Source organism: Diabrotica virgifera, chromosome 4, assembly GCF_917563875.1.
Source record: "Diabrotica virgifera virgifera chromosome 4, PGI_DIABVI_V3a".
Lineage (NCBI taxonomy): Eukaryota > Metazoa > Arthropoda > Insecta > Coleoptera > Chrysomelidae > Diabrotica > Diabrotica virgifera.
In genome coordinates this window covers 228876825-229021003 of record NC_065446.1, presented here as the reverse complement: position 1 = coordinate 229021003, position 144179 = coordinate 228876825, and the positions used below count along the sequence as shown (strand labels likewise).

At 32.6% G+C, this 144179-nt stretch overlaps 1 protein-coding gene and 1 non-coding gene across 8 annotated transcripts; both read left to right on the top strand.

Annotated features, from left to right (window-relative positions):
- Positions 1-24291: 24291 nt before the first annotated feature.
- Positions 24292-141017, top strand: LOC114327393 (protein lingerer). Of its 7 annotated transcripts, none has more exons than XM_028275997.2 (15): positions 24292-24358; positions 25229-25355; positions 42559-42746; positions 54680-55396; positions 56232-56639; positions 62662-62958; positions 76182-76421; positions 85307-85541; positions 89284-89499; positions 91906-92054; positions 108704-108988; positions 115084-115326; positions 123309-123479; positions 131576-131605; positions 136810-141017. In XM_028275997.2, the coding sequence occupies exons 2-15, from the start codon at positions 25271-25273 to the stop codon at positions 136906-136908; spliced, it is 3363 nt and encodes a 1120-aa protein (XP_028131798.2). In that variant the 5' UTR covers positions 24292-24358; positions 25229-25270; the 3' UTR covers positions 136909-141017. The 7 variants fall into 7 exon arrangements, with proteins under 7 accessions (XP_028131798.2, XP_028131793.2, XP_028131797.2 ...); XM_028275992.2 differs by having other exon boundaries at positions 108641-108988; XM_028275995.2 differs by lacking the exon at positions 24292-24358 and adding an exon at positions 24375-24420 and having other exon boundaries at positions 108641-108988.
- Trnas-gga (transfer RNA serine (anticodon GGA)) lies at positions 69174-69245 on the top strand. Its single transcript has one exon. It is a non-coding gene; the product is annotated as a tRNA-Ser (tRNA).
- Positions 141018-144179: the final 3162 nt, after the last annotated feature.

Genomic DNA, 144179 nt, shown 5'->3' with positions numbered 1-144179 from the left:
GAATTGTAATGCATCGAGTGGCACAATATCCCCCACTCAGATATCAAGGATATCATGAATGGATTGCTGAACCAGAAGTCGGAAGGGCCAGAGGCGGCAACATCCATTATTCTCTCATATTTTTATAGACTATGATTTTCTTCCAAATTGTGTTTGCTTGAATTGAAGCATTCCTTGATAAACGACTGTTTTCAATAATTTTATTAATTTCTATTCGTCAAAGGCAGTTTTCACCGTATGTTTTATAAAATGTGGTACAAGATTGGCAATTTCTGCAAATTGAAAGAAATACAAGGTAGATGATTAATTGTGGCGGTGAGTGTACTTGGAATGGGGCTTTTATTGAAGTTTTACTTCTTTTCATTATCAATTAGTAATTTCAGGAAATTATTTTCTGTTCTTTTACTCTGATTCTTTATAACTTATCTGTAAAAATGTAAATTCTTTACAAATTTACACTTTTTTTACATCATAATAATTCTTTTTACTCTAAACGATTTATTTTTTTAATGGGACACGACAGATGTGTTATTGTTCTATAAAATGCTCTAAACTTTTTTTATTGGGACAAATGTATTATACTAACTTTTATGTATTTTTATTTTATACTTTTGTGGCATGCTCTATAAAAATCCTATATTAACTTCTACGAAAGTTTATTAGGTCGAGATAAAAACTGTACTGACATTGAGACTTAAACACAGTACGTACAATAAACCTGGAATGGGTACAATAAACCTGAGGGATAAGGTGAATGCAGAATCCTAGATGTTAAAGGAAGCGTGGAAAAATGCGGCTGCATCTGCGCTTTTTCGTACTATTTATAACTGTTCTGGTAAAAATGTCAATTATTTACACATTTACACTTTTTACATCAGAATTAATTTTACACTTTACGAATTCTTTTTTTTTAATTGTGACAGAAATCCTATTGCTCTAGAAAAACCCTATATGTACTAACTTTTACAAAAGTTGCCTGAGAACTAAGGAAAACTGAGGATCCAAGATCTTAAAGGATGCGTTGAATAAATGTATAGAAAATATGTAACAAATAGTAACCTTTTTCTAAATTAAAATATAGAGAAAGAAAAAGAAACAATCAAGCGTACCTTATGGAATTTTTTAGTACACTTATTAGAATTATTTATTGTCCGAGGAAAAGGAAGATTGTTAGAGAAATAAAAAATACAAAGTGGTTACCTACTGGACTGGCTGTTTATTACTGGTTATAGTCGAAAGTGAAATCGGTCAGAATGCGCAACAAGTGGCGGTATCAATGTTTGGTATAAATGTTTAATCCGGCTCGAAGGACCACTTATATAGATAAAATTGTATCTATACGATAAGACAAACACGAAGAATGTCCTAAATGAACGAGTGTGCATAACCATACGGTGCTGGATACAAATATGAAAGATCTTAACTATAATTTAGAAATCTCTCCAAACACTAACGATTCAAAAAGTTATCCTTTCGACTCTTCGAACTCCAAGAGATATCGTTGCCACCTTTGAGTAGAAAAGATACGATCTTAGAGGTGTTCAGGCATAAATCCACAGATGGTAGCTTCCATAAGTGCGTGAACCTGCATATAAAATATATGAGTGGCTTCTAGATAAATATGTAGTAGGTCGCCCTATTATAAACCACATAAACAGAAATTTGGTTCTAGAAAATTATAGGTATTTCATAAAATATTTTTATTAATTTAAGGAAAATAATTTTTATTATTTTAATGATTTATCTAATAATTTTGGAAAATTAGGGCTATTTCATAAAATTATTTATTTATTTAAATAAAATAAATATTAGGTCTCAATCATTTATTTAATAATTTTGGAAAAATAGAGATATTTCATAAAATATTTTTATTAATTCAAATAAAATAAATATTTATTATTTTAATAATTTATTTAATAATTTTGTAAGATTGGAGGTACATATTGCATAAAATATTTTTATTAATTTAAGTAAATCAAATTTTTATTTTAATAATTTATTTATTTATTTAGTAAATTTTTTATTATTATAATTTGTAATATTATTATACCCCTTGTATAAAATATTACTACAAATGTCATCATAAAATATAACTATTAGTGTCTTTGAGATGCCATTTCAATGAATCAGGTTATAACGTTTAGTACATACTGATAATTGTAATTTTAGGTATTTATATCTAAAGATTTGGAATTTAATTATATATAAGAAATTGTAGCATGTAAGATTTTTAGCTAATATAAGTATCTAATTTAATCTCTCTTAAATTTTTGAGCTTTCTGTGATATATTTTCATCTTTTATTACATCTCGTATCTAATTTTCATATTGTATTATATTGTCTCGATTTTTATTTGTATAGTCGGTTCGCTAATTTCAGACCGAGTAAATACTGTCTAGTAAATATAGGACATTCCAACACGCTGTCAAAATTAAATCAATATGGCGACTGGGAGGCAAACAAAAATGTTAATCTATCAGTTATTAATGTGTTTTAGATCATTTTAGTTGAGTTTCTTTGTAATTTTGTTTTGTACAAGGATTAATTTAACATTTTCACTGGAAGAATTAATTTAAATAGATAATATGCCTCGCTTCTGTTGTGTTTTGAAGTGTGGAATGCTAAGTAATCATGATAAAGTTTAGTGTCGTATCGTATCCTTTTAGTTTAGTATCGGTTACCATCAGTGCTACATTTTAAGCATAAAACAACTAAATAACTTATCATCTGAGAGACAAAACAATGGATAAATGCTATTAAACGTCCTATAAAAATGCTAAATATTTATGTCCATGTTACTGTCCCTTGGAAAACTGTCTCGACCGTAGGTTAACCCAGGCCCCATTAGGGAAAGTGGACCTACATATATTATTTATTTTGCTTGTATCTACTAGCAACATCTGTATTGCCTACCAACAACTTTCGAAAATATTCACTCATGTTTATTTATTCATTGTTTACAACTAAATAAAGTCGTTCAAGTACGTCTACAATTAAAAACTACTCAAACTCTACAACAAAATATTCGGAAAATACACTAAAAAACTATTAAAACTAAAGTAAAAAACTTAAGAAACACAATGTGGTACAAATATAAATAAATAGAATGCCTCACAGCAGTATCATAAACGTCAAAGTCTTGGAATGTCCTATATAACCATCAGAAGTTTAACCATCATTATCTTTTAAACAAAATAAATACATAGAACTTTGTATTTTGGTTTATAAGATACTGATTCCCTATCGAAAGAGGATTTAGCGAAACAAATAGTAGTCATTTTGACAACTGACGCCGTTATGCCCAATAGGGGACTCATTAAAATTCGACAATATTAAAGTACAAACAACGTTTATACATGTTAATATAAACAAGTTTAAAGTTAATTTAAATTATTTATATTTTAATAGAACTATATTAATATACACTCCCACTATTGATAATAATTCTTCTTTTTTCAATGAAATAATTATGCAATGGCAAGCAAGTTTATTTGAGCTGTTAATAGTGTGAGGTAGGAATTTTTGTGTTAGTTTCCTACTGTGAATCTGTCAAAATTGGTCTGAAATGAGCGAATTTACTTTATTATATCACACCGGTTCATTACAAAAGTGGCACTAAAAAAACATAAAATATTTTTTATCATGATCATGATTAAAATTAGTGACGGACACAATCGAATTCTTTCAAGAATCGAGAATTTGGTGCTCGAGAACTTTTTAGAATCCAGAACTTTCTCGAGAACCGATATTCACTTTAACGCTATAATATACATTGTTTTAAAATCTTAAAGTCTTGACTGCATAAGTACCTATATTGTTAATTAATGTTTATATTCGTTAATAACTAAATAATAAATTTATTCATAATTTCACAGCGTATTATGTTTTCCGGCTTGTCCGTTATTTTGCCGAGCGCACTCATCACTGTATATTAACCACGTCCATGCGAGCTAATGACAAGATGTCTTTCGCTTCTTCGTTCTGTCTCTTTTTAGCACATAGTATCGAGGAGTTAAGTGGATGTATACGCACGTAAGTACAGAACGAACAACGAAAAAAAGATGATGTTTTCACTTAGCTCTACAGATAATATACATGTCTATGAAACTTCGTCAGCTAGTATGAGAATACTTCGTTGTAAGTTCTCAAGAACTATCAGGAATCGAATAGTAGTCGATTCTTAATATTAGAGAACTCCATCACTAATTAAAATGATAAAAATTATTTTTAAATTATCAAGTAGTGCCATTCTTGTAATATTACTTAGATAACTACTTAAACCATTTTAAAGTAATAAAAATGTAACCAGTTATGTAATGAGCATGTGCATTTATATAAGGGTACAAGCAGATACAAGGGTTATAGCAAAGTACAGTCCGTCTAATTTACTTAACGCTGCACGTCGTTATTTACGTTACAGATCTAAGTTGACATTGTTGCCCAATTACAAAAAATTCTTGAATTCATTTTAAATCAAATACATCACATAATTTTTGCGGAAGTGGATTATACAGCAAAACAAATTAATATGCAAAGTAAATAAATAAAAACTTTAGAAATAGAAAACAAGAATTAAGTTATAATCTTACGTTAAGGTACATAATAAAAACAGTAAATATAAAGAAACAAATACTTATAGTAAATAATAAAAACAAATATGAAGTGTCATCATCACAACTGTCAAATGAATGTTACCAATTTATGCCAAAATATCACCTTCGTTCGATTACAGTTACAGTGTGTTCCGAACAAATGTGCTTCATAAAAACGCTTTATAATCCATTTATACAAATTAGATGAAACATATTATTGTGTATTTCTTTACAGTTAACATTAATAGAAATCTTTAGTGGCTGTAATGCCAGTGTACTCGGCAAAATGATTCTAAAAAAGAACACACCTACCGCCTAAATATTTCGTGTTGGTATCATGTGACGTCACGGAAATTGTTGGTATTATGTCACGTGTTGGTATCATGTTCAATTCAGTATGAAATTAAAATAGTTACTGATTTTAGGATTCATTTTTTTTATAAGGTTCATGAAGTTTTGAAACATATCTACTAATAGTCTAAAGGCATGTATCCACTACTCTTGCACTCTGCGCTCTCTGCAACTGCTCCAATGGATACGGCATGCGCTCCTCTACATATAAACCGCCACCGATTGGAGCACTGAGGCGAAGCGCGTACCGTTACATGGTCCGGGAGCGTCAACGTATCCACTATGTGGAGCTCAACAGGTTCGCGAACATAGTGGATACGTGCCTTAAAACTCTAAAAGGTTAATTTATTTTATAGTAATATGTACTTATATTTAATGAAAAACACAACCACCCCTTGTATCGTTGCGTTTGATCTGCTCAAAACATAATAGACGGAGAGCTAGAGCCTAAAAATCATCGTCATAAGTAATATGGAGTTTTTCCTGTGAAATGTGTCCATTGTATATTGACAATTATGACCCCTTTCAGGCTGACACCTCAGTGGATACAGGAAGTAGCAATAGGGGATAAAGGGGAACGTTAGTGCAGTCATTAAAGGTTTTCACCTCCTATTTTGTTAAACCTCCATCGATTTGCATAAAAATTGGTGACTAGTTAGAGCATACCTCAAGAAATAAAACTGATTTGATGCCAACTCGCACTTTTACCCTGGTGGTAAATACCACCCCTTCCCGCGGGTGGAAACAATTTTATTAAAAATAACCCCACAAATCGATAGTGGGACAAATTTTAAGTAAAATTTGTTATATCATGTTATTAAAATAAATCAATACTTTTTGAGTTATTAAAGTTCAAGTTACGGATGATAAAAAGAACATATTAATTAATTGTATGTTAGTAAAATATTATTTTTATATTATTTCGATGTGGTATTGAATTTTTTCTATCAATATAAACTGAATATTTCCAGAAACTGGGGGTCTCCAATAATGGGTACATTTGGCATATTCGAATACACTTTTGCTAAATTTATAATATCGAAATAATATAAAAATAATATTTTAGTAACATACAATTAATTAATACAGTCGGAAAAATGAAAGAATACCCATGAACGATCAAATCAATCGCTTATTTTGAATTTGCTGTCTTTTTCTATAACAAACGTTCATGGGTATTCTTTCATTTTTCCGACTGTACACACAATATCATCCGTAACTTCACGCATCTGCTCTTAAACAGACAAATTTTTGATCTTTAATAACTCAAAAAATATTGATTTGTTTTAATAACATAATATAACAAATTTTACTTATAATTTGTCCCTCTATCGATTTGTGGGGATATTTTTAATAAAATAGTTTTCATCGCCGAGAAGGGTGGTGTCCACCCCCAGGGTAAAAGTGTAAGTTGGCACCAAATCATTTTTATTTCTTGGGGTATGCTCTAACTAGTCACCAATTTTCATGCAAATCGATGGAGGTTTCAACAAAATAGGAGGTGAAAACCTTTGAAGACTACACTAACTTTCCCCTTTCATCCCTTATTGCTACTTCCTGTATCCACTGCGGTGCCAGCCTGAAAGGGGTCATAATTATCAATATACAATAGACACATTTCATATGCCAAACTCCATGAACTTACTTATGACGATGATTTTTCGGCTCTAGCTCTTAGACTATAATATAGTACCTACCTAACTATAAAACGAAATTTAAAACAGATCTTATTCTTAAGTTTAAATACTCCTATAAATCAGTTTTCCTGTCGAAGTAACCATTCAGTTACTATTACTTTTAAGTTTTATTACAGTAGTTCCAACTTTTTTGACCTGCTTTTTAAAGTAAAGTGTTTGTATAATTAATTTTAAATCCATAGTGTAATTTTATACAATATTCATCAAAATAAAAAGAAACGAAAAATTATTCGTGTTTATTTACCATACTACATACGAGGTCTGGCTATTAAATAACGAGACTGCGCGCGCAGAAGGCGTCATAGAGGGGAAGAGTGGGAAACGAATGCAGCATTGGATAGCTGAAAGTGTTTACTTAGGGCCAATTTCTCATATCGAGTTCAACTCCAGTTTAACCTGAACTTTAAGTAAACGTCAGTTTAGGGCCAATTTCTCATATCGAGTTCAACTCCAGTTTAACCTGAACTTCTAGTAAACGTCAGTTTAAAGTCAAAATCGTCTTCTCAATTCCCGTTCAACCGATGGCAGTTTAAACTTGAACGGTGGAATTCGGCCGTTCAAAGATTTCAGAACTCAGTTCAGATGGTTTCATGGACTACGCATGCGTTGTATTAACACGAAACGCTGTCATAATATAAATATATCCTATTTTATTATATTAAGCCTAACGATAAACGATAACATTATTTGTGTTTTTATAATATTTATTTATAATTATTAAAATGACTATTTGACTATAAATACTTAAATTTAACTTTATTCAAAAACAGCATAAAAAAGGTAGTTCAAAATGGCGACAGTTTTTACCTTTTGCCATCTATTGGCATTTCTCGAAAGCTGTAGAACGAGCACTGACATGAACGCGCAATGAGAAATGCATTCCAAACAGAACCGGAGATCACCCGTGAACCCGGTTCAACTGAACCATAGATTAACGCAGGTATGAGAAATCGACCCAGTTTTTAAAGTCAAAATCGTCTTTCTCAATTCCCGTTCAACCGATGGCAGTTTAAACTTGAACGGTGGAATTCGGCCGTTCAAAGATTTCAGAACTCAGTTCAGATGATTTCATGGACTACGCATGCGTTGTATTAACACGAAACGCTGTCATAATATAAATATATCCTATTTTATTATATTAAGCCTAACAATAAACGATAACATTATTTGTGTTTTTATAATATTTAGTTATAATTATTAAAATGACTATTTGACTATAAATACTTAAATTTAACTTTATTCAAAAACAGCATAAAAAAGGTAGTTCAAAATGGCGACAGTTTTTTGCCTTTTGCCATCTATTGGCATTTCTCGAAAGCTGTAGAACGAGCACTGACATGAACGCGCAATGAGAAATGCATTCCAAACAGAACCGGAGATCACCCGTGAACCCGGTTCAACTGAACCATAGATTAACGCAGGTATGAGAAATCGACCCTTTAGTCTACTCTTCCAGTACGAAAACACGTTTTTGTCGCTGTAGTAGTATTTTTTCTGTAGAGGTTAGAAAAGAACGTGTTTTTTTCTCGTGCCGATAACAATGTGTGACGAAAAACATGAGCAACGGATTAATGTGAAATTTCTCGTTAAATTAAAAAAACTCTGACTGAGTGCTATAATTTGTTGAAAGAGGGCTATGGTGAGAATTCTCTATCTCGTGCGCGTGTTTATGAATGGTATAAACGGTTTTCTGAAGGCCGAGAGAGCGCCGAAGATGACCAACCTCCAGGTTGACCTGCCTCAGTTTCAACTCCACAAACAGTGACCAAAATAAATGAAATTGTGCGCGGAGATCGTTGTATGAGAAAATTTCGTCAGAAAAATTTTACATGACGAATTGAACATGAAGAAAGTCTGCGCGAAGTTGGTCCTAAAAAATTTGAGCCCTGACCAAAAGCTCGTCCGTCAACAGAGCTGCTCAGATTTTCTTGAGAGGTTACATGAAGAGCCTGAATTAATGGAAAACATCATCACTTGCGATGAAACCTGGATATTCAAATACGATGTTGAAACTAAGCGACAATCCATGCACTGGAAAACTCTTGCATCCCCAAGAATGAAAAAAGCAAGGATGTCGAAATCAAAATTTAAAGCCATGCTAATCGTTTTTTTTTTGACATTAACGGCATCATGATGACTGAATGGGTTCCAGAGGGTCAAATTGTAAACCAAACTGAAATGCTGCGAGAGCGAGTTCGTAAGAAACGGCCGGAGTTGTGGAAAAACAAGTCATGGATCTTGCACCAGGACAACGCACCTGCCCATAACGCGCTGTCTGTGAAGCGTTATTTAGCCGCTAGAGGCATTCCAGTGCTCGAACACCCTCTGTACTCGCCTGATGTAGCACCCTGTGACTTTTTCCTGTTTCCGAAGATCAAGTCTGCCTTAAAAGGAATCCGGTTCGAGTCGATGGAAGAGGTGAAGCGAAAAACGGCGGAGCTCCTAAAAGCTCTAACAAAAGAAGACTTCCAGCATTGCTTTGACCAATGGAAAAAACGAATGTAACGGTGTGTGGCGAGGGAAGGGGAATATATTGAAGGAGAGCATTCGATTGTAGAATAATTTTTAAAATAAAACTCTTTTTCATAAGCAGTCTCGTTATTTAATAGCCAGACCTCGTACATACTAAGAGTAACAAGAATAGTCTACCTTGGAAGTAATCTTGATGAAACTTGGGACCACTCACTAGAGATCAGAACACGTCTGGAAATGGCATGTTCAGTGTTTTACAAAATGCGAAAAGTTCTAATGACACAGAAGAAAACGAACACGGAAGTATTGCGAGAAATGGGTAAAGAATGCGAAATAATAAACACAATAAAAATAAGAAAGTTACAATATCTGGGACACGTAATGAGGGGACAGCGATATGAAATGCTAATAGCCACTTTACACGATGCAACTAATTGCACAATTTCTTGCAGCAATAGAAATTGCATCGTGTCATACGCGAATTGCACAGAAAAGCTGCAATAAGTGACAGCTAAATAGAACATGTCCTATTTTTCATGCAATTTTTTCTGCAATTTGGTTATATTTTAGTAACTTTTAAGGCTACACTGTTTGTTTTGACATTCTGTCATCCTAAATTTCAAACTAAACAATTTTTGACAAAACTAGAGGAACTTTTTACCAATTTCACGCTTCACAGATAACATTATTCTGGTGGATAACTTTAATTATGCAACATAGGGATTAAAGAAACTATATTCTATTTTTATTTCTTTTGTATTTAACAACTTGTTTCCTTTTGTAAATGAATAATGTATTATAGGTATACTTGCATTAGGTATTAATTGATTTTATTATACATAATACATATTATAATTTTCTCAAATTATAATCTAACATTTTTAATCTAATATATCTGATAACTCTACTCAAAAAATTACATTTTTAATTTATAAAAACAACATAACCTAAAATTTATGGTATGTCAAAAGTTGTGTCGCATTTCATGTCAGTTTATGCAATTACTTGCACCGTGTAATCACTTTATTGCAGAAAGCTAGTTGCAACTTATTACAGAAGTTCTTGCTGCAATAACTTGTGCAATAAATTTCGCAATTACTTGCATCGTGTAAAGTGGCTATAAGACATAATATAAAGGGAAAGATAAGAGGAGGAAGGAGTATAGGATGAAGGAGAGTGCCATGGTTGAAGAATTTAAGGGACTGGTTTAAATGCAGTTCTATAGAACTCTTCAGAGCAGTGGTAGATAGAGTAAAGATAGTGATGATGATATCCAATCTCCGATTAGGAGATGGCACTTAAAGAAGAACACAATCCGCTTATCGCCAAAACGAAAATTAATTAACTAACGCGACGGAAGATTACAGCAAAATGGTAAAAGATTTGAAAAAAATTTAAATTGAATAGTTTGTAAGTTGATAAAATCTACATTTTAAAATTATTTTGAAATATACAGGGTGTCCCAATAAATGGCGGCGTATCAAAGTTATATTTTTTCTTATGTAACACCCTGTATTTTATTGAATTTTTTAATTATCCGCAAAAAATAAGGTATAGTTTCATAAGGCTTCCCTATACCTGTGTACAGAGTGTCCTGAGTTATGTTGACTTTTCTTAAAATGTAAAGTTTTAAAAGAAGGCTTATTCTCAAGTTATTTACGAAATTATAAAAACATTACTTTTACATCTAAATAGTTGGATATTGGTTGAATGTATTCCATGATTAATTATTACACATTTGTCTACAGAGTGTTCAAATTTTACAGTTTAATTAGTGATAGATAGATAGATAGATAGATAGATATGTTTATTGTTTCTAATGAAAAATCATATAACAAGAGGTTGAGTACAAATTATTACACATAAATAGTCGACGCTTAATGGAGATTTAGTTACAATTATTCATTTAATATAAATAAACGCAATCTGAGTGCATTAATAAAAAATGTACACAGTTCCTTAATCTCAGTGGGAGAATGGGTTGTATTTAAAAACAGAAAAAAGCTCTCGGTATTCTCTACAAATGATCGAATAAGGGGTGATCTAAAACACGAGTATAATGGACATTCCAACAAAATGTGGGAAAGAGTCTCTAATTTGTGTAAATTACATATTGAACAATTTTCAGTTTGGTCGATGTGATACGAAATCCCTTTATAATAAAATTTTATGTAAAGTTTAGAGCAAAGTCTGATTTGTGAATAAAGTCTTGTAATATATATGGGAGTTTTTATTTGTAAATAGCTTTGCGGTTGCCTATTGTGTGAGAAATGTTTATAGTACAAAGAATAGCGAGAACTTGTTAATGCTGATAAGTCATCTTGGAAGAGTTTTTCTTTCATTTTTAATAACAAACCGTTTCTTTGATGCCTCAGTAACCCCCATGATAAATTTTCCCAAGTTTCTATTGCATCAATTTCAGAAAAATAGTTTTTTAGCTGAACTACCCAGTTATAATTCTCATTATTGTCATTATTGTTACATAGCTGACGAAGACGGTTATAACAAATTCTTGGATACCTAGAGGAGTCCATAAGTAAAATTCTCTCAAGCCAATTAAGTGATATTTTAAAAATTAAGTATTTTAAGTGAACTTGGCCAACTTCTAGCCTAACATAAGTATTGGGGTTATTTTTTGGTAGATGCAGCAGTCTCTTAAAGAAATTAGTTTGAATTTGTTCTAGAGTATTTGAGTAGCGCAGACCCCAGACAGATATACACTGAGAAAGACAGTTTAAAATAATGGAATTATATAATGTAATTCTCGTCTCCCATGAATTTACTATTGCATTAGACAAGAGGTTCATTACTGCTCCTATAGACTGCTTGGCTCTAGCAATCGTAGTAACGGCCATCTCTCGAAATAACGAGGAACCACTAAACGTTACACCCAGATAATTAAATTTATTAACGCTTTCAAGTTTTTGACCATTTAGTAGGAATCCTCGCTCCTTGGAGAAATGGCCACCCCTCGAGAAGACTAAGATTTTGCTTTTGGAAGTGTTTATAGTCAGTTTATTCTGTGAGGTGTAGGTTTCCAATATTCGTAATTTGCGGGTCATGTCAACTTCTGATTCTCCTAATATTATCAAATCGTCGGCATAGAGTAATAGAAGAATATCAGTATTACCATCAATATTAATTCCCTTTGCCCCTGCCTCCCTAAAATCTCCAGTTTAATTAGTGGAGTATTCAATGTGTCATATGATGCTTATTTTAAATGGAACATCATGTATTTTAATAAATAATTATACTAAACAAATTTACCTATTTCGAATGGTATATGGATGTCCTATACCTAGGTGTCATAGTTTTTGCGTAATTTACAATTATTTAAATTCTTAATCTGTAAATCGATTTTAAAACAAAAGAAGAAGTTAATTAGTGTCATTGTATAACATTGTCATTTTATGACAATACGGTCTGGTAACTATCTTATAATTAATGCATTCCATGCTTGATTACTACACATTTATTTACAGGGTGTTCAAAATTTACAGTTTCATTATTGGATTATTCAATGTAGCATAATATGATGGTTATTTTATTAGAACAACATGTATACTAATCAAGGATTATACTAAACACAGGTTGTTCCTCTTTCGAATGGTATATGGTATATGTTCTATAACTAGGAGTCAAAGTTTTTGCGTAATTTACAATTTTCTTAAACGGTACATCGATATTAATAGTATATTACTTTATGAGGCGGAGAAGCATGACTTTTCTTGACGCGCCCGATATTACGCGCCGAACGAAGTGAGGCGCGTAATAGAGGGCAAGTCAAGAAAAGTCGCTTCTTTGCCGAATAAAGTATACTATTTTTTCTTCAAACGTAGCAATTTTCAACCATAAATAGTACAATTCATACGCTATTTTTACTCGAAATTAACTGTGACAACTATCAAAGTCGTCTAGAGTCTAGATGTTAGAAATTAAAATAATTAAGTCGTCGGAATGATTGCTGAAAGTTGTGCTCGACCATCAGTATCATCAACAATTACCAATGCGTATCAAGAGTCGGGAACATTTTTGCACGGTTTCAATTTTGAAAATGCCTCATTAACTAATTGTACTTTTAATATTACTATAAATAAAAATGATGTTTAATTGTTGTTAATGACATTTGTATTGTTGCTTTGTGACATGTTTCATATTGTTGCCATGACAACATTTTTCCCTCCGCCGTAAAGAAATGGGAAAAAAAACTGCTGCCGGCGGAGACATCAAACTTTGACAGGATCAAGTTAGATAAGTAATGTCATCATTATTTGACGTTTGAAGAAACAAATATTTATAGTCACTCTCGATTTTTAAACCCATCATCTTGGCATAGTTGTTATAGAGTGTAGTTGTAAATAAATATGTAGATATACACTGCCCGTCATAGAAAACGGGCACCCTAAAAAATGGGTCATTTTTTATGTCGCGTATCTCCTTAACCTGTTGTCCGATTTAAGTGATTTTTTGAATATGTTATAGCCTTATTCTTTGTTAATATCCCAGTAATAATATTTTTGCTAAACAGGTAAATTTTCATTGTATACCGGGTGTAAGAATCAAACTGTGTTTTTTTCTCAAAGTTCGCAACACTCTGTGGAATATTTTAGCTTTTATAAAATACTGAAATTAAATCCCGACGATAGCCTCTGGTTTTCTGAACATTCTGTTTTTTGATTCATTCTCTTATGTTGGATAATATAAAAGTTATGTACTTTAACAACTAGTCATGTTCTTCATCAGTATAGGTTGTTTGTAAATAAGTGCGACAAACTTTAAGGGGCAATTCTGCATGGAAAAATAATAACCGTTTGCTTTATAAACTTATGTTCGCAAATGCTTCGTTTACGAGATACGGGATGGTGAATTTTTTTACAAACTGATGATTTATTTTATTGCGCTAAAACCGGTTGAGATATGCAATTGAAATTTGGTAGGTTCTAAGAGATAGTTGTTGCGAATTTTTTGACTTGCAATCAAGAATTTTATATTCACTATTGGCGTGCATACGGGGAATATGACCGATCATATTACCGGTATGCACGCCAATGGTGAATATAAAATTCTTAATTGTATGTCAAAAAATGTGCAATAACTACGTCTTAAAACCCACCAAATTTCATTTGCATATCTCAACCGGTTTTAAAGCAATAAATAAATCGTCAGTTTGTAAGAAAAAATTCAACATACCGTATCTTGCAAACGAAGCATTTGCGGACATACGATTATAAAGCAAACTGTCATTATTTTTAATGCAGAGTTACCCCTTAAAGTTTGTCGCACTTGTTTAGAAACACCCTGTACTGAAAAAGAACATGGCTAATTGTTAAAGTACCTAACTTTTGTATTATCCAACATAAGCGAATGAATAAAAAAACAGAATGTTGAGAAAACCTAAGGCTATAGTTGGGTTTTAATTTCAGTATTTTATAAATGCTAGGATATTCCACAGGGTGTTGCGTACTTTGAGAAAAAACACAGTTTGATTCGTACACCCGGTATACAATTAAAATTTACCTGTTTAGCAAAAATATTATTACAGATATATTGACAAAGAATAAGGCTATAGGATATTCAAAAAATCACTTAAATCGGACAACAGGTTTAGGAGATACGCAACCTCAATAATTAACCATTTTTTAGGGTGCCCGTTTCCTATGACGCGCAGTTTATTTTTATTTGCTGATTTGTAAAATAAATTTTTTCGTTATTAAGTAATAACATTAAGAAAATAACTAAATACAAAATGAACCACAACTTACTATAAGTAAAAAATTATAAGTTATGTAATACATGTTCAAAATGTTTATACAACAAGCGATTTTAAATGATTTGTTTACATTATTTAACATAGCTGGTGTTATAGACGCAAAAGCGTTCGAAATTCTTAATTTCATTAACATATCATCTGGAGTAGTAGGGTAGGAAGTGTATCATTTAGAATATTGTTAATATAACCCCATTTAAAAAAATTCATCTTGGTCAATCCTGGTGACCTAGGTGGCCAAATATATGGACCGAATCTATCTATCCATTTATTTCTAAATTTTATGTTGAGGTTCTTAACATCACGTCAAAAATAAGCAGGAGCTCCGTCCAATTGGAGCCACTTGTTTGTTCGCACGCTAAGTGGAAGGTTTTAAGAAGGATCCAAAAAACTTGTTTTAAGAAATTTAAAAAAGCTGCTCTATTCAGATTTTCGTCAAAAAAAATTGGATCGATAACGTACTCGCTCAGAATACTGCCCCAAACATTAACACTTCATCGGTGTTAGTGATCAACAGTAAAATGTTTGTTTACTTATCATAATAAAATGAAAGCTATGTCTATTAACTAGACGATTATTATGAAAAGTAGGTAGATTCGTCTGTACACAATACATTCTTAAAAAAAATCAGGATTTTCTCCAAATTCTTAAGTCTATAAAAGAAAAGTTAAACGTTCCTCTTCTGTCTAATGCTGGTGTAGTTGAGTTTTATACGGATAATAGTGGTTTTTTTATGTATTCTACATACACTCGTTTGACTGATTTCCAATTGACTCGAAATTTTTCACGTACTAGTATTTGGGTTTTCCGTAACAGAAAGCAGGACATCAAGTTCGTTGACGTCATTAAAAATAAATTGTTTATTTTTATTTAACTTTTCGTACCTATGCAACATTACCAGTAGCACGGAATCTATCGAGAAATCTCTCAAAAACGTCTTTTTTGGGTGTCTTCATCAGGATACCTTTAACGACGTTCTACACCTTCGTTGCGGGGTATGCCTCTCAGAAGAAAGGGGGGAAACTTATATGCAAGCGAAAGTCGGTAACAATGCAGTATTTTCACTTTTATTTAATAATGGTACGGTAAAATCCTCATTTTTTAATATGTCATTCCTTACAAAAAAACCTTTAATTTAAGCACAAATAATTAAAAGTCGTAAATTTGGATCAAAAGTTATTAACTTTTTAAGAATTACCATAAGAGCCCATGTTAAAACTTAACTTTGACCCTTAATAGTAATTAAACGGCACGGTAAAACAATTTTAAAAAAATCAAGTCTTAGTTTTTTGAAGTAAACTATAACATACTAAAATGTCATGCAAATCCTTAATTCTTTGCCGAAGGTGTAGAACGTCGTTAAGCGTAAACTTTAAAAGCTAAGAGACATAAACTGACATAAACATAAATTGTCATAAACTGACAATGTCATACAATGACATTAATTAACTATATCTTTTGTTTTAAAATCGATTTACAGATTAAGAATTTAAATAATTGTAAAGTACGCAAAAACTATGACACCTAGGTATAGGACATCAATATACCATTCGAAAGAGGTAAATTTGATTAGTATAATTATTTATTAATATACATGGTGTTTTATTTAAAATAATCATAATATGACACATTGAATACTCCACTAATGAAACTGTAAATTTTGAACACCCTGTAGACAAATGTGTAATAATTAATCATGGAATACATTCAACCAATATCCAAATATTTAGATGTAAAAGTAATGTTTTTATAATTTTGTAAATTACTTGAGAATAAGCCTTCTTTTAAAACGTTACATTTTAAGAAAAGTCAACATAACTCAGAACACTCTGTACATAAGTTTAGGGAAGCCTTATGAAACTATACCTTATTTTTGCGGACAATTAAAAAAATCAATAAAATACAGAGTGTTCCATAAGAAAAAATATAAGTTTGATACGCCGCCATTTATTGGGAGACCCTGTATATTTCAGAATAATTTTAAAATGTAGCTTTTATCAACTTACAAACTATTCAATTTAAATTTTTTTCAAATCTTTTACCATTTCGCTGTAATCTTCCGTCGCGTTAGTGGTGACTCACCCTGTATAAGAAAAGATACAGATACCTAGGTCTAAAAGAAGACAAGATCCATACAAAAATATAACTAGAAAATGCACCAAGACATCTTTTAGTGCCTATCCGTCTCGGATGTTGACGACCATCATGGCGATCTGTACTTTGCACACTGCTGCTCTGTAAATATTTGTGGTTGTTGTGTTGAACCACGTACGTAGATTTTTCAGACAGGAAACCCTTCACCTTCCTGGTCTTCGTTTTCCTTCTACTTTTCCCTGCAGGACTAGTTGCAGCAGTCCATATCTCCCGCTGTTCATTATGATGTGACCGAGGTATTCGATTTTTGCTGTTTTTATTGTTGTTAACAGATGGGGCTATTATCGCAAAACTCTGACTGAATATTTGTACTGGAAGTTATCAGATCTTACGTTTTTCTGAAAATCTAATGAACTTTCTTATTTCAAGTGGAACACGGAACACCCTACATATTTCTTGGTTTTGAAGTCCTTAAGAAATACTGATTATTTTTCATGCAATTAGGTATTTCCTATTCGCGGTGTGCAAGTACTTGGAAGGGATACGCGAAACGATCATGAGCGAATAGCGGAGAAATATTGCAACTTTCTTAAATAATTCATGTCAATTGAAATTGTCAAATTGACGTACATTTCATAACTACTGTCATTGAAGGACAAAAATTAAATATTGCTCCACAATATTGATATGATATGCAATTATTATATAAAGGCAAATTTAATTAATTTTATTTTGCTTGCAGTACTGCATTTTAATAACTAATTTTATTTACTACATACAATTGTTTACGTTTTAATAACATAACCTAAATCCTATTTTTCCTTCTTATTCGTTTTTTTGGACTATGGCCTTGACAATTATCCAGTAACCAGGACCATATGATTGGCCAATATAATTAAAAGTGCGAATAAAAGTGTAGAGCGTAGAAACCAGGTGTCGCTTTTCCGAACTTGCACGGTCCCAATACCTAAATGCCATAAATTCCAAGTTATTGCCATATTTATTTAAAAAAAAATTAAAACAAATTATAAAAATCAATTTTTCGGCCCTGGCAGACATTATTTGAGGTTCTATGGATCACTGGGAATCAAAAAAGTCATTCGCAAAAGTGTTCTTATCTTATCTGACAACAATGCAAATGCCACCATAATATCGGCCGCATCACAAAACCCTTATTACGCTTCTTTCACAGACTAAGAATTTGAAACGTACGAGGGTTAGAAGTTAGAACGCATAATGACATACTAATAAATAGTGGCGTGAGCAATCTTATGGTACCTTACTCATCACACACGGCGGTTGGAACGTTCGGTGTAATGTGAAAGTCACCATGGGATTGCTTGAGCCACCACTGGAATGCCATCGTGCGTTCTAGTGATCGCACGTTCAAATTCTTAGTGTGTGAAAGAAGCGTTACAAATCAAAACCTATAAAAATCGTGGAAGCCGTTTCCGAGATAATTGAGGCGTTCCATACATCATAAAACTCACTATATGTATGTGCATTATAGTTACTTCGTTGGCGAAAAACTAATAAATAAACGTCTATATGTATCAAAAATATATCCGGCTCTAATAATTTTACCCAGAATCGATCGGCAGTTAACGTGTTAAGCGGAAGGAATTTCGTAGACAGAAATTGTTTACCAAAGTAATTACACATAATTGAAGTGTTTAGAAATTAGAAAGACTGATGACTGAAACAGAGATAATATTTTACTAAAATGTTTCATTATTTAAAAATAATAATTGCAATGTATACAACAGATAAACGTTTATAATTAAGTATAAATACTTTTGTTTGAGCACATTATGTACCTACCTATTTATGAAAACGAAATTTGTAATTTAACAATGAAAACAAACAAAATGGTACAAACAATAATTGCATAATAAAATAAGCTGCAATACAAACAATTATATTTTCAAATATTTATTCGATAATTTGGAAAAAAATTTTGCGAGTTATTTGAAAAAGATACTATAGTAGGGGAGGAAAGTATGCTGAATTTGCAGTTACTCGAGCGTTATGGGGGCCTATTTAGTTGTGAAGATTATGCCCTAAAACCACAAAAAAGTTAAGTCAAGTTTTCCATTTAAGTGGGGACTTTCCATTTTTTAATTTAATTTTCCATTTCCAACTATCGTTTTTTCCGATTATAGCGCCATCTATTCCATATCTAATTCGAAAAATCATCTCATAAAAGTTACTAATTTTTATGTAAGGAATCCAAATCTGCAATAAAAAATGGGGTCTCCTATTTAATATTTTAAAGTAACTCCTCACCTCCCCTTCGTGGGGGGTCATGTTTGGTGTCATTCGATAGATTTTTCAAAAATATTGAATACGTGTTTTTTGCAGTTTTTCGATCTGATGTTTCTTTCGCGAAATATCGCGGGGTTCCTGTTTAAAATTTTAAATTTACCCCCCAACCCCTCTTCGTGGGGAGTCGTGTTTGGTATCATTCGATATATTTTAAAAAAATATTGAACACGTGTTTTTTAGATTTTCGATTTGACGTTTATTTCTCGAAATATTCTATTTTTTCTTGTTGTGACTCACCCATTTCCTTACGCCCCGCTCAAGCCGTCAGATTTTTTAAATAGGGCTTTTCATTCACAGTCATTTGTTTCGAGCTTCTGTCATATGTCGTATAATCCGTGTATATTAATATTATACACAGATTATACAACATATGACAGAAGCTCGAAACAAATGACAATCGATGAAAAGCCCTATATAGGTACACTGTTCTGCATGTACTTAACTTACCTTATAGTCCAAGAGGCAACGCTGAAAAATCTCTTTGAATTTACTAAAGCTAGATTTTTTACAGTTATTGTGTAGAGAAACATACTGCGGTCGGTCAAGCGAAACGTAGAACAGGGGTTACTGAGAGGGTATCAAAGTTGCTTTCCTACGAAGGTAATTAAATCCATTTACTAAGGCTGAAAATCAGTACACATATTCTAAATTAAATATAAATAAAAGTTATTATAGTCGGTCAGCTGTACGACGGGACAGCCAGTCGGTCGGCCCCAGTGAATGTACCTACAGGGTTATTCACTATATTTTGACCCCCTTGTAAACTGCTTAATTTACAGAATAAGAAAAAAATGTAAAATACAAAAGTTATTCGATTTTTAAATTATGATTTTTTTGACATATATATCGTACTAGTGACGTCATCTATTTGGGCGTGATGACGTAATCAACTATTTCTTTAAATGAGAATAGGTGTCGAGTGCTAACTCATTTGAAAGGTTATCGGTAAATTCTGTCCATTTGTCCTCCTTTGCCTTTGTAACCAGTTCTTTTACTAGTCTCCTGTTTTTTATATTCTTCATAGTTTTCTGGTGTTTTTTTTTGTAAGTATATTTTCCAAGCATATGTTTCTTTCTTTTAACTTGTTGTTTTATTTCTTCATTCCACCATGCAGTTTACTTTTTTTTATTGCTCTTTTTACTTGTTCCGCATACTTCTGTCGCTGTATTTAGTATTATATCTTTGAAGTGGTTCCATAATTGTTCCTCCTGGGAATAGGTGTCGAGTGCTAGCTCATTTGAAAGGTTATTCAATTACCTATTCAGTAATATAAACATTAAAATGACTTAATTATACAGGGTGTCCAAAATTTTTTTAAATTAAATTAATTGTTTAATTAATAATTCAAAAAATTTTTGGACACCCTGTATAAATAATGATCTTAATGTTTATAGTACTATATAGAGAATTGAATAACCTTTCAAATGAGCTAGCACACGACCCCTATTCTTATTAAAAAAAATAGTCGATTACGTCATCACGCCCAGATGGATGACGTCACTAGTACGATATATATGTCAAAAAATCATAATTAAAAAATCGAATAACTTTTGTATTTTACATTTTTTTCTAATAAAGCAGTTTACAAGGGGGTCAAAATATAGTGAATAACCCTGTACATTCATTGGGGCCGACCGACCGGCTCTGTCCCGTCATACAGCTGACCGACTATAATAACTTTTATTTATATTCAATTTAGAATGTGTGTACTGATTTTCAGCCTTAGTAAATGGATTTAATTACCTTCTTAGGAAAGCAACTTTGATACCCTCTCAGTAACCACTGTTCTACGTTTCGCTTGACCGACCGCAGTATGTTTCCCTACACAATCACATTAATCAACTGAAAAATTTAGCTTTAGTAAATTCAAAGAGATTTTTCAGCGCTGCCTCTCCGTCTATTATCTTAATTTGACGATTTCGAGTTTAATCATAGAACACTAAAAAATCTAACTCATTGAACCCCCCACTTCATTTTTATGGGTCACTTCTGATTCCAATAAATGACGTCATACGTCATCTTATATTATTTTTATAAAAACGGTTTATATGATTTATGATTTTTCAGTACAACTTAAAGTTACGTCATCTAAACATTTTCTTTCGACGTCTTTAATGCAAATTTTATAATTTATAATTTCTTATACCCTTAAAAATAATTATGTTTTAACCAATCACAAGAGCAATAATTTAACTATCTTTCTAAATAAAAAACACAATATCAAAACTTGATCAAAACAAACAAAGCAAAATTAATTGCCAACCTATATGTCAACAATGAAATTCCTAAACCGGTTCTGAATCTGTGTGGCCCATGTGTAAAAATTTCCAAAATATTCATTTTCTCTAAATACAAATTATACGATGGCAATTAAAATTACATTTAGTTGACTGCTAAATAAATATATCAAATTTAATTCTAATTATCCAATATATGGTTTCAAAACATTTATTAATTATCAAATTTATGAAAGAACTTGGACAACAACAGAATGTTTAATTAGTTTAAAAAGAGCGCCTTGTTAACTGGTGTGAAGTTACCAACATTAGCCAGAGTTCATTTGAAAGTTCACCTCGGCATGTCATAAGCGGAGGTGTTCAATAATTGAAAGGTTTAAAGGACTGGTAAAAACATTAGAAAAGGAAAAGATTCATTTTGGGTTTAGAAGTGGACTGGGAACAACAGAAGCATTATTCTCTATACAACTTTGATTGCATGTAAAAAGGTTCTGAAACTGTTTTCTTCTTGAAATAAATGTTTATTTGCGAAAAAACATTCTTTTTGTGTCAATTAATTTATTAATTTAAATTTTTTCTTTTTTCATTTCCTTTTCATAAATTTCATTATATTGACAGTTTCCCACCTTTACACGTATCGGAGGAGTTTGGCAACTACCCATGTGACAGTGACAGTGACAGTTTTAGTTAACATCTTCTTCTACGAAACTACAGCCCAAATTGAGCCTTGGCCTCCTTTATTTTTTGCCTCCACCCTTGTTTGGCTGTGGCTGCTTTTCTCCATACACGGACTCCTAAAAGGGCTTGCGCGTCGCTGTGTACTGTTTCTTCACTGTCTTGCCAGCACTTGCTTGGCTTTACAACCGGTCTCTTTCCCTGCATTTTAGTGTTCAGTGCTTTTTTTGGTAGCCTATCCTCTCCCATTCTTATCACATGTCCGGCCCATTGCAATATTTGTATTCTAATGAAGTGTGACAGGGGTGTTTCCTTATAAAGTTAATAAAGCTAGTTGTTGTATCGACTTCTGAAGATTCATTTAGTTAACGTACTCCTCCGTTACGTCTAAAGGTGGGAAACTACCAATATAATGTAAATTTATAGGTTTTTATTGATAATTTCCCACCTTCACACGTTTCGTGGTCTCTTATTTCACAACTTATAATGTTTTGCGTCTTTTGCGTTATTTTACGTATAATATACAGTGATGAGTGTACTAAGAACTGGCAAAATAACGCAAAAGACGGAAAACATAATACGTTGTGAAATAAAAAGACATGAAACTAGTAGAGGTGGAAAATTATCAATAGAGACCTACAAATTTACATGATATTGATAGTTTCCCTGCTTGACGCGTATCGGATCAGTATGTAAACTAAAACTACCACTGTCACAATGGTAGTTGCGTAGTTGCCAAACTTCTCCGATACGTTTAACCCTCCGTTACTCGCACACGGTGTGGGAGACCGGGCCTGTAAATAAATTCCTGTAACTCTGATTGTAGTGGGGATTTTGAATGGCTACTTCGTATTCCTCTTCAGTGGTCAATCAACTGTGGGTAAAGTCAGTTCGCAGTGTAAAAAATAGTACTGTCCTTTTGTTATTACGCAACACGGTCCCGTACACCGTGTGCGAGTATTTGTGCACCAATTTTTGTGTTTGGATCACACATCGATATTTTTAATTAGTAAGGTAATTTAAGATTTTTTCCTTATTTTCAATGTTTATAGATTAGTTTATTTATATTTATATATAAATATAAATATATAACTTACCCAGAACCATCAGAATGAGGTTTAGGGAGATATGTGGTTTACCAACAGAACAAGTACCAGTCGTAACACCAGGAACTTCAGATCGCTGTGCTGTTTGTGATTGGAAGAAAAATAGAAAAACAAAGTTTTACTGCCAAATATGCTCAAAATATCTGTGTTTGGAACACCATTGTTCCAATGAATGTGACACCATTGTGTATTTCATGTTTTAAAAACGTTAATTAATTTTTATAACTTTTTTTGTTACTACAATTACTCTTTATTTTTAATTTTTTTGTGTATTGAATTAAGATCTAAAGTTCTTAGTAAACAAATTTAACCATATTCAATTTTTTTTCACTTCCAAAGTTTTTGTATATACATATAAATGGATAACAATGAAAATTATTAAATTTTTGATTAAAGTAATATAATGTAAACACAAACGCATATCTACAAAATTATATGATCATATATTCATTAAATAATTTAATCGTACACAATTTTGCAAAAAAAAAAAATTTAAAACACTGCTGACCCATATTTTTGGACCCGATCTCCTGCACCGTGCGCGAGTATCCGATCACAAAAAGTTGGCGCGAGTAACGAAAGGTTAAAGGTGGGAAACTATCAATATAATGGAAATTTATAGGTTTCTATTGATAATTTCCCACCTCTACTAGTTTCGTCTCTTTTTATTCCACAACGTATTATGTTTTCCGTCTTTTGCGTTATTTTGCCGGTTTATTAGCAAACCCTGCCATTAAGAAGCTTAACCATTTTGAATATATTTTAGGTTCAGGCAAATGAAATTATGTTCTTACTACAGATTTTTCAGGCCCTGTCTCTAAAAGTTTCGATTTCCGTTGGTATCTCCTTAGTGGAAAATTAATTTTTCGAGTACATAAATATTACGGTTTAAGACCCAGTAACTTTCTTGCTCCGTCTATGGTTAATTCGGTTAAGTTCGGCAATAAAATTTCAAATGCTGCTATCTTCACACGGGTTTTTTTTGAGAGGTTGGCTACCCTGGTGACCCCTAGCGCCCAGCCAGAGTGGATTGTAAAATCAGGTATGGTTAACGGCATTACGTTTTTGTTAAAAAAACAATTGTGGGTGAAAGTGATAGAATAAGTAATCATTTAATTAGTGGTATATTTTTTTATTTTTTGGCAAGAAATCGAGTAACGTTCCTACTATTTTGTTAATCTCTGTTATTTTATTTGCGTTTGTCCGAGCAACTATAGAGCTTGTCAGATCGGGAAATGGCGTCTTTCCACATGGTGATAAAAATGATTTTAGGACTCGCATTAGAATCGTAAAAGAATCATGTGGTTTATGTGGCCAAATGAACAAATTGCCAATATTTGACTTTCGAGTAAATTCACTTCTTTCTTTGTACAAATTACTACGCGATGTTGCCGTTGTATTATCTCAAATAATATTTTGCAAAGCCGAAAAGTGTAGAGTTAATTTGTTTTTGTGTTATAAATACGTATAATGCGTGTACTTTGTTTTAAAACGATCGATTCACCAAATGTTATCTAACAACTTAATGTTAAATACTGCGAAAAGGACTTAAATCTAAATCCAAATACTTTACTTCCGTAAATAGTGAATATTTAGATTTAAGAAAATGACGAAAAATCTAAACATAACAAAATTGGATAAGACCTTGAGTATGTTATAACTTACTTTTTAGTATTATAATTCGCCTTACAAAAATCAAAACAGATTATTGACAATGTGAATCAACAAAATATCCTTGAATGTCTGGTTTGAACATGCACTGACATACTCCGGGAACATGAATAATTTCAGGAAATACTAAATTTTGAAGTAGGCTGTTGTCAAAATGTGTATCATAAAATGAAGTACATGTCCATTTGACTCATGATTGTCAAGTTTATGATTGCAAACTGACATATTTTCTTTATTACAGTTAGCTTGTAAATAGTACCTCTGTACATATTGTACAAAGAAAATGAGTTCGGGAAACAGAGCCACCTCCAAGGGTGGCAAAGTGAAGAGTGAAAAATCTCAAAAGTCAGAGAAATCAGAAAATAAAGGTAAGATATTTCTTTACTATTAATCAAAAGTAACCAAAAATCTTGAATAGTTTGATAAAGGAAATGACCAATAATAATGTAAAATTGCCTCATAAGTAATAGGTTCTACTAAATTTGCCTAAACTACAAAGTTAGATATTAAAAGGAGTTTGTTAATTAAGGTTGATATTCAGAACTAAAACAGAGAACTTAATTCTTGTGCCATGTCAAAATTATCCAACGTTGGCGATCACCATTACGAAAGCTTCTTGATCTTTCTTAATATGGAATAATTAATAATAATAATAATTATTATTATTTCGAAAATTGTACATACATATATACATATACGCAGAGCGAAATATTGGTCAACATAAAAAACTAAATTGAAATTACAGAAATCCTGTTAAATATTAGAATTCATAAAATCTATTACCTGATATGGTTCAATCTGCAATAGTAATTTACGCACAGCTTTTTTATATTGAGTTAATTGTGTTATTTTTCTAATGTTGTGGGGCAATTTATTAAATAATTTCATGCAAGAATATTTGGCACCCTTCTCTGTCACAGTTAATCTGTGGATAGGATAAATATACTTAATCTCCCTATTGTTGTAACAATGTGTAGGTAGATTCATTTCAAACAGATATTTATTTCTAAAGAGGAATAGTAGACATTCCTCGATATATATTGCAGGTACTGTTAAAATATTATTAGATTTGAAAACTCCTCTGCAAGACGCTCCGAATCTCATTTTTTTTAATAATTCTTAGCACTCGTTTCTGACAAATAAATATTTTATCAAGTTCATTGCTTCCACCATAAAAAATTGCTCCATAACGGACTAAAGATTCAAAATTTGAAAAATAAATTGTTTTTAGGTCATCTTGACTTAAATATTGCGATAATACTCTAAAAGTATAGCATACTGAATTCAACCTTTATTAAGTTGCTGTATGTGACTTTCCCATGACAATGTTATATCAATTGCCATGCCTAAAAATGTAGTTTTAGTGCCAAATTCAACGTTTGTATCATCTAACAGAAAATTATCTGGATATTCCACATTTGATCTAGTTGTTCTAAAAATTAAACAATTCGTTTTTTGTTTATTAATAATTAATCCCTCACTGGAGAACCACTTACAGTCCATTCATTTTACATATTCCCAACTGTAAACAAACGCACATGGAAGCTAAACAGGGTCGTCCTGAAGTGTATCTTAAAAACCAACACGCTACCTACAATTTGAATTTGCAGACTGACCAGTTTGGACCTGTAAAATGAGAATCCGCCTCGTTTAGGGCAATAAATTACATTTAACAGCCTCTTGACGAATGAGACGGCGAATACTAACACGTGCATTTGTTTATAGTTGGGAATTTGCTATGTGAATGTGGTGTAGACATTTCTTCATAAATATCAACAGATTCATTTAGTAGAATTTCCAAATGATCTTCCGTTACTAGAACATTCGTATCATCAGCATAATTAATTAGACTACAGTTGTTACTAGTAATACAATGCGACATATCATTTATATATAAAATGAAAATTATCGGTCCAATTATGCTTCCCTGAGGAATGCCTAATTGTATAGGTCTAATTTCGGATTTAACATTCTTATTATCTTTTGTTAAAATTACTCTTTGTGATCTTCCTGATAAGAACGATTTAAACCAATTATGAGCTACCCCTTTTACACCATATAAGTTTAGCTTTTTCAGTAATAATTCGTGATTCACAGAATCATATGCTTTTGTTAAATCTAGAAATAACCCTAGTACAACCACATTCTGTTCTAGTGATTGTAAGACATTTTGAGTAAATTGATATACAGTGGAACCTCGATAACTCGGATTAATCGGGACCGCAGCCGATCCGGGTTATCGAAAACCCGGGTTAGCCGGAGAGCATTGTAAAAATTAATAAAATACGGTATACTTATAGATAAAGTCCGTTATAATTAAAACAACATGAAATATATATGCACAGTACACATCTAACTTACCTATTATAGTTGTAGTATAGACAGTATAGGTAGAGTATTGTTCATTTCTAGGTAAAAAAAACTCAGTCAGTTTCGGTTGTGTCAATTTCGTCTGCCATCGGAGCGATGTTATGTTATTGAAGAACAGTGGCTCTTTCATTGTTTAAAGTTTAAAAGACCATTGTTCTAAAAATAATTTTTTAAAAGACAGTTGAAAATAAATAAAGGAATAAAAGATGCCTGTTGTTTGCGATAGCCCGATAATGGATAATGAACCGCCCCGTATAGTTTAAATTACACAAGTACCCATTATCTCTCAAATATTATATTATGGTCGAAGCCAAGTTTTATCAATGAAACTCGATATTTTTAAGACATTCCAGAAGCGGCTACAGATAAAATGTTTTAACATAATACATACATTTTTATTATTGAAATGTTTGTCTGATGAAAATTGGTCCGGGTTAGCCGGACTTCCGGGTTATCGGGGGCCGACTTATCGAGGTTCCACTGTATTGCTGTATGTGTCCCTTTGCCCTTTAGATATGCATGTTGACTATTATGAAATACATTGTTTTGTAACATATATTCCATCAATCTGTTACTCATACATTTTTCAAAGCCTTTCGAGAAACTTGGCAACAAGCTAATTGGTCGATAATTCTCAATTTGTGCCACACTGCCTTTCTTGTGTAAAGGTCTAATAACTGCTAATTTCAGTTTATCTGGGAAAATACCCGACTTAAAAGAAATATTTACTGCATATGTTAATGGTATAACAATCTCATTTAAACATATTTTAATAATTGATGTTGAAATTTCATCATCACCACAACTCTCTTTATTTTTCAAACCTTTTACAATAGAAACAATTTCTTCCTGAGTTACAGGCCTTAAAAACATAGATCTATTCGCTTGTACTTTAGAAGATTCATAGGAGTTTGAGGAAAATTCTGATACCGACAGAGACGCACAGTTTAAGAAATACTCATTCAAGTTATTAGTGAGATGATTATTGCAAAGAAATGACTTCATTTTCATATAACGATGGCTTAGTGTGAAAACCTCGTATCTCATTAAATTACAATTTTACAGGAGAGGCAAAAAACTGATTTTCTGCATAATATAACCTAAAAACAAAAATTACGTTACATATTTTTAATTCGAGCACATTGAGACAAATATCTTATATTGGCACAGAGCTAAAAGTGTTAAATGTTGCTATTAAATTGGAAATATAAATATTAACTATGAAAAACACATAAATATCCTTGCAGTATATAGAGCCTTTGCCCAAGTAACTATGATAACCTCGTATATCTTGATATACGTGTTTTTCATCTCAAATGAGGTTGTGTTTATTATTATTTACAAGGTTCTCATTTTTCATAGCTTATTGAACACCTCCAAGTACTAGGTCGATACAATACAAATCTTTTGATTTAAGGTTCACAAAATGTTTCTATACGCCGGACTACCTTTTGTTGTTCACAAAAAACATTTCTGCAAGTCGAATCTCTCAAACAAACACTCCAAATTAAGTACCAAATTCTTGGTTATAAATATACGTGTTATTCACACTAAATCAAGAGAGCAATTGATATACGTGGTTTCCTTTTTCGGCTGTAGAAAATAGTCTAGTGTATTTGGATTTTTTCTAACAGTTGTAAATCGTGAGATACAAGGTTTTCAAACTAAAACCACCAAAATGTCATTTTCGAAAAAAATGAGATACGAGGTTTTCACACTAAGCCATCAATAAGTAGTTTTAGTCATTGCTATTCTACGTTTTATTTCTATGTCTGGATCTAGCTGGTCCGTTATCACAGTTACTAAGTCATTTTGTGACAATGTGTATAAAATTATAATTTTGAATCTTTTTATTTTCAGAAATCCTTTCTTCTGTTTACATTTCTGTTGCTCCTCAATTCTAATTTAATTTCTTGCTTTTCCATTTCATATTTCTTTTTGTGACCTATTAGTATATCATTCATAATACATTAACATCTTTGGTGATGATCAAGTATTTATTGTTTTTTATTCACACTTTTTACATACCAATAATTCAAAAATGGGTTTTTATGAAGAGAATCGGTATTAACCCATTACTAACACCCAAATTATTTGTTTTTCAAAATTTGATTTATTGATAATCATCAGTAATATCACTAATATCGTTCTTAACCCGCCATTGCACGCGCTATGAGGGAATCCCTCACCATATTTGTTTATAACCAATGAAATTGTGTAAACTAGTACGATAACCTTAAGCACCCAGGAATGCCTTTAGCATGGTTCATGAGAGGGTATGAAAAAGTTATAGATTATTTCAGGCGGTCAGTGTGCTGTGTGATAGTTGAAAGAAGAGACATCCCTCTTCAAGTGAGGGAATTCCTCACTGCGCGTGCAATCACGGTGAAATCACGTTTCTGTTATCTCAAAGAAACTTTTAGGTTTTTATTTAATATTTAGGTAGGTTTAATTAAAATATTATTGTTTGGATTAGGTTAGGAACAGTGGCACAGCGTGGGGGGGGGGTTTGGGGTTAAAATCCCACCCATAGCGTATAGAAATATATATAAAAGAAGGTAGGAAAATGTAACGTGTCTTTCACAAATAAAACAAAAAACTTTTGGTGCCCAAGCATACCCCCCTCCCCCCAGAGGAAAATTCTAGGTGCACCACTGGTTAAGAACCCATTTTTAAATTTACCTATTCTAATTGGGAAATAAGCCACAATTTAACTTGAAAAATTGATTTTATTGACGTTTCGAATTCCACCTCGGACGTCGTTATCAAAATATAAAATATTAATAGTTAATTACAAAAATGCCACAAAGCTTCAGAACAGTTGTTAATTTTAATTTGTATTTTTAGTAAAATAAATTCGCGTAAAGAACGTTAATTTCTTCAGTGGCTTGCTGAAATTGAAAATTAAGAAAACTTGCTTTTGATCTATATTATTTTTACTTTTGTTTTGTTAAATTAATAAAAAAAATGGTTTACGAGACTTTCTATAATATGTGAGTACAACCCATTTTATATTTATACATGTTGACATTCATTTTTCCTCGAAATAAGTCGAATTTATGTAGGTGAGGGCGACGCTCATACGCGTGCAACCACGTCACAATAAAAGACGCATGTAACGGCGGGTTAATAAGGAAGTATTAATGAAATTAATTTACATCTTTGTATTTTTGAATCATGACCCAATCTACAAACAGGACACTAGGAGTTAGGGTTATCATATTTCCAAGTTTGTATGAATGAGTTTAAAACAGTTACGAGAATGAAAATTTTTATTTATATCTAATAAAAAGAAGTTTATTTTTTATACAGTACATTTTACATAATATCGCCAGTCTGGAAGAAGAATGACATAACTGCAAAATGCAAAATTCTTCAGGAGAGCAAAAAACGATTTTTAAACATTTAAAATAGGGATTAAATGAAGAGTAATTGACAAGGATCATCAGTGTGGCGTTTATTCTTACAACAGTGGCTTTTATTTTCATTCCTATTGGTTCCAATTTCATTATCTTAATTTAATCCCCCCATTTTCAACCCTATCTACAGTTGTGTCATTGTTCATCTTAAAATTTTTAAATATTTAAAATACTTAGTGATTAAATGAAGAGTAATCCACTTCTTTTGCTCCTGTTTATTCTAATTTAGGTTCAGGCTATTATATTTCATATTCCTTTGTAGTTAGTCTATTAGAATTTATCAAATTTTTAATACACTTTGAGGATGATAATCTATTGTTTATTATTGGCCACATTTTCTTCACACCAGTCCATAAATGCATTTTTAGGAATATGGTCCAGTATAGAGCAATTCGAAAAGAATGTTTTTTATGAATAGGGCATACAGAATAATAGAATATAAATATTATAGATTGTAATCTGTTTAATTTTTCTGTTGTAAATTGTTGTGTTGTGCTTTTTTCTTTAATTGTTATTTGTATATTTTGAGTTATTTGTTTGCATTGATATTATCATCTTTGGTATCAGCATTTTAAAGTACTTTTAATGGGTAATTACTTTAAATTTCCTCATTGTTTTCATATAAATATTTTGCGCCAAGTGTCTTTAACCTTTTAAAACATGAAATACATGTGCACAGTACATCTAAATTACATACAGTTGTATACAGTATTGTTCATTTCTTGATAAAAAACTCAGTCAGACACATATACATTACCACTCAAATATATTACATTTTTGTTGTTGAAATGTTTGTCTGATCAAATTCCTGGTTATAGGAGGCTGACTTATCGGGTTCCCCTGTACCAGTGGAGGATGTGTTTTTATGAATGCAGAAACAACATTCTATGTTTTGGAAATGACCTTTTTTCTTTCCTGTCAAAACCATCTCAGTATTTGTGCTTTAATAAATTTTATTGTTTCTTCCCCTTTTGGTTATACAGTTGAACCCTCTTGTTAGAATACCGGTTATTAGAATATCCCGTTTTAAGGAATGGAACTTCTAGGTGCTGAAACATTTCGGTGGTGGACGATTAAACTGCCACACGAATCCGGGACATTTTTGTGAAAAATATGCAAATAAACATTATTCTAAGCCATTAACAAAAAAAATTTTTGCGGAATATCCATTAGTTTAAATAAAAAACAACTTTGAAAATTGAATTTTTTACACTTTTAGTCCGCCATATTGAGAACTTTGGGCGGCGTTGCCAAATCTATAAAAATGTTTAGCATCTCAAGCATCGAATATAATAATTATACGCATATAAAGGTACATTTTATGCGGAAGAAAGTTTAATACACTTCAAAATACTGTTTTAGATGTCAGTTATTATATTACTTTTAGATTTCTGCATATTCAAATTAAAAATTTAAAGCATTCTTCATAGATTTAATGAGATTTAAAAGCTAAAAGTAGAATTTAAATGAAGTAGCTAAAGTGAAGTAATAAATTCTTATTATAGGATATACATTAGTGGGCAGATTGCAATTGCGCGCAATTGCAATTGCGCGCAGCGGTCTGAAAGGAGGAAGACCTAACCCTTCGGTCCAAACCTAACTTGCGGGTATTATTAGAGTGAGAGAACCGCAAGAGGTATTTGACCGCTGCGCGCAATCACAACCCACCCATATTAGTGGGTGTATTGCTCCTATACGGAGCAATAGTAGCAATACACGAAGACGCCCTACAGGCGTCGGTAGTTCATTTCACGGTCTGGGAACCTAACATAACCTAACCAAACCAAACCTAACCTGTATAGGAGTAATTTCTACTTTTTAAGTAAGTTACATACCTCCCTTTTTAAAACAATATCATGTAACCCTAAAATCCATTGTTTTTACAACTCTACTGTGGATGAATTTTCTTTTTGTCAAAACACTATCATCAATATTTTGATTAATATGTATTCCCATCAATATTCGAAACTGGGTTAAAGCTACGACAAAAATTGGCAACCTCGCACATTTCATTATATGTCAAGTGTTGATTGTTGTTGCAACAAATACATCAAACACACAAGATACAAATTTTTTTATTTCCTTAAATTTATCAATTTTTAAGTAAAATCTTGTATTATAATAAAGAAAATGAAACATTTCGACCTAAAATAAAATAAATAAAAGGTTAGTAGTAACTACATAATTCTATTATATAAAATATGTCTTAAATTAGTGACAGCTTAATCATCCAGAAAGGTGTTAAAATTTCAATTTTCAAAGTCGTTTTTTATTTAAACTAATGGATATTCCGCAAAAATTTTTTTGTTACTGGATTAGAATAATGTATATTTGCATATTTTTCACAAAAATGTCCCGGATTCGTGTGGCAGTTTAATCGTCCAGTACCAAACATTTCTACTAGCCACCAATGATCGGTTATTAGAATATCCCGATTAAATGAATAACCTTTGCTTGGCACGAAGGCTATTCCAATAAGCGGGTACAACTGTGTTTATTATTTTGTGCTTCATCAGTTTTCTATATTATCTTTGTTGTCTTTATTGGGCTGTGTGTTTTTATAATAATTTTTCTTTCAATTATTCTTAGTTTTTTTTTCTTTTTCTCTTTTTTTGTGAGATACATTACTTCCGCTCCATATGCCATCACAGGCCCAATTGCTGCTCTATATATTTTTGCCTTTGTTTTTTTTTGGCCAGGTTGTTGTCACTAGTAGTCAATGATATTTCCAATACACCCTGTTCCCAGCTATAATTTGTTCACTTATTTCTGCACTCCTTCCATTTTGCTGTCCACTAACACTCCCCAAGTATTTAAGCACTCCAATGCTAAACCATTGGCATGTCCTATGATCTATGTTGAAATTAAAGAATTGTCTTTTTCAGCTCTGTGTCTCTGATTACTCCTTCAAGTATGATATTAAATAGCATTGTACAGTGGAACCTCGATTATCCGTCTCTCCATTAACCGTCACCTCTGTTAACCGTCAGGGTACATATAGGCGTTGTATTGACTACACAAGCAAAAAATTTTAATGTCAAAAAATAAAAAAAAAGTTAACTTGATTTGTGATGATGACACAAACGGCTATCCATTGCTGACAGATAAAGAAATCGTTGAAATGGCAACTAAAGTGGACCAAACAGATTCAGAAGCTGACACAGACTTCAAATTTGACTGTAGATATGTTGATGAACCTAGTGTAACTGACAAAGATTTGCGTACATAATCTAGAGAAGCTGCATCGCACATGCAATAATTCATCGAGTGGTATTCTCAACAAGAAGAAGCCAATGAAGTAGATTGCATGATCTTATGCCGATAAAGAAATTCATCGGTCGCAAAATGTGAAGCAACAGTAAAACAAACAAACATTTCAGAATATTTTAAATTGATCTAATTGTACAAACACAAATCCCTCTTATATTGTCAAACAAAACATACAAATGAAATTTGAGAGTTGTACTATGAATTTTTAATTTTTTTTAATGTTCTGTTAACCGTCTTTTCGATTATCCATCATACCCTTGGTCCGGTGCCCTGACGGATAATCGAGGTTCTACTGTATTACGATATGTATTATGATATTGTATTAAAAGTTGATTATCTTAATTTAGTATGTAATCTTGTACTATTCAATAGGAATTTTCAACGCTTCTCATTTTTTTTGAGCTTCTGTAGTATGTAGTATAATCCGTGTATAATATTAAGATATAACATAATATGATAAAAGCTCGAAACAAATGAGAAGCGTTGAAAAGTCTTATGGAAACCAATCAGGAAGGTAGCTGAGCAATAAGGATAGGATGTGACAAAATGTTTTTGGTTTTGTCATTTTAAGATCAATGTTTATTTCTGGACCTCGGAGGTAAACTACACTATGTCATTTCGAGCAACTGTGTATAGCGTGTGTTTGCAACAAAGTTTAGAGCACTCGAAGGTTATTAAAAATCTGATATATGTCATAATGGGTTGATAGATAATATGTCTATATTTTAATGATAATATATAACCAATTTGTATAATCGAACTAATAAAATAAGTGGATTAAAATAACTTATTCAAAACAACACCATGTCGACATAGTGTAGTTTACCTCCGAGGTCCAGATTTTAACTCATTAAACTGAATAGTGACCCTTAATCACTTCTAATATACTTGAAAAAGTGAGGGTTACCTCCATAAATATGAGACAACTGAATGTTTGGTGCAATTTTCTTTCATGATTGACAAAATCGACTATCTGATGATTGCAGCCAAATTAGAATAAAAAGGTCTTATTTTAGCAAAATTCAAGCATGATTAATACAGCCACAAATATCAACTGCCATTATAAACAACCAAAAGGCCATCAGCCTAAGTCTTTCAGCCATTTTACTTAAGCATAGGTTTTGAGATTTAGTCAGAATGTGTACAATCTTAATAGAACAAATGCATAATTGACATACATATCCTGTTTGAAATAATTCCTAAGATTGCCTCAATTACACAGTACATCATATGACAATCTTGAATTATTCTTTTTTACATATAATCAATATTATCCTATACAACCTCGTGATTTTTGAGGACCTTTGTGACTTGTGAGCAAATTGTGACCATGATTACATTTTTTTATACATATGTTTCACAGTGGCAAAGGATCGTCATCAATATAATTATATGTCATTAATTCAGATCAGGAGTCATAAATCAGTGCATAAAAATTTTTCACAACTTAATTTCATTTTTATCTGAGATATCATTGTCGGGTAATTGTAAACAACACAAATGGTACTCTAATAAAACATTCTGAAAAAGAATATGTTAAAAATGTCCAGCTTTCTAGTGACAACATCAGTAGACACCAGATAACACTCAGTGTTTTTAAGGCTCAATTATTCCACTAATGGATGTTAGCGATCACAGTTTCCATTAACTCCCTGTTTCGGAGCCAGGACATTTTCTTGCATTCCATTCCTCTCTTGCCTTCAATTGAATCAGTCATTTTGAAAAGGGGTCATCTCCACTTTTTTGACATTTCCACTTTTCGTTGGATTTATATTTAATACACATAGAGACGTCTATTCCACATGAAAACGGGTCAACTTTCAATGGTATTACCATCTTACAGCATACCCCGCAAACCAGTTCAGTTTGAAAAGGGGTCATCTCCTAGAGATACACATTTGAGATGACCCGTTTTCAAAATGAACATCATCTGTTCATTTTAAAAACGGGTCATCTCTATTTAAAAAAATTGAGGTTTCTAGGTATTTTAAAATTTAAAAACATTTTTAAAATATTCATCAGCTTGTATTTAGCCGTTTAATGTGTGTAATAAACAATATTCACATTATAATGACTATTTTTTTCTTTTTATACCTGTTCATTCTGAAAACGGGTCATCTGTTTAAAAAAAAATGCAATTTCGTCTTTTCAAACCTAAAAAAATATTTTTAAATTATTCATCAGCTTGTATAGTAAATATTAAACCCAAAAAACTACTTAAAACAATTATTTTCTTAATAGTCTTAAAGATAAAAAGTTTTTGACCTCTCCTGTAAAATTTAAAAAAGTGGAGATGATCCCTTTTCAAAATGACTGATTCAATTTTACCCTCGATTATAAGTTGAAGTAACTGGTATTGGTAAACAATAGCCACCTGCTCCAGAAGCCTAACATGTAAAAAAAGAAACAATGACTGCCTCTATAATTCTATATCATCATTAACAATGCCTTTTGTTTTTATTTATTTCAGTTTTTGTTATCTGTATTGCCTAATTATCCCATAATTCAATAATTCTGCACCATATTTTTCATAACGAGCATTTATTCATTATCTCAAATCAATATAATCAGCTGTGTCATTTGTGTAAACATATAAATATATGAAGCAGATAACTAATTCCCCAAAAACTGAAAATAATACCTATACACATTAAAATATGTATTCAGAAACACAGTTTGTTAGAAAAGATTCAATAATATTGATAAAGGTTAAGTAATAAGCTATTCAAAGTTTTGAAAGATAAAAACAAAACATGATGATGTAGTAAACAAGGTAATTAGTAATTACTGTTGAAGAATGCCTAACATATTTAAAATATAAACTTTCAACAAAAAGCAATTACCTACAGCTATTGTGAGTAAACAAATCCTACAACCTACTATGACTAATTCAAAAAATTGTGTGTGCAAATGGTAAATACTGATTTATCTTTCATCAGAGCAATTTCTCATTAATCATTAGATAGTACTACTCTAGTAATTTAACATACAGTGATGAGTGTGCTAATAACCGGCAAAATAAGATATGGAAAACATACATTTTCTTTCCACCAAGACCTAATCATGACTACTTCACGAGAAATTTTACCTTTGACATCTATTTACTGACCCCATCCTCTGAGTTAGTAAAGAAATTTATATTATATTCCACAAAAAAACTTTACAACCATCTCCGTGTACAACAATCTGCATAGATAGAAATATCTATAAAAATAAATTTTGCAGGAGACACAAAAACTATCTCTTTAAATATGACTAATGTGAATACTACCTATCTCCCATTTTAAAAGATAGGATAGTAAAACAGAAATTTTTTGTAGATACACGTATCCGTATCACTAACATTTGTATATTGTTTAATATGTATTTAATATTACTTACCACCAACTCTTTCTTGAAAATATCACTGTCTAAACAGTGATAGGGATAGGTCAGTTGTGTGCTTGTGTGGTATGACAAACTAGGGAGTTAAGTATTTTTCATACTAAATTTGGCGGCAAGGGAGATACAGTTTATATGAAGAGGTTGTTATTTACTCATCTGGTAAAATATGCTAGTGCGTTCTTTTTTAAATGACAAGTAGGGACTTGTCTTGAAACAGATGGCAGTAATAACTCAGTTTCAGAAAATTATGGAGTTACTCAGTTTACAAATTAGGACGACGATAAGTCAAAAAATGCTTTGACAAGTTGTTAACACATGTAAAAGTATGTACATTTTGGGTCAAATAGGTTATTTTGAGAAATAAACTCATTAATGACAAATTATGCCTTACTTTTTCAGTGTGAAAAATAATTTTCGTCAGCAATGACAAAAAAGTTATTCAAATTGTTTATAAACAAAAAAATTGGAATATTTTTGCAATCAAGTTTTGCAGTGTTGGAAATGACCATTTCTAACTTTTCTAAAGAATAACTCCCTTGTTTATGCTACCCATAGAATCATTGTAAGTTCATTTTTTCTGACTTATGTTATTGCACAAAAAAAGTTGCTTTGGATAAACAAATTGAATAAACTTTAAATTAATTAATGAATCACTCTGAAATGTTACCACATATTTAATGCTATAAGACCCAACTTTCCACGCAATATCAAGGTTGTGTATTCATTTTTACAATAGTTATTAACATTTATTGAAAATTAAGGTTAATTAGGTTTTTTACAGATTTCTAAACAATCTTGTAATTCTATAACATTCAAAAATTGTCATTTTAAAGCTTTGAACGTGTTTTATCAAATAATCATCACAAAATCCTCTATAAATGTATTAGTTTTTACTGGTAGACAAAAATTCTTAAAATGGTTAATTTTTGGCATTTAAATTGTTAATCTTATATATAAAAATCAATTGCTGTTCGTGTGTCTCGCTAAAACTCGAGAATGGCTGGACCGATTTGGCTAATTTTGATGTTGAATTATTTGTAGAAGTTCAGGGAAGGTTTATACGGTTTTATATAGTCATTTTAGTAGCCACCAAAATTTTTACACCTATATGTATAAAATGCTGTTTTTACAGTGTTTGTTGCCATACTCCTCCGAAACGACTTTACCGATTTTTATGAAATTTGGCAGGTATCTTCGACCGGACTGGGAGTAGGTTGTTATCTATATTTCATACCCGTACGTCATAAGGGGATTACCCATGACGCCATAAGTCTCACAATAATGACGTGAAAAATACGAAATTAAGTAGTTGGATTCCTTGCTGAATTCCGCACAGAACCGTGTTAAAATTTTTTCTCTAGCTCAATCGGTGTCCTAAATACAATCTCTTAAACCGTATAAATATTCTGAGGACAGAAGAAGAACGAGCAACAAATTTCATCGAAGAAAAGTGCAACTGTTTAACTTTTGGACTTAAATTGGGCAAAATATGAATTTCTTAATTTTTCGAAACTTTCCAAAAATATGTCTATCGAACTTTTCTGACGAACGGCAAGCAGGAGAAAAGTTCTGAGCACACGAAAAGAACGAGCAGCAAATTATAAAATTTTATTTAATTTTAATTAATTTTGTTTCATTTTATTTAATTTAAGTATTTTATTTATTTTCGTTTATTTTATTTTATTTCATTTTATTAAATTTTAATTATTTTTATTAGATTCTAGTTTTTTTTTTAATTTTATTATTATTTTAAATTTATTTATTATTTTTATTTGAGTTTATTCAGTTTTATTTATTTTTATTAACTTTTATACAATTTTTAGAAATTTTGTTTCATTTTATTTAATGATATTTAATTTTAATTTTATTTTATTTTGATTAATTAACACCTATATCGTTGGACAACCCCGTACACAATTATAAATACAGGGTTGTTTTGAATGTATATAAAATAAAGCTGTTATATTCATTATACGATAAACAAATTTAAGATTGCAACTGTTGCACTGCAAACTTTATTTTGTTATTTCTAACTAAGCTTTATTACTTCAAACATCATGTGTAATTCATTAAAAATAATAATAAAAACTCATTCACATCGAGCATTTTTTGTTTATTAATTACTAATTTCTTTTGTTTATTTTAGATTTATTGTTTGCAAAAGTTTGTTTTTATCTATTGAGGCAGTACGAAGTCTGCCGGGTCAGCTAGTAATATAATAAATCCACCAAAAACACTGCAGAAAACAGATTTTGGTTATCAAGCTGCAGTATAAAACCGTCAGGGCGGCAAAGTATGTTGTAGAATTTTCGGACATCTTGGATATTAGTGCACCCTATGTAACGCACAGCTGAATCTTATGTTTGTGCGTCACAGTGTTGCCATGTCATTTCTTTCATAATTTCAATCAATGTTAAATGTACCTATAAGAATAATAGAATAAAAACGTTTACTTCTCCGTCATTATACTAGGTAGAATGAAAAATGAGGTGTCAAATGAAAGCTTATAATCCAAGGATAGTACTAAAGGTGAGAAATAAGACCTAGATTGTCGGTCCCTCAAAAAATAAGCGTTATATTGGGGATTTCTAATGTCGACATTAAAAGTTGCACTATTTTTTTTTCTATAAAACATTTTGATCTGAAACTTACCAGAAAACTTCTTTGTACTCTCTACTTTCAAATAAACGTGATTAAAAAGCTTAATTTTAAACTTCGTCACACAACTTTTGCGATTAAACTTTGCAATGCACAAATCCGCACCGTTTTTTTGAAAAATTCATAACTTTTATCATGATAAGAAAAAAAACTTGAAAAAGGTACATTTGTCTTCAAAAATGTTAGAGCTATATACTGTAAAAATTTCAGAAAAAAATATTAAAATGAAACAGAGTTGTAGTGAGGTAAACGCAAAAAACGTGATTTCATTTTTTTTTATTTTTAGGTTAAAATTGCGATTTTGACAATGTTCCCCCACATAAAATTCAAAATAAACCTCATTTTCGTTTTCAGCACCCTCGAAAATATAAAGTATGAATAAAATTAGCCATTCACCCCTCCGTGGTCAGTATGTATCTTGAAAACTAAGCACTTTTTTGAGAGTGTCCCGCTCGTGTATAATATCACAAAAAATTGTAGCGTGATGCGTGATACTATGAAAAATAGAGGATACAGCAACGGTGTTACAAGTGATGGTCGAATCCAATGCCAAAATCTACACAGACATTATTAGGGTGCACTAATATCCAAGATGTCCGAATTTTCTGGCTATACAATCTGCCATAAAGGATTTTGGACTGTCGCACAGTGGTTCCAAATGCTGAAAATGTGGTCATGAGGCGAAAAAAAGTCCATATCTAGGGATTTTCATGTTTACAGTTGTTTTCTCATACTATCGTAGAGCCGTAATATGCAGGTATAAGGATCAGGCTGGATGCATTCTGGTTCATAGCTCAGGAACAAGTGAGCCATGTCCGAGGTTATTGTGGCTGACAGTGAAAGGGAAAAAGAACGAATGTATTGAATATGCTGTAAAATGTTTTGTAGTTTATCAATTTTATCGCTGTAAAGCAGATTCTTCTTTTTTAAGTATGTAGTAATGTTAGATGTAAGTTAACTTAAGATTTAGTAACAATAAATGCCTTAAAAATTTGTTAATGCATAAATAGTGAAAATATACTAAAGTTGATTTTTTTACCAAGAGGAGTAAACTAAAAAGACAGATTCACACCCAAGAAAGTTACTAGAAAAGTCACCAAATTTATCTTCTTTTTTCGTTGATCATATCAGCTTTGGATGATAATCCATACATATTATATTATACTAACACATCGCTAAAGAGTTCTAAAAACAACTGTTTTTATATAAAAGTAGACTAAAAATCTAAAAATTAAAGGAATAATGCAGAAAACACAAAAAATCTCTGATATACTTAATTAACCTATAAAATGGCAGAAGTGCCAAAATTTCATAAATGTCGTTAGTGTCAAAATTTAATAACAGTGGAGTAAACTTGCCTGTGGTTGGACCAATTAGAAACAAGCATTACAGCGCGATAAATTTGAATCACTCCTCTTGGTTAAAAAACAACCAATAGAAATAATCAAAAGTTTGTAAAGATACATTCAAAAAGTACAAAATTCTGCAACTAATGTTTATTAATCTTATAATATAATATAATAAGAAGATATAGAATTACTTTGTTTTAGCTGCCTATAACTGCCTATGCATTGCTGGTAGTTGTTTGAATGCAAGAGTGGGAAATGACGCATATTATATGATTGTGGCGATTGTTGAGTATGTATGGGCGGTTGTACATAAGTAATAGGTACTTCATAAAGAAAATGTATTGGTAATCGGCAATTTCAAAAGTCGCTTATAATATAAAATTTTAGACAAAAATGTGTTGAAAATAAAATTTTCGAATTTCTTTCGACCATAAGGGATCCGCCATTTTGTTAAAAAAAAAGTAATGTTAGATTTGTAATCAGCGACATTACGCTACCAAAGACAAAAAAATTTTCGTATTTATTGATATTTTCAATTTTTTTCCGCCATGTTGGATTCGCCATTTTGTTTTTCAGAAAAAATAATGTCAGATTCGTAATCAGCTATGCCAAAAACCCTTAAGAACGAAAGTAATTTCGAAGTGTATAAACAATATACGCTTTTAAAGGTTTATGACTCAAGTTTTCGGCATTTGGAACCACAGTGTGTCGTCAGTGAAATTGTTCTGATGGTTATATCTATACTAAATTTACAATAAAGATGCAGGAGAAATAAACAAACCAAGACACGTTAAATGCTACTAGGAGCACTCCCGAATCATAATTTACAATGTATATACATTGTAAATTCCAAATCATGATTTCCAGAGTTTATACATTGTAAATTATGATTCGGGAGTGCTCCTAGTAGCATTTAACGTGTCTTGGTTTGTTTATTTCTACTGCATCTTAATTGTAAATTTAGTATAAAATTAAAATTGGATGTGTTTGTCAACAACCCCCAAAGAAACTGAATAGATCTTGGATAAGTTTGACAGCTTTCCAGCAATTTGTCATCGCATACAAAAGAATAAAAGTATTCCTTTGGTTTTTGTTTACAATATTATAATTTCTCTTTTCAGGAAAAGGCGGCGATAAACAGCAGAACAGAGATTCCAATTCCAAAAATGAGGACCCCAGCATTAAAGATAAAGTAAAACAACTTATAGAAATGTCGCAAAGATCTGAAGAAGAAGTTTGTTTGGCTCTTCACGAATGTGATTATGATATGAACCAGGCTACAAACATGTTGTTTGAAGAAATGACCACTGTAAGTATTCTTTATTTTTATACTTTGAACTATTGTACAGTTACAAAAAATAAAAACCAAATCATTTTTGTTATATCATGTTTCCTTTTACAATTTTTATCAGTTACATCGAATCGCATATTTCATAATGCTGCTATTCGGGGTGTGCAAGTACTTGGAGGGGATACGAGAAACGATCTTGCGCGAATAGCCGAGAAATATTGCAAATTTCTTAAATAATTCATATTGTCAATTGAAATTGTCAAATTGAAGTATATTTCATATCTACTGTCATTGATGAAGAAAAATTATATATTGCTCCACAATATTGATATGATATGCAATTATTATATAAAGGTAAATTTAATTAATTGTATTTTGCTTGCAATCTGCATTTTAATAACTAATTTTATTTACTACACACAATTGTTTACGTTTTAATAACATAACCTGAGTCTGACTTTTTCTTCTTATTTTTTTGGACTATGGCCTTGACAATTATCCAGTAACCAGGACTAATATAATTGGCCAATATAATTAAAAGTGCGAAAAATGTTGCTGAGCGTATAAACCAGGTGTCGCTTTGCCGAACTTGCACAGTCCCAATAGATTTTTTATCATCTTTAATTTTGGTAATGATAACTTTTTTGGATAATTTTTGATAATGTTTGAGTTACTTATGAAAAACTGATTTAAAACATGCATTTTTTCACGAAAAATTAAATTTTTTTTCTTTTTAATAACTCGAAATATATTGATTTATTTCTATAACTCTATTACATATTTTCCTTAGAATTTGTCCCTCTATTGATTTATCGGGTTATTTTTAATAACATGATTGTCACCTCCGAGAAGGGGTGGCATCCACCTCAAGGGTGGATAAAGCATAAGTTAGCACCATGTCACTTTTGTTTCTTGAGGTATATTCTCACTACTCACCAATTTTCCTGAAAATTGATGGAGGTTCAACGAAATCGGAGGTGAAAACCTTCAGTAACTGCACTAATACTTTAGAGGTGATTAGGTGAATGACAGCTGACATGTACATTAAAAACATTTTAGAAAATAATGTCTTTCGAAAATGACATATGACAAAAAATTACATACATATTAGCAAACGATAGGCCTTACGTTTCATTTTTAAGAGGTGTTGTACTTTAAATGAATTAAGATTTTTTTTTGTAAAGACTGTACAAATATCTAAAAATAATCGTGGACAATCATTATGTCTGAATACTCAATGTAAATGCCCTTCTAATGATGTGCGGCAAGGGAGGGGGTTGACAAATGACAAATATATGTATCATAAAAATGTGTTCCCCTTAGAACAAAAATCGACCTGTTTCCTCATTTCCTTAAAATCTAATAAATACTGCCAAATATCGAGGTAGATTGTTTTCATTGGCCCACCCTGTATATCAATAGAAAAACTCGTCAAAGACCTGAGTATTGCGATGTCCTGAATATGGTTAAATTTTGCTCATTTGGAGTAATTGGCTGATTATCGAGGTGGACTGTTTTCATTGGCCCACCCTGTATGTCGGACATGAGTATTGTGACGATGTCCTGAACATGATTAAATTTTGCTTATTTGGAGTAATTGGCTGAAAATAGCTATATACAAAATGTGAATTAATTTTTGTCTTATTAAAAATTTCATTTAATTAATAAATAAATATTTTTTAATTAACTTTCATACCTTTCTTATCTAAACTGATAATTCATACAAACTTTTAATGTAATACATATAAGTGAAATTACTACAAAAACTGTAAAGTATGATAAAAACATGACATCATGGATTCCTATAATTTTTTGTTTTGTCATAAATGACCTCACTGCAATGCCATTGTGTAACGTATTTTAATTATTAATGTTATACATGTTACTACTATAATGAGTAATACCATTCATATTTTTAAAAAGAAATATAAACGTTTTATATAGTAATAAACCTGAAATGTATTTTTACCCACATTCAGTTAGTAGTCTGTGCATTTATAATCTTTAAAGGAAATAGGTGAGCGGGTTACCCTTAAAAAGGTGCCTGGAAGTGAAATATACGGACTATTTTTTTCATTGCCACTGTACCAAACTTGTTTTATTCTATTCTACGAGGGTGGATTGTTACACCGCTTCCTCACTGATAAAAATTTACGTCGAACCAGCTGTTAAACGCACATGCTCCATCGGTTGTCGGTTTTCGAGCTAAGGTCAAATGATTTGAGCACCGCGTCCTCACTGGTAAAAATTTGCGACGAACCATTAGTTCAAAAACTCTCGAAAAATTTACCAGTGAGGATGCGGCTTTATAAAACTAGCCTTTTAGGCTATTGATTATGTTCAAAATAAGAGAGCTAAAAGGAACTACAACGTTAACGGGATTTTATTGTTTCACATAGTCAATGGACCCCTAAATTTGAAAAAACCGCGAAGTGCTACCATTTAAATGGGTGCGTTTTTTAGAAAGGGGTGAATTTGTCCCTAGGCCAGTGTTGCCAATCGCATTTCTCTAGATTATCCGATGATCGCTCGAAAAATATCCGATTTGTCACGAAAAGGTACGCTAGGTCAAAAATTATTCTGTTGCTTTTAGTCCCCTTAACAACCATCAAATAAAATCCGTTGTTCTTACGCCAATCAGTTGATTGTAATCAATTACCATTATAATAATAATTAACATAATTATTTGATTAATTAATTATTAATTATCAATTAACGTAACAATTATTAACATAATTGATTAATTAATCAATTAATGTCATAATTGTAATCAATTATGTTGTCAGCAACCCAATCAAAGTTGACATTGACAGTGATTAAATATTTGATAATGATCAGTTGATTCCATTTCTGATTAGCGTTCGAACAACCGGCCCTTTAATCTACTGGATTCTCTGTTTCACAGTTTAAAAATTTTCGTTTATAGATGAAAATTTCGTATCCTAGCTGATTATTACCTAATTCATGTATATAAATACTATTTACTTACTATTATTATATTATTCGTATTTTGTATTATCGTAAGTGGTAAATTCTAAATAAATAAATCTAAATATTTCATTATTTGGATCGTGATATTTATTATAATTATTTAAGTAAAAAAAAAACACTTTTAAATATTATTTTATTAAAACGTAATAACTACCTAAAACTAGGTATGTACTAGAAAAATAAATAATAAATAAATCAATACAAAAAAAACTACAGCTACATTAATAGCATAGGCGCAAAATTTCTGGTCAATGCTTTTAAAATGCATTATTTTTTCGAGTTCTGAGAAAGCTAATGCGTATTATTTAAAAATTTAAACGCAGAATGAAATATTACATTATTACCGAGGACCGAAAGTCACTGAAGACTTCTATAATTTTTATTCTAATAAATTACAGGGGTGAAATGAAAAGAGAATATTGAGTGTGATTTTTAATTTCAAATATCTCGTTCAAAAGAAACATTTTGTTTATTCTAAGGGACTTTCGGCCCTCGGTAATAATGTAATCTTTCATTCTGCGTTCAAATTTTTCAAAAATATTTATTAGTTTTCTCAGGATTCGAAAAAAATGAATACGTTTAAAGATTATTGGTCCGAAATTTTGCGCCTACCCTCTTTTAACAACTAAAGATTTACTACAACTAAAACAATAGAAATGTATTTGACAGTCTTGTAGTTATTAAGATATCAAGGTTATGATCCATAATACCCGGGGTGCGTTCAACGTTTAATGCCCGACTAAATAATTTTTATAGGCAAAAAATTTGAAGAATTTTTGAGTTAATTAGTAGATATCTAGATATTACTAGTTTCAAATAAGTAGATTTTTCTACAACCACTATTCCAAATGCATTTTTATGCACAATTTTATGTTAACAAACTTAATATTTTCTCACAGAATAACTGACAGTAGTGTGCAGAAACGTGACGTTTCTGTGCCTTAAAGTTCATTTTTGCATTGTACCATTACATTTCTCAAAAATATCATAAATATATTTAGGTATACCTAACATGTTCTGATGAAATGGTTTTGTATAAGATAATATTAGATTTGACAGAACTTTACAAAAAAAGAACCGATTTAACTACATCTCATGTCCGAGAAATCTGGAAAATTCGCTATTTTAACACATTATTTTTGAACTTTACATTTGGTATTCTACAAATGACTACCTTATTCTGAGTAACGTTATATATTCTGTGTACATCTGTGGTTAAAGTGTAGAAAAATATATAACCTGTAAGACAGGTGATATTAGTCTTAATTATCGAATAGAAATTAAATTATTTATTATTTATTAAATTATTAACTGTTTTATTTTACAATTTTATTCTTAATAAACATTTTATAATTATCAATTAACCAATAAGTATTTAGCAATCTCAGCAAGATACGTCGAATGAAGTATGGTGGAAATCCGTGACCAACTCTCCTAGAATTTTTATCCAAATTGTTCCAATGATACAATGTATATAACTACAATTAAGGCAGTGCATTATATTTTTTTCATTATTTCATTTGGTCTAAAACAAATTCAATATTATATTTCAATATCCACATGTTGGTAAAAATTTTTAACCACCTTAACATTTTTTGCTAACCATTTATCCATTATTAAAAAGTATTTTTACAAACCAAAACTTATTTCAACAGACGTTTACTTAAGCATTGCACTGCACTACATAAAATGAAAATAAAACTAAATCGTGCGTGAATTAGCTTTCGTAAGTTTAAAGACTAAAAACTAAAAACTCATAAATAACATTGGACGGCAGACGGTTTTTGAAATTTGAATTGGATTAGTATGCATGATGCATATGCAATTGGATTAGTATGATTAGTGGACGCACTTGTGCATTTAAATTCTAAACAAAAGAATTGGCACATGTCCCCTTTGTCAAAAGATGAAAAGTATCGGATGTCACTAACATTCATCCAGTATAAAAATTTGGGTGGAACCAAACAAAATTAATGTGTTGTTGGTGTTGGGAATATATGGATGAGAAAGTTTTAGTCGATGGTAGATACACTGAAAAATATCCGCAAATATCCGATTTATTTAAAGATACGAAGAAGATACGACAACTCTCAAAAAGGTACGCAAATCGGATAATTATCCGCCGATTGGCAACACTGCCCTAGGCACAGGGTGAATTTGGGTGAGTTCTATTCACTTTTGGTACAAACACTTCTACAGGAAAATTGTTCCAGGTTAAATTTACTATCAAAATATATTTTAAAGTCAAAAGTCTTTTTTTTACAAAAATATATTCAAAAGAAAAGCAAGAAAAAAACACGAGAGAAAACAATTTTGTTTTTTGCCCATAACTTTTTTCCACAGGGATATAGGTATAGAGTATAGGCATTGCTTTAGCGAAAAATAACATCCATCCTTCATCTTTAAAATGACGTTTAGTAGAAGTCTCTGGGATTTATAGTTTCTGAAACAGGATTTTTCAAAGTTTGCCGCTCACAGCATTTTTGAGCCATTTTCCCCATTATTTCGCAAACATTGTTCTGTAACTTTTTTCTACGCATCTCAGGTATGTGCAATGGTACATTTAGTAGAAAGAGAAGACAATTACCTTTAAAATAGTATATTGTATAAGGTTGTAAGACTATTTTTAAACAAGTTATGCTTTTTCAAGATTTTATAGTTTTAATGATTTTTGATATTTTTTATGATTATTTTTTAAAGTACTCATTATGACTTTTTTTCTTGTACATTTAGGTATATACATTCTGGAATAAAAAAAGCTTATTTTCTGTACTTAAAAAAGATGTATTGTAAAAAGCTCCAGGACTATTTTTAAACAAGATATGCGTAGGATATCCAAGTGTATCCATAATTTGAGAAAAATTAAAAAAAAATTTCTATTAGAAGAATATAATTGCATGTTGTAACATAATTTTTAATTCCAATTAACTTTTCTTTATAACACATTTCGATATTGTGAAATATAAAGGTTTTTTACTCTTGAGCTAAATTCATATTTTTTAACATACCTCGTACACTATTGATAAAATTTTATATCTGATGATCACATCTTAGGTTTTAGACTATGCAGAGCATTTTATAAGGAATCAATGGAATCAATTTTCTTTATAAAGTTAATAATTAAAAAGTTTTCCATATGGTTCCAACTTAGTGGGACCTATTGCATTAATTTGTATATGTCAAACTTTGAAAAAGCATATCTTGTTTAAAAACAGACCTAGAATTTTTTACAATACACCATTTTAAAGTAAAGAAAATAAGCTTTCTTTTTTATTGCACAATGTATATATCTCAATATACACAAACAAAAAAGTTCTAATGAGAAATTTAAAAATAGTCGTAAAATAAAATATATCAAAAATCATTAAAAGTATAAAATTTTGAAAAACCATATCTTGCTTAAAAATAACTTTTCTTCCTATTACCAGAGAACGGCAGTTCTCGCCAGTGGCGCACACCTACACCCCCTACACGCGACACTATATATACACGAAATTTTCGATTTTCTAAATCTGACTGAATTGAAAATTGGGCCGACTCCCATCTTAAAATTCAGGAAAAGACTCACCCATTCATATGTCAACCATCCATTTTGGTCCAAGGGTGTGGATTTTACAGTCCTTCCTATTCCAGGGTCTGTTTTTCGTTCTCGTCCCCAAAACTCCCAAAAACTTCGAAAATTTAACTCCGACCTTTGCCGCTTCTAATAGAAGCGATCATTACCTTTCCAACGCATGTCTAATTTTGAAAATCGGTTATACCCTTCAAAAGTTACCGAGCTCAGAAATATGAGTCAATTTTTATTTAAAAAAGGAAAAATGTTTGTGGATATGTATGTATGTATGTGTGTGGAAAAGTTAAACCGATCTGAATATTTTTTTCTGTGTTTGAAGAGGGGGTGAGGGCCGATTCAGAACCGGTGTAGTTTGTGAGTTTTGACTACCCATAAGCCAGCTATAGGACTTGGTAGGTACAAATCGGCATATTTTTTGGCGGTATATATCTTCGGTTCAAGAAAAGACAGGAGAACAGTAAATACACCAAATCAATAGCGTTGAGTTAAGCTTTCAAATGGTGTCTAAGCTGTCAGGATCAGACATACACACGGCTCAGTATAGCTGAAAAACTAAACCTTGAAAATTTTGGTTTTTCGACAATTACTCAAAATTTCAATCTACGAATTACGCCACTAACTGAGCGTTTGTAGAAGGACTCTAGACGAATCTAACGGTGTATACCTTATATCCGGGAAAATTCGAATTTTTAAGTTATAGGCTTCATAAGTATGACCAAGTCTACTTCTTATGGGAAAAACGGTTTTTCAAGCTCAATAATTCCTGTAATAACTTCAGTTATCATACTTGACCTTAGATGCATAAGATACTACTTGTCAATACGTTTCAAACTCATGTTTAGTGAACAAAATCGGTTAAGCCGTTTAGAAGTTATTAAGCTACAAAAGTATAATCCAATTAACGATTATTCCCTAAATGGTTTATGTAGTTGTAGTGGTTACGACGCTAATTTGATCTGGCAACCGGCAATCCGAGTTCATTTACCGGCCATCCCAATATTTTTTTCAATCTATTTCGAATTGAAAAAAAATCTAGTGTACATTCGATGGACACTAGATCATTTGGGAGATAATGCGACAAAGGCGATAATTTATAAAATAACATTTAATTTATAAATAACTTTGAAAAACTCTTGATACAAGAATAAAAAACTGCTAAACGCCGTAAAAATGAGTGGCGCATACAATATTCCAGCTACAAAAGATCTGATATGAATATTGCGTGGCGCGAAAATGTATTTTCATTTTGATGCAAAACAAAATTCTAGTTTTATTTTAAAAGATTTTTTCATATTTGCTAAATTTGAAGTAAACGACACAAAAGAGTTTCAAAATTCAAACTGTATCAAAGTTACTGTATCAAAGTTACTCTTTTGTGGCGCGTTTTACTTCAAATTGGGTAAATATTGTGAAAAAATATTTTAAAATAAAACTAGAATTTTGTTTTGCATCAAAATGAAAATACATTTTCGCGCCACGTAATATTCAAATCAGATCTTTTGTAGCTGGAATATTGTATGCGCCACTCATTTTTACGGCGTTTAGCGGTTTTTTATTCTTGTTAAATGTGATATTTACTATACCTAAAGCTGCGTAAGAAAAGTTGCAGAACAATGTTTGCGAAGTAACAAGGAAAATGGCCCAAAATCGCCGTGAGTGGCGAAATTTGAAAAATCATGTTTTGGAAACTGTAAATCATAGAGACTTTTACCAAACATCATTTTAAAGAGGAAGGATGGAAGTTTTTTTCTGTGAAGCAATGCCTATACCTATATCCCTGTGGAAAAAAGTTATGGGGCAAGATGGCAAGAAACAAAATTGCTACCTTTCGTGTTTTTTTCTTGCTTTTCTTTTGAATAAATTTTTGTAAAAAAAAATATTTTTGACTTTAAAATGTGATATTTCGATAGTAAATTTAATCTGGAAAAATTTTCCTGTAGACGTGTTTGTACCAAACGTGCATAGAACTCACCCTAATTCGCCCTGTGCCTAGGGACTAATTCACCCCTTTCTCAAAAACGCACCCCTTTAAATGGTAAAAAATGAAAAAACTCCGCAGTTTTTTCATATTTAGAGGTCCATTGACTATATGAAACAATAAAACCCCGTTAACGTTGTAATTCCTTTCTAAAATACATAATCAATTGCCTATTTGGTAGAAAATTTTTTTTAGCTCGATACACTTAGTAAAACGATGTTCCTATTTTTTTATCCCATCCGAATAGTACTTTTGCTCGAGCTCATCAAAATAGGCCAAAGTTTCAGCGACTACTTCATCGTTTGTTGCGAAACAGCGTCCTCCGACCCATTTCTTTAGGTTTGGAAATGAGAAAATGTCGCTGGTGGCAAAATCTGGGGAATACGGTGGGTGTTCAACCAATTCATAGCCCAATTCGTGAAATTTTGCCATGGCGACTGCCGATCGGTGAGCCGGTGCGTTGTCTTGGTGAAAGAGCACTTTTTGCGTATCAATCCAATAATGCTGCATAGTACTCGCTATTGATTGTTTTTCCTTTTTCCAAGTAGTCGATGTGGATGGTGCCCTTCGCATCCCAGAAAACAGTCGCCATCACTTTTCTGGCCAAATGTGCACATTTTGCATTCTTCGGTGGGCCTTCTTCGCATTTGCGCCACTGTTTCGACTGTTCTTTGGTTTCCGGTGTGTAATAATGCACCCAGGTTTTTGTGGAGGAACTTAATCACTGAACGATACTCGATTTTTTGTATTTTTCCGAAAATACAAAAGTTGTTTGCTTCTGACGGTTGTAAAAACCAAACTCTTGGTTTTTTGGCTTAAAATTTTGACAGACGTCATGTCATGAATGGCAAATGTCAAAACCGAGAGCAATTCGGTATCAAGTAACGCCATCTATCAAAGGCTAGTTTTATATCAATCTATTCTCGTATACCTATGGCTATATCCCTCCACTCCAGTATTTCACATTCTCTATTATTTCCTTATTTTTATCTAACGATCTCTATATTTAATTTATAATATAGATATAAATTGAAAGAAGAAATAATGTTTTTTGTCATAAAATTAACGTCCCGTAAAATAAACCATTTTATTTAGTTTATCAACAGTATCTTATATTGTCTGCAGGTCCATATATTCATAAATTTATTTATGTATAAATTGTTTGATGAATGGTCCAATGCAATATTGTAACTAAATTCAGGAATATTATGTTTCAAAGCATCTTTGTTGTATGAATGGTATTATTTTACAATATCCATGTTTTGTTTCATTCTGATTATATCCAATTTGCCAATAATTTGTATATCCGTGTTTAATGGTGTTAGGATCGATATTTTCTTTATAGTGTGTTATAATAATTTCCGATATTTGCAGTACATTTTACATGCCGCTTTTTGTTAAATATCATTTTATTAACTCTATTATTGGGGAATTTAAATTAGTCACAATCTATAATCAGATTTGTAGGCGGAAAAGTCGAAATAAAGTAAATTTAATGGTATACAAATACACTTTAACTGCCGGGCTCCCTATTGGTATTTAATTTTGTGCACTCAGTCATATAAAACTGACTGCCTAAGCCTAAATGTAAAATTTTACAGTGTCCGCCATTTATGACTGACACTGTTTACATGATAAATGACCTCGTCAGTCTTTTTGGATTGTTTTTACATTCACATTCGCATGTCTGTAGAAATCATCGCGTTTAGGAGCATAGGCGCAAAATTTCGGAATAACGCTTTTTAAATGCATTCATTTTTTTTTTCGAATCCTGAGAAAGCTAATAAATATTTTTGAATAATTTAAACGCAGCATGAAAAGTTACATTACTGACGGCCGAAAGTCCCTTAGAATAAACAAAAAGTTTCTTTTGAATGATACATTCGAAATTAAAAATCACACTAAATTTTCTCCTTTTTTTCATCCCTGTAACTTATTAAAATTAACATTATAGAAGTTTTCAGGGACTTTCGGCCATCAGTATATATAATCTTTCATTCTGCGTTTAAATTTTTCAAAAATACTTATTAGTTTTCTCAGGATTCGAAAAAAATTAATGCATTTAAAAAGCATTGGCCCATAATTTTGCGCGTACGCTCTACATTAGATATGATGATTCCATTTACGTGATATATGGCGTATAAATATAAGTTCGGATCTTCGTAATAAATTAAATTGTGTTTGAAACATCATCACTCTCTTTGCCTTATCCCTATGCGGGGTCGGCTTCCCTAATTGCATTTCTCCACACAATTCTATCTTGGGTCATATCAATGTTAATCCCCTTTACCAACATGTCCTGCCTTATCGTCTACCCCCAGGTCTTCTTTGGGCTTCCTCTCCTACTCCTTCCAGGAATCTGCACTTCAGCTATTCTTCGTATTGGGTGATTAACGTCTCGACATTGAACGTGACCAAACCATTTTAACCTATGCTTTCTCATTTTGGCATCAATTGGTGCCACACCTAGACTTCCCCTAATAATATACTCATTTCTAATTTTATCCTTCTTTGTCACTCCACTCATCCATCTAAGCATTCTCATTCCGCCGCATGAATTCGTTGTTCCTTTTTTTTTTCACTGCCCAACATTCAGTTCCGTACATCAAAGCCTCTCTTATGGCTCTTTTATAGAATTTTCCCTTCAGCTTCATTGGAATTTTTCTGTCACACAACACACCACTGGCTTCTTTCCACTAAATTGTTTTTGAAACCTTGATATTAAATGAAAAAAATAGTTATTTAGAAGATAAGAATGCATGTCTTTACAATAATACAATTTTACTTCATATATGAAAAAAGAATTTCGGGTTAAATCAAATTTCAGTTGTTTGCTTCGAAGTTTTTTTGATCAAATAGTGCCGTTATCAAAAATCGTTTTTCTCAATATACATAATTTTTTCAAACGCATGAACTTTATTCAGCTGTCAAACATATTTTAATGGCTGCATATTTAAAATTTAACATGTATAGTCAACTTTCGTTTATCCGTGGGGTTGAGTAGCACGGTTGTCGCGGATAAGCCCTAACTTAGAGTCAAATACGTAAATGCAAAAAATAAAAAGGTAGTTTCACCTAAAACTTTAATTTACAATTTTTAAAAGTAGTCTGTCACATGTTTCTGCTTCTTTGAGTGGAAAACGTGTTTCTTTATTCTACATTGCACTTTACGCCCTGGATAATCCGCCCCGCGGATAAACGGGAGTAGACTGTATACCTAAAAAAGTTATAACTTCCTAGAACTAATGCTTTTTGAGAGCGAAGCGCCTAATTAGCAAAGGAGGTCACTTGTCAGACCACCAGATATAATTGTGTTGTAAGAATCAAATCTAACAATGGAATCAGTAGATATTTATATAAAACATCATCCAAATAGCTTTTGATTACTAATATACATTTTTATTTTAGGGCGAGTGGGAAACTAGAGTTAAGAAGAAAAAGAACAGACAAGCCTCAGCCAGCAAACAAGACAAGGCCGATGAAAATGCCCCAGTTGAAGAATGGAATGATGCGCTGCCACCATTATCTAATGCCGCAGGCGGAGACAAAGATAAACCACGGGGTGGCAGTCGCGGCGGCAGACAGAATAACAGGGGCTGGCGAGGCCGTGAACGCGAACGTCAAGAAAACGATCGTAATGCTGAGGACCGTCCCCGAGGCGATAGAGATAGAAGGGGTCGACCAGGAGGCGGTCCAAGAGGTGGTGGAAGTGGTCGAGGAGGAAGAGGAGGTGGCAGAACCGGCGGGCGATATTTACCCAGGGGCAACAGAAACAACAACGCCTATAAGCCTATTGACACGTGGGATAGTTCGAATACTTGGGATAATAATACTGTCGCTGTTACAAATCACGTAGAAGATAATTGGGACGATTTTCCAGGCACCGATGAATGGTCAACAGAGGAATACCAAGGAAGTCTGGCAGATACTAAAGTATTTACTCCTAGCATTCCTTCTTCAGCAATGGATCCTGTGATTGAGCAAAGTAATGCAATGAGTGCATTACAAGATCCAACATTTGTTGCAGATCAACTGGTACAGCATACCCCTCAGAGGCCCTCACAAAGTCCTGTGCCGCCTATGATGGGTAGTCTTACAGCAGCTCAAACTCAATATTTTTCACAGGTTTGTTAATTTATTTATAAACTTCTTTAGATTTTATAATTCTTTAGATTGTACAGTAAAACCTCCGATAACTGAAACATCGTCTCTGAAACAGCTGACAGTTTCAATTCCGGCAATATCGTCAACATTGCTTTGATACAACTAAAGAACGCAATTAAGAAGCTACAGTAGCGATCAACAGGTAACAACAAACGCGTTCCAAGATTGCGGCTCTAATTTTGGATATTTTGTCGAGATATTTGGCACTCATATTCGTAATATAATAAAGAATGGCGGTACAGAGCCCAATTTCAGAAATATGTTAGTACGTGGAAATTACTCTATAACTAAATAATAGATGCGAACGGCAGAACCGTCTGGATATGACAGGTCCGGTGATGGCAGGTTGTACTGTATTTGTAAATTGAATAAGGTACCCAATTATATTGTTACAAATATTTGTCATTTACAGCTAAATTTAATTTTTTAATTTCAGAAAAAGTCCGACATGTTAGACCGACATTATCAGAAATCTTAAATTTTTTCACGTTATCTGCGTAAAGTTAAAAAAACACTAAACATAATGTTCATTTTCCTTAATTTCATTGCTTTATATTATTTACATATTAAAGAAAACATACCGAAATCACCTCATAGTATATTTTAATGCCAACTTTGACCAAGAATACTATGCAATTTGATACAAGAAGAATACAAAGCAATGTTATTTTTAATTGGAATTTTTGTTATCCGAAACGGCTTCCCCCTGAATTATTTCGGGTAACAGAGGTTTTACTGTATATTTTAATATGATCATCTTCTGTACTTTTATTTAATCTCCTTATTTTATTTATAGCTGCAGCAGAACAATGATAGCCTCGCCAAATCGTATCAGACTCAACCGTATCAAAGTCAAACCTATGAAAAACCTACTACAAACCAATATGCAACTAACACAAGTCCACAGTACAACAGTGCATCAACTAATGCATATGGGTCGAGTGTTTCTTCTCAATCTTACGGTACTGGAACTCAGCAGTATGGTACCCAAACGAACTCAAGCCAGTATGGTACCCAAACGAACTCAAGCCAGTATGGTACCCAAACCAACTCGAGCCAATATGGTACCCAAACCAACTCGAGCCAATATGGTACAGACAATACATACCAGAGTAATGTTTATGTTGCAGGTCAAGAAACAGCGTCCACTCAACAACCAACCCGGACAAAACCACAGAGGGCTCGGGTACCACCACCTTCAAAGGTAATTACTTTTCAAAAAATCTACACTCAAAAAACTTATAACATGGAATCATCTGATATTTTTTTATTATTTTAAGCGAATTAATGCTACATTAAATTTTCTTCCATCGCCTCTCTCAGGAGCCTAACTACAGGTTATACAACCAAATCAACATACCTGCGAGCTATTAAAGTTGGTTGAATGAAAATTAAAGGATTTTTTTTACCGATCATAATTCCTCACCAGAGCACGACCCTTTCTCTTATATTTATGAACAAATCTGGCAGTTTCCGTTCTTGCTTGTCTTCCTCGTCCTGTAAGTACACGAATTCGTTAATTATCTGATTTTACACATCCTACTTTCGTTTGAAAATAGCACACATTTCCAATGTTCACGTTTTGGTGCTGAAGACGACAAATGACCTGATCAATCTTTCACTGCAGGGTTAACTCGGGATCCCGTAACTTCCTCCTGCTATTCAGTGAGGACGTTTGAGTTGGAATAAATTCATTATCTCGAGAATGGGCGAATTTGGAGAGAAATCCTGAGACTGATCGATTTTTATTTTTAAATTATGACTTTTTGGCATACACAGGGTGTACCCGAAAATAGTGCGTTCCTTTAAGGTATGGATATAATACACAATGTAGAACAAAAAAGTCCTATAACATTTTTTTTCTAAAGTTAACTGTTTCCAAAAAAAAAATTACATTGTTCGCCATATAAGCGAACTTTTTTTTTTATAAAATTCACTAATTTGGCATCACTGTACAAGAACTGTTTGTGATTTAGTTTATTGACACCACAAATGTAGGTCAGACAGGTACACCTGCAAAATAATTGAACCACCCCATGTTTGAAAATCCAACAAAACAAGAATTTGTTTGCTTGTTTAGGATGAAGACGGTTTAATGTAAATACTTATGGCTAAAATGCTGCAACTATTTTTGGATTGTGATTGTCTATGTTTAGATTTTTGTATACATAGTTGTCAGATTTCAATTTGCATACCAAAATGTATTTTGGTTTTTTAGTCAAACGGTTGCATTTAGAAAAAAATGTTATAAGATTTTTTGAAGTTATACTCGTTTAGGCGCGATTGAGAGTAAAATTTTTCTTAAATCTGCGCGCATGCGCACACAGACAGTATGACGTTTAGTTGCTAATCTTTCAAATTATGTATCAGCGCAAATAAGCCATTAAAATAATATATTAGTATTTTTTAGTAAATGTATTATTTATTATAATTTTGTGTCTTTGGATTTGTCTTCCTTGGGCGTAAAATAATAAAACATCTATTTTTATATTTCACTTGTCACCGTGATGTGTAATTATGTATATCTGAAACGTCAGTAACGTGCGCCTCGATGGCCTGGTTGGTAGAGCATTGGACCAGAGATCGAGAAATCGCGAGATTGCGGGTTCAAATCCCGGACGATTCATACTTTTTTCTTTTTTTTTTTTAATATTTGGCATTGTTAAGTTTTGGTTAATTTTTGGTAATTATTGTTAATTTTTTGTATTGTAACTGTTAAGTATATTTATTTCGTTGAAATTATAACTTCTTACGTGCGTACAAAGTACACACATTATTTTTTTGCTCTACATGGTGCCTTCTACCTATACCTTTAAGGAACGCACTATTTTCGGGGTATATCATACTAGTGACGTCATCTATATGGGCGTGATGACGTAATCCCAGGGTGGCCAAAAAAATAATTTTCGAATTAAATTAATTCATACAAAAATAAGAATGTACATATGTCATTTATTTAATTCGAAATACATTTTATTGCTGTCAGAACATAGAAAAAAATATTATAAGTTTTTCTCAAATAAACATTGCTTTTCGATTAAATTCAATGTTAAACTGCCACCCACCTGCCTCTTGGCAGTTTCAACATCTGATTTAAGCGAAAAGCAATGTTTATTTGTCATATAAATATTTTTTTCTGTTTTCTGACTGCAGTTAAGTGGAGTTTGAATTGAATAAATTTACATACATAAGGTGGAGTGGGGCAAGTTCGGACCGGTTTTCGTTAAGCTTGATATAATTTTTTTGTAAATTATATTTCAAATATTTGAAATCCTTTATATATTATTATATAATATTTGACATCCTTTTTTACAAGAATGTTTGCGTTACAGCCTAAATAAAAACATGTCAAATAAAAGTATAACGCTCTAATTGTCGTAATATTTTTGTCATTTATTTGGTGACATAAACTTGACCATCCCATAAAAAGGTATTACAAAGTAAAGAAATACATATTAATGAGACATATTATGTGCCAGTTTTTAAAAGACTACAGTGAAACCTGTCATATCCGGATATCAAAAGACCACTACTTCTTTTGTCTCTGAAACATTTTCTCCTTCATACATTCCAGTAATCAACGCCATCAATAACTTTCGTCGATAGACACGTTTTATAGATTCTATAATACATTATTTCGCCATCTTTTAGTTCTTCTTTTAGTGCGTTGTCCAACAGCAGGACTGCCTTTCTCGGTAGATTTCGGTTGATCCGGACTGCGCAGAACCGTCCGGATATGGGTAGGTCCGGATATGACAAGTCCGGATATGGCAGGTTGTACTGTATTTAGCTTTTCAAACGTGGTCTCTATATTATATAATTATGCAAACAGTGATGTCAACATTTTCTTGGTATCAACGTGAAGTAACATTAATACGCTATAATTCGCATTGCCAAAAACACCAATTTACATTGGAAATTAGAACTCTTGTAAAAAATTAGAAAAAACAGTAACTATTCCGAACAGCTATTTAAAACTCAATGAAATTTATCTTCATATGCTATGGGACAAAATCGGAATTACTAATCCGTCACCTACGAAATGTTTTTTGCCAGATTAAAATAAGTTGCTCAGTTTAAAAGTTTTACATTTAAATTTAAAGAATGGTTTTTTGCATGGCATCTATGGCCTGCCCGAATTTCTATCAATGCTCCTTTAATTGTTTCTGCTGATTACGCTCTTCGGTTCGTTTTTCTAACATAATATCTAACCATTTTGGATCTAAAAAGGTTATAAATAAATAATTTGAGCAAGAAACCATAAACAGTACAAAAAAAAAACTTTAAAATTGACTGAAAAAAGCACAACTCGGTCTTACCCTGCTACATGCTCGGAACTTGCCCTGTGTACTAATATTTGCGTAGCAAGACCAAAGTAGTGCTTTTTCCAATAAATTTCAAATATGTAATCGAAAGGAATTATTTCTTTAACATAAACTTTAAGCAATGTTCTTAATACTTATCAAAAATAAATGCACAAGACACCAAATTTCCTGTAAAATACTGGCACTTTCTTCAACAGCTCTAGGTTAGATAGTTACTACTCATGTAATCACATTTTATAAATGGCAAAATAGTGCTAGAATTAGTTCTGAATGAGAGACATATATGTCAATCAGTTCATACTAATCTAGTAGATATTTCTACTTCTTAACTTGTACAATTAAATGTATCTTATGATAGATTTAGAGATAATACGAACTTGTCCCATTTACGATCTTACCCCACTCCACCTTGCTTCTTTTTGCGTCAATTATTTAATTCAAATATGTATTATTTATTTTGGTCACTCGGTATAAATAATTATGTTAATGTTATTGAATAGAGAATTAAATAACCTTTCAAATGAGCTATCACACAACCCCTACTCTCATTTAAAAAAATCATCCATTACGTCATCACGCCCAGATGGATGACGTCACTAGTATTTAAAAAGTCTTAATTTAAAAATAAACATCGACCTGTCTCAGGATTTCTCTTCAAATTTGATAATCAGATAATGAATTTATTCCAACTCAAACGTCCTCACTGTATAGCTCTTGGTCACGGCAACCTCTTCTTCTGATCATTTCAACTAAAATATTTATACCTGTAGCTTCCAAAAGCTGCAGGTTTCAAATACATAGTGATTCCATATAAGTTTGGTTGAGTGTATAATATATATTATAATATATAATATGCTATATTAGTATGACATATGTCCTCCTTTATGACATTTTTTCTTTTTGAGAGCAGTTTCCAATGGGATTTTAAGCCTTGTTTTCATTAACCCTTAAGATCCTAAATTAATTTATTTAGACAATTTTATTTTTTTTTTGATTTTTATGTATTCAGGAGAAGGTTTTAAAACAAAATACATACATTTTTTTTCTTAATTATTTTTGATTTTTTAGAAAATTGCCGTTACATATATGTAACGCTAGGATGATATAGGAGCAAACATATTTAAAATATTTCCGATTATAAATTTCAAAATAACAAACAAATACAAAACTAGATAAATGAAAAATCATAATTAAGTTATTGTAGATTAAAATCTATGTTGCACTTGATGCACACTCCCACATTGCACTTGCAACCCATGGTACGCACATATGAACTACAGCATTCATCTGCAAAACGTCTCCTTTTCTTATCAGGAATGTAGGTCAGGAGATGATCAATCTTATCATATCTTGTCTCTACGACTACTTTGGACGAAGATGGGCTGCCTGTATCTTTTGGTTTGGTACCATATTTCGTAAGATACCGCGTTATTAGATATATGTATTCGAAATTCTAGTTGTGTCATAGGATCATAGGATTTATTATGTCCAGTTATGTCCAGCATCAATGTAAATAGACCATTATGTCCATAGTTATGTCCAGCATCAATGTAAATAGACACCACCATCATTTTTAGAACAAATTCTTACTCGGTATCTAGCTACATTCTGGTCCATAAGATCAACTTCAACTTTTCTTTCACTAGTATTTTAGCTTTTGCTGATGATCTGGAAGGCTGAGCCTAGTCAATATCATCATATATTTCGAAATCTCTTTCACTATTTCGTAAAACAAGTTCAACAGGTGCTCTCAGAATTCTCTCGGACAGCCTGTTAAAATCATTATATTCCTCATCAAAAACTCCTCGTCTGTAAGCACATTCAATTCTGGGGTTTCAGTACCTATATATAGCATCAACGTCTAAAGTTTCAACGGCATCAATTATCTCCAGCGCCTCTTGAAGAGAAAACCCTTTTCTGGAACAAACAATACGTTACAATTCCAAAAGTTCCGATTTTTGCTCCCAAATGTTCCTAGCGTTACATATATGTAACACCAAAAATTAAAGGAATTTTTTACAAAACCAGGATAAAATTTCTAACAATTTATATTATCAATAAGAAAAGACATTAATTTATTCTCAATTGAAAACACTTTAAACAAAATATAATAACAAAAAAATAACAAAATAACAAACTTGAGATCTATTTTTACCATAAATAATAAACACCGTCACATAAAACACTTAACTAAATAAACAGGTTAGATCAAATCCTCGAACCAACTGCTGAAAACTAGTAAACAAGTGTCCCTTGAAAGTCTTGCATCATCATCTAGTTAAAATTAGGATCACTTCCCGAATTTAAGGCTTAAGATTTTAGCGGTTTCTGCGTTACATATATGTAACGCTAGGAGCTTAAGGGTTAATAGAATTAGCAATCAAGGAATCTGGGCAAGTACTAACCATACCTGCAGTTCAACCACTGAAAACGTAATTGGTCGAGTAAAATACTAGATTATAGTAGAGTAGAGTACGTAGAGTAAACAGCTAAGCTAGCAAGTAGACTAGTTCAGCTAAAAAGCATGCTAGTGTACTCGACCGCTAACTCTACTAATGAAAACAAGGCATTAGGTCTGATGAATTACCAGGCTAATCAAGCATTATTACTTTATTTTGTCTGTAGGCACTTCATTTGTTATATTTCTTAATTCACTTCAAAACAGATTCCTGTTTAGTACAGTAAATATTACCTATGATGAAACGATGACGAGACTGAATAAGACGAGCAGGTTAAAGTAACACTACCTTGTGATAAGTCTTTTATCACTCTGTATAATGTTACTTACAAACCAGTTCGTTAATACAGATGATCATGGCATCCTGATTTTAATGTAAATGTCTACAATTTTATTATTATTGATGTCCACTCTTTTTTAATTTATACTATTTTAAATTTCAGATTCCAGCTAGTGCGGTAGAAATGCCAGGTGATCTGAATTCGAGTATAGGCTACTTGGACGTCCAGTTTGGTGCTATGGATCTGATAGACGCGAATTCTTCGTTTGACGGAGGCATAGAAACCAAATATGGTACTACAACTCAGTCTACTAATAGCATTGAAGCAGCGTCAGTAGTGACTCCTTCAGGTGGAAGCCTAGATCTCAGTTCATCGTCTGTGAATCAAAACTCTAGTTTGGATGCCTATTCCCCCAAAACTAATACACAGAACAGTATTAGCTCTGCTTTGTCACAGAGCGTAAGTATTTTTTACATCACTTAACTGTTAACTTTTCTTTTTCTTAAAATGCCTATCTGCTCTGGATGTTGGCGATCGTCATGGCTATCTTGACTTTGTTTACCGCAACGCGGAACAGTTCAGTGGTAGTTGTGTTATATCACTTTCGTAAATTTTGAAGCCAGGAAATGTGTATTCTTTCCGGTAATCTCATACCGTTTACTTTCTTGATTTCTCATTACACGTCCCTGATTTCTCATTATGTGTCCTAATTTTTTAGTTTTGATGGTCATTTCACATTCTTTCCCCATTCTACGCAGGACTTCCACATTAGTAATTCGGTCAACCCATGATATACGTAACATGCACCTATAACACCACATTTCGAAAGCTTCGAGCCGATTCATAGATGCAACAGTTCCATAGAACAGAATTGTGAATATGTAGCATTTCAACATATGGTACTTTGTTTTTAATATTAGTCCAGAAAGCCACTGCGCATCCGATAGGAAAAATATTCCGATTCGGATTTTTTGCACAATCTTACTCAAATCCTTTTAACAAATTTGCATGTTGCCAGGACCAAAAGTGGGTCAAAATTTTTAACGTTTTTTTTTTGTTTTATTCCTAAAATTATTTTTTTTGCGTGGAACAAAGTTTTTTTTTTAGGTTTTTTGGATCATTCCAAACAGAAAAGGTCTTTAGTGACTTTTCTCTAAAGTTGATAGTTTTTGACATATAAGCGATTAAAAAAATACACATGAAATACACATGATACACATGAAACGGTGGAAAATAGTGTCGCGCACGCTTGATTAGCAATTAAAAAACAAATGAGTTTTGAATATTGTATTGCAAAAAACTCTTCGGGATTTCATCAATCGATGTTTAAAGAATATCTACCTACCTTGCCAACATTCAAATTTTCAGTTTTTCACATAGTTTTTGAGGGTTAAAAATGGCCGATTTCGCAATTTTTCAATTTCTAATCGCTTATATGTCAAGAACTATCAACTTTAAGGAAAAATCACTAAAGACCTTTTCTGTTTGGAATGATCCAAAAAATCTAAAAAAACTTTGTTCCATGTAAAAAAATTAATTTTAGGAAAAAAAAAAAAAAAACGTTTAAAAATATTTGACCCACTTTTGGTCCTGGCAACATGCAAATTTGTTAAAAGGGGTCCTTTTTGAGTAAGATTGTGGAAAAAAATACGAATCGGAATATTTTTCCTAGCGGATGCGCAGTGGCTTTCTGGACTATTTATATGTCTCGACTGTTGAAAATGTCTCATTCTAAAAAATGCTGCTTTTGCTTTTATTATTCGTTGTTTAATTTCTCTTGGGTGGTCCCATTGGCTATTTAAATTGGTGCCCAGATATGTACAGGGTGTAACAAAAATACAGGTCATAAATTAAATCACATATTCTGGGACCAAAAATAGTTTTATTGAACCTAACTTACCTTTGTACAAATATGCATACAAAAAAAGTTATAGCCCTTTGAAGTTACAAAATGAAAATCGATTTTTTCCGATATATCGAAAACTATTATAGATTTTTTAATGAAAATGGACATGTGGTATTCTTATGGCAGGAACATCTTAAAAAGAAATTATAGTGAAATTTGTGAACCCCATAAAAATTTTATGGGGTTTTTGTTCCCTTGAACCCCCCCAAACTTTTGCGTACGTTCCAATTAAATTATTATTGTGGCACCATTAGCTAAACACAATATTTTTAAAATTTTTTTTCCTCTTAGTACTTTTTCGAAAAGCTAGTTTTTATCGAGATATTTTGAATATTTGTCAAATCCACCACATATTTGTATACTGACAAGAGACCTGGTAGTAATATGAACATTTATTTATAAATTACAGTTTGAGATATATTTTGAACTATATTAGAAAAGAAGCCATATCTCGATAAGAGGTGTCTTATCGAAAAAAGACTAAGAGGCAAAAAAGTTTTAAAAACATTGTGTTTAACTAATGGTACCGCAATAATAGTTTAATTGGAACGTACACAAACATTTGGGGGACTTAAAGGCACAAAACCCCCATAAAATGTTTATGTAAACATATTAAAATAGAAGCCGCAAGTCGATTAAAACTGGTTTATCAAAAAAATACTAAGAGGCAAAAAAGTTTTAAAAACATTGTGTTTAACTAATGTTACCACAACAATAATTTAATTGGAGCGTACATAAAAGTTTGGGGGGGTTTAAGGGAACAAAACCCCCATAAATTTTTTATGGGGTGCACAAATTTTACTATAATTTCCTTTTAAGATGTCCCTGCCATAAGAATGCCACATGGCCATTTTCGATAAAAAATCTATAATAGTTTTCGATATATTGGAAAAAATCAATTTTCATTTTGTAACTTCAAAGGACTATAACTTTTTTTGTAGGCATATTTGTACTAAGGTAAGTTAGATTGAATCGAACTATTTTGGGTCCCAGAATATGTGGTTTAATTTATGACCTGTATTTTTGTTACACCCTGTATATTGCTTGACTTTTTCGATATTCTGTTGGTTGTTTGTAAGTTGAGCATTTAGTATTGTTGTTTTACTAATTGTCATAAATTTGGTCTTCTTTATGTTAAGAGCTAGTTCGTATCTGTTGCTGACTGTTATGTGATTTGTTAATATCTGTAAATCATTCAGATTATCGGCAAAAGCTATGGTGTCATCTGCATATCTAATGTTATTCAACCATTCACCTTCCCATTTCCAATTTTTACTGTGTTAAATAATTGTGACAGGATCTTTGTTGCCCTAGTTAAGGAAATGTTAATTTTTAAACTTTTAAATTTAATTTTTATTTTGGTCATTGTTTCTGCATATAGAATGCCATGGTTCTGAAATTGCTTTCTTGTGGCATGTCTCTAATTCAAGTATCTTGTTGAAGTTATACTTCTTTAGGCGCGATTGAGAGTGAATTTTTATTATTCTGCGCGCATGCGCACACTGACAGTATGAAGTTCGTTGCTAAATGTTTTAAGTTCTGTAAGTATTATAGCCCGATCAAAGAACAATCTGACCTCAAAAAAAATAAAGGAAGGATGAAAATTTGGGAACAGGTAGTTGAAATTGTCTATTATTTTATAAAAAAAAGTTTACAATTCTACACCCCCTCCATTTTACAAAAATAGGGAAATAAGGGTTGGTTTTTCATTAAAAGTGCTGTATTTCGGAAAATAAGGCAATAATAACAAAAAATTTTATTTAAAAATCATCAAGGTACTTTTATCCTAACATTTTGACTAAAAACTTTGTTTGCATCTTGATTCGTTTCTAACCTATAGCCCTTTTTATAGTACTTAACAGGGGCGCTTATTTGAATTGCGCGCGCATAAAAAATGTCAGATTTTAAAATTAACTAACTTTTAAATCGATAATTTGGGGCATTTATCAAACACTAAAATGTACGAAAAAAACACAATACCTTTAGAAAAATATCAATTTTAACGTGAATATATTTTCATTGTGAATTACAAATTATTTAATTTAGAAAAATATGTTTTAAAATATACTAATACAAGTTTTGAGAGCAACACATATTTTTTGTCACAAAAATTTACATAATCATTTAAATTAAAATTCCTTTTAGACTTATGTTTTAAGATGGCTAATTAACATTTGGATTTAAAATTGCACAACATTACTTTAAAGGATAAAAATTTGTATGGCGATAAAAAATGGATATTTTTTTGATTTTTATTTTAAGTCAATTTTCAAGATTTCAATCAATAATATCTTTGTTGAAAATTCATAATAAACTTTAAAAATATGCTTGTAGGTACTTGAAAATGTACTCTTTCGAAAGCGATATCCATTTTTCTTATGCATAGAATACTTTTTAAATAAGGCTCACTTATTATAAACAACTACAAAAAAATGTCATGTTTTAATAAAATCGATGCCATTCTTTTCTGAAAGCCTTTTTTTAAATGAAAATATGGGAACATTAAAAAAGGCTTGAATAACATATTACATATATTTACAATAGGCCTATTGCAAAGATAAAAATATATGGGGCACGTAAACACAGGTGAAAAAATTGCTTACAAGAGAAAACGGCGCGCTTCGTAAACACAGTAGACTGAGTAGACGAACATAACCTAAAAAATTGGAGCAATATTCACGCTGCAATGTTTTGTTATCGTTTTCGGCTGTCTTTTGAATTTATAACTTATTATCAATAAAAGTGATCTGTTTGTTATAAAATAATTGTGTAAATATTTACAATGAGTGCGAACAGTGAAACAAATAATAATAATTCTTGTTTTATTTGTGAAAAACATTTAGAATGTGAACGAAAAAATTGTAATTGTCAAAATGGAATTAAAACATTAAAAAGTGTAAGTTAAGAAAGAAAAGATGATAGACACAATATGCTTTTGGACTGTGATGAAATTAGAATGTAAATAGACAAAAATATGTATTAAAAAAAAAGGAGAAACGTTTTCATGCTGCATGCGGAAGTTGTCAAACTGGTAATAATAGTTTAGATGGTAGCTGCCAAGAGACCCAAAATTATGATTTTACAGTTGATTCTATTATAAATGAAGTTGATTCAGACACAAATTTTACATCAGACGAAGATGAAAATGAACTTTTAATAATTTAGACTAATTAATTAAATGTAAACAGTGACGATCCAGTTCGATATACAATAAACGATTTTTCATTGCACCTTTTATCATTTTAGTACTTCATACTCATTTGATCCTTTATAACTTAGGAGGCAACATCAGCGCGCGAAAAACGCGTTCCAAGATTGCAACTTTAATTTTGAATATTCTGTAGAGATATCTGGCACATATATTCGCAATATAGTAAAGAATTGTGGTACTGAGCCCAATTTAAGAAACATGTTAGTATGTAGAAATTACTCTAAAATTAAATTAAATATAAAAAACGAGTCTGTGCCGCTTTAAGAAGAACAAAAAAATACAGTTTTTTCAAATAAACTTTTTTATCCCATGTCTAGATTTTGTGTCACAATGAAATTACTAAAAAACGATTATCTATAACAAGAAATCGACCTTGACTGACATGGCAACATTTAGCGCGCCTATGAGTATAATAATTATTGTTATCACAATTATGTGCCTTTGTTTCTGATAGTATAGTGTATAGTGTCACTGACACTGTAGTACTGCCGACACACTGTTGCCGCACTGTTGAAAGTTCGGAGAACTATCGAAAAAAAATATTGACGCGCTGATGTAGCCTCTTAATAGAGTACATTTATTTTTAATTAAGTTAATTTAATTTTTAAATGAACTTTAGAAAACCTAATAAATATTTAGTAAAAGAAATATTTTTTTGAGAAATTTTGACATATTTTCATTTTATAGGTTTATATTGAAATAATTAACTTAAAAATACAAGTATGTACTTTAAAATTATAGTTTTTCAAATTATTGACTTAATTCAAAAACAAAATAATATAGGATACGTGCACGCGCATGTAATTCGTTCAGGTAAGTACATACTTACAAGAAAAACCAAAGTTTTCAGTTCTTTTTCCAAAAATTCAAAAAAAATTTTCCAAAATTTTTCCACTGGCCGTAAATTTTTTTTGAAAATTTTTGGAAAATGTTAACTTCAAGCCCTTAATAGATCTGTAAATAGTGTGTTCACCAATTTTCAGATTCATTGATACAAAACTAACCGAATAAGACCGTTTTAAAAATTTTTGGTTTTCAACCCTTATTAAAAATAGGCTATATCTCATAAAATAATCGAGATCTAAAAAAAAATTTAAAGACCAATCTTTAAGGTTAAATCACTCTGATGACTATTTTATTTTTCACTGTTACATTTTATTTTATTATTTTATTATTTTTAAAATACAGCACTTTTAATGAAAAACCAACCCTTATTTCCCTATTTTTGTAAAATGGAGACGGTTTAGAATTGTAAACTTTTTCTTATATAATAATAGACAATTTCAACTACCTATTCCCAAATTTTCATCCTTCCTTTAATTTTTTTGAGGTTTTTGTAAAGTTTTGTGTTCCTTGATCGGGCTATTAGTCCAAAAAAAGGTGTGGAAAGAATATATTAGTGTTTTTAGTAAATATATTTATTATAACTTTTGTATCTTTGGATTTGTCTACCTCGAGAATAAGATAATAAGTAGTATTTAAAGTATTTTTATACTTCACTTGGTCTATTTGACACTATGTCTGAGAAATCTTGTAGTCCGCACCTGCACAAACAAAAGGAGTATAGCTCAGTGGTAGAGCGTTCGACTGGAGATCAAGAGGTCCCAGGTTCGAATCCTGGTGTTTTCATTTTTTTTTTAATTAAATAAACTGTTCGAAAGTATATTTATTTCGTTGAAATCATATAATAGAAGTATAACTTCTTATGTGCGTACAAAGTACACACATTCTTTTTTTTATATGGGATTAAGCTACAATTATTGGTGTAATGAAAATTACATTTTTATTAACTAATGTTTAACGTTTCGATATCTACTCCAGAAACCATTCTCAAAAAAGCAGGGTTGGCACAAACCAAGGTTTTTTCCGAAAACAAAAAAAAAACGGTCTTTTGGTTTCAACCAGATTTATTTGGTTTAAACCAGGTTTGTTAAACCAAGTCTAAGGGCCGGTACTTTATGTCTCCGTTAACAGCCGGTTAGTTAACCGGGGTTTAATCGGGACAGAAATATATGCATAACATAGACATAAACGCAATTATACTTATTATTATATTCATAAATAATTATAATGATAATTATAATTGCTTTTATTACAACGCAAGAGGCTCTATGAGGTACTTTTCTGTCCCGATTAAACCCCGGTTAGCTAACCGAGGTTTAACCGGGACATAAAGTACCGGCCCTAAGTCTAAGTACTTTAAAAATTAATAAATTATTTTATAAAATAATAGTAAAATAAACAATGGAAAAAATTATTAAGATAACTTTTATTTTTATTTACACACAAAAAATTAATATAACAAAAAAACATCTTCAAACGTAATAATCAAAATAACCAAGTTTGAAAATACCAAAATAGAATTTATTTATCTTCATTTTCTTCATTTGCGGCAGATGTATTAAAAGCTTTAAATAAAACACCAGTTTGGAGACTTTTGCTGTACCCAACCTGTTTCGACTGCACTAGCTCAATGATTTTTCCTAAAAAACCAGTTAGTTTAAACCTGCCGCCCTGCAAAAAAAATTATTTTAAAAATTCTGTGAAGATTTTATGATTTGATTTTATTAGGTTATGTATGTCCTAAATTAACCTTTGGTGAGAAAGATCTCTTGAGTGGAAATCAAAGTGTCTAAACATTAGTTAGGTAATTAAAAATATAATTTTCATTACACCAATAATTGCCGCTTAATCTCATATAAACATAATACTTACAATATAATGTCATAATTGATGGATTCGACCGTTACTTGATGGAAGTTCATTTTATCTCACAATAAAACACTGAAAAACGTTTGTTTTTCTATACTTCCACAAAATTTATTACAACTATGTTATTACTACAGCTGTTTCGGCAAAGTGCCTTTCTCAAGTGATATATTTAACAATGTGTTTGCCTTTTTAAGTCTTTAACTGAAGAGGTTGAGGAGTGGGGAGCTGTTTGTCTCGAGTTGGTCATTCAGAATTATATCTGTATTTTTCAATTTATTAATTTCCATTGATTCTAAAAGTGATAGCTTAAGGCCTTTATTTTGAATATGTAGAATTTGAAACTCTTCATTGAAAGAATGATTATGATCTAGAAGGTGAAGTGCGTATGTAGAAGTGTCTGTTTTTCTATTGTTGAAAGCCCTTTTGTGTTCTGCTATCCGTTTGTCAAAAGTTCTGCCAGTTTGACTGATGTACGTTTTCGGACAGTCACCACAAGTTAGTTACCAGACTACACAACAAACATGAGTTCTCCGTATATCATAAACCTACCCATACTGACACAACTATACACAATTCATCATCCCATCCTACACAACACAAATTAGCAGCCTACCATAGCATGATGCATAGACTGACAGAAATTCCTATGACAAAAAATAACTTTGAGACAGAACTAAATATCATTAGACAAATAGCAGTAAACAATGGCTATAACGAACAAACAGTTAACATTTTAAACCAAAAACTCCATAAGAAAGCCTTGAAATTAGTGTATCCACCACCACAGAAAGAACCCAGTACCTTCTGCTCTCTCACATATACTGGCAAAATAACAACAAAAATAGCCAGATACATAAAAAAGAAAGGAATAACACCAGCTTTCAGAACTAACAACAACTTAAGCAAACATATTAAAAACAATAAAAGCCGAAAGAGAAAGCAACTACAGAGTGGTGTGTACAAACTAACTTGTGGTGACTGTCCAAAAACTTACATCGGTCAAACTGGCAGAACTTTTGACAAACGGATAGCAGAACACAAAAGGGCTTTCAACAATAGAAAAACAGACACTTCTACATACGCACTTCACCTTCTAGATCATAATCATTCTTTCAATGAAGAGTTTCAAATTCTACATATTCAAAATAAAGGCCTTAAGCTATCACTTTTAGAATCAATGGAAATTAATAAATTGAAAAATACAGATATAATTCTGAATGACCAACTCGAGACAAACAGCTCCCCACTCCTCAACCTCTTCAGTTAAAGACTTAAAAAGGCAAACACATTGTTAAATATATCACTTGAGAAAGGCACTTTGCCGAAACAGCTGTAGTAATAACATAGTTGTAATAAATTGTGTGGAAAAATAGAAAAACAAACGTTTTTCAGTGTTTTATTGTGACATAATGACATATTATTTTTTTCCTGTTTCTAATTATAGATCTGTGTTAATTGGAAATTCAATATGTGTTTACTGTTTTCAGACGAAATTCGAATTTCCTTAATTTTTTCTTGAAATGTTTTTCAATAAAGTGTTGTTCATAATACTGTTGGATGTTGTGGGTGTTATTACAGTGCCGTTTGATTGCCAGTTTGTTTTTATTTTATCCAATTCTTTATTTATTAGTGTCGATTAATTTGTCGACACTATTAATTAATAAATGTAAACAGAATAATTTAATTATTGTAAACAGAATATGAGCGAATCTAATTTCATAAAATCCTAATGCGACAAAAGTCTGTCTCCTTTGGTTTCAATATCTAAACATTGAACAACGTTTAATAAAGTAATTTTATTCTGATATCTTTTTTTATAACAGCTCCAGAATGACTGAATGGAATTAGCTAATTTCGGTTTTAAAACATTTGTAGAAGTCAAAGGATGGTTTAAAAGGTGAGAAAATGGATGAAATTGTAAAGCAATTACTAAAAACAACAATGTTATTGTTATATACACATAGTTATCTTATACTTCTTTAGATTCACGTTTCAAACTGCGTCTAACTTCGGGTTTATTTACTTTTTACGTTTCCCGTGAAACCATGCTTTTGACACTGTGTTTGATCGAAATGGTATTTAGAATAGGGAACTTGCACTAAAAATTTTTTTTGCATAAAATTGTTAATTTATGTTTTAAAATGTTATATTCAAAATATTACGTCTTAACAATGAATAGTGTACGTACAACATCTAATCAAAGTTCCGCGCCTAAAATTTCCGTTTTAAACAACTTCAAAAGCGAGACCTGTGGTCTGACGTCACAGGCCACTCGTATCGTTTGTCCGTTCGGGGTGGGCCATTGCATTTAATGCAGTTTGCCCATAGATAAATAATATAGTTGAAATATCTTGTTTTATTCTGTGGCAAAAATGATTTTTTCTGTGACAGGCAAAATATTAACATTTTATCTCTGTTGACATGTATCAAAAAGTTCTTTTTTATGAAATTACTTTGTTCGTTTCTTGTGTTGAAGAACAAAGAAGAAACAAGTAACTTAAAAATAAACAAAACTTTTAGTAATAAAAGTAAGAGTAACAAAAAAGTATTGGTGCTTCTATAGTATGCGGTCTACAGTCGGGTTTCTACTATAGCTTGCGGTCTACCGAGGGATGCGGTGTAAGTATAAGCTGAGATGATAAAGATATTAACTTGTAAAATTACAATAATGATTCTTCTTATTTATGCGTATTATTAACTTTGTAAAGAAGAATTTTGTTGCTGCTAATCACCATAATCTTTTCTCAGAAGGCTTTGAACACAATAATGAAAGGCTCCAGTAGGTACTAATAAACATTACAATAAAATATAATCTTTATTATAATGCAAATTACACCGTAATCTTTTCCAGGATATACGAAATCCTTCGATTAGAGGTAGGTAGATCAAACCCACGGGGTAAACCCTATAAGTACTATAATATAATGGTACCAAACTATTGTTATAAACGGTTTAAACATGCTTATTAATAACTCTTACTTATTTGATTTGACACCTCGCATTTCTCCAATAGAATAGCTTTTACTACTTTTTATAAAAGTTGCCACGATGAAGACATCAACAAGACATCAACGGTAGGTAAGTTAGTCAGATTGACCTTTTGAAAAACCCTCGTCCGTCATATTATGCGTTTTAAACTCTTTACAAAGTAGCACTCAACTTTATCAATTTCAGTTTAAAACTAAGCTGATTGGAGAACTACTTATTACAATATATAAGATGAACATAAATAATACCTAGGAATTTTCCATTAAAGACGATTAAAATGTAATATACCCGTGATACCTACCTTAATCGCGTTGTTTCCGCCGGTTCACCGTGGCCGGTGACGTCGAACCAATAGAAGGACGTTCAAGAGCCTCCTAAGATATTTGAATTTTATAGCATTTTCAAAACGTCGTAATTAGCGTACGGGTTAAAAATATTTGTTTTTTTCGCATGCAAGCGTTTTAAGGTCGCGTTTATGTTTTTTAGTATCATTTTATTATTTAAAAAATTTTTGCAAGTTCCCTATTGTTTCATTAAATTTATAATTATTAAAATGTATTGCATTAATGAACAAACTTGAATTTTTAACTTTATCGTAGAGAAAATGTTGAAAAACAGTTTTTATTACTGTAAACAATGTTTTAAAATTATTTTTAATTATAAACATATTTTCTTAATATATTTCGATATTCGACATTTTTTACATATCAGGAGCTTGGAGGAGTAAGGGCGAACTGCAAAAACGATGTTTTGGGAAAACTGAGTTAAAGTTTACAAACATATTAGAATAGTAAGGGCGAACAAGTGATACTACTAGATTAAGCGGTTTATTATATTATATTGCGGCTATTTCTACTATAGCGTGCGGTCTACCGAGAGGTACGGTGTATAATCTGTATTATTACAATGCGGACAAAAAATATTTACAAAGTGAATCAAACGTGTAAATCTTAGGAATTATTATTTTAATTTTACGGCTTGTTCCCAACTAAAATAGTAAATTGATATAATAAAGTATTAACTTGTTAAAATTACTATAATATTCCTTCTTATTTATGCCTTATAATAATAATCCTTACTTATGCCTTATATTAACTTTGTAAAGATGGTTTTTGTCAGTGTCACGTTCTATCGGTACATCGGCTGATCACTACAATCTTTTCTCAGAAGCGTTGAACAGAATAATGAAAGGCGCCTTTGTAAGCGGAAAGTTTATCGCCAAGTACCTACTAATAAAAATTACAATATACAATAAACTTTATGCAAATTCAGTTTTTCGACTATTACGAAAATTACACCCTAATGTAAAAAGAGGTTTAATACTTTTTATTCTATCTTCTTCTTCATGTGCCATTTCCTCTAAGAAGGTTGGCAACCATCACGGCAATTCGCACTTCGATACCGCTGCTCTAAAGAGATCAGCAGAAGTGCAATTAAACCAAGCTCTCAAAGTGTTTAACCAGGAGATGCGTCTTCTTCCGCGACTCCTTCTACCCTGTATTCTTCCTTGTATTATTAATTGTAACAAGTTATAACGCTCGCCCCTCATAACATGTCCCCTTTATTCTATAAAAGTAAACATACCTAGTGTTTTTAATAAAATTCATAAATAAAGCTTCAATTGAATTCAATTTGATTTTCATCGTCTACAGTTTCTTCGTCTTCTGTATCTCACCAATTAAAGCTACTAAGCTACAGAATTACAGAAACACCGGCGCGTTAACAGAGGAAAGGGCGAACCTTGAACGGAAACGCAACGAAAGCCTGTGGTTTCGCCCTTACTCTTCTAGACGATTATGCAGTTCAGTTTCTGAGATGAATGGACTGGTATATTACTTCTTACGAAATTTTAGGAGTATGAAGGGCGAAACATGCTGTTATAATATACAGACGCATTCTTTAAAAATGAGACTGTTTTTGAAATGACCATTTTTCGGGTTGGCCCTTACTCCTCCAAGCTCCTGATATTTCCTACACAACTAATAAAATTTGATGTCTGATGGGATATTGTAAAGACCTTCTTCCTTACACTTCTACAAATATTTCAAAATCAAAAGTAGCCAAAACAATTCAATCCTTCTTGAGTTATAAAATAAAAAAATAAGTCAGAAAAAAATAGAGGGTATCCGATAAAATTGGAGGGTGCCAGAAAAAATTGAGGGAATCAGAAAAAAAATGGAGTGTGTCAGAAAAAATTGGAAGGAGATATGATAAAATGAGGATGTCACAAAAAATTGAGTGCAGAGACTGTAGAGGGCAATAGATTGTATTCTCCGTCGCATGGCAACGAGCGAATTTACTAGTGCAATAAATAATTAGGAATAAAATATGATGAGCCTTATATCTAGCTTAGAGGAAAACGTAGCGAGATAAAGAACTAGAGCAAAACATGAACTCATGATGATTAAGTTATAAGATTAAATGATATAAAGATTAAAGATAATATTATGACGATTCTCGACAGATAGTTACAAAAGCCTAAGTTACACAAAGTAATAGAATTTGCAGGAATGGTCTATTTTAAGTCTAATATGCGCGCCATCATAAGGAACGACAAAGTCTATTGCTAATGCTGCATTATCAAATCAGTCAGTATTTTTTAACAGGTTGACTGCCAGCCTCTTTTCCCTGCATTGCCAAAGAGTCATTTGAGTAGGTACCATATATGTCCAGAATGTGTCCAGTCCAGAAGACAAACCCAAATATTGAGGGCCAGATCTGGTACTCGGTATAACTTGAAAAACTAACAAAAAATAATCGTCATGGCCTCATGGCAGTCAACCTGTTAAAATAATTTAATGTACAAATGTCCTTGGCAGTTTCAACTGTTTGATTTTACATATAATATGTATATTTTTTTTGCAGCTGTCAAATTCAGATTCCATTCCCCAAACTACCGATCATCTGACGAACACGTACAGTTCTGCTCCGAGGACGACGACGCAGGGCAGCACTCCAGCATCATCTTCGGTAACGGCAGCAGGCCTGGATCTAGGAGGGAGCAAGCAACCTCCTGACACGCATTCGTACTCACAGTCGTCAACTTACAGTTCCTACCAGCCTAAAACAAATACTTATAATTCATCAACATATAGTGGGACGACAGTAAGTATAATGATTTATTTGTATTAACTGAGGGAGTCAGACGTAAAAGGATTAAGTTAGAACTATTAAAGAACTATTAAAACTGCACTTAAGTGTAGTTTTAATAGTTCTAAGATAATCAACTTCAAACTTAGGTATTTGGGTTTTATAAATTCTAGGAGTCATTATCTGCTTAACGCACTCATCCGAGTTAACTCAGTTTTAAACGATGTTTCTATTTTCGCATAACCGAGTTAACTCGTGTTTAAAATTGAAGGCGCCTACGTGCTTTAACTCGTCTAGCGCTAAATAACGGTCTCCCCACTTGTTTTCTCGTTTCTAATTTTAAACTTCCTACGATCGACTGCCGTCTGGAATGTTAGTCAAGGCCAAGGTTATTTTTCTTTCTTCTTCTTAAATTTTCTTTCACCTATTAGATTTGGCTTTGTGGAATTCGATAGATATGCTTTTTTTACTTTAGATTATAATATAATATATTTAGATTATTTTATATACTTACTAGATACTAAATATTATCTAGTGACAATAGTTTTGTTCGTAGTTTATTTTATAAATAAAATAAATAGATAATTTTTTGACGTATTTTTGCAAATAAATCTGTGCGTTAAGCAGTTAAACTAAAATATGTCTAGTGTCATCATCATCAATGGTTCTACAGCCCTATGAAAGAGCCTCGACCTTTCCAAGTCTATTACGCCAGCCAGTCCTATCCATTGCCAACCGTTGCCAGTTTGCTGTGCCTATTTTTCTACCATCCTCATCCACCATCTTTCCATCTGAGTTTTGGCCTACTCCTATTTCTACTTCCCACAGGTTGTGACATTAGGATTCTTCTAGGAGGGTTGTTCTGCTGTGATCTTGTTAGATGTCCTGCCCATCTTAGTCTTCCTATTCTTATAAGAGATACTACGTCTTTACCACCAAATTTTTGTTTATATCTGTGGTATACCTCGTAGTTGTACCTCCTCCTCCAAACACCATTTTCACAGATGCCACCGAATATTCCTCTCAGGATCCTTCGTTCAAATATAAGCAGAAGGTTTTCATCTGCCTTGGAGATGGTCCATGCCTCTGATCCATAAGTCAACACTGGTTGTATAAGGGTTTTGTATATGGTTATTTTTGTTTTTTGGCTTAAGTTTCTGCTTCTCATTTAAGTTTCATGTCTAGTGTACAATGTTCCATAAAATGATAAAAATATAACGGTATATTATTACTCTTACTATATCCTATAACCTCAAAAAATCAATAAAATTTAACACCCGTTATAATAGATGTCTTGATAACATATTTACAAATATTAATAGTACCATGTTGCAATCCGAAGCTGTTGATCTTTCACACACTTCAGACCACAAAGGCATATTGTTTAAATGTGAAGTGTCCCAAACTACTTCTAAATCTAGAATAAGCTACAGGCCCATTACAGAGATGGGACTGGCCTCTTTAAATAACAATCTTTGCTTACAAAATTTTGAATTTATTGATAATGAATGTATTGATGCGGACTCAAGGTTTAAAATGTTTATCGATATTTTAACGCAGGCAATAAATCTGTCTTTTCCTGAAAAATCTAGGCTTGTTGAGCAAGGTAAACAATGTAAAAAAAATTCTTGGTTTAATGATGATTTGAAACTTATGAGGGAGAAACTACAATTTTTGACATCTAACAACCGTCAACAGGCTATGTGGTCCCTAATAAACTCAAGATGTAAGAATTTACCAATAAAAAATTCATCACTCAATGCAAATAGTTTTAATGATTTCTTCTGTGGTATTGCTGAAAATGTAATAAATACACTTAATCATACTGACCAATCATTCAATACATACCTTAGTTTTATACCACATGCTCCTTCATTCGCCTCTAATCATTGCTCCTTCAGATTTGAGCCAACAAATTTGGAGGAAGTTGTAAAAGCAATTGAAGAATTAAAAAATAGCCAGAGCAAGGACCCGGATGGAATGAACACAAAAATAATCAAGGCAATTAAACACAACATTAGCGTACCTTTAACTAAACTAATAAACTACTCAATTTCATCCTGCATTTTTCCTTCAGTGTTTAAAACTGCGAAAGTCATACCTCTCTTTAAACGTAAAGGTTCGGCTGATGATCATAATAACTTTCGTCCAATTTCTCTTTTGCCAATTCTTTCCAAAGTGTTTGAGAGAATCCTAAAGAAGCAGATCAATGACTATTTTGAATCTAATCGGCTTTTTGCAGTGCAGCAATTTGGATTTAGAAAAAACAAAACAACAACACTTGCTATCGATCATTTTACAGGCAGTATTTTGGAAGGATTTGAAAACTTTCTTGATACCCTTGCCTCGTTCCTTGATCTTACTAAAGCTTTTGATTGTGTCACTCATAGTATTCTTCTTAAAAAATTACATGCCTATAATTTTCATCCTATGTCTATTCAATTGATTGAGTCTTATCTATCAGATAGATTTCAATATGTGTTTTTTAACCAGCTCAAATCTGATAAAAAACCTTTGATGTATGGAGTGCCTCAAGGGTCAGTTCTAGGTCCAATATTATTTCTCATTTATATAAATGACTTGGGATTTTCACAAGAGGGCCCGGTAAGCACAGTCCTATTTGCTGATGATACTACATGCTATCAAAGTTACCACCCTTCCCAAATCAGTGATATTGATCTTGAGACCACAGAGAGCAATTTGTTCCAATGGTTTTTGGCAAATCGTCTCTCTCTCAATAACTCAAAATCACAAACAGTGAACTTTACCCTAAGACATAACACCATTACACATCCCATTTTAACAGATTGTTCACAGGAAGCTAAATTTCTTGGTGTTTATCTTGATCAGGGACTCACTTGGGAACGGCACATACTGAAACTTTCCCAAAAGCTCTCAAGCCAACTCTTTTTATTTAGAAACCTATCTAAGGTTACCTCCCTTCAAACCCTTCTTACATCATATCACAGCAACTTTCACTCACGACTAACTTACGCAATCCTTTCCTGGGGACACTCTTGCCATATAGATAAGGTGTTTGGTCAGCAGAGAAAGTGTATTCGCATAATCACAGGTCAGGGTTATCGGGACGATTGTAGGCAGTCTTTCAGAAACCTGAGGATTCTCACACTACCTTCTGTGTACATTATGCAGTGCCTGTTGTATGTTCATCAAAATGTAGATCTGTATAAAACACAACAGCATACTTATCAGACTAGAAATCATGATGCCCTTGTAACAGACTTCAGTCGACTTGAGAGGACCAGAAATGGAACCAGATACCTAGCATTGAAATTTTATAACTGTATACCAATATTTATTAAAAGTCTTGATTTTAACCAATTTAAGAGACAAATTAAAAATTATCTTCTGATGGGTGCTTTCTACTCATTTGAGGAGTACTTCAGATCTAAATTTTGTTTTGTCCGGTAATTTAATTAGTGTTTAGTTTTTAAATTTTAGGTAATAGGTTTTTTTTACTGAAGTACTGTCAACTTTTAATGTAATTTTAGACAATTTTAATTATTGCTGACCTGTAAAAGTACATTTGTACATTATTACCAATAAATACTCTACTCTACTCTATCCTTCCTTTTTATCAATTATTAAAAAAATTACTTGAATCAGTACATGGTGTTGATAAATGTTAATGGTAAAACGGTTCAAGTGCAGATGTTAACTACAGTATGTAGACTCCCTCTATAAACGAGAACTGAAATGGCGGACTAATTACCTCGTTATAAGCGGATCTCGTTATATCAGACAAAATATAATATTGGAATGTTTTGATGCCTCTCACATAGTATATTAGGTAAATTGTAAATTTCCTACAATATTCAATATCTGTGGATAAACAGGAAGAAGTTTATTACATCACAGGCGTACAGGCGGCGGAGTTTATTACATCACTGGCCTAGATAATAACACAGATGTATAGCCATTACTGTGCTAAAAACAGGTAAAGAAACATATTCTTCGATTTCATTTTTCCTCGTATAACCAAATATGCCTCGTTATAGAGGGTTATAATTCAATAGGAATTTCATGGGACACCCAATGTACCTCGTAATATCCGTTTTCGTTATAGAGAGAGTCCACTGTATTACTATAGTTACTCGCTTTCAAGATGAGTAACTACACTAGTTTCAGACGACTGATTCGTGGGTTTTTCGTGTCGTTGCAGCTTGTCGTTTTGTTATATATAAATTAATTTATTCTATATATTATAAATTAATTTCTAACCAATAACAAGCTGCGACGACACGGAAAACCGACGAATCAGGCGTCTGAAACTGGCGTCGTTACTCATCTTAAAAGCTAATGAACTATAATCGTTTTTATCGCAGCTGTTTTTTATCAACAGTGTAACTATAACTGGCACATTGCATAATAATTAATTAGTCTTCAAAATTCGGCACAGATCTAATATTTATTTATTTGAAATTAATCCTGTATTAACATGTGTTTTGACAGAATACTAAAAATTGTTTTGTGGTAAAATGATTCAAGCGCACGTAAACCCGTTTACTACTACATACTTGTTTTTACAGAATACTAAAAATAGTTTTGTGGTAAACCGGTTCAAGCGCACGTAAATCCGTTTATTACTAATGTAAACTGCAATTGTTTTCATTAAATCAAATGTAATCGCGATAGATGGCGACTGTAGGGCGAAATATGCTTGAATCCTTTTACCACCAAGCTCTAATACCATTTAAGTATGAGAATCTGTACTTTTGAGCATATTTTTAAGAAAGTGCACTTAAACCCTTTTACTTCAAACCCCCTCAATTGCTCTTGTAAAATATTATAATATCTACGTTATCAGTGTAAGTAACTCTTATCTGTGATGACACGATGACGAGACTGAAGGTTCAGGTATCAACTCATGAACACCGCTTTACATAAGTTTTTTATGTTGGCGTATAGTTCATAGTGTTTGCCTTTGCTTTAGGATGTCATTGGCAATCTGAGATAAAATCTTAATTATTAATAGTTTTTAACCCTTTCAGCACCATTGGACGTACGACGTACGTCCACTTACTATACTTCAGGACGTACGACGTATGTCAAATTTATTTTATTACGTTTGAACTGTTTTTATTTGGATTTTTTGCTTACACTGAAAAAAACGTTTCAAAATAAATAAATATATACTGTGGAACCTCGATAAGTCTGATTAATCGGGACCGCGGCCGATCCGGGTTATTGAAAATCCGGGTTAGCCGGAGAATATGGTAAAAATTAATAAAATACGGTACTCTTACAGATAAACTTAATTATAATTGCCAAAAAAATGAAATACTTATGCCAGTACATCTAAATTACGTACAGTTGTATACATTATTGTTTATTTCTTGGTAAAAAAACTCAGTCAAAGTGAAAACATTTTTATTTTATCTGATGAAAATCGATCCAGGTTAGGCCGATGCCACATTATGCGTTTTGACCGGATGCGGTGAAAACGCATTTGTTTCCAACGCAACCGGACCGACCTGTCACACTATGTGTTTAGTCTGGTGCAGTTTGTAAGCGCGTACCGATGACTTAAAACGCATCCGTTTCCAACGCAACCGGAGCAATCTGTCACACTATGCGTTTTGACCGGATGCGTTTTTGCCGCATCCGGTGAAAACGCATAGTGTGACAGATCGGTCCGGTTGCGTTGGAAACGGATGCGTTTTGAGTCATCGGTACGCGCTTACAAACTGCACCAGAGTAAACGCATAGTGTGACAGGTCGGTCCGGTTGCGTTGGAAACGGATGCGTTTTCACCGCATCCGGTCAAAACGCATAATGTGGCATCGGCCTTAGCCGGACTTCCGGGTTATCGGAGGCCGACTTATCGGGGTTCCAGTGTAAATAAATATTGAAAATTAGTATCTGTCTTCAATTATTTAGTTCAGTCACGGTTTAGTATATCGTGGGTCGACCCCTTTTCAAACAAACAATTTTGTCCAAAGATTAGACAGGTAGAAAAAACCGTTATATTTAGTAATAGTTAACCAGAATTAGTATGTACATTTTGGGAAAACCTATTTTATGATTGATAAATACTGTGTCATTAGATTTCAGGTATATTTATCCAAAATTTGAATAAAAGTAAATAAACTTTCCAACAGGTAAACACTGAATTAGTTCCAGATAAGAATGTATATTTTGCAGGTACACAGTTTCTTGAGGATTAAATTAATAATCCGGAGGAAAGTTTATGTTAATTTATGAAAATTTTTATAAAATCAGGGTTTCCAGAGTTACGGAGGGTGAAAGTGGAGGTTTTCGATCCTTTTTATATTTTTTGGGCAATTTATAATATTATTACTAATGAAAGGAATTTTCTTTAACACGATTTTGTTTTGTAAATAAAATTTGTTATTTCAGTGGCCGATGGTGATAAGCCCTTGAAGAAACGTCAACATCACCACCTAAAATCATCATCAATTGCCAAAAAAATATAAAAAGTATCGAAAACCTCCACTTTTCACCCTCCGTAACTCTGGAACCGTTGATTTTATAACAATTATGCATAGGATCTTTTTTGTTTTAAAATTTATGTAGAACATTTCTGTATAGAACATTGTTTACGCTAAAGCGTAGTTTTAGAAATATTGACGAAAACGTAAAAAACTACTAATTTACCGAGATCTCCCCCATCTCCCCCCCCCCTAAACCGGACGCTCAAAATGGTGTAACTTTTTACTGAACAATATGTGGACCATATAGAACAATTTGGTGTTGGAGGAAAAATTTTACTTTGGATGTCTGGATTTGGCCTCTTTTTGGACCAATAATTATACCATACTACCTCCGTAACTGTGGAACTGTTCATTTTAGAAGGATTATGCATAGAGCCTTTTTTATTTCAAATTTAATGTGGAACATTTTTGTAAAGAAGGTTGTTCATGCTAAACCGCATAGTTATAGAAATATTGACGAAAAACGTAAAAAACTACGAATTTACCGATTTCTCCCTCCTCTCTCCCCCCCCCCCCAAACCCGACGCTCAAAATGGTGTGACTTTTTCCTGAAAATTATATGGACCATATAGAACAATTTGGTGTTGGAGGATAACTTTCACTTTGGATGTCTGGGTTATGCCATCTTTTGAATCAATTGTATCATACTATTATAAAACAATACGCCACTGAATCTCTAATCCAAATAAGTAAAAAGTGTGGGAAATCCTGGAGAATCCTGTACAGGTGCCATCTATCCGTGAGAAAAGTTTGGCACAAATTAGTACATTTGGTTGCGTCTCTTTATACTTTTCACTCAACGGTATGCATTTTAATAGAAAATATCTTTTTTTGTACAAGTTAATACATTTTTCAGTGTAGGTTCGTTCCTATGACGTACAACGTACGGTCGTTGGTATATAAGCATGGAAACTTATGCCGTTTGTCCAAACTTAAAATCGCTGGGATTATTGACCTCAAAAAAATTAGTAGCTGGGGGTGAAAGGGTTAATAACTAAAAATTTATTAAAATACTACCTAACTGAAAAACTGGTATACTGAGTACGAGGATAGATTGATATGAAACTAGCCTTTGATAGATGGCGTTGCTTGATATTGCTCTCGGTTTTGACATTTGCTATTCATGACATGACGTCTGTCAAAATTTTAAGCCAAAAGACTATTAGTTCGGTTTTTACTGTCATCAGAAGCAAACAACTTCTGTATTTTCGGAAGAATGGAAAAAATTGAGTATCGTGTGGTGATTAAGTTCCTCCACAAAAAATGGAAAACGAATGTGCAAATCACGTTCGACCGGGACGAAGTATATAGTGAGGTTGCGCCTTCGTTAGCAACAGCAAAATTTTGGAAAGCTGAATTTGTTCGTGGTCATACAAATGTTTTTGATGATGAGCGTCCCGGGATGCCAAATGAAGTCACCACGCCGGAAATGATTATGGCAGATCGTTGAATCAAGCTCCGCTACTTAGTAAAAGCCCTAAACATTTCTTACGAAACATTCACCATTATTTGGACATGAAAACGTTATCTGACAATCGACCAAATGCGGAAAGGTGCGACCACTTCGAAGGATCCGAAGGATTTTTTCGCCGATTTATCACGGTTGATGAAACCTGGGTGCATTATTATACACCGGAAACCAAAGAACAGTCGAAACAGTGGCGAGGCCCGCTGAAGAAGGTAAAAACTGCACATTCGTCCGGCAAAGTAATGGCGACTGTTTTCTGGTGTGCGAAGGAAATCTTCGCACGATTTCCTTTTTCCAAGTAATCCACATCGATTACTTGGAAAAAGGAAACCAATCAATGGCGAGTACTACGCAGCATGATTGGATCGATTCGATGCCGAATTGTGTCGAAAACGCCCCGGTTTGGCACTCAAAAAAGTGCTCTTTCACCAACACAACGAACCGGCTCACCGATCGGCCTCGCCATGGCAAAATTACACGAATTGAGCTATGCATTGATTGAACACCCACCGTATTCCCCAGATCTTGCCGTCAGTGACTTTTCCTCTTTCCAAACCTAAAAAAAATGGCTCAAAGGGCGCCGTTTTGCAACACACGATGAAGTCGTCACTTAAACTTCGGCCTATTTTGAAGAGCTGGTGCAGGATGGAATAAAAAATTGGAAGATCGTCTTACTAGAAGAGGACTAAGATCCAGCTAAAAGAGGACTAAGAGGAGAAATAAATCGATTTACATAATCCCAATAAATTTGTTTTTTCTATCAAAGACTATTTTTATATCAATCCACCCCGGTATAAAAAATAATTACATTCACTTATTAATAGAAAGCAAAAATGTATTTCAAACTAAAAAATAGAAAGAAAGTAGATGACCCAAAAAATAAGAAAATATATTAATGAAAAAATTGGAAATAATTATCCAAATTCATAAAAAATTTTAATTCTGATTTTTTTTAGTCTACTGTGAGTTCTTATGTGACGAATCAAGCTAATAGTTACGCGAACAGTCAGACTGGATCATACAATGCTGCTAGTGGGAACACTTATCCAAGTACCTACTCTTCTAATAGTTCGTATCAATCCAGTACGAATTCGACAGCATATCCATCGATTAGTCAGGCGAATTCTTACTCTTCGAATACCCCATCCTATCCACAGAATACTAGTCAATCTGTTTATGGTGCTAACACAGGTAAGCCTTTTTCTATGTAATTTATAAACTTAAGGTCCTAAAACCAAAAAAAGTTAAGTAAAATTTCCCATTTTAGTAGGGACTTTCCATTTTTAATTTAATTTTCCATTTCCAAAAATCGGTTTTTTTAGATTATTCCGCCATCTATCCATAATTTGAAAAAATGTCTCGCATAAAAGTTACTTATTTTTACTTAAGGAATCCAAATCTGCAATAAAAATTAGGAGCTACCATTTAAGATTTTAAAGTAACTCCTCACCCCACCTCCGTGGGGGGTCGTGTTTGGTGCCATTCGATAGATTTTTCAAAAATATTGAATAAGTGTATTTTTCAGTTTTTCGATTTGATGTTCATTTCGCGAAATATCACGGGATTCATATTTAAAATTTTAAATTTACCCCCAGCCCTTTCCGTGGGAAGTTGTGTTTGGTATCATTCATTAGATTTTTGAAAAATATTGAGCATGTATTTTTTAGTTTTTCAATCTGTCATTCATTTCGTGAAATATTCGCTTTTTTCTTGTGAAACTTTGGGACTCACCCATTTCCTTACGCCCCGCTCAAATCGTCAGTTGAAATATACACTGTTTTGCATGTACTTAATTAACTTACCTTATATCAATATGACAATTTCGAGTTTTTCTAAGGATAGATTTTTTTTTTCGGCCCCCCCCCTTAATGAACTCCCCTGCATTAAGAGCCAATATATGGTAGAGGTATATTTTCAGGGTACAAGGTTTCTCCCCATGTAATAATCTGACGCGCTCGAGTAACTGCAAAAATCCCCACTTGGGCTCCCCTACCATTACATTTGCAGTTCGTTAAAAAAATAAACTTATTAAAAAAGCATGATAAACTAATAAATATTTTAAGGTCATGTAATATCGATGATAAAGACTTCATTTCAAACCTCTACCAAGAACAAAAGTCTAAACCAGAATAAAAAGCGAAACATCTGGAAAAATCAATATCATGAAAGGAGTAAAACAGGGATGTGTCCTGTGACCTATGCTGTTCAACCTTTAAGCTGAGAAGATATTAGAGAAAGCTTTGGAAAGAACCTCCGATGGTATGATTATAAACGGGCAATGTATAAATGACCTGCAATACACTGATGACACAGTCATTCTGACAGATAATGTTGAAGCACTGCAACACATAATGGGCCGAGTAACGACAACCTGGAAAGAATTTGGAATGAAATTAAGACGACAAGAATGCGGAAGTCTTGCGCAGAATGAACAAGGAAAGAGCGTATGCTTATAATAAAAGAACGGAAAACACAGTATTTTGGCCACATCGTAAGACATCAAAAGTATGAACTGCTCCCACTCACAATCGAAGTCAAAATCAATAGCAAAAGGAGACCAGGAAGAAGAAGTAACTCTGGGCTTATAAACCTACGACAATGGACGAATATGATCTTCATGGAACTATTCAGGCAGCTGCAAATAAGATTAAATGGGTAAATGTAATGGTCAACGTCATTACGGATAAGGCACCTTATGGTAGGAGAGCCCAAGCGGGGATTCTTGCAGTCACTCGAGCGCGTCAGATTATCACATGGGAAGAAACCTTGTACCCTGTAAATGTACCCCTACCATATTGGATCTTGATACAGAAGAGTTCATTAAGGGGGATCCGAAAAAAAATCTATGCTTAGAAAAACTCAAAATCGTCAGATTAAGGTAAGTTAAGTACTATTATGTATCACTTTATCAATCAAAGATAGAGTAAAAATTTTAATTTTTTAATTATAACGCGGGCACATAAATTTGATACACCCTGTATATTGATTTGTAACTATTTAGTAGAAGGTAGCTTTTACGCAGTGGGTTTATCCTTAATGAGTTTTTCCCTGAAGACTTAAAGACATTTGTAAATAAAGTGAAGTGAAAATACAATTTATTTAGGATTATAATTTAAAAAGATTGTTTGTTACATGAAAGGTAAAATTAACAGGTAGCTGTAATTATTAGTTTTTAGAAAAATAAAGGTAGAGAGATTTGGAATTTTAAGACTGTTTGTTTAAGCACAAGAATATTTGTATAATTTCCGAAAAGTGATTAGGTTGAGTAGAAGTATTGTTTGAAAGAATGTCTGGGTTTTTCGAATGAAAAAGAGGAATGTGGAAAGAGACATGTTTCTGATTGGCTTGGCAATTTGGAAGGGGGAAAGAGAAGTTTGAATGTTGAGACAGTTTGGAAAAGAAAGATTATTGTGTGGCCGGCATCCGAGAAGGGCAGTTTTCGCGTATAGTTCAGAAGCAAGTACTAGTGGTTGTTTGATAGTGGAGAGTAGCTGAAAAGTGGAACGAGAGACAAATCAAATTGAGAAGAAAAACCTCTTTGATTCTGTAAGTCCAAGAGAGTAAGTTACAGAAACTATAGTTATTAAAATTATTTGTGACACCAAGTAAAAAAGATACTTGGGTCTCCGGAGATTATTATTGAGAGAAAGAGAGGAGAGAGTTTTGTAGTTTATTGAACGAGTACAGGTCAAAAGAGGCCTGGCTTGTGTTTTGGAGAAATAGTTCCTGGTATTCTGCTGGATTGATGCTGAGAACGGAGAGGGCTTTGATTGGTAGCCTAACATAATCAACAAGGAAGAGCTGTTTGGGTCAAGAGGAGACATCATTGTGTGTGAATCAAAAAGGTCAGTCAATAACTTATGTGATAGATGTTCTTTATAATCAGAAGTTAAAAATTTTGCGTAAAAGCATATGAATTAAGATTCCAACATTTCAAAAATTTAATAGGAAGTATAAATATTTTTGCAAATACCTAAATTTGTTTGTTTAGCTTATTTTATTAATGGTATCAGGAACAAAGCGATAAATATTTGTTTGAATTAGATTAATTATATGGTAAAAGTTTCATTTGGACAATTATGCCCACAGGATTTAATTGATAGATTTTCAGAGCATTTCTTTTGATAATAAAGGTATTTGTATGTGCTTATTTAAGATTTTTCTATTTATTTCCTTTTCCTATTTTATCCCGATAAGGATCAACTAAGAGATACTGAAGCCACGAGAAATGATAAGTATAACCTAAGATAATTTAGTTAATTTTTTATGACAAAAAGGCACCCTGAGATTTCTTCTTAAATTTTTTTTGTATGATTTTGCGTCAACTAATTCAATAAATACTAATTAATATAAAAGTAAAAGAAAGCAGATCATAACAGTACATTTTTCAAAAATCTAACGGTTTGAGTGGAGCGTAAGGAAATGGGTGAGCCACAAAGTTTCATAAGAAAAAAGAGAATATTTTGAGAAATAAACGTCAGATCGAAAAACTAAAAAATATGTATTAAATATGTTTCAAACATCTATCGAATGATATCAAACACGGGTAAATTTAAAATTTTAACTAGGAACCCCGCGAAATGAACATTAGATCGAAAAACTACAAAATGAATGTATTCAATATTTTTGAAAAATCTATCGAATGACACCAAAATAAGCAACTTTTATTCGAGACATTTTTTTAAATTATGGATAGATGGCGCTATAATCAGAAAAAAATTATTCTTGGCAATGGAAAAGTAAATAAAAATGGAAAGTCCCCTCTTAAATAAAAAACAGCTGAACTTTTTTTGGATAGGTATCTCGCACCCAGGAGGGGCGTTCAAGGGTTATTTATTGTATTTTGGATGCCACAGTAAAATAGTTTTTTTTAGTAGTTTGAAGTATTTTTCAACACTTTTCACGTCAACATAATATTCTTTTATTTTGTTAGGTTTGAATAACAGTTCTAGTTATGGTAATACGACGACAAATCAGTATAATAGCTACAGTTCCACGAACAAAATAAGCAAAGATAGCAGCGTCTATGAAAATAGTTCGAGTACATCAAGTAGCAGCCAGACGACTTCTACGAGTAGCGTAACGACTACGACACCATTGTCATTGTCTCAGTCCGGGGTTACTACTAGTAAAACGTCGACAGCTTTAGGTAAGTCTCATTAACCGTTTTTGACGTCGTTTTTCGAGACCATTTTCAATATACACTAAGCATCAAAATTAACGCACCACCTTAAAAATGGGACATTTTTGATGTCTCGTATTTCCTAAATCTGTTGTCCGATTTGAGTGATTTTTTAGTATATTATAGCTTTATTCTTCAAGAATATCGACGAAATAATATTATTGCTAAACTGGTAAGTGTCATTGTATACCGGGTGTAACAATGATCGTGTGTTTCTTCCTCAAAGTTTGGAACACTATGTGGAATATTCTAGCGTATATAAAATATTGAAATTAAAACTCAACTGTAGCCTCGGGCTTTCTCAACAATTTGTTGTTTGATTCATTTGCTTATTATGGATAATAAAAAAGTTAGGTACTTTAACAACTGGCAATGTTATTCATCAATACAGGGTGTTTCTAAATAAGTGCGACAAGCTTTAAAGGGTAATTCTGCTTGAAAAAATAATGATCGTTTGTTTTATGAACATATTATGTCCGCAAATGCTTTGTTTCCGAAATACGGGATGTTGAATTTTTTCTTACAAACTGATGATTTATTTATTGCTCTAAAACTGGTTGAGATATGCAAATGAAATTTGGTAGGTTTTAAGAGGTAGTTATTGCGCATTTTTTGACATACAATTAGGAATTTTATATTCGCCATTGGCGTGCATACGGGTATAAACATTTTAGATACATCCCGTATGCACGTCAATGGTAAATATAAAATTCTTAATTGTATGTCAAAAAATGTGCAATAACTACCTCTTAAAGCCTACCAAATTTCATTTGCATATCTCAACCGGTTTTAGAGCAATAAATAAATCGTCAGTTTGTAAGAAAAAATTCAACATCCCGTATCTCGGAAACGAAGCATTTGTGGACATATGTTTATAAAGCAAACAGTAATTATTTTTTCATGCAGAATTACCCCTTAAAGTTTGCCGCACTTATTTAGAAATACCCTGTATTGATAAATAACATGACTAGTTGTTAAAGTACCTAACTTTTTTAATATCCTACATAAGCGATTGAATCAAAAAGTAAAATGTTAAGAAAGCCTAAGGCTACAGTCGAGTTTTAATTTTAATATTTTGTATGCGCTAGAATATTCCACAGGGTGATCCAAACTTCGAGGAAAAAACATACTATCATTGTTACACCCGGTATACAATGGCACTTACCTGTTTAGCAGTAGTATTATTACATTGATATTCTTGAAGATAAAGCTATAAAATACTAAAAAAATCGTTAAAATCGGACAACAGGTTTAGGAAATAAGAGACATCAAAAATGTCCCATTTTTAAGGTGGTGCGTTAATTTTGATGCTTAGTGTACATATATTGAATTTAAAAAAACAAAAAATATGAGATGAAAGCTTAAATCAAGCAAGTTTGAAAATGCGCAATGCATGTTCTGCTCTCTTCTTCTCTTGAGCTTGATGTGTTATTATTTGAGTTCAGGCTTGTATTTGTGTCTTCTTCTAATTTAAATTTACAGGTGTAATACTAATAAAATGGTAAACGTAAATCCTGACCTTTACCATTTTGTGCGATTTATGTTGTATCTTATTTTTATCTTTTGTGATGTATATTTTTGCCTCCTTAATGCTTTGATCTTATTCCAAAAGGATCTACTGTCATTTTTATAATCCTCATTTCCTAATTTCTTCCCAGGAGTTTTGTTTTGAAACTCTTATATCCACTTTTACTGGGTTTGTCCACCATTGTTAATTTTTGGTTTTTCATTACTTTCTTAATTCCACAGAATTCTTTAGGTATATTACATCCTTTACTTTTTGTACCATTTTTCATCTAGTGAGTCTTCTATTTCAATCTTTTCGTATTTCTGTAGAGTCTTATTTATTTTATTTTGGTAAATGTCCCTTATTTTTTTATATTTAGTTTGCTTACGTTTATCTTGCCATAGTGTTTGTATTATTTCCGTTATTACTGGTCTATGTTGTTCTTTCAGTTCTGCTTCAGGTATTACTTTTATTTCTTTTATCGCCGTTTTTTGTAAAAATGTTATCTATCATGATTATTGCTCCTGTTTATTCTGATGTCAAGGTATATAATTGATTTATTTGTGTAATGAAAATTACAAGGTATATAATTGATTTATTTGTTGTTCAAATAGACTGTTTCTCATTTTCATATTATTGTCATTACATATCATTCTGTCTCATTTCTATCTTAAATCATTTTATTTCTTTCCATTTCTCCGGATTCTCCCACACATCCCAGTCCTTTCTTTATATCATTTCCTATCCTAGCGTTCTAATATTTTGTTGTTGTGGTTTGTTTTTAAACCAAGAGAAGACAGATTCACAACCAAAAAAGTCATTAGAAAAATCACCAATCACCAATAATATATTTTTTTCGTTTTCAGTGAAAAATTCCAACAGTATTGTGTCAAACATGCCACCCAACGTAACGCCTGTCATGAGTATGCCGTACATAGGGCAGGTGCCGTATTTCCAACAGCCCATCTATTCTTTTGAAGACATGCAGATGCTGCAGCAGAGGCTTCCACATATGGTGAGTCGGGACTTCTTCATGTAACCAGTGTGACGAGTTTTGTGTTATTGTTTGTGTTTACTTGGATTACATTTATCTCTAAAATATTAACGCAATCATGCAATAAATATAAACAACCTTATATTTTTCACAAAAAAAATCACCTTTTTCTTTGATTAGACAAGGTGAAAAGTTTGTTCGGAAAAATATTCACACGAGATTTTTTTTGTATATTCACTTGTATGAGATGCCCCAGAATAATATTCAAGAGGTCGGCCATGCAAAAGTGATACTAGTTTATTTAAACAATTTTTTTAGGCTTTTTGAATAATTCTGAACAAAAAATATCTGTTGTAATTTTTCTCCAAAGCTGATCTCTTTCAAGTTATAAACAATTTAAAACTGAAGAAAAAGGAAACATGGCCATTTTCAAGGCTCAAGAACACAAGTAAAAAATGTTATTTTTCAATTCACCAAGTACCTAAATTCAAGTTCAAACCTTGTTCTAGCAGTTCTTGATAAGTATTTTGGGCTTAATTCATTTTGAAACATTGTTTTTTAGTTGTTAATAAAGCGCTTATGACAGGGCATGCAGCTTTTTGAATAATTAGACACCAGTTTTGGTGATTCCAAATTATTGGTTTTTACATTCTGTTTTTCACAAAAAATATATATTAACTACTTTTCATGCTTTTTTAGCTGGGGCTCTGGAAATATACATAATTAATGAGTGTTCACAACCATAAACTAAATGAAACTTATTAAAAATCTCGAATTTTTTAATATTTTGTTGAATTCCTGACCTTAATCACTTAAAAAATATTTGGGAGCTTTTAAAACAAGATATTTCCAGTGAAAAGGTCAAATGCAAAATTGTTTTGATTGAAGAACTAATATATCATTTTAACCACAATGACAAATTGAAGCAAAGTGAATTTAACTGTATTCAAAGTATGGCAAGACGCATACAAGCGTTAATCAAAGTTAAAGGTGGCTCAACAAAATATTTAAAAATATATAAATATGGGATATTTTCAAATGTTTTATTGCTATTTATTATATATTTAATAATAAACAGCAATAAAACATTTGAAAATATCACATGCATTTATGTTTTTTTTTTTAATATTTTGTTGAACCCCTTTAACTTTTATTACTGTTAGTACCCGTCTTGGCATACTTTGAATGCAGTTAAATTCACTTTGCTTCAATTTGTCATTGTGGTTCCAATGATATATTAGTTCTTCAATCAAAACAAGTTTTTTGGTGACCTTTTCACTGGAAATTTCTCTTTTTAAAAGCTCCCAAATATTTTCTATGGGATGTAAGGTCAGGAATTCAACAAAATATTAAAAAATATATAAATATGTAATATTTTCAAATATTTTATTGCTGTTTATTATTAAATATATTGTAGTTAATGTATAACATTAACATTAAATAACAAAATTAAATTTAAAAATGATTTTTAAACAACTTAGTGAAATAGTTGATTTTTATAAAAATTCATAGGTGGTCATAATAATATGGCCAGGGACTGTAGGTACTTGGTGAATTCAAAATATATTTACTTGTATTTTTGAGCTTGAAAATCATCATTTTTCGTTTTTTTTTTTTAGTCTTAAATTGTTTATTACTCGAAAACGATCAACTTTAGAAAAAAATACAAGCGACCTCTTTTGTGTTCAGAATAATAAAAAAAACCTAAATAAAACATTCGTTTGAGTCGAAAAGATTGATTTTTAAAATTTACAAAAAAACAATTGTTAAATAAATTATAACCACTTTTCGCATGGGCGTCCTATTGAACTTTATTCTGGGGTATCTCAAGAATATATTTTTTCAAATGAAAACCCAAACTTTCACCTTATCAGGTTTCTGCATATTTATTACTTATTAGTTCTTCCTTCAAATTTCATACATCATCATAAGTGGGTAGACAATTCGCTGTGGATCTTGGTCTGCTCGCAAAGAAATCGCCACTCCTGTCTATTCGTGGCAACTTCCCTCCATCTTCTGACCCCTAGAATCTTTAGGTCTTTTTCCACATCATCAATCCATCTTCTTCGTGGTCGTCCTCTACTTCTTGTGCCCTCTGGTTTTGAAAAAGTTAATTTCTTAGTTATCAAATTTCATATGTTCTCATTATTTTTCCTTTTTGTCTTTATAATCAATTGATTAGCACTTGGAACACTCTTTTCTAAGCATTTATTCCTTTACATAGGTTTCTCATTTCATTATCTTTGTAATAATTGTAGTTTCCTTTTTAAAACTTTCATCTGTCTCTTTCTGTTGTAGGATTTTTTCTTTGTTTCCATTTATCTAATCTCATTCATCATTACCCCGGGAGCAGTCGCACCGTTAGAAAAAATCTAACATTTTATCCGTTTCCGTGATAACTTGATGAAAATTTTTGCAACATATCTTTCCACTTGTAAGTGCCTCGAGGAAGGGTGTAGTAATACATAGGTTTTTTTTTTCTTCTTTTTGTGTAATTTATGGCTTTGGTGAGAAATAATTAGCTTTAATAATTGTTAGAAATAATATTTCTAACATAACAAGTAAATAAAAATTTGTTGTAAATTCGTAAGACAGAAAAGACGTGACAGAAAAGAGCGCGACTGTTCCCGGGTTAAACCTTTGTGACCATTGACGTTACTCATTCACGGTTTGTGTCATGTCTCTTTTTATGCGTGTCAATATATCGTCAATGTTCCCTATTTCTTTGGAGGTATTTTTAGTTCTTTAGTGATTGCTTGATTGCTCTGAAAAATATTCATTTTTACATCAACAAAATAATTTTTGGGAAATTTTTAAGAGATAAATGTAATCAAATATTTTTAGTTTTGTGTTTTCTGTCCCCCTGTTTTTAATTTTACCGGTTTCAATAAATGTATTAAAAATGCCCCTGATTTTTTTGAGTTTCTAACAAAAGGCAAAGTAACAGTACAAAGTAATTTTAATATTCAATTTGCATTCGCGTGAGTATTGCTTTTAATCCTACATCCTATTTTATTGATTTTAATAAAAATTATGTTTTAATATTGATAGAAGAGTAATGTCAGGTTCATAACATTCATTTGATATTTTAGAATTATACCTATACAAAACAAAATAAATAAGAGATAAAGAAATGTGCCAACAGACAAACTAGTCACTAGCCCCAGAGTTTCACAATACTGAACGCAGCTAAATTATTGAACAAATTCATTATTTTGTAGACAGTTTATTTTAGACAAAAATCCTGAAACAGGTTGATTTTTATGATTTTTTAATAATGTGCGAAAATGATGATGTCAGTGGTTTTGATACAGTGACGTAATCGACACAAGTCAACCACAGTGTTGTTTGCAACTGTTTTAAGAGAATAAATAGGAGTATTTGCATCGATATGTTACAATGAATGAAACATGAATGTATCACGGACTCCGTAATTAAATCTTCAATTAGCCAAGCACATTAAAGCTGTACAAAGTGACGAAAGTTTTGAAATTCACATGATATTTGGTTTATCGGACTACCTTGAGGAAGAAGGAACAGTCACAAGCGAATATTATATAGCTTTATTGATGCTTTTGAAGGAAATCAAGGAAAAACATTCACACTGGGGAAAGAAAAACACAAGTCAAGCGAAACTGTGAAAAAAAGTAGATTAATTCCACTTTGAATTGCTTCTGCGCTCACTGTACTCTTCAGATCTGGCTCCCATTTCAATTAAGTGAGATTATTGCGAAAAGCGCAACATATTTTGGAGCCAAGGACAGACAAATCGTTCTGCAAATAGTCTTTAACTCACAGTTTTTTTTTAATCTGTTTATTTGAAACTGTTAGAATCTCTACTAGTAACTAAAAGTCTGTTAGCAGCATTATTTTCTTATATTTATCTTCATATTAATTCGTTATTCATAATTGTTTCAATACACATACATATATTGAGCATAATACCACAATATAATTCAAGCTTGATCATTAAAACCGGTATTTCAATCAACAGTAGTTTATACCACGAAATTTTACATTCATCCATCAGATTATAGCTATCTTTTTAGTTTAGCACATTTTAAAATACATTTTTTCGTATGATATCAAAATACTTAAAGTTAATAACCATAGTATAATATGTTGTTTGTTTTTGTGTTAAATTAACAAATACAGCAAATCCATAGCTTTTCAGAAGTCGTACAACCCAATTTTCGAAATATTCATTAAAAAGTTAAACAAATATCATAATTAACGTTCTTAAAACATTGATCAGTAAAAAGAACAAAGAGTTTTAGTGCTGATATGTGGAACACCAAATTGTGACTAGCGAGCCATTGAACAAGTAAGTCATTGACTGATTACATTTTTTTGAAAACTTTGTTTATACAACAGATGGTTTTAAATATAGGGATGTTACAAGGTGTCATTTATTCAAAAGGTATACATTATAATTATACATACAAGAAAGGACTGTAGAATCATGTATTGTGTTTATTTTTGCTGGGACAGTTAAACAAATACATTTTTTGCGATGGATTGATATTATTTTTTCTAGTTAGTTAACACTAGAACGACCTCACATTTAATACCACTACAATGACGAATGGCAGTCCATTGAGTTAAATAAATTAAATGAATTCAAAGGCAATTTATGTTTTCTATTTTTCGTCTTCTCTGTTGGCTTGATTACATGTACGAGTACAGTGGCGAGACAGACAACTGTTACTAGGCCGAGACAGTGGTGAGAGCGAGAGATGGTTTATATGTATTTGACAATTTTTGCTTCACAAAAACAAGGAGTAGTGTACATATGGATCGTAAAGCTAACATTAACAATATATCAAACGGCTTATACCACTGCTTATACAAGAATTGACGGATATATTATGAGAAGGAGATAAGTGTCTTTGGACTATAGACAATGGATTTTAAGAAGACCAAATCTCGCTTCTCCCAATTTCTTCGATTCATTGTTTTTTTTTATGTCTTGTCTATATGTCGAATTTAAATTTTTTATTTTATTTGACTTCTTGAGTTTTAAAACCAACAATATTTATTTCTTCTACAATCGATACATATGCTGTATCACGGTTTTGTTTATTTTTATACTCCAAAGATTTGAAATTTCATAAGCACGGGTGTGACTTATCTATAGAATTGAACTAAACTTTATTGTCCTACCTGAGTTCCATTAGATTCTCTGTTCCATAGGACAGAGAAATGAAAGGGGAGACAGATTAAAACTGTTTGTAGAAGAAGAAGAATTTACAATACTTAACACATTCTTCAAACTACCACCAAGACGCTTGTACACCTGGGTCTCCCCGCAAGATCAACCAGGAAACGTAATACGGAATCAAATTGACTACATAATGGTGAACAAGAGATTCCGTAATGGATGCCTGTCGGTTAAGGGTTACCCCGGTGCTGACGTATCATCAGATCATGTTCCTGTTGTTGGTAAATTTAGGTTTAGATTCAAGAAGGTTGCAAAAAAGAACAGCAAAAAAAAGTGCGATATGAGAATACTAAAAGATAAGAAAACAAAAGAGACAGTCGCACAGATTCTTTCAGAGAAGCTAATTAATATGGAGCAAACATATAATGCCGAAGAATCACTCCAAAATATATGTGAAACCTTTAACAACATCAGAGAAGAACATCTAATAGAAAAGAAAGAGATGAGAAAAAGTTGGATGAACGACAATATACTACAACTTATGGAAGAAAGAAGAAAATCAAAAAACAACAAAATAATGTACAACACGATTCAGTGACAAATAAGAACTGAAATAAGAAAGGCCAAAGAAAATTGGTTAAAATCACAGTGTGAAGAGATAGAGTCGTTAGAGCAAAAACATGATACGTTTAACATGCATAAAAAGGTGAAACAAGCAGCTGGTCTTCAGAAATCCAACACAGCTAGCAAATTGCGAGACCAACAGGGGAATATCATCACAGACAGAAATCGAGAAATCTGCATATGGACAAAATACATACAGGAACTTTTTGATGATACTAGATCCGAACAACCTCCATCCTACATATGTGATGACCACTTACCAATCACATCAGGTGAAGTGGAAAGAGCAATATCACAACTAAAAGATGGCAAAGCTCCTGGACCTGACAATGCATATGCTGAACTCATAAAACTATTTGACACCGACGGTACTCAACGCCTAACCAAAATATTTAACGACATATATTTAAGCGGAGTAATACCAAAAGCATGGTTGAAGTCGACGTTTGTTGCTTTACCAAAGAAAACAAAGTCCGTATCCTGCAGTGATTTCCGAACCATCAGCTTAATGAGCCATATTTTAAAGCTATTTCTAAAAATTATACATCAAAGGATATATAGACTGTGCGAAGAAAAAATCAGCCGAACACAGTTTGGTTTTCGAAATGCAGTGGGTACAAGAGAGGCTCTATTTAGTATACAAGTGCTATTTCAACGATGTAGAGACGTGAATTGCGATATTTATGCATGTTTCATTGATTACCATAAAGCGTTCGATACAGTAAAGCACGACAAGCTGATGGAGATATTAACCAATATTGGAATAAACACCTGTGATTTAAGGATTATCAGCAATCTGTACTGGAATCAAACATCATCTATCCGGACAGAGGCAGGAGAATCTGACGATATCAAAATCAAACGTGGGGTCCGTCAGGGATGTATACTATCCCCACTGCTGTTTAACATCTACTCTGAGGAAATCTTTCAAGAAGCATTGGATGATGTTGAAGCCGGAATTAGAATTAACGGAGAATGTATCAATAACATAAGATACGCAGACGACACTGTGGTATTCGCTGACAGTTCTGAAGCCCTACAGGAGTTAATGAGCAGAATCGCAGAAGTCAGTCAGAGATACGGACTTTCACTAAACACTAAGAAAACCAAATGTATGATGATCTCTAAGAATGAACAGCAATTTGGACGAATCAGTGTGAATGGTCAACAAATAGAAAGAGTAAAAACATACACCTACCTTGGTACGAACGTCAATGAAAATTGGGACCATTCTATAGAAATCAAATGTAGGATGGAGAAAGCAAGATCTGCATTTCAAAAAATGGCAAAGTTGTTCAAATGTCATGATTTGTCGATACCCATAAAAGTCAGATTACTACGATGTTATATATTTCCTATACTGTTGTACGGAGTTGAGTCGTGGACTCTCACAGACGCCACCTGCAAGAAAATTGAGGCTTTTGAGATGTGGCTTTATCGTCGAATCCTGAAGATATCTTATACCGACCACATTACTAATGAGGGTGTTTTGCTGAGAATGAAAAAAGAAAAAGAGCTGTTAATCAAAATAAAAACAGTGAGAGATATGGACTGTTGCAACTGGTCTTGCAGGGAAAAGTAGAGGGAAAGCGAGGACCAGGAAGGCGAAGGATTTCCTGGCTGAGAAATCTACGAACGTGGTTCAACACAACCACTACAAATCTTTTCAGAGCAGCAGTGTGCAAAGTGCAGATTGCCATGATGGTCGCCAACATCCGAAACGGATAGGCACTACAAGAAGAAGAAGAGTTCCATTTGTTAGCTATTTTTGAGAACCAGAAATCACATTGATTAACACAAGTCGTCTCCTCTGATGAAGTGGTAATATGCAGTTACACAGCGAGCGTTGTTTACACATACCGAGTGCATTGGCGATTTTACGATTGAAGGGTGGGAGGTCGAAGACTCGGCCTAGTAAATAGAACAAGATCCGAGTCACTGTCTCGCCATATGACTGGGTCGAGTGCTCGGCCAAGTACTCGTTAGTATGTTTATACCAAACCAGCACTCGGCCGAGAACACTGTCTCGCTACAATACTCGTTACATGTAATCAAGGTTTATGTCTTGTAAATGGTAGAAGGCAGAGATTCAGGATGCTAACAGATAAGGAAGGTTTCTAGATTTAAATTAGTGTATATTATTTTTAGTAATGTATTCTGTACCATAATGACGCACGGGGAAAGACTCGCGGACTCAACTGTAGTTTTTTTGCACCGATCTCACTTGATCTATTTCGTTTTCACAATATTTTTGTGAGCACTGTCTTGCTATTGTCTTGGTGGTACCCGACATTGTTGGTTCATCTTGTGACTGATTGTTGTTTTATAAGTCTGAGGCCTTCACAAAGCTTCTCGGTTCTCTAGTAAAATTGAACTTACTTTGTTTGCTGGCTTACTTTGCTTTTGCTGAATTCTTTGAAGAGAATCCAGGAATTGATTGCAGTAAAATCTAAAATAGAAAACGCCTGAAATGATAACTTGAGAACTAACCAAAACACTGTATATTTTCTGGATATCTTATCTATAATGTCCAGGTTTTTTCTTTAGCTCTGATCCTATGTCAATATTTTTATGAATTTTGTACAATATATTTTGGATTTTCCATGGTAGAAAGTTAAAATATTGTCTTCATATTTTACTTTTATGTCATGTAATACATCTATACTACATTTTGCAAATAGTGAAACTTCTTTTCTACTTCTGTTCAGTGTTTCCATATTAGTAAGTTCGTGTAACGTGGCTAAGGTCTAGTGTTAGGGTTTTCAGGTCGCGCAAGCGCCCCTAACATGACAACGACTACTTACGTAGCAGATACTTACGGCTTAACGTGCCCTCCGAAGCACGGTGGCGGCTCAGTTAAATTAGAAATTGAAAAATTTGTTAATGCTGGGGTTAAGATAGTAATGTAGCTATATAACGTAGGCTGCGATACGGCCTCCACGAATACACACTACTTGTGCGTTTAGCTTTTAATTTTTTTTTTTGCAAGAGGTGGATGTAAAAATGTTGCCCATTTCGTTGTCGTTGCATTTCTTCCTTTATTTAAGAAAGGGTCCAAAAGACACACGACAACCACTTTCTGGTAACAATTGATTTAAAGGATATGTTTCTAATTTTCTAAGGTAAGGAGATCCATTTATTAAATTTTTTGATTTTATGTCCAATGCAAGACAGACAGAGAACTAATTATTGCAGATATCAAACAAATATAATTAACATGATTGTTAAAACATAACAAAATAATTGTTATCAGATCTAAGAGCAAGAAAAAAACCAAACAGACCCGGACATACTTTTAGAGGAAGTGCAATCAGTAATTATATCCCTTAAAGAAAAGCTTGTAGTCCAGATGAAGTTCGGTCACAGATCAAAAAACTTTTCTCGGTGAAAAACTCAAGAAATAATTAACTATCATTTTCAATGAGACATATCCCAGGAAATAAAATTCAGAATTGAACAAACCAGATCAGCTTTCATTCAAATGTCCAAATTATTTAAAACAGAAATTTGTGGAAGATAAAGGTATTTTTCAATAAATAATTTTACTTTTATTCTTTACCTTTTTCAAATGTAGCTCAATTTTTTTTTAATGATTACTTTTTGGCTCGCTAGACACTTCGTTTCTTCTTGCTTTTATTTATGTTAAAAAGCAGCTAAAGACAAACGATTCATGTCTCAACAAATTTTAAATGTAATATTAAATTACATATATAAAACATATGTAATTATATTGTTTTCAAAAATATTCATACCTTCTCAAGTGGTTTATTTTAATATAACTTCTGCTATTGCAGGTAGGTAGTGGCTATATTCACTAGTATTTTCTATCAATTAGAAGAAAACAGTTTCAAGAACATAATTACATTGTTTGGAGAATTATTAAAGGTTTGTTCTAGCATCAGTTTCAAACGGTTTGAAACCATCAGCGAATAGCGGACCAGCGCGAATAGAGGGGATACCACTGGTGACTGTATTATGTTCTCTCACTGACCAACTGTTTGCTGACGGTTTCTGACTAGTTTGACTGTCTGCTAGAACAAACGTAATATTTTGACAAATCAATTTATCTCAAAAATAAAATTAAATCAGTATTTCACATCGTAAATAAACTTACGTGCATAGAAATCGGCCCACTTAAAAATTTGGTCATTTTTGATGTTTCGTATTTCCTAAGCCAGTTAAGACCGATTTAAGTGATTTTTTGAACACGTTATAGCCTGATTCTTTAAAAATACCACTGGAATAATATTGTTGCTAAACATGTAAATTTTCATTGGGTGTACCAATTTTTCATCCATATCAGGTGTACCAATCAAACTGTGTTCTTTTTTTTCAAAGTTCGCATCATCCTGTGGAATATTCTAGCATTTATAAAATACTGAAATTAAAACCCAATTAAGGTTTTCTTAACATGTTTTTTGATTAATTCGTTTATGTTGGGCAATAAAAAAGTTAGGTACTTTAACAACTAGACATGTTCTTTATCAATAAAAGGTGTTTTTAAATAAGTGCGACAAACTTTAAGGGGTAATTCTGCATGAAAAGATTTAGTGGCTGCAGTTCTGCAGTTGGCTTTATAAACGTATGTCCGCAAATGTTTCGTTTCTAGATACGGGATGTTGAATTTTTTCTTACAAACTGACGATTTATTTATTGCTTTAAAACCAGTTGAGATATGCAAATGAAATTTGGCAGGTTTTAAGAGATAGTTATTGCGGATTTTTTTATATAAAATTAAGAATTTTATATTTACCATTAGCGTGCATACGGGTAATATGATCAGTCATATTACACGTATGCGCGCTAATAGTGAATATTAAATTCTTAATTGTATGTCAAAAAATGTGCAATAACTACGTCTTCAAACCCACCAAATTTCATTTCTCATATCTCAACCGGTTTTAAAACAATAAAATAAATCGTCAGTCTGTAAGAAAAAATTCAACATCCCGTATCTCGGAAACGAAACATTTGCGGACATACGTTTATAAAGCCAACTGTCATTATTTTTTTATGCAGAATTATCCCTTAAAGTTTGTCGCACTTATTTAGAAACACAGTGTATTGATAAAGAACATGTGTAGTAGTTGTTAAAGTACCTAACTTTTTTATTATCCAACATAAACGAATGAATAAAAAAAGAATGTGTGTGTACTTTGTACGCACGTAAGAAGTTATACTTCTATTATATAATTTCAACGAAATAAATATACTGAACTGTTTATATTTGCATTTTATTTAAATATTAAACTAAATTTCTTACCTACCTCTTTCAAAAATTTTTTATTAAAACTACCAAAAATTAAAAAAAAAACGTGAATCGTCCGGGATTTGAACCCGTGACCTCTCGATCTCTAGTCCAATGCTCTACCTCTTATCTGTTTCCTCTCCAGAGTTCGGAGCCGTTTTTTAATTCTGAACAATTCATTGCAACTAAGTACATACTGTCTGTGTGCGCATGTGCGCAGAATTATGAAATTTTACTCTCAATCGCGCCTAAAGAAGTATGCGCCAAACAGAATGTTAAGAAAACCTGAGGCTATAGTTGGGTTTTAATTTCAGTATTTTATAAGTGCTAGAATATTCGACAGGGTGATGCGAACTTTGAGAAAAAAACACAGTTTGATTGGTACACCCAATATACAATGAAAATTTACCTGTTTAGCAACAGTATTATTACAGTGGTATTGTGAAAGAATCAGGCTATAACATGTTCAAAAAATCACTTAAATCTACCAACAGGTTTATGAAATATAAGACATCAAAAATGACAAAAATTTTAAGTGGGCCGATTTCTATGCACGTAAGTTTATATTTATAGTACTACCAACTTTCTAAGAGACTCTTCAATATTTAGCTCAGCGGTGTGATATTGTTGGTGTGATATTCCATATAATTCCATAAACAATGAATCTACCCGTTTTATGGAATGATCCTTGTTAAGCTGAATATTAATGAATCTCTTAGAAAGATGGTAGTGGTAGTACTTTTTTTATACTACAACTAGCTGTTCTACTAAAATAATGTCTTGAGAAAGGTTATTTGCTGTTAACTAAATTTTCTGGATTTTTTCGCTGCTTATTATATAAAATTTTGGGGTTAAAATATACAAGAGAAGTGCATACCTACTAATCTTCATCGGCACAATGTTTTGAGTCGAAAATAAATACATAATTTAGGTCCGATATTTAAATTAATTATGGTGTTAATATTATTTTTTTTTAGTGGGAATTAACCAGTTTTAGTTTAAACTATGAAACTATGTTTATTTTGACGTTTTGATTTTCCCTTTGGAAATCATTCTCAAAATACAAATAAAATTTTTGTTTTTGTTACTTGGTACATAATACAAAAATTCTTCAAATAATTTAATCTATCTGACTCATTCATATTTTGAAATAGATGACGTTAAAATGACATTGTCCATATTGTTGAGTTGCAGGAACGCAACTTTAAAATATTGATAATATCATTTTAAAGTCATCTACTTTAAAAAATATGTCTGAATTATCAATATGAATGAGTCAGATAAAACAATCGAGTATTAGAAGAATTTCTGTATTGCCAAGAAACAAAAGCAAAATTTGTTTAATTTGTATTATGAGAACGATTTCTTAAGTGGAAATCGGAACGTCAAACTAAGTACTTGTAATTTAATAAGACGCCGTAAAAAATAGCTTCAGAACAAAATTGTTACTCATTCAATTTTCAGTTTTAATGCGTTATTTCCTGATTGTTCTTAATACTATTTCTGGATAAATCAAATCATGCATAGTTACTTCCCATATAGAACTTTTAATAGATTAGATCTTCTTGAAAAGATATATACTGCTCAACAATTGAAGTGGATATTAGAAAAATATTTATGTTACATGTGTCTAAAGTTCGAAATAAATAAAAGGCAAATATGTTATACAGAAATTTTATTCATAGACCATGTTTGGCAGTTAAAAGAAGAAAAAATATTTGATAAAATAAATAAATAATATGAAATCATTGAAAAATTCAAGAAAAGTCATAACAAAATTGTTGTATTGCACCAAAAAATGGCACTATTGTTGGCTCTATGACCCCGTCGTGATATCTTACAGCCGTCATTGTTTTATTAATTAAAATTACTAAGTCAGTTCGTCAATTATAACATATCCCCCAGACACAAATTGATCCGCATCCAAAGAGTCGTTGAACCCATTAAATTTCATTATATCGTTGTTGTCTTTCTCTCCAGACCAATATTTTACCTTCAGACTTACATAAATCGAATCTTGATTCGTCAAAAAAGAGACAGTGTGTCTGGTCTTGGAAGCCCCATTGCCTGTGTTCCATCGCCCATCGATTATTATGTATACGTTGGTCTGCTAGAAAATTTACATTTATAAAGTACTCAAACAAGTGCATCCTGATACTGGTTGATATTTCTGAAGCTTCCCGTTAAGCTCATAATAAACGTTGCACAATTACAAGCAGAGAAATTCAAACCGTCGTAAGTTTGTTACTTCTTGGAGAATTAGCTAAACACGCAGTGAAAGTACCAAAGCTGTTACTAAATATAAAATCGTAGATGTGTAGCCCGTTTTCTTGATCTCAGATGCCATCCACGCAACCGTTTTCTGATAGTTTGATTAGAAATCACCCTTCCAGTAGCTTGCCTGAAGAAGCTTTAATCCTTGACGCTGTATATTAAACTCATCCGTGTTTGAGACTCATTCGGTCACGAAGCGATTATATATTAATACAATTCCTTTTATCTCCAACACACTAACTGTTTAAGTTACAAGCTCTAATCGTCTTTAAGACATATTATTAAACTAAATTTTATTTTAACTAAACTTATAAAAAGGTTACAACAGAACAAACTTCTGCCATATTATATTTAATACCAATTATTTCCCAATTAGAATAGTTAATTTAAAACCAGATATTTATTTACTGAAAAGTAAAAAACCAAGAAAGAAAAAGTAGTACATATGTAAAAAGCACCAGCTATCAATTTTATTCAGGGCCGTATCCATCACAATTAAATTGGAATATTTTTAAGAAAACATTGCTTAAAATAAAAATATCCACTTTATTATTAATTGATGGATTTGACCATTACTTGATGGAAGTTCATTTTATCTAACAATAAAACAATGAAAACTTTTGTTTTATTGTTAGATCCATTTAATTGTTGAGCGGTTATATTCCTTTTATTGCAAGATGACAGAAAAATTTGTCCATGAACTTTTGTCTGTATTCAGAACAATACTAGTCTTATTTTTGAAATATCGCACAGGTAGATTATTGTTTTTTAGACCCACGAAAAAGCTTTGAGTATATCACAAATTTTTATTGTTTCCGTTTTGGTCTTAGTCAGAAATACTTGAATTGATCGTTCTAGTTTAGAAGATATGCAATTCGCAATTCGTTTCTATTTGGTTTGGAAGTCTACAGATGACTGAACTGTGTACAGAACAGAAAGGAAGACGAAATTTGTCTCTTCCTTTTCAGATATGTCCGCTTCATTTTTTTTACTACTTATTATTTAAGTAGTTTGCACGTCTAAATTAACCTGTTTCATCGAGTATTGCTGCCAATTTCAGCCCAATGTTGAATCATAATTAAGTGACTTCTGCTTTACCTTATTTACCATAACGACAGTATGAATGTAATATACTAATATTAATTGCTATGCGTCTCTTTAGTCTGGGACCATCTTGATTGATAATTTGTTCATTTCCACATAGAATTTCCCTTTCATATTTTCCTATTTTCAAAAGAGTTTATGTAAACTAATCTTAGATTTTCGCTATTTTATTGCTTTTCTCTCATACAGCTTTTAATGTGAACTTCATATTAATTTAGAAGGAAAAAGGATCCATTTAATTTTATAACAACATAACTTGAACCTTCAGTTTTATTAGTTTCAGTTGTTAGCTATTCAATTTCCTTTCCAACCATCATTACTTGTTCGATATCACCTCATTATTAAAATATGATTTAAAAATCGTGACATTTTTTAAATACTCTTAAAAATGTAAAATATTGGGACAGTCATTATAACTTAGTTTAGATAGAATGGTTAGTAGTTCTTCTTTAGCTCTTACTTGACAAAAACATAGGTTACAATCAATAAAAACTTAGCGTATAGATAGTGTGACTGTTACAAATAATATATTATTACCGTCAAGTGGAGGGATATATTAGAATTGTTCGGTAGGTAGATAATTATTTTCAATGTAGATACCATTTTTTATTTAATCCATAAAACATTACAAACGTTTCTGGTACAAAAGTAAGAGTAGGTGAACCAATTCAATACCAGTATGCAAACTTAGTATTATACAGTGATGAGCATGCTAATAACCGGCAAAAAAAGGAAAACATATTAAGTTGTGCGATAAAAAGAAATGAAACTAGTGGAGGTTGGAAATTTAGCGATGAAAAATTTACATTATATTTATTGTTTCGCATCTTTAGACGGATCAGAGGAGTATGTCAACTAAAAGTGTCACTGTCACAATGGCAATTGCCAAACTCGTCCGATATGTCTAAAGGTGGGAAACAATAAATATAATGTAAATTTATAAGTTTTTATCGCTAAACTTCCCACCTCCACTATATACACTCACCGGCACAAAATTCCGCCACCCAAAATTTTTGATTAAGTTTGACAATTTATAACTTTATTATTTGTGCTCCGATTTTCAAGATTCTTGTACCAGTTTGTAGGTACATGTATTGGTATCGTTTGATATTATTTCGGTAACACAAAAATTTTGCTTGCATGGCATTATACAGGGGTGAAGGGAAGCGTTGTATTTTCTCCTAACTTAAAAAAATTCTGTAGAAAAATGGAACAACTGATTTTGTTTCATAGTCCTGTCATATTATCTTGGAGGCATCACTAAAATTTTGTTTTTTGAATTATCCGAATATCTCTTTTCTTGTAAGAGCTGTACCATTTTTTGTAAATAAAAACACTGATGGACTCATAAAATAGAGGTTGGATTGATAAGATTAGAATGGTCCGCATGCATCCCAGATCTCAATCGTATTGAACATTTATGGGATGCATAATGTTTTCCATATTTTGCGTTATTTTACCGGTTATTAGAATGCTCATCACTGTATAGAATGCAATATTTTATCCCCATTGCATTTAATTAATTCAAAGAATTGACAGACTTAGGGCCGGTTGTTCGAAAGCTAATCAACAATGATCATTATCAAACACTTAATTACTGTCACCAACTGTCAATGTCAACTTTGTTTGGGTTGCTGAAAACATAATATGAAATTACTTAATCAATTATGTTAATAATTGTTATGTTAATTGATTAACTAATCTCATAATTTTAATCAATTATGTTTTCAGCATCCCAATAAAAGTTGACATTGACAGTTTTGGTGACAGTAATTAAATATTTGATAATGATCATTGTTGATTAGCGTTCGAACAACCGGCCCCTAACATAATTTTGCACTGACTCTTTGTATCTACTTGGTTTTATTTTGCCACATAATATAAATATTAGAATGCAATATTTTATCCCCATTGAATTTAATTAAATCAAAGAATTGACAGACCTAACATAATTTTGCACTGACTCTGTATCTATCTGTTTTTACTTTGCCGCATAATGCATATTTAAAGGTGTGATAAGGTGGAAGGTATGCACTGATCTAAAATACACAGTCTTCGCATTCTTTTCATTAAACATCACATCAAATCGACTTGCCTCCAAAGCATTCTTCATCTTTGACTCCAATCACCGCTTAAAATGCCAGCTTTCTTTTCATTACAATTTAACCTCAATTGAAACTTAAAAAATTTGCTAAGTTACCTGGTGACGTCGATTTGGTACCATCGAATGTGACGAACCTATGTATTTATCCTACACAGACGACGACGCCCTACTATGATATGAGTTATCAGACGCCGACGACGATGCCGGCCGTCCGGGACGCCGCGGCGCTAGGCAACGTCGGGTATTCGCTGTCGGATGGGAGGTTTGCGAGGACCGACAACAACGCGTCGCCCGTGCCGACCACCCTCTCCCAGCAGACGAGCACTTTGACGCAGGGACATCAAGGCCAGCCGATACTGACCGGTACCGCTCCTCCGCCTTACTTCTATGCGACGGCGTTCAACACCATCGCTCCAAACTACCAGTTCGGTATGTACACGGTAAGTCAAATTCATAGTTATCCTAGATCTGCATATTTTTATGTACGAGTATAGATTGATATAAAACTAGCATTTAATAGTGTAACGTCCTGATCGTAGCAAGACCAGGGCATTAAGCAACACCACACTGCTGGGAGGAACGAGGGGAGGAATTCCTTGAACATCCCTTAGGATATTTAAAAGAAAAACATCCACCGTTCCATCCACCAGAATGGTGCTCTGCCCGACTGCTCAGCCCTGGGTTCGTTTCCTGTTTATTTTTCCCTCACACCCATCCCAGAAAGGTACAGGAAATAAAAAGTCCACCAACTCATTTTATATACACTATTTATTCAGATACAAAAAAATTAACAAAAATCATTCTATTATGTATGTACAGGCAACCAAATTAATTTTCTGAAACTGTGACCGAGACCCTGCTGGTCACCGATATAAAAGTTATAAAAATAAGAAAGGTACTCAGCTTTAAGTCCTCTTGTGGGAGTCACACAGTTCTTATGGGAGGTCTCCAATCTCTACAGAACTTTCTGTTGCTGTCGGTAGTTGTGGGAATTCTAAGACTATCTTCTTGCTTCCCCATGTAGTGTTCGCCTGCAGTTTTATTCCCAAGGAAGGGGCTAGAAAAATTCATACAAAGATCAGTTTTCTCCCAAAAGAAAAGCCTGATCAGAAATAAAGCTGAGTATCGAAAGAAACACGATCTCAGCAAAATCTCTGATCACAGCGTGGCATTATTAAAAATAAAAAGAAACAAAAAGAATTCTATCAATAAAATAATATAACTATGTACAGGAAATAAAGTAATATATTATATACCTGAAAAAAAGAAATTAAATTAGAAAAGTTTTTAAGCTTTATTTCAAGAAGAAAGTAGGTATCTGCTGTGCAAAAGAAATCAGTAAAAAACTTAGGCTTAAAACTAAATAGTCAAACTTACCCGTATATCTAACGGCCTACACACAAACACAATAATTTATCAGATATTGTCTCTCATTTACGTGGCAATGGAAAATGAGCCGGTACAAATTTGTATCGGTTTAAATACCTTAAGAGAATTGAAGAAATTAATTTGACGATAGTAGGGTCGCTTGTAGAAATATATAGTATGAGGGACAAATACCAAGCGGAGCTTGGTGTAGCGTTCAATCGGCTGATTGAAACGTTACAATAGATGGCGTTACGTGATGCCGAATTGCTCTCGGTTTTGACATTTGCCATTCATGACATAAGATCTGTCAAAATATTTAGCCAAAAAACTATTAGTTAGGTTTTTACAGCCGTCAGATTCAAGCAACTTTTGTGTTTTCGGAAAAATGGAAAAAAATCGAGTATCGTTCGGTGATTAAGTTTCTCGACAAAAAGAGGAAAACGAATGTACAAATCACAGTCGACCTGAACGAAGTTTATGGTGAGGCTGCACCTTCATTAGCAACGTAAAATTTTGGAAAGCTGCATTTGTTTGGTTGTACGAGTGTTTTTGATGCTGAGCGTCCCGGGAGGCCAAATGAAGTCGCCACGCCGGAAATGATCAACAAAGTCCATGACATGATTATGGCAGATCGTCGAATCAAGCTCCGCGAGGTAGTAGAGGCCCTAAACATTTCCTACGAACGCGTACATAACATCATTCAGCATCATTTGGACATGAAAAAGCTATCCGCTTATCATTGGCGATGATACGGCGCGATCCGAAGGATTTTTTTGGCCGATTTATCACCGTTGATGAAACGTGGGAGCATTATTACACACCGGAAACCAAGGAACAGTGGCGCAAACGCGGCGAAGGCCCGCCGAATATGGCAAAAAGTGCACATTCGGCCGACGACGAAGTGGTGGCGACTGTTTTCTGGGATGCGAAGGGCATCATCCACATCGACTACTTGGAAAAAGGAAAAACAATCAATGGCAAGTACTACGTAGCATTATTGGATCGATTCGATGCCGAATTGCGTCAAAAACGCCCCTGTTTGGTACGCAAAAAAGTGCTCTTTCTCTAAGACAACGCACCGGCTCATCGATCTGCCGTCGCCATGGCAAAATTACACGAATTGGATTATGAATTCTTTGAATATCCACCGTATTCCCGAGATCTTGCTACCAGCGACTTTTTTCTGTTTCCAAACCTAAAAAATGGCTGAGGACGCCGTTTCGCAACAAACGATGAAGTTTCGCAACAAAAGTACTATTTGGATGGGATAAAAAATTGGAATATCGTCGTTAAGTGTATCGAGCTAAAAGGAGACTATGTTGAGAAATAAATCGATTTACATAATCCCAAAAGCTTGGTTTTTGTTTTAAAGGCTAGTTTTATATCAATCCACTCTCGAAAGACAAAAATTTGAAAACCACGATTTGAGTCAAGTTTGGTTGGACGATTATTGTTGACCAAACAAGTTTTTGTAGGTTCATCATTCACGATAAACATTGGTTGCTTGAAGCACTCTGCATCTGAAAATACTTAAATAAGGGATAACTTTAATGTAATAAAAGCGATTTGGTAAAATTGTGGGTTGTGGGTTAGGCCACTGTTGCTCTTAGCGCCTCAAATAGGACAAATCGCATCCCAAAAAACTGATGCTGACACTTTCTGGTCGATTTCTGAAAACGAATTCATTTCAGAGCCAAAGAAACAGGTTCACACCACTCTTTAGCCTCCTGTTTTGATTCAGGATCAAGGGCATAGACCCAAGTCTCATCTATAGTGATGAATCGATGCACAAAATCCACTTTATCCTTTCGAACACGTTCTAAATGTTGCTGAGAAAGTCACATTCGAATGTGTTTTTGTTTCATTGTTACCGAATGCAGGACACATTGAGAAAACAGCTTTCTGAAACCCAATACTTCAGTCAAAGTATTGCTTACACTGTCCAATGAGATGTCTAGAGCTCCTACTAAATCTCTTACTCGACGATGCGATGTTTAAATACAATATCCTGTAGTTTCGTACTATTTCTGATGTTGTTGCTGTTTCTTGATGTCCTTGACGTGGATCATCTTCCAAGGTTTGTACGACATTTAAATTCAGCAGCCCATCTTGCTACTGTACTAATAATTGAAGGTGAATAGCCCTTATACACTTTCAACATTTGTTCATAAATTTCTTTTGCTTTTAATTTTAAACCTTCCAAAAATAAAAATTCAAACCACTGCATGAGACCTGATTTTTTTCTATTGTAAAAAAATACTGTGACACGTCATTACTAAATGACTTGTAAACAAAGAATGAATTGACAGGTGACAGATTGAAATGAAACTTCACATACGTTCATATGAAGAGTGTACCAACCAAAAGATTTAGGCTAGTAGCAACGCCCTCTCTTATCAAACAGCAAAACTTATTGAACATCCTGTTATTATTTCCGCCCCATTTCTTATCCTTCTAGTATTTATAGGATTCTTCTGTGACATCAAAATTCAAAGGCGTCAACTTATTCATATACACTTGCTTTAGTGTCCACGCTTCCACTTCCATAGTTCTAACCTTACATCCCGACAACAAAAAATTCTTTAAAATTTAATAAATGATGCACATGCTATTTTCTCTACCATTAAACAGTATTACAAATTCAATCCTCTTGACTATATCAAAAATTCTATAATAATCTATAAAAAATCTATATTTCAAAGAATGTAAAATCTCAAAGTCCTCAAGAAAAGTGTATCCCTTCGTCCATTGATATAAACTTGCACATACTTATCCTATACTGGACGCACTTCTTCCTAGGTTCGCATTTCCCAACATTTTATTAGCTTGATTTCGCCCCCAGAGATCAACACCCTTGTGACCCCAGAGACATTCTTGTGAGTCTTGATGTTTAGTCTCTATTACCAATATTCCTGTCCAAGATTCTCTCATAAGTCTGCAGGCGTACCTGGCAATAATAAGTTACTGCCAAACTCATGAATTTGACAAAACCTGGAAGACCCATGTATTTGGGTCACAGCTCTGGAAACGCATTTTGTTTATTGCAGACCTAAATTGATCAGCGGGTGTCTCCTGGTACGATTTATAGAGTTTTAATCACCAAACTGTTCTTCCGGTGATTTTGCCCTATATTATAAAGTGTAAAATCTCTATGGCTATATCTTATAACATGTCCAAAATATTCCAACTCTTTTCAAGTATATACAGGGTGTCCAGAAACTCTACCGACAAACGAAGACAGGAGATTCCTCAGATAATTTTAAGACAATTAACCCAAATCACCTAGTCCGAAAATGCTTCCTAAGGGAGCTAATGCTCTTTGAAGATGGCGCCATGTAATTAGTTTTTCTTAAATACCTCCAGAATGCTTCTATTTAGAAAAACGAAAATTTCTATACATATTTACTTTCTTGAAATGAATCGATTCCATCCATTGCGAATTTGTAGTACCGGTCATAGGCGTCCGTTTTGGGTGGGGCAACGGTTATTTTATTACATAACTTTTTTGTCTTCAACTTTTAAGCATTTCTTATACTGGATTATTAAATTGTGAGGTATTCTAGTACTAAAAGGTACTCTTACTTTAAGTCGGTGGGATACACCGTTTTCTAGAAAAATAGATTTGAAAGTTTTTAATTTTGGGAATTTGAAAAAAAAGTTAAAAAAAAATTTAAAAAAAACCGATGTATTTTACCAACTTAAAGCAAGAGTAACTTTTAGTACTCGAATATTTCATAATTGAATAATCCAGTGTCAAAAATACTTAAAAATTAAAGACAATAAAGTTATGCTATAAAATAACTACTGTTGACCTACCCAAAACGGACGCCTATGAACGGTACTAGAAATTCGCCATTAATGAAATCGATTAATCTCTGGAATATAAATAAATGTACCAGTTTTCATCTTTCTAAATAGTTTTTTTTTTATCTTTTTTTTTAATTCAAGGAACGAAAAATTTTCAAACCGATTTTTCTAGAAAACGGTGTATTCTATCGACTTAAACTAAGAGTACCTTTGGGTACTAGAATAACTCACAATTCAATAATTCAGAGTCAAAAATGCTTAAAAATTAAAGACAAAAAAGTTAGGCAATAAAATAACCGTTGCCCTACCCAAAACGGACGCCTATGACCTGTACGAGAAATTCGCAATTGGTGGAATCGATTCATTTCTGGAAAGTAAATATGTATACCAATTTTCGTTTTTCTAAATAGAAGCGTTCTGGAGGTATTTATGAATAACTAATTACATGACGCCATCTTCAAAGAGCTCTAGCTCCCTTAGGAAGCATTTTCGGACTAGGTGAATTGGGTTAAACTGTCTTAAAATTATCTGAGGAATCTCCTGTCTTCGTTTGTCGGTAGAGTTTCTGGACACCCTGTATATCGGCGAAACCGATGGTCCGTCAAAAACCAACATCAAAGATGCTGGTCGATGCTGGCAGTTTAGGACTGACATTTTTTTCTATCATGCAATGACGACACGCTGTCAAAAATTCGCACATTCCATATTGTTTGAAAAAACCCATAATCTTTCCAAAAACCGCTATACTACTTATTCTAGAAAAAAATCATGAAGGGGTAGAAATTCGAAGCCATATCCAAAACATAAAGCAAAACCTGTCTGGACTGTTCTCTAGAACGCACAACAGACGCAACGGCTATACAAGAGCCGTTGTAAAATGGTTTCACCTCTAGTATGTTGAGTACTTCACTTACTGTGCGTGACTGCCGACCACGGGAGTTGATTTACCTTTGGGTACCTAGAATGCATAATATGTTGCCATAATCAACAGTTTACCCTACTCCCGAAGCTATATACAATTATAGGGAAATGTTGGCCCACACAAAGATCAATACATAACTCCGTGTAAACCTCCGATTTCAATTCCTTAATTGCTTTATTTTTTGTTAAAATATTCTGCTCACGAATTGCAGATATATTTTTTTGGCTTTTTCCATATTTACATGATGAAACGATGACGAGACTGAGTGTACTGATCTGCTGTAAGCTAACACACTTATCAAGTTTTTTGATATCTGTGAATCACTTACAGATTTGATCTTTACACCAAGATGTCTTTGGCATACTGATCAAAGTCTGAATCCTCAAATATAAATACCCAAAAAAAAACACCATACATCTTAACTTAACTCTTTTTTAGCAACTACCCGCAACAAACGCTCATGGTTCCAGTAACAGTACCCAATATCCCAAACCTGCGACGTACAGCAACTATGGCAACTACGATACCTTAGGTCAGTCACAAGACTACACTAAAGCCGGTTATGTAAGCAACACGCAGGGGCAGAAAGGTAGCGCGGCGAACGCCTCTTCCACGGGATCTACAGCTACTGATCTCTCTGCGATGTACGGGAAATCTCACACCGCTTTAGGAAAAGTTAATGTAAGTAATTATTATAATTTATTACAATAATATATTTCTAGTATTTGAGAGTCTATGGTAAATAATGCAAGGTGATTCAGTGAAACGGTACGATTTGACAACGCTTTTGACTATAAAATAGAGGAACCGCGGGCTTGCGACGTAAACGTTGTGAATCTAGAGAGTCGGAAGTGTAGGTATCACGGACACGTGGTCTGGTGAACAACGCGTGTTTGCTGTGAAAGTTTATTACAAAAATGATGAAAATGTTGTGCATGTACAACGAGCGTTTCGTTTACACTTCCATTTGCCGCCCCGCGTTATAGTTTCGTCTAACATGGCTATTAAGACTTTTAGAAACTTTGAAAGTAGTGGTTCAACATCACAAAAAAGAGGGTGGCATTGTCAGAACTACTCGCACACCACTTAATATTGAAGCGGTGCTAAATTAATTACACGCGAGTCCTCGAAGATCCCTGCGACGACTCGCGTGTAATGATTTTCGTACCACTTCAATATTCTGTGGTGTGCGAGCAGTTCTGACACTGCCATCACATTTCGAAAGCTTCGTGCCGATTCATAGATGCAACAGTTAGTATCCACGCTTCATTCCGTAGAGCAGAACTGTAGCATTTTAACAGACGGTATTACGGCGGTCGCAAGCCCGCGGCTCCTCTATTTTATCGTCAGCAGCGTTGCCAAATCGTACCGTTTCATTGAATCACCTTGTATAAATGAAATTGCTTAACATTAATTTCCTATCTTTTACTGGCGTGGTTTGATTTGCACATTGACGCCTAGCGATAACAAAAACTTAGTGTTACGGAATTAATATGGTTGCAAAGTCTTGTAGGAAATGTAGAATTAGAAAAGTTTATCTATGATGAAACGGTGACGAGACTGAAAGTTTAGGTATTATCTGCTAAACAGTCACATTCCGCAAGTTTTTTGTGTTTTGTACATCGTTTGCAGTGTTGCCTATTTTTTAAGATGTCATTGGCAATCTGAGATAAGAAACATTGTTCATACTGTTTTTTCTACATTGATTTACAAATTTATTTTGAATGCTTTCATACACGATTTAAAATGTTTTGTACATGACATCATGGTGTGTGATAATTTATATCACTGTATAATCTTATACAGTGATCCAGGTATTTTTAATATCGGACCAAATCTTTAGGCAGATTCTTGAAAAAACTCATAAAGTTCAGCGTCGACACCCACCTCATGGATTTGCTGTATACCACTAAGTTAATAGTCATGGTGGAATTCCAAATACTACTTCATTTTATTCAACTAACTGAACTTACAACAGAACTGAACAGGAGCAACGAGCGTGGTCAGAAACCAGAACGATCTTTCAATACCCTTCCATTGTAAAAATAGACTAAGACAGGGTAATGTGCTATTGTATCTTATTTTCCTTGCTCTATTTATCTTGCTCTAAAAAATTAACAACCAGATTAACACACATGGCACTGTCTTTAGCAAATATGTAGAAATTGTTGGATACGCAGTGGACATTGACATCATAGCTAGATCCACAGAGTCTCTAACCAGTACATTTCGGTCATTAAGGGGATGTGCACAGAGAATGGGACTAAATAAATGCCCAAAAGACGAAATATATGTGTTGTACTACGTCAAGTAACCAGACATCTAAAAGAATAATAACTGACGATTTAGAACTGGAAGGTCTGGACACCTTCTTATAATTAGGCTCGCCGTTGACTAAAGATACCAAGGTCAGTGAAGAAATTAAAAAGAAGAATAGTGCTTGCCAATGTATAGAAGTTTGGGAGAACCTGATGTTGAAAAATCCATTAAGGTAGCAGGCCTTAAATGAATAGGGCATGTAATCAGGAAGATGCAACAGTCAGAAAAGTTTTTGACTGAAAAGAGCCGATTGGACAAAGAGCCAGAGAAAGACTGAGACTTCCGTATAAGTACATTTACCAATCATCTACAGTTGGAAAAATGAAAGAATACCCATGAACGATCACATCAATCACTTATTTTGTATTTGCTGTCTTTTTCTATAAATAGCAAACGTTTGTTATAGAAAAAGACAGCAAATACAAAATAAGTGATTGATGTGATCGTTCATGGGTATTCTTTCATTTTTCTGACTGTATGTATTAAGGAATTAATATAATATGATTTCAAAGTCTTGTAGGAAATGTAGAATTAAAAAAGTTTAAAAGTTTATCTATGATGAAATGATGACGAGACTGAAAGTTTAGGTATTATCTGCTAAACAGTCACATTCCGCAAGTTTTTTGTGTGTTGTGCATCGTTTGCAGTGTTGCCTATTTTTTAAGATGTCATTGGCAATCTGAGATTATAAACATCGTTCATACTGTTTTTTCTACATTGACTTATAGTTCAGAGAAATAAGGAAAAAAAATATCCTGTTGGTGACACAACCCCCTCCAGGCCGAAACCAAATTTTTTGAGTAGTATGGACATCTATAATAATAACCTATATGTTTCCTGCAGCCGATTTTGATGATATACATAGTTATAAACAAATGAAGATCAAAAAACGGTAAATTTTCGATTTTTTCGTCTATTACTAAAAAAATAAGCATTTTAAACAAATTTGAGAATAAGAAATTCATAAACCGTATAAAAAACTTTAATATGGCGTTCGCTTAATATGTCTATCCTTATTGGTTGCTTAGAAAATTGCAAAATAAATCATAAATTTTGAGTTTTTATAAATATTCATAACTTATGTAAAAATTAACTTAGAACCTTCTTACTACACAGAATGCTGAGACTTATGGTGCTTAATTCGTATCCTAAATCTCAAAGCAATTGGTCAAATCGTTTAACAAGTTATTTAATTTGTTTATCCCAAATTAATTTTTTTTGCAACACTGTAAGTCAGAAAATGATGAAGCTACACTAATACTTTGGATAGTTTATGAAAGAAAAAAATTTACAGTATTAATTTAATTAAAAAAAATTACAAAAAATAATTATAAATATTGCAAAATAATTTTGCAAAAACATGTAAATTAAAAAAATGGGGGGGCTAACTTTGTCCCTAATTGTCCTAGGACAGTTGTTTTTCTTTCTAAATGTGTATAAAAATTCAGTCTTTCTAAATATGAAAAAATAAATTTTCTACGGGTAACGGTTAAAAAGTTATTCTAATTGTTTATAAGTAAGCAAAAAATCGACATGTTTTTGCAAAATAATTTTCAACTGTTTAAAATTATTTTTTGTCATTTATTTTTAATTAAGGTAATAGTATAAATGTTCTTCTTTCATAAACTGTCCGAAGTATTATTGTAGCCTCATAATTTTCTGACTTATAGTGTTGCAAAAAAAATGAATTTGAGATAAACAAATTAAATAACTTTTAAACTATTTGACCGATTGCTTTGAAATTTAAAATATAATTTAAGTGCAAGAAGTATCAGTATTCCGTGTAATAAGAAGGTTCTAAATTAATTTTTACATAAATTATGAATATTTATAAAAACTCAAAATTTATGATTATTTTGCAATTTTCTAAGCAACCAATAAGGATGGACATATTCAGCGAACGTCATATTGAAGTTTTTTATACGATTTATGAGTTTCTTACTCTCAAATTTGTTTAAAGTGCTTAACTGTTTGGTAATAGACGAAAAAAGCGAAAATTTAGCGTTTTTTGATCTTCATTTGTTTATAACTATGTATATCATCAAAATCGGCTGCAGGAAATATATAGGTTAATAATATAGATGTCTATACTACTCAAAAAGTTTTGTTTCGGCCTGGAGGGGATGTGTCACGAGAAAAATCTTATTTCTCTGGACTATTACAAATTTATTTTGAATGCTGTCATACACGATTTAACATGTTTTGTACATACATGACATCATGGTGTGTGATAATTTATATCACTCTATAATTTTATGATAGAGACATCACTCTACTCAATATAGCATATAAAGTACTATCCAGCGTATTGTACAAAAGAATACTCCTCTACACCGAATTAATAGTGAAAGGATATCAGTAAGACTTCCGAAGTATTAAATGAATAACAGACCAAATCTTTAGTTAGGCAGATTCTTGAAAAAACTCATAAAATTCAGCGTCGACACCCACCTCATGGATTTTCTGCATGCCACTAAGTTAATAGTCATGGTGGAATTCCAAATACCGCTTCATTTTATTCAACTAACTGAACTTACACTCACAGGAGCAACGAGCATGGTCAGTAACCAGAACGATCTTTCAATACCCTTCCATTGCAAAAATGGACTAAGACAGGGTAATGTGCTGTCGTATCTTATTTTCCTTGCTCTAAAAAATTAACACCCAGATTAACACAAATGGCACTGTCTTTAACAAATATGTAGAAATTGTTGGAAATGCAGTGGGCATTAGCATCATAGCTAGGTCCACTAGCCTCTAACCAGTACATTTCGGTCGTTAAGGTCATCTGCACAGAGAATGGGACTAAATAAATGTCCAAAAGACGAAATATATGTGTTGTACTAGGTCAAGTAACCAGATACCTAAAAGAATGATAACTAACTGGAAGGCCTGGACACCTTCATATACCTAGGCTCGCTGTTGACTAAAGATACCAAGGTCAGTGAAGAAATCAAAAAGAAGAATAGTGCTTTCCAATGTATATGTTACCGTTAAAACCCGATTTCAGTTAAAACCCGAATTTACTAGGAAAAACTAGTTTTAACTAAGCGCTTTAGACAATTCTAGTTTTAACTAGTCAAAACTAGATTTGACTGCTACATTCAGTTTTTTTTTTCTCTGATTCTGGCCTTGGTTTAGAACTAGAACCTTTAGCCACGTAATTGTATAACTTATCACTAACTCAGGTGTAATGTGTAGTGTGTGTTGAGTAAGTGTCTTGTTACTTTGCAAAGTCGACGTCATTGTCTTTGCAAAGAGACGCTAATTGTATCCGAACGTCTGCGGTCCCTCCGGTGAGTACCGATTCCACAAGGACAGAAACTATTTTCATTTATTAATTTATAATAAATGAAAAAATTTCTGACCCTGGTGAGATTCGAACTCACTACCATTCGGAATTTTCGATCCAAAGGTTAGGCGCTCTTACCACTGAGCCACAGAGGGGGTAGAGAGTTTTAACTAATCAAAACTACATTTGACTGCTAAATTCAGTTAAAACTATACTAAATTTACAATCAAGATGCAGTAGAAGAAATAAACAAACCAAGACACGTTAATTGCTACTAGGAGCACTCTCAAATCATAATTTACAATGTATTTATATTGTAAATCCCAAATCATGATTTTCAAAGTTTATACATTGTAAATTATGATTCGGAACTTCTCCTAGTAGCATTTAACGTGTCTTGGTTTGTCTATTTCTACTGCATCTTGATTGTAAATTTAGTATAGAAACGGATTTCATTTAGAGTAGTTTATACTAGTTCGAAATAGTTTTTTGTGGAATTACTAGTGAATACTAGTTAAAATTGTTGCGAGAAGAGACAAGTACTACGGCTTCTTCGGGGTAGTGTTAATGACGAAGGCGGCCGGTTGGTAGCAAACTGTTGATTGTTTTGCATCGTTTTTATTGGTTATATTACACCACTGTGTATCATTCACCATGAGTGATAATACCAAAGATCAGATTGAGAGCAGAGATATAAGAAAGTGAAAAAAACGTGTTTTGGAAATGATTTTATAAATGGAAGAGACAGAGAAGAAAGAGAGTCACTGCAATATTGTGACCAAAAGCATATACAATAAATTAATGGTCGAAGTACAAGATGCGGAACTGTCTGCCAAGAAAACACCATTACCTACAAAATCGAAGACTAAAACGATTTAGAATTGTTAAAATTGGCGAAATAAAAAATCTAACTTCTAAAATTGATCCCATCAAATATTATGTACCTGCCGAAGACATTTTTGGCATAATTGAAGCAGCCCACGGTGCTATTGTTTATGGAGATCGGGATAGGTTGAAGACTGAAACCGCCAGGAAATAGGCAAATATAACAATTGATATGATCAACACTTTTGTACCAATGTGTGAAACCTGCCAACAGAAGAAGGGTCTTGTGTCGACACCTATATTGCATTCAGAAATGAATAGTCGCTGTCAGGTAGAATTGATCGATATGCAATCACAAGAGGTTCTGCTCTAGATCGATGGAGAACTACTCTAAATAAAATCCGTTCGGAATTTCTAGTTTTAACTGAATTTAGCAGTCAGATCTAGTTTTGACTAGTTCAAACTAGACTTATCTAAAGCGTATACGCTGTGAGCTCGTACGTAGAGGGGATATTTATAAATTCGCGAGCGCCAGTAGTGGCAAGTCTGTAAACGTTTACCGGAAATTTGACATAAATGTCAAAGTGATTAATTTAAAATTAAAATTAAAAACATTAATTATAAAAAATATTAGTTGGTCAAAGCTGTGGTATATATTTTTACCTTAAATATACTTACGTTTTAAATACTGAATTTACGTTTTTTTAATGTTCCGTAATATGTAATTATAAATTCTTAGCGCCATCTACACGATAATTGTGAAAGTATCCGAAGTAAGAAATTAATATTTCATCAATAGAACGTCAAATTGATTAGCAAAATCTTAAAAAAATCTATTACAATTTAATTACTTTTTAGCGTTGTAAATATTAAGCGATAACAATTAAATAATAAATTTAAAAATTACCGGTGAAGATGAATTAGTAATCCGCCAGGAGCGACACCAACGAAGCTCAGAGCGTATAGTTAAAACTAGTTTTTCCTAGTAAATTCGGGTTTTAACGGTAACATATAGAAGTATGGGGGAACCTGATGTTGAAAAATCCATTAAGGTAGCAGGCCTTAAATGAACAGGGCATGCAATCAGATTAGAGGAATAATGGGCAACAGTCAGAAAAGTTTTTGACCGAAAGAGCCGATTGGACAAACAGCCAGAGATAGACCGAGACATCGGTATCAAGATAACGAAGGACGATTTAAAATTTATTGAAGTTAGACCATGGAGAAAAGTTGCTACAGACAGGGGTCAATGGAGGATTGTTCTGAAACAGGCTTTGGCTTATAACGAGGTGTGATGCCACTGATGATTGCATAGAAAGTAAAACATGTTATACAAATACATTTACCAATCAACTATGTATTAAGTAATTAATATAATATGGTTTCAAAGTCTTGTAGGAAATGTATAATTTAAAAAGTATAAAAGTTTATCTGTGATGAAACGATGACGAGACTGAAAGATTAGGTATTATCTGCCAAACAGTCACATTCCGCAAGTTTTTTGTGTGTTTGTGCATGGTTTGCAGTGTTGCCTATTTTTTAAGAAGTCATTGGCAATCTGAGATAATAACCATTGTTACTGTTTCATCTACATTGATTTAATATTTATTTTGAATTCCTTTGCCGATTAGATTGTCGGGATCTCAAAAAAAGTTCTAAAAATTGTTAGACACGTAAATCAAATTTTAGCGCGATACAGCCATTAGTTTATTTTTGACAGCTCAATAAAGTTAACGTCACATAGTTTTTGAGTTAACAGTGTCCACCGCCTTTGAAAAAAGCAGTTTAGAGAAAAACGCGATTAAGTTTTGGCAACTTTAATTTTCAATTTCTTTTTTTTTGTGTGTCAAATCATAAATTGATGCCCACCGGAATATGTTTTTGAATCGCGGGGTAATTTACAAAGGAAAAGGGAAACAGCTGCAAAATGAGTTAAAAGTAGGGATATTCAACAAGCTGTATTTCTGAAATTTTCAGAGATTATTCCTGTAGTTATGTACTTTCATTTAAAATAATAATAAAAATCGATAATTTCAAACCCTCTTTAAATTTCACATGGACAAATGAAATAAACTTTCATGACTGTGAAGCCGTGTTTTTAGAGATTTATCACTAGTTCTGTAGGTTAAGTAGACAATGTACAAAGGTTTTCTGTCTCTTGAAATTATTAGAATAAAAATATTAACTGTCATTAACTAACTAAATAAACTGTCTTTTTCATGTTTAGTCATACGAAAAACAGGGTTTCCATTCGGGGACGCCTCCCCCGTTCACGGGTGGCATTCACGGTAGTCAAAACGCGGGGTTGGCGCCAGGTGGGACGGGCTACGCTCCACCAGTGTACATACCTACCCTGCCTCCACATCAGCAGCACCTCATGCAGCAGCCTCTTCATCAGGTAAGAAAACATTGATTCAAAAAAATTATATATTTCGAGAGAAGTGGAGCATGTTTTGCTTTTTTACTCTATCGATAACAAATTTTTTCTAAAAAATGCACCTCTTTGCAGGTTTTTGTATTTTGAAAATTATTATAAAAGAGTGAACAAAACACGATTTTAAAATGATTCTAAATAAATTTATATAAACAAAATTATTCACATCCTAGTTAGTATAAGTTTATTTTCATTGTGTTCGTTAGATATATATTATGATAATTGGGGAATAAGAAATCTGATGTATTGTGGGAAATGGAGAAAAACATGTTTTACAATCTAGAGCTAAAAGTGTTAATACTGTATACTGTACCTATGATGAAACGATGACGAGACTGAAAGATTAGGTATGATCTGCTAAACAGTTACAAACTACAAGTTTTTTGTGTTTGTGTACAGTTTACAGTGTTGCCTCTTCTTTAAGATGTCATTGGCAACCTGAGGTAATTTTATACTTTAACATAACAAATACTAATTTTGGAGAAAAGTGGGTTCAGGTTTGGGGAACATGCTGACCAATTGCATTATTACGCACTTGTAATAAAAACTGTGTTACACAGTTGCTGAGCATTGTCCTGCATTAGAATGAAATTGCATCCAATATGTGGGGCAAAAGGTACCACATGTTGTAGAGAGTATTTCTGACATACCTACTTATCTGCTGTTAATGCTCCACCATCAACCACCAGTAACTCTGTTCGTGTTCCCAAATATATTCCGCCCACCTCATAGTTGGACATCCACCAAAAGGTACAGTAGTAATAAAATTAAAGTTGCATTCTTTTTTTCTCTTTTGAGTTGATACAATTTTTCTGAACGTGGATGAAATTTACACAGAAGCTGTTCTCGTTAGTGAAGAGAATTTGACCCCACTGGTTATCATTCCAATTTTGATCTTCTTCTTCTTCTTATTACGCTGTCTCCTTTCGAAGGTTGGCGATCCAAATGGCAATTGTAGTTTTGGAAACTGCCACCCGAAAAAATTCTGCAGATGGGAGGTTAAACCATCTTCTCTGGTCTTTCAGCCACTTGTTCTGGTGTCTTACTACTGATCTTTGGCCCTGTACTTTACCTTCTAATATGATTTGAAGTAGTTCATATCTTTCCCCTCTCAACACATGGCCCAAGTATTGTATTTTTCTGTTTTACAGTCCATTGTCCAACTTTCACAGCCATACACCAAGACACAAAACACATAACATCTAATCATTCGGATTCCTAGTTCCAGACTAAGGGCTGATCTTGTAAAAGATGTTTTCATGTTCATGAGTGTTTTCCTCGCTTGTTCGATTCCTCATAGGTTTTCTTTTTTTTAGTTAAACTGGCTATTGACATTTGCTCCCAAATATTTATGGACGTTACTTGCTCTATTATTTGTCCCTTCGCATATAAATGTATGTTTATTGGTGTCTTTTGGTACGAATATGAAACATTTAAATCAACAACTTGAAATAGAGTGAGATGACTATTGTGATCAGGTTATTTGGAACAAACCATGTCAATTCGACCAAATGTACCTTAAGGTACTAGTACACTTTAGAAGACCAAAAATAATCATTGTTTTCAAGAATTTTTTCTCAGAACCTTTATTAGAAATGAATATAAAACTTTTTACATATGAATATCTAACTCTTAGAGAGTACAAAAAATATATCTTTTTTCATTTATGCACCTACACTAATATTGTAGAGGGCGCAAAAGTCGAGGCCTCGAAAAATGATGGCGGACAGTTAATCTCAGGATTGGGATATCTGAAACAAAAAAATCGTACTGCAATTGAAAAAGGAAGGTTTCTTACGTGACAATTTACCACAATTTGACCAAAAAATAAAAAATAAATATTTTTTAACCATGAACAACTGAAGAAAAACGGGCGATTTTTTCACAAAAATTTTTCAAATTTCCGTAAAACCTTTTTTTGCGGAATTTTTCACTAACGGTGGTAAATTGTCACGTAAGAAACCTACCTTTTTCAAATGCCGTACGATTTTTTTGTTTCAGAGATCCCAATCCTGAGATTAACTGTTCGCCATCGGAACTACTTTTTTCGAGGCCTCGACTTTGACGCCCTCTACAATATTAGTGTAGGTCCACAAATGAAAAAAGATATATTTTTGTATTCTCTAAGAGTTAGATATTAATATGTAAAAAGTTTTATGTTCATTTCTAATAAAGGTTCTGAGAAAAAAAATCTTGAAAAAATGCTTAATTTTGGTCTTCTAAAGTGTACTAGTACCTATAAATGTTGTTAAATATGGTATATCAAATAAAGTGTTTTGAAGTTAAAATGATTTTTTTTTTCCATTTTTTGATAATAATTTTACTACACCTTTTTTTGTTATTTATTTCAAGCCCGCCAAAAAGGCATAACGCTGAATAAGGAATATTAGTTTATTTAAATTTCGATCTAATTCAGTCTTCTCACAAGTCTTCCCGAAAAAAATTAAACAGTTAAAAGTTTTTGACAGAAGAGGGCTGATTGGACAACGAGCAAGATAAAGACCGAGACTTGGGTATTAAGACAACTAGAGGAGAAATGGTTGAATGAAGGATTGTTCTGAAGAAGGCTTTGGCTCATAACCAGTTATGATGCCACTGATGATTAGTTACGAAAGTAAGTTCATCATCAAAAACCATCCATGTGACGCCTCCTCCAATAAAATGTAAAATTATACATAAAATAATATTCCATGTCGTAAAGTTTTGTCTCTGTACAGATTTGATAACAATTTATAAATATAAAGTGAAATTATTAATGAAAATGAAAAAAAAAATCACTTAACACACTATATCTTTCGGCAGCAACATTTTTTTATTTTGATATCCGAATAACTGAACACTGGTCTAATGATTCTTTTTGGATTTTTAACCACTCTATAGTTTTTTTTTTTCAATCCAGAGCTGAAAGTGTTAAAATTATACCTATGATGAAACGATGACGAGACTGAAAGATTAGGTATGATCTGCTAAACAGTTACAAACTACAAGTTTTTTGCGTTTGTATACAGTTTACAGTGTTGCCTCTTCTTTAAGATGTCATTGGCAACCTGAGGTAAATTTATATTTTAACATAACGAAAACTAATTTTGGAAGAAATTGTACCATGACTTCAGGAAAATATATTATAATATATTCATACATATTTTAATGCAAACACGTTATAATAAAAATTAAATAAATAAAATTATTATTTTGTGTATTTATCCAACCATTAACAAAAAAGAACTATTCACTATTTAGGAAAATAGTGAATGCGGAAAATTAGATGTACAGTGGGTGATCATATTATTAGAGCCACCTCAGAAAATTTTACTTTTGTTTAATAATGGTATGTAAGTTTTTTCTTTATACGGTCCACGTTGCCTTTGAAACTTTAGAAATGGATGCTGTTTTTGTTGGAGTGATTAGTGTTGAATAATACAGTTTTTATTTCTGCTATTTTCCTTGGTGAGATGTCTTTGGCTTTTCCCTTGATGTTCTGGTACCACTAGTGTAATGAACGGCAATGTTTACTAAATTGACAAAAAATAGTATAGGACTGTCAGAATATCACTAGAGGGCAGTGGAAATTCTCAAAGTTTATTATAACTCTAAACACCAAGAATACAAAATAATAGGAACACGAGTTGCAAGGTAGGCTGGGCAGCACTGACAAACAATGGCATCTGAGTCACGCATTGCCACACACGCGTCTTGCCACTATTGTCAGACTATTTATTGCACTTTCATAAAGTGTAACAAGACAGTCAAATGGAAACAAACGCATTTGCTTGCGTTCGAACGACCACAGCGGCTAGGCAGCTAAGCCAGCAGTAGCTGTCAGACGTCACCACTGGAAGTCAGTCGCTGAGAGATTTACTAAGCTTTCCCTATCACGGCTGGATACAACCACTCAGCCGATTTCTGCTGACAGCCAGCCGCTATGGTCGTCCGAACGCATCCAATAATATATTATACAGCTCAATTATATACCCCTTCTCTAAAACATTGAATTTTACTAGGCAGCTCTAATAATTTGATCACCCACTGTATATCAGGTTATTAAACTAGTTAAATAACTAATTGTCATTTATGTTTATAAATAACTAATAGTCATTATACAGTGCCTAAAAACCGTTTTAATAACAACAGTTTTATGCTCTTTATTTTATAGATATAGACTTTCATAGGGTTTTCAATACAGTGTTGTTCAACCAGGATGTTCTTCTTCTTCCTGGACCTCGCTTTCCAAGTCTCTTTCCTTACGGGATGACTTCTAGGAGGGCATATTTGGATTCATTTCGCATAATGTATTCAAAGTATTCTAACTTTCGAGATTTGATGGTGGTCAGTGCCTCTCGGTTCTTCTTCATTCTTCTGAGGGTCTCCTCATCCCGATGGACCCGATCAGTCCACGGGATTTTAAGAATTATAGCTCCGATATAGCCACATGCTTCTAATTTTCTGCACATATCTTCGTTCAAGGTCCACGATTCAACGCCATAAAAAGGACAGAGAAGTCGTAGCATTGTAGCGTTCTTACTTGTATACCAAGAGAAAGGTTGTGGCTCTTAAAGAAGCTTACGGTTGAAGGTGGATCTAGCTTTTCCAATGCGCGCTCTTAGCTCTTGGTTGTTAGTCCATTCTTCATTTATTATGGTGCCTAGGTAGTTGTAGTGTATCACTCTTTCTACAGGGGTTTGGTTGATGTAGAGTTAACCTCCTGTTATATTTTTCTTGCTAATGATCATAAGCTTTGTCTTCTTTACGTTTATATTGAGTCTATATTATTGACTGTAATACTGATTTTGTTCATAAGGATTTTCATGGTCGCATATGACAGAAATTAATCATAAAGAGTATTAAACTTTATCTTCGTACATCTGGTTACAACTTTTTAAGGCATTGATCAATTTCATTTTTATAAACGATAAACTAGTGGTCATTAACATACATATTTTTCAACATCGAAAGTTCTTATATAAACACTGTTACCGTTATATTTAAGTGTAAACATAATTGCGGTATACTTATATGACATACATTGTGTATTATTAATTATTAAAGAATATGATTCAGTAATTAGTAAATAAGTCGTGTTTTAGAAAAGTGTGATTTTTCTTATAATGCACTGTGTTTAGTAATGTTTTTAAAATATTTTATAATGAATGTATTCAAGTTACTAATGTTTTGAAAAGGTTCACGAAGTATTTTGCCATATTTCAAGAATAATATATACCAAATACAATATCTAGATCAATGTGTCAAATTATTGAGGTGAGCTATATGTAGAGTACATTATTGAGCTTTATAGCTAATTTATGTATTTTTGTGTCCATTTTTAAATGTTGTGACATGTGTCGTCTGCGTATCTGAGGTTGTTGACATTAATTCCGTTGATTTGAATGGCTGCCTCTTCATCTAAGACTTCTTTGAAGATAAATTTATTTTTTTTTGTATTACAAATGCTGAGAGTAGCCACTCTATTGGTAGGTATATGCTCTGTTTCAAATATTTTATTGAAGAGATTTAGAAGAGAATATGTATGTACCTTTATCGTCAAGTAGTTTGATTATTTTGCTGGAAATTTCATCTGGTCCAGTTGCTTTCCTATTCTTTGCTAGTTTTATAGTCCTTTCCATTTCATCGAAAGTTATGTTTGGCCCAGTTATCTTTTCCATTTGAATTTCTGTCCTTTCGTCTTCAAATAGTTCCTCAATATATTTCCTTCACCTCAACGGTTTTTTTATTCATTGACTAAGAATATTTTCTTGTTTGTCAAGTAGACTACTTGTCGTAAATGGTTTAGTTTTTTTTTGTCCCTTTTTGTACATATTAAATGTCATTCTTTTTCTGTAATTTCATTTTTGTAACAGTCGAAATTATTATTGTAGAACAATTTTTATTCAATCAAATCATGTAGGACAAATGATGTAGGAAATCATCATCAATCAGCCAATCGCGTCCACTGCAGGATATAGGCCTCCCTCAGTTCTTTCCAGTATTCTTTACACTGGGCAGCTTGTAGCCAATTTCCCGCTACTCTTTTTATGTCGTCGGTCCTTTTAGTCGGTGGTCGTCCTCGGCTTCTTTTATAGTTTCTGGGCCTCCGTTCCGTGATTCGTCTTGTCCACCGTCCATCTTGTGTTCTAGCTAAGTGCCCCGCCCAGTTCCACTTAAGCTTCGTAGCTCTTTCGATGACGTCTTGAACTCCTGATCTTTGCCTGATTTGTTGGTTTGTTATGTGGTGTCGACGGCTCACGTTCAGCATTGCAGATCCATGGCTCGCTGTGTAACTCATGAGTTTATTCGCGAATTTTTGCGTCAATGTTAAAGTTTCTCCTCCATAAATTTGTATTAGTCCATGTGGTGAGACCGCTCCCGTCTGGAAAAATTTCTGATTCTGTTTCTTTTTGGATTCTTATTCAAAAATGTCCCCTTTAAACAAATCTGAAGGGTGCCGGGCGGAATTTTTGGGCAGAAATTGTTTAAACAATTTTTTTAAACAAAAAGAGATCATGTTTTTTGGTCTGGAACATATATTTTTAGGTTTTTTGGATCATTCTAAACAAGACAAGCATCTTGTAATTTTTCTGAAAAATTGATAGTTTTCGAGTTATAGCCGAATATGTAATTATAGGCCTATATATAGGAGTTATTTTCGAGGCTTAAAAACTCATATTTAAATTAGTATTTTTGAGTGTGCCAAATACTTAAATTGAAGATTAAACATTCAGCTTCAAGATTCTGAAGAGTGATCGCATCTAACCTTAATTTATACCGTTGCTTTTTAATTGTTAAATATGCGTGTTTATCCGATTATTTTGCCGGTGCAGGGCGCTTTATTTCAAAAATCTCATATTTTCCTCCGAAAAATATTTTTTCTAGATTCTTTGGGATATTCTAAATAAAATAAGTCTCTTAAAATGTTTCTCAAAAGTTAATAGTTTTAAAGTTATAAGCGATTTACAATCCGAAAAATGTCAAAAAAATGATTCCGTGAATAATCTACGACTAATATTGAAGCTGAATGTTTAAACAATTTAACCCTTTGTTTTCTACTGGTCACATACAAATAAATTTTTTGCTACTTTCTCAGTGGTATTTGTCTGAAACCACTCACGTTATATGACGTATTAAGGCTCCTCCTACTATAAAACATATCGAGCACCACCATTTACGTTCTCGTTATATCAGTTTTTTGTTTGAAAAAAATCTCTAGTTTCCTAGTGGTATCATGCCGAAACCGTAGCCAATAAAAAAAAATACGTAAAAAAATTAATATTTTTCACTTTTTTGTCTTTTAGGAACCCAATAGAATAAGATTATTTAATTTTTACCTCAATTTTTGATTGTAAATGTTTTCAGGAAACAAAGGGTTAAGATCTGGCAACCTCAAAAGTACTAATTTAAATATGACTTTTTAAGCCTCGAAAATGCGTATTTTCGCATTTTTCAGATTTTAAATCGTCTTCGAAAACTATAAATTTTTGAGAAAATTTACAAGATATACTTACTACCTTTCTTGTTTAGAATGACCCACAAAACTTAAAAATATATGCTCCAGACCAAAAAACGTGATCTTTTGTATTTATTTAAAAAAATTGTTTAAACAATTTCTGCCCAAAAATTCCGGCCGGCATTCTTCAGATTTGTTTAAAGGGGACATTTTTTAATAGAAATCCACAAAGAAACCGAACCAGAAGTTTTTCCCGATGGGAGCGGTCTCACCACATGGACTATATGGGCGAAACACATCTTTCTCTTGAGACACGTGGGAATTGAACTTTTTAGAACTTCTAAAAAGTTCAATAAATGGAAATAGCAGTGGATGATTTATACAAAAGAGACTATTTAGTATAATTAGTTAGTAACGCAAGAAATATAAAGATATAATGTATATTATTCTTTAAATGTGACAAATACCCTTGAAACCTTTTCACATACGGCAAAACTTGACGGAACAAGTGGCTTTAAATGATATATTATGTCATAACCAATTTGTACTTTTTTATCCTTATATAATATTGACTATTGCATGCATCACTTCTTGTGATATTTAGTTTTTGTTTTGCTTATAGATGGATGTAAGGCACCAGAATCGACGCATGGTAAGTCAGTGTTGGACTCACCATGCTTTATGTAATTTGCTATAATAAAACATGTGGGACTTTGCATGGGGTGCTTTCTAGTGTTGCATTAACATTACTTACATGCTCATGTACTGGCGTGATGTGTCAATTAACCAAACAATTTATACACGAAGTTTATACTATAAACAACTGCGTCAATTGGACAAGAGAAATCAACATGATGGTTTTTGTAGTTCCTCGAATGTGCTCGCTATAATCACGGTGTCGTCAGCGAATCTGAGGTGGTTTAATTTGTTGCCGTTAACATTAATACCATAGGTTGACCAACTTGTAGTTTTAAAGACGTCTTCCAGGTATAGATTAAAAAGTTTTGGTGATATGGAGAACTCATGGGGAGGACTTTGTCCAAAAGTGGATGCAAACAGGCTGAAGAAAAAGAGTTTCCATAATAAATGAAACTTTAACAATTCTTAAATGTAACAAAAAATTTATTTGAATGGAACAGTCAAGAAAAGACCAGTCTGTGACTCAATACCTAAAACTAGATTATCGGAAGTATGTAATGAAGTAGATGCTTACACTACAAGTTTTCCACAAATAATGGAAGGAAAACATCTTTTTGGGAAATTTAGCTTTATTGTTTGTCAAAGTATTCGCCTTTAAGATCAATACATTTTTGCATTCGAACAAACCAAATCATACTACAAAGTATCATATAAAAAGTTAATGAAAAACATAATAACAGAAGCCAAAAAAAATTGTGACGTAAAGCAATGAAGAAAATACAAAGTATATGATAACGAGAGAGGTCCAAAAACAAAATAACATCATATTACAAATAGATGGAGAAAAAACATACTCGTTCAAAAGAACCAAGAAGAAGAAGAGAAAGAAGAACATTAATGAAATCCAAATACATATCGAGAAAAAGCACGGAATCAAAGAATCAACGACCACACACGCAGATACCCTTACAACTCCAGGCCGGAGATGGAAGCAACCGTTCACTTACACAGTTACACGGATTTTGTTTAATTACGAGCGAAGCATCTCTTCACTACAAAGTTCCTTCGGCAGATTGAATTACCAGTTCAGTAGACCAGTTCGTCAGGGAACCTAGAGCAGCTCTAGAGCTTAAGCCGTAAGACGGACTGCTCTTCCTCGGCTCTCTTCTTAAATACCATTTCGGCTGCCCCTCACCTGGCATCCATCGGTAGTGGAGGGAGTCTAGTGGGAGTGCGTTGGAATGCGCGCTCGGTACCTTGCCGGTGATCCGCTGAGAGGCCCATTGTTACAGCTTTAGTGTTGGCTGTCGACTCTCTTCTGGATCGCTATAACTTTTTTTTAAATGTATATAATTATACAGGGTGTAACAAAAATGCAGGTCATACATTAAATCACATATTCTGGGACGAAAAATAGATAGATTTAACCTAACTTACCTTAGTACAAATGTGCACATAAAAAAAGTTACAGCCCTTTGAAGTTACAAAGTGAAAATCGATTTTTTCCATATATCGAAAACTCTTAGAGATTTTTTATTGAAAATAAACAAGTGGCATTCTTCTGGCAGAAAAATCTTTAAAAAAAAATACAGTGAAATTTGTGCACCCCATAACAATATTATTGTGGTACCATTAGTTAACACAATATTTTTAAAACTTTTTTGTCTCTTAGTATTTTTTCGATAATCTAGTTTTTATCGAGATGCGGCTTCTTTTTTAAAATGTTTATATAAAAATTTTATGGGAGTTTTTTTTTCCTTTAAACCCCTCAAATATTTGTATACATTCCAATTAAACTATTATTGTGGTACCATTACTTAAACACAGTGTTTTTAAAACTTTTTTGCCTAAAAATGTAAAGTTTCATGTTATTACCAGGTCTCTATAGTCATACGTAACCATATACAAAAATGTCAAAACATACCTAAAAATGTAATTTTCATGTTATTACCAGGTCTCTATAGTCATACGGAACCATAATATACAAAAATGGGGTGAATTTGACAAACATTTCAAAGTATCTCGATAAAAACTGACTTTACGAAAAAGTACTGACACAAAAAAGTTTTAAAAACATTGTGTTTAACTAATGGTATCACAATATTAATTTAATCGGAACGTACGCAAAAGTTTGGGGAGTTTGAGGGAACAAAACCCCCATAAAATGTTTATATTTTTATGGGGTGCACAAATTTAACTATAATTTTTTTTAAAGATTTTTCGATATATTGGAAAAAATCGATTTTCATTTTGTAACTTCAAAGAGCTGTAACTTTTTTTATGTGCACATTTGTACTAAGGTAAGTTAGGTTCAATCGAACTATTTTTGGTCCTAGAATATGTGGCACAATTTATGGCCTGCATTTTTGTTACACCCTGTATATACTAGCAATTGAGTTAGAAGAGTCCATCTAAACGAAGAGTAATATGAAAATGCTGGTAGAAATCGTATCAATACTTAATTATTCATCTTTATTCATCACTACACATCGTCCATCATGTGTCAGACATTACCTCAGTTAAAAACCTAACTAAAGCACCTAAAATAAGCATGCTACATTTGTCTTCTATGTTAAACAAATGTTCCACTATTTACTAAAAATAACCTTACTTATCATCATCTATCATAATACTTAACCTTTTTTGATATTATGCTAGAAATAATGTATTTAATGTTTTATTGCAAAGATAATATGAATATGTATAATTGTATGCACGGAAGTAGCAGAAATTCTGGTATTCATTAGACCACAGTCTTTGTGTGAATGTTATACTAAAATGTACACTATACATTCGAAGTTCTTGATGTACTACGTTTACTTAAAAAAACTTTTTAGAAACTTTAAAAAAAAAATTTATTCACCAATATTGGTATTTTGGTTAATATTATGTACAAAAACTTCGAATAACAAGCAATTGCTACAGACATTCACCCACTTGTTCCATGTTGTGTTGTTGCTTTGGTGTATCAGTAAATTTGAGCATTTACGGTGATCTAACCTATAAAATGTTTGCGTACTTAATTTGGTAATTAGATTACAGGTTTGGATTGTAAAATATTTTTTAAATAACCCAACTGTAAAAAAACTTACAGAACTAATCAGAACAAAATAAAATTGTGGTAGATACATTGAAAAGTTTAATGAAGATTTTTCATTATGTCGGTTTCATTAACTTAACACATTGAACGCCACGTGAGTTTTAACTCACGCCTTGTTTGGCCCAGGCGCTCAGCGAGGTAAATATAATTCACATTAAGATTCTGAACGTGGAGCCTGAAGGCAAAAACAAAAAATTTTAATGTGGTGGTTAGTGTTAAAGAAAAATATTACGAATGCACAAAATTAACAAATGCTTATACCGCCGTCCTCAAATAAAACGCGGTATGTGCAGCCAACTTAAAACCGAGAAATCGGCTCTCCGATTTCTCTCCGAGAAAAATTTTTTTCTCAGCACATACGGCATATTCCAATTTGTTTATTTTGGTAGTAAATAAAATGATACGGCTTTCAGACATTGCAGAAGTAATAAGGTCACAAGGAAACCACATATAGCAAAAACTCGATTTTCAATTTTTTTTGCAGATACCGCGTTTTAATTGAGGACGGCAGTATAGATAACAAACTTGATAAGACTGGTGATGATACTGTTTGATGTTCTCTGGGAGGTTCTTCGGAATAGTACCACTTGTTTTGTACAATTTCTCTTCTCCATTATTTTCTTCTTTGTACCTCAAAATCGCGCGATCTCGATCTTGGAGATATCAAAGAGATATGGTTGGTTGGGAGGAATAATTTTAGATACCGAATCATAGTTTTCATATATTCAGTAGCAGCGAATGAATTTCTCTCTCTCTCTCAACAGTGAAAGATGGCTGATTGGCTAGATCAGCGTATCCTCTTCTGTTTTATTCCTTTGAAATTTCGTCTTTTTCATTCCTCTCTATTTCTCGCTTTCTCTCTTTGATCTCTCTCCATCTTAGGCAAATTATTTCATGATCTCTTGTTACAGTTCTCCTCCAGCTATTATCAGGTCTTCTTCTTCCGTCTGGTTGGTATTCAAGTGCCTGTCTGGTTAAATTATTTTAGTCTTTCCTTAGTGTCTAAACCATTTCCTTCTTTTAATCGTGACTTTTATATTATCTTGCTTTGCTTTTCTTCATGGTTCTGTGTTTATTAGTATATTTTTAGGATTTTTTTCAACAATTTATAAAATTTTGATATTGGTTGTGCCTTTATTATTTTTTTTCTACATCTTATCAACTACGTCCTTTTGCCATTTATTTCTATTTTCTTGGCTGTTGTTTTTTATTAGTTTCGTCTTTTCTGTATTTATTATTTCGCCCATTACATTGGTTGCTCCTTAGTTTCGTATCTAACTCTGGCTGTAGTCTATTTAATATGATCTTGTACCTTATTTTGGGTGATTTGTAAAGCTCGTCAGTTTTATTGCTCGTCAATTCTCCCATCTACTTAGATCGCCCTTTTTTGGTGTCTTAATGAGTAGAGTACACCCTCGTTCCATTCCTTTAATAGCCCTTTGTTGATCCATGTCTTGTTGAAAGACGTATGATCTTTTCTGGCTCACTTGTTAATTCTGGCTCACTTGTTAACTGCTCTATTTTTTTGTATGTTCTTTCTAGGGCCTTTCCTTCTTGGCTTGCTTCCTTTTGTAATATTTCTTCATTATTTTGTGTCTTCTATTAGTTTTAATTCGTCTCGGGTTATCCATTTTCTGTTTTGTCTTTTTTTCATTTGAATCGTTTCGTTTGCTTCTTCTGTTTGCCTTTCGGTTTTTATCTCCGTCTAATTCTATTTTTATTTTGGCCCTGACTAGCATGTGGTCTAGGTGAGAAAAGTGAGAAATTTGACCTCAGACTTCGGGTTCCTTAGTTGCAACCGAAAGTACTGGTTTAAAGTCACTGAATAGTACAACCGATATATTATTAGACGCGCCTTAGCAAGACGAGAACAAATATATATTTCAGGTTTTTATATCAGTTCCGGATAAAAAGTTTGTACCGAAGGACTTGGACACCAGAAAATTTCCGGTCACCTTGGGTAAAAACTTAGTACTTCGAAGTCCAATTGCTTGTTCAAATATTAACTATCCAAACCTTATCTATTTACCGAATATAAATTTGTAAAATGCAATCACGATCATCATTATATATCTAACATTTAAAACGTCATTAATATGTTTTGGTTCTTTTTTTAGGATTCAGGTACCACTGCGGGTCAACGTTCACAAGCGACAAACCAAGCTAAGACCGGTCCGAAACAACCCTACCAGACATCCTACTGGAACCAACCTTAAGGATATGGGTACACACTATAAAAATGCCTGCTCACTAATCATCCCACCCCCCGCCTCCTCTCACATACAAGAAATCTATAGGTGGTTCAGATTCGTTACTACAGTTATTAGCCGTAAATGTATCTACTTTTAATGAGAAAATGTGAACAGTCCTTAATTATTTATTTTTAGTCTTAAAAGGCTTTTCTTATAATTTGACTCGATGTGACTTTTTATAAAATAAATAGAAGCCTGTATGATACTTCTTAAATATTTTAAACAATTTTTATTATTTTTTGATGACTTTTTTGTATCTAGGGTAATTTAAACAAAGAATGAATTTAGGTTATTAAATTTGGTAAGCGTCGTATCGCAATGTTGTGCAATTTATTTTTGTTTTTGAGGTTTCTGTTATGATACAACTTTGACCAATTAGCAACTTGTTTTTTATTAGTAAGAATGGTCAAGAGGAGTTATTTTTAATTTTAAAGAGAGGTAGGGCTTATAGGATTCAACTGAGCAGACGGAAGTCAATTCGGAGTAATTCTTTTTTATGTTTTGGCAGAATAAGGTGGATTTCTTCAAGTTAACGAATATTCTGCTTATGAAACTCAATGTTTGTCTGTATCGTTATTTTGTTACCTAGTATTAAAAAAAATTGTAAATACATTTAGATCATTTTATACAATAAATGTTGCTTGACGATTGCGTATACAAATAAAATAATAAATAAATAAATATGAATGTTAAGTCAGATGTAAGCTGTATAGGAGAAATTGTTATAAGAATTCGAGAGACAGTCGTATTTGATAAACTTTTTTAAGTTCATGTTTAGTATTTTCGATTGAGTACACATTCATAGTCAAGAGTATCAATCATCACTAAAGGAATTCTTTGGGAAAGTATACAGTACTTTTTTAATCCGGCTCGAAGGACCAAATAAGTGCTGCATACTTTTCCAAACAGGAATTATAACTTTTATATAAGTATTTGAATAGAAAGGTTTCTTAACACAGCTATTAGTATATGTTACACTGCAGTTCAAATAAATGGATGAGATATTTTTACTTTTAGTTATTACTGGAGACATGTCCTGTACATCCGAACGAACATTGTGCTCAATAATCAGATACTGTGGGAATGATAACTACAGCGCATCCTATGCAAAAGAGAAATATTTAGGAGTTAGATATATTTAAAGATGTTCCTTTGGCCTATTCCTGAGACATTTTCAGACCTATTGTGGTCTTCTAGTCCTAGATTACATTCTCTAGCCTGACCCTTTTTAAAAGGTCTAGTAGTATCGAGACTGAACCTTCCATATAGCCATTTGCCAGTGGATTTTCTTCTACTAATGTAAAGAACCTGTCAGACTGACATAGAATGTGCTTTGCTGATTCTTTGCTTCTGTCTTCCAGGTGACAGAATCTGCACGGGTCATCATCTGACAATCCCATCAGTTGACATTTAGGAGTTTAGTTGTAATACCCATAGCTTATTATAGATTGGATCAAACGATAGATTAGTTTGGAAACTAGAGCGGCTTTCGGCCTGACATACTGATACCTTACAGATCTATTGAGCTCCCCTTTGTCACAAAGCTTCTTATCCAACGCTGTTCTTTTAATGAGGTTCAACAACCTTAAAGGAGATTTTTCATATAGATTGGTGCTTCTGTTTTTTTTTATCTTTGATGCTAGATATCGCAGTCTTGTCAGACCTTCACACTGAAATTTGTCACAAATTGACTTCACAGTCAGTTATGAATTTGGCCAAATGTCCCTTGATGTACCCTTTAGCTTTTTTTTGTCTTGGTGCATTTCTCCACAGTTCCAGAGACTTATCACCCATGTATCATTGGCTGCTCTTTTGTATGTATTAGCAGTTCCAAAGTAATTATGTTGTAATTTATCAGCCTTCTCATTGTCCTGTTAGCCTTGATGACGTGGAAACCAAGCTAGTGTCAATCTATTCCGACTCAACCTGGGAGAGGGCATCCAAATAGTCTCACATATCCCTTGAATCAACCTACGTAGAAGTGAGTGCTTTTGGAGCTGCTTGGCTATCAGAGTAGATCACAATCGAGTTGTTCTGCACTTGCCGATCTATTAGTTCCAAAGCATTTGTATAGAGGTGACTTCAGCCTGAAATACAGTGGCAGTTTTTCCCTCAACTTAACTGGATTTACACCTCCTGTGCCTGTATCGGTTTGGAGCAGTTTGTATACCAACTGGAGTTTGTCATTACTGGCGAACTGGTTTCTCAATCCTCTCTATGTGGTGCTATGGTGTTAAAATGTTCGTCAAAGCTATAATCTTCGAATCATTCATTCTACAGAAATGCCCAGAACGGAGTTCGCCTTTAACTCCTGATTTAAACCTGTTTGATAGGCCTGATATGAAGGATGGTGGGTTTAATAACACTTGTGATAGCTCCCGTAACACTCAAGCAAGCACCCACAGTATAACACAACTACTGAGCTAATGTAAACAAGTGTAAACTCTGCAGAATGTAACTCCAGAATGACAAAAAGGGAAATACCAAGCTTTACTAAACTTAAAAATGCGTGTACTTAAAAAACTACACAGAAAACTGTAGTAAAAAATATCACACTGTTATTTATGTATGCGATTAGTTCATTAATAGATCCACCAAAATCGAGATTCTATCCTTTGGGTCCAAAGGTACCACTGAGTCACGAATGGGTGTACTCGAGCATTTAATAGTGTTGTGGAGTCTAGACATACATCTGTTTGCTGTCTGACTTCTCCCATTGAATTTTTCTGTGATATCTTTTTATGTGTTGATTTCATATTTTCTTTATTGTGGAGCATCTAAAATGCTCCACTCTTACGAAGTTATATGGGTCTATTATTACATTTTGCCATATTCTGTCGCTTTACTTAAAAGAATAATATTTTTCAATCAATTTTTGCTATGATTTGTACATCTGTAAGTTATATTTTTATTACTCTTTATTATTTTAGTACTCTTTGTTACTATTTTTATTTAACTAAAGGTAGGTACGTCATTATGCTCATGATATCCATTTCTTTGCAGATGAACAAGTCTGTATTTTTAGGAAGGTAGTTCCACCAGTAAAGATGTAACTGATTTTGGTATCTTTAACCTATTCATACTCGTTGATCCAATTTTTCAATAAGACTCGTATTCTCCATGACTATGAAAAAGTTATGTGATTTCCAGATCCTTGAGACCCATCCACATCATATTTATTTCGTTGGTGCAATGATATATTCGTTCACATGGTTATCTAATTTTTACATATTGATATGAGATTGCAAACTGAATCTTCGTCATCTGTCTAAAGCTAAAACAATAATTGTAGAAGATATAATTCCTAAATATTGAATATTAGCGAAAGTAATAATGAGTTTGTTGATGGCTCTGACATGACTGTACTCGATCTGTCATATTGTCTTAGATTTGTGATAAAAAGAAATTCTATAGTTTGACAATCACTTTGTGAGTTATCTTTATTTGTAGTTTTTATATATAGCACTACAATAATTTGAGTTTTTCAAGCAGAATAAATCTATGACCTATATTTAGATCCTTTGTGGTGCGAACTTTTTTGGTAACTACGAAACGGTGTAGGAAAATTTGTAAATTAAAAAACTTTTGTACTGACCCGACCCCCCCTACGCAAATTGTGAAGTTTTGTCTGTGCATACACATTTAGGGTTAGATCAAGCAAACAGTTGGTAAAAATTGGCTTACCGATTATGCACAGTTGCATGACTGATCTTGTGTCGGCCATATTGTCCCGTCAAAGAACTGTCAGACGGTACGTTAAGGCATCGCGTGTTCCCTTGTACGGGACTTTGTTGGCACGAAATAAGTTTTTAAATACATAGTTAGATTTATTAATTATTAAATTTAAATTATCTGTACCTATTGCTATTTGTATAAAATATTCACTTTTATTATGTAAGCACCTGTATATGTGTAGTTTTGATTTTTGTATTTGCCAATAACCTATTGAGATATGAAGAAAATACACATACATACATTTTCAGTTTGATGTGTATTGTTTATTGTATTTTATATTTCTTTTTTTATTGTAGAAAACGACAATGAAAAGTTAATAAAATCTAATTTATGTACAATTTCGTTTTTTATTCCGTTAAACCCAACGACACAATCAAATCCTGAAATACCAAAGCATCATCATCAATGGTCCTACAACCCTATAAAGGAGCCTCAACCTTCCCAAGTCTCATCCTAAGTATCATCCTCATCTACACCATCCTTCCATCTGAATTTTGGCCTACCATTATTTTTACTTCAAATAAGTTGTGACATAAGTATTCTTCTAGGAGGGTCGTTCTGCTGTGGTCTTGCTAGATATCCTGACCATCTTAGTCTTCCTATTTTTATATAAGGGATAGTATGTCTTTACCACCAAAGATATGTTTATATCTGTGGTATATCTCGTAGTTATACCTCATCCTTTAAACACCATTTTCACAAATTTCACCGAATATTCCTCTCAGGATCCTTCGTTCAAATATAAGCAGCAGTGAAATTACGAACACTCGATACGCATCGTATCCGCCATGTTTTACCGTAGGGAGTGATTACGAAACCTCTTTCCCTACGTTGTCGATGCGAGTCAACTCAAAGGCACTGCTGGATACCGACGACCCTATCGAGTTGCCAACTCGAACTATCTATCTCTGATCTCCTATAACACTTTCTCTCTTGCCGGTCAAAGTATACAAATTAAGAAAAGTGAATACATAACGACAGAACCTACTTACTTCATACTTTGATTTCTTCAATTTAAAAATAATGTAAATCGTTGATCAAACGATATTCGCAGTGAGGTGTTATTACACTCATTACAGGGTCAATCCAATCCAAATGGTCCAAAGGTGGTTGCTTGACTATTTTCAATATTTTTTATTTCTCTACCTTTTAAACTTCAGTCTATAGAGAGTACAAAATTGCATTCATTTGATTTTTAAAAAATTTAGTTTGCCGATGACGGCCATTTTTGTTAAAGCGTGTTGATAATTTTCACGGAAAACATGGCTTCGCTGTTTAGCCAATATTTTTACTGAGGTTTGCCCTAGAACAATAAATCAAAAACCAAACTTTTTAGAAAAGTATGCTCTAAAAAATTTCCTGTGGCATTATTTAATTTTAAACTACCCGTAAGGCCTTAAATGAACCTCAAAGTTGGAAAAGGTAAACTGATAAAATTCCATTTCAGCATTTTTTTAACAGCATAATGCAAGCCGATAATGGTTTGTAATTTTTTTCTGGAAAAGATATACGTACATACTTTAAGACGATCGGTAGGTTTTTTCGGCTGCAATGCTATTCAAATGGGGATTCATTTTTTTCGAATCCTGAGAAAACTAATAAGTATTTTTAAAAAATTTAAACGCAGAATGAAAGATTGCGTTATTAGCGAGGGCCGAAAGTCCCTGAGAACTTCTATAATGTTTATTTGAATAAGTTACAGGGGTGAAAAACTAAGAGAAAATTTAGTATTATTTTTAATTTCAAATATCTCATTCAAAATAAACGTTTTATTTATTCTAAGGGACTTTCGGCCCTCGCTAATAATTTAGTCTTTCATTCTGCGTTTAGATTTTTCAAAAATATTTATTGGTTTTTTCAGGATTCGAAAAAAATGAACACAATGTCCGTGGTAATTTTCAAAATCTATCTTTGTCATACAACGCACTCAGTCGAATAGAATATTGTCAGTCAGACACTGACAATCGGTGACAATTTTAAATAATTATTTGACATGAATCGGGAATATTTTGAGTTGTTAATTAAATAATATTGATATATATTTGATAAATAATTGATTTAAAAGGTGAACTTTATAATGTATTATTTATGGAAGATAGAAGCCAGTGGCGGCTCGTGGCCTTGGAGACAGGGTCGGCAAGGTTTTTTTGTCTCCTCATATAGGTATACCATCAAAATAAAAGGCTTAATTCATCATAGGAGATTTTGTTGTTGTTTTTTTTTTTTTTTTTTATTTGATGTACTTGACATTCTCTCTTGTTTCATGATGTTTCGACAATACGTGTTGATTCTTTTGAGACAAGGTAAATCCCGTTTTTTTTAGGTAGAAATTGGTGGTAATAAGAAAATTGATAAACAGTTTGTTGTAATGAATTGCAGTACTTACTACATAGAATTATACATACATATTGTGCAACTTATCCCACTTTCTGAAAATATTTGGACCAGCATAATTTTTAAGTACCTAACTTGTAATAATAAATATCTTGGAAATTCTTTGGCGAACGTAACTTTTAAATTGTAAATCGTCAAAGAGGTCAAAAATTTGCAAATCTTCAAAATTCGAAAAACGAGTATCTATTTGCATATAATAGTAGGTATCCAAAATTTCAAGATATACTTACTCGTATTTCGAGATATGTATCATGTCGTCTTTTTTGGGGTGGTTCGGAAATATCAAGCGAATCCAAAACGTCACTGCGTATATATTGGAAACTACTATCATTACGAAAATCTCTGAGATCTTGCACCAGCTTTCGTATTATATTTTTAGAATAAATAATGTCAGTTGACTGATTTTGAACAATAAGGAATATCTTGGGCAAACTCTGTCTTAAAAATATTTAAAAAAACATTGAAAGAGTCATGAGTATTTAATAAAGTTCTCAAACCGATTGCTTCACGGATCAAGGTATCGCCACTTTCAAAATCATCGCCTTCGATAATAAATTCAAAAACTTCCAAAAGCTGTTCACGAAAATCTGCTACAGATACTAAAACTATAAGAGATAATCTGCTTAGATAAAACTAACCGAGATTTAAAATTTCATCGCGTCTGACAAACTGTTCGCTTTTTTTTTTCGAAACAAATTTGTTCTAAAGCAGTAATCCGTTTAGGTGAGCTAAACTGGCAAGAAAAGACGATATTCTTTATTTTTTTACACGTATCATGTAAAACTAAATTCATTATATGCGCATAATAGTGAGTAAATAAAGCTTGTGATGCAATAGTTTTAACTTTTGCCTGGAGACTATTCAATTCACCACTCATCACAACAACGCCGTCATAAGATTGTCCCAGTTTGCCCTACCAATTTATTTTTGGTATCAAAAAATTTGAATCTGTTCTTTAAAACACCAAAAATATATTCTGCCTTATTGCTTTTACTCACATCTCTAAAACCTAAAAACCTCTCATAAATATTACCACAATTGATTACCATAATTGATAATTGTGAATGACATGATAATCAGAAGTTTCATCTACTTTCAGTGAAAAG

Excerpts from the sequence above, each read along its gene's own strand:
- LOC114327393 (XM_028275992.2), top strand. The coding sequence starts at position 25,271 with ATGAGTTCGGGAAACAGAGCCACCTCCAAGGGTGGCAAAGTGAAGAGT. Across the intron at positions 42,747-54,679 it reads TGTTTGAAGAAATGACCACT|GGCGAGTGGGAAACTAGAGT; the intron begins GTAAGTATTCTT and ends TTTTTATTTTAG. Across the intron at positions 108,989-115,083 it reads ACCAGTTCGGTATGTACACG|CAACTACCCGCAACAAACGC; the intron begins GTAAGTCAAATT and ends ACTCTTTTTTAG.